The 135,779-nt window shown below is 43.9% G+C and overlaps 1 protein-coding gene across 1 annotated transcript; it reads right to left on the bottom strand.

Annotated features, from left to right (window-relative positions):
* Positions 1-16,624: 16,624 nt before the first annotated feature.
* Positions 16,625-117,366, bottom strand: LOC115619003 (protein mono-ADP-ribosyltransferase PARP8-like). The gene is made up of 24 exons (XM_030511020.1): positions 117,240-117,366; positions 109,118-109,207; positions 107,775-107,845; positions 96,884-96,961; positions 92,335-92,429; positions 89,160-89,220; positions 88,007-88,097; positions 73,430-73,496; positions 71,600-71,725; positions 69,032-69,596; positions 65,024-65,077; positions 64,826-64,921; positions 35,020-35,112; positions 31,653-31,778; positions 30,075-30,140; positions 28,709-28,776; positions 28,313-28,361; positions 27,382-27,494; positions 27,142-27,214; positions 23,018-23,087; positions 19,827-19,903; positions 18,823-18,892; positions 17,727-17,811; positions 16,625-16,730 (listed from the first exon to the last, which is right to left on the bottom strand). Exons 1-24 carry the CDS (start codon positions 117,364-117,366, stop codon positions 16,628-16,630), a joined length of 2,514 nt encoding a protein of 837 aa, XP_030366880.1. The 3' UTR covers positions 16,625-16,627.
* Between the last annotated feature and the right edge of the window lie 18,413 nt (positions 117,367-135,779).

Raw genomic sequence — 135,779 nt, 5'->3', positions numbered from 1 at the left:
CAATAAAGTGGCTTCTGCTTGATTCGCATTGGATCGTGTAGGGTCCATTGTCGTCTCTCCTCAGGGAATAATGATGATACCCTGGCAAGGAAGTTAAAAATACTCCGGGCCCCCAAAAACCTCCTGCTTCTTCCTCATTTAACATGACCATATCTCCTCCCTCAAGGGAGGCTCGCCATAGATACTCCGTCTCAGACTCTCCTGCCCGTTTTGAGTATTTTTTCTTTAATTTCAGTAATTCTGTTGGTGACTGCCGTGGTTTGAGCCCAGCCGGTAACTCAGAACCACACAGCCGCTCGCTCACTCCCCCCCCCTTCTTCCTCCCCCTCTCCCAGAGGGATGGGGAGGAGAATCAAAACAATGTAACTCCCACAGGTTGAGATAAGAGCAGTCCCGTAACTAAGGTATAATACAAAACCACTACTGCTACCACCAATGATAATAACGATAAGGGAAATAACAAGGGGAGAGGATACAATTGCTCACCACCCGCCGACCGATACCCAGCCAGACCCGAGCAGTGATCTGGGCCTTCCGGGTAACTCCCCCGGTTTATATACTGGGCATGACGTGCCATGGTATGGAATACCCCTTTGGCTAGTTTGGGTCAGGTGTCCTGTCTCTGCTTCCTCCCGGCTTCCCCTCCTCCCTGGCAAAGCATGAGACTGAGAAAGTCCTTGGTTGGAATAAACATTACTTTAGCAACAACTAAAAACATCGGTGTTAGCAGCGTTGTTCCCAGGCTGAAAGTTAAAAAACACAGTACTGCACCAGCTACTAAGAAGGAGAAAAATGACTGCTATAGCTGAACCCAGGACAGTGACCATGGAGTGGTACACACAATAGTGTGGACCTCCTCATCACTATCAACAGCAGTTTCAGTTTTAATCAGAGGTCGTAAGGGAATCGATTGAAAAGCAAGGGTCCCTTCCACCTCATCATCATCACTGTCAGACCAAAAATCTTCTGTCTGAGCTGGGCAATGCATTAACCTACGAATCTGCTGGACCGGAGCAGAAGGTTGCATTTTATCCAACAGCCCATTCACCTTTTCCAGTAGTAATTTAAGTTGATAATTTTGATTCATTAGTCGATCAACTCGGGATCCTAAGATCCTATTTTCAAGCCCGAATCAATCAGCTTGTGATATAAGTTCATCATTTCGAGCTTCTAGTTTTTCATTTTTGCTCGCAAGCTGATCATTTTGAGTTTTTAATTTTTCATTTTCACTTGCGAGTTGATTATTTTGAGTTTCTAATTTTTCGTTTTCGCTTGCAAGTTCATCATTTCGAGCCTCTAGTTTTTCTCCTGTCTCCTTATGAAAAGCTAATGATGACTTCAGCACCTCATTTTCTGATTTCAGAGTTGTATATTCTACAGCAGAAATCAGATTAGGAGCAGGGGCATTTTTAGCTTCTTCTTGTGCACAAGATAAACAGGCACCTAACACTGCACAAATAACATTTTTAGCTTTTCCCACTCTGATCTTTTGTAAAGCCTGACATTGTTCAATACGTTCTACCACTTTCTCTTCATCTTTCCAAAATTTTTGGGCCCACTCCTTCCCAGCCGGAGAAGGGGCACAATCATATTTTTGCAGCGGTTTATCCATGGCGATCCTGCCGACTACGCCAATTTTCTGTTGCGTGAAAGGGTAAAATAATTTGGCAGAAAATAAACCCCCTTGCTTTCCAGCTGGTCCTCAGATATTAGAGGGGCTGGGTGCGGCTAGGCTTAGATTCTGAGTGATACCCAATTTGCCACTATCAGTCCGGTCGCATTCAATATATTGAATAATCACGATTCCGGATGCACTAATAGTGCACTGCACCTTCAGTCTAATCGTGCTCACGAACTAGCACGGCCACACTGAGGGAGCTGGTCGCGTTCAGTGAGAGATTTACGATTAGCTACTCAAACAGTGCAGTTTATTAAAGCAACAGATACAGGTTCTTGTGGATTGCCGGTGATAAATACACTGTCTGCAAAAGCACGTGCAAATAATAACGTATACAACCGCACGACAAAGTTATGAATAACACAGCCTGGCTTTAAAGTATAAAAGTGTCCTGGGTTCAGCTATAGCAGTCATTTTTCTCCTTCTTAGTAGCTGGTGCAGTGCTGTGTTTTTTAACTTTCAGCCTGGGAACAACGCTGACAACACTGATGTTTTTAGTTGTTGCTAAGTAATGTTTACTCTGACCAAGGACTTTCTGAGTCTCATGCTTTGCCAGGGAGGAGGGGAAGCCGGGAGGAAGCAGAGACAGGACACCTGACCCAAACTAGCCAAAGGGGTATTCCATACCATGGCACGCCATGCCCAGTATATAAACTGGGGGGAGTTACCCGGAAGGCCGAGATCACTGCTCGGGTCGGGCTGGATATCGGTCGGCGGGTGGTGAGCAATTGTATCCTCTCCCCTTGTTATTTCACTAATCATTATTACCATTGGTGGTAGCAGTAGTGGTTTGTATTATACCTTAGTTGCGGGACTGCTCTTATCTCAACCCGTGGGAGTTACATTCTTCCGATTCTCCTCCCCATCCCTCCGGGAGTGGGGGGAGGAAGAAGGGGGGGAGTGAGCGAGCGGCTGTGTGGTTCTGAGTTACCGGCTGGGCTCAAACCACGACAGTTCTTTTTGGCACCCAACGTTGGGCACGAAAGGTTGAGATAACGACAGATCAGACCAGAGTGTGTTTAATCATATTTGTGAGAAGCATTCATTGTTACTACTCGTCACAATGGTGATTATTTGGCTCTCAGACTTGTTGCGCTTGATCTCGGAGTTTCAGCATGTTGTACCTTACTTACAGCCACTATTTGCTGTTTTAGTGTTTATCGGCTGGTGGGCCTGGGCTAAGGTTCTTGTTTCACTGTACTTCATGGTAATGACTTGTAATACAATAGGCTCATTGATCTCATTTCTCTGACCCAGTCAGAGAAATACAAAAAGTAATCCTAAAAACGTCTAAAAACCTCAAATACTTTTTTTTTTTGTTGTTTTTCTATAACAGGTAGCTATCCACACAAGAGGTGCTGCTGGGATAAGGAAATATTTATCAAGGATGGCCATTAGCAAAAAATCTTTTTTCATACCATCATCTATCATAACTGTTGAAATTGCCAGTCGTTACCCTCTCCTGATTTGAAAACTAAAGTCATCGCTTTCCACCCATTCCCCACAGAAAATAAAAATGAGATCACCCTTTAACTCTGCGAGGAAGAACAAATGCAAATTTCGTGAACAAGGAAACAAAGTAAAAAAAAAAAAGAGATCTATAAATCACAAAGTTGCTAGTAGGTCAGAGCCGGTTATTATGAGCCAAATCTTTGGTAATACAGAGAAACTCTGCTGAACTACAGGAAAAAACAGTATGTATAAGTTCCATCCTGCCTCTGAGAACAGACATTCTTTCTATTATACACCACAAAAGCCTTCAAGGATTAGAAATGTTGGTCTGGTTTGGTTTGGTCTGGTTTGTGCTTCCAGCGTGGCCATCACCTCTATACATTGGGAGGTATATAATGAAATATTTTAGCAATTGCATATCTTTTTTTTTCTCCTTGGGGGGTCAACTTATGAAGGAAGCATTCTCTTTCACCCCCCGTTCCCCCATCAGCCTATTTGCAACAGCAGTTGAGAGTTCTGAAGGTTTTAGATGGCCTTTGAGTACCCTTGAAACCTGCCTGCTGATTGTGCTGGGGATCAGCATGTTGGCAAACATACGGAGTGTGTTTTCCCACGGCCATCCCGTCGTAGGAACATCCTATTTCGTTTAATCTCAAAAGTTTAGCAGCATCAGGTTCAAATCTGGTCTAGGGTTAGACAACGATATAGGAGGACCACCAGGAGATTTTCCCTGAGGCTGGACAGTTATGAGTGGCAGGGTGTGTGGGATAGTATGGGCAAGTATCTAGGACAGTGGGCCCCTCCAGAGCTTTGGAACTTCTCCACTGAACAAGTGCAACATCCGGAAAAACTAGTAAAACACTTAAACAAGGTGTGCTGTCGTCCTGGTTATACCAGAGAGGGACAACTCGCTGCAACGTGCTGGGGCTTGGCCTACGCCTCCAGAGCCCTGCTCAACACTATCCAGCACTTTCAAAGGGAAAAAAATGTCTCTGGATCTGATGGCAAAGCAACAGACAACGCAGCTATGCCAACTACAAGCACAGCAGCTACTCAGGCCCTGACCACAACAGACAACACAGCTACTCCAACCTCAAATACAGCAGCTACATCAACCCCAGTGACAAGCACAACAGCTACTCAAACCCTGACCACAACAGACAACGCAACTACTCCAACTTCAAATACAGCAGCTACATCAAACCCAATGACAAGCACAACAGCTACTCAAACCCCGACAGCAACAGACAATGCGGCTACTCCAAGCACCACAGCCACACCAACCCCAGAGACAAGCACAGTAGCTACTCAAACCCCGACAGCAACAGACAATATAGCTACTTCAAGCACCGCAACTGCATCAACCCCAGGGACAAGTAAAGTAGCTACTCAAACCCCGACAGCAACAGACAATGCAGCTGTTGGTGATACTCAACTCCCAAGCACAACAGCTGCACCAACCCCAGCAATAGACATTGCAACCACTCCAATCCTAGTGGCAGACACTGCAGCCACTCCAACCACAGTGACAAACACTGCAGCTAAAGCAAATGGCCAGTTTGTGACAATGGCTGTTGCCCCTGTAAGCAAAAGAAAACGAGAGGCACAAAGAGCAATCCGCGAAGCGAAGAAAGATGAAGACCCAATGCCATTACTACACGGAACAGCATCTGAACAAGAGTTACTACTACGTGGGTCAGAGGAAGAGGAAGAAGAAGAAGAGGTCACTGCTCGACCCCGGACCTCAACCGAGCTGCGGAATATGCGAAAAGATTTCACCCGTCTTCCAGGGGAGCACATTGTCACCTGGTTGCTCCGATGCTGGGACAATGGGGCCGACGGTCACGAACTAGAATGTAGGGAAGCCAAGCAGCTGGGATCACTTGCTAAGGAAGGAGGAATTGACAAAGCGATTGCAAGAGAGAAGCGAGCCCTCAGTCTTTGGAGGTGGCTCCTGGCAGCTGTGAAGGAAAGGTTTCCCTACAAAGACGATATTACAAGTCGCTCAGCCAACTGGACCACGATAGAGAAAGGCATCCAGTCCCTGAGGGAATCAGCCATTCTAGAGATGATCTATCATAGGCCGGATGCCAGGAACACATCCGTAGATCCAGATGAAGTGGAATGTACGCGACCCATGTGGCGGAAACTTACACGGAGTGCGCCATCATCATATGCCCACACATTGGCATCAATGACCTGGAATGACGGAATATCACCAACAGTGGATTGCCTGATTCGTCAACTCCGAGAGTTCGAAGACAATCTCACCCCTTCCATCATTTCAGCTGTGGAAAAACTGTCCCAGGAGTTCAAACAATTGAGAGACAATTTATCCGATCTATCCAGCTCCCCACGCGTACCAACCCATGTCTCAGCTATTAACAGAAGGAGCCCTACTGCTCGAGAAAGAAAATATAGGAGGTACACGCCACGGGCCACCCTATGGTTTTACCTGCGGGATCACGGAGAAGACATGAGAAAGTGGGGTGGAGAACCTGCCTCAGTTCTGGAGCAATGGGTGCGAGAACTGAAGAGGAGAACAATGGTCAAGGATGATCCTCCCAGGAAAGCTGCTGCTCCAGTCTCTGGTGAGCAGTTTCCCAGATGGAGTGGAAGAGCTGATTTTACTCCAGCTCCTGTGATAAGGAATACTAATCCCTTTCTACAAGACAGAAGTGGAGAATTTTATGATCACTATTAGAGGGGCCCTGCCTCCAGCCAGGTGGAGGAGAGGGATAATAGGGTTTACTGGACTGTGTGGATCAGATGGCCGGGCACATCAGTCCCACAGGAGTATAAGGCTCTAGTAGATACCGGTGCACGGTGTACCCTGATGCCATCAAGGTATCAAGGGCTGGAACCCATTTATATTTCTGGAGTGACAGGAGGATCCCAAGAGTTGACTGTACTGGAGGCTGAAATCAGCCTGACTGGGAGGAAGTGGCAAAAGCACCCCATTGTTACTGGTCCAGGGGCTCCATGCATCCTTGGCATAGACTATCTCAGGAGAGGGTACTTCAAAGACCCAAAAGGGTATAGATGGGCTTTTGGTATCGCTGCCTTGGAGACAGAGGAAATTAAGCAGCGGTCCACCTTGCCCGGTCTCTCAGAGGATCCTTCTGTTGTGGGGTTGCTGAAGGTCAAAGAACAACAAGTGCCAAGTGCGACCACAACAGTGCACTGGCTGGAATATCGCACCAACCGAGACTCATTGATTCCCATCCATAAGCTGATCCGTAGACTGGAGAGCCAAGGAGTGATCAGCAGGACCCGCTCACCCTTTAATAGCCCCATATGGCCAGTGCAAAAGTCTAATGGAGAGTGGAGACTAACAGTAGACTATCGTGGCCTGAACGAAGTCACACCACCATTGAGTGCTGCCGTACCGGACATGCTAGAACTTCAATATGAACTGGAGTCAAAGGCAGCCAAGTGGGATGCCACAATTGACATTGCCAATGCATTTTTCTCAATCCCTTTGGCAGCAGAATGCAGGCCACAGTTTGCTTTCACTTGGAGGGGCGTCCAGTACACTTGGAACCGACTGCCCCAGGGGTGGAAACACAGCCCTACCATCTGCCATGGACTGATCCAGACTGCACTGGAACAGGGGCAAGCTCCAGAACACCTGCAATACATTGATGACATCATTGTGTGGGGTGATACAGCGGAAGAAGTTTTTGAGAAAGGGAGGAAGATAATCCAAATCCTGCTGAAGGCCAGTTTTGCCATAAAACGGAATAAGGTCAAGGGACCTGCACAGGAGATCCAATTTTTGGGAATAAAATGGCAAGATGGACGCCGCCAGATCCCCACAGACGTGATCAACAAGATAACAGCAATGTCTCCACCAACTAACAAGAAAGAAACACAAGCTTTCTTAGGTGTCGTGGGGTTCTGGAGAATGCACATCCCAAATTACAGTCTGATTGTAAGCCCTCTCTACCACGTGACCCGGAAGAAGAATGATTTCAAATGGGGCCCTGAGCAACAACAAGCCTTTGAACAAATTAAACGAGAAATAGTTCATGCAGTAGCCCTTGGACCAGTCCGGGCCGGGCCAGATGTGAAAAATGTGCTCTATACCGCAGCTGGGGAGAATGGTCCTACCTGGAGCCTCTGGCAGAAAGCTCCAGGGGAGACTCGAGGTCGACCCCTTGGCTTTTGGAGTCGGGGATATAAAGGATCCGAGGCCAGCTATACTCCCACTGAAAAAGAGATACTGGCAGTGCATGAAGGGGTTCGAGCTGCCTCAGAAGTGATCGGAACTGAAGCGCAGCTCCTCCTGGCACCCCGGTTGCCTGTGCTGGGCTGGATGTTCAAAGGCAGGGTCTACTCTACACATCACGCAACTGATGCTACATGGAGTAAGTGGGCCGCACTAATTACACAACGAGGAACCCAGCCGTCCAGGAATTCTAGAAGTCATCATGGACTGGCCAGAGGGCAAAGATTTTGGGATGTCACCAGAAGAGGAGGTGACGCGTGCTGAAGAGGCCCCACCGTATAATGAACTGTCAGAGAGTGAAAAGCAATATGCCTTGTTTACTGATGGGTCCTGCTGTATTGTGGGAAAGCATCCGAGATGGAAGGCAGCTGTGTGGAGTCCCCTGTGACAAGTTGCAGAAACTGCTGAAGGAGAGGGTGAATCGAGTCAGTTTGCAGAGGTGAAAGCCATCCAGCTGGCCTTGGACATTGCTGAACGAGAAAAATGGCCAGTACTTTATCTCTTTACTGACTCATGGATGGTGGCAAATGCCCTGTGGGGGTGGTTGCAGCAATGGAAGCAGAGCAACTGGCAACGCAGAAGTAAACCCGTCTGGGCTGCTGCATTGTGGCAAGATATCGCCGCTCGGGTGCAGAACCTGGTGGTGAAGGTACGCCACGTAGATGCTCATGTACCCAAGAGTTGGGCCACCGAGGAACATCAGAACAACCAGCAAGTGGATAACGCTGCTAAGATTGAAGTGGCTCAGATGGACTTAGATTGGCAACAGAAGGGTGAATTATTTTTAGCCCGGTGGGCCCATGAGACCTCAGGCCATCAAGGCAGAGATGCAACATATAGATGGGCTCGTGATCGAGGGGTGGACTTAACGATGGATGCTATTGCCCAGGTTATTCATGAATGTGAAACCTGTGCTGCAATTAAGCAAGCCAAACGGTTAAAGCCTCTCTGGTATGGAGGACGATGGCTGAAGTACAAGTATGGGGAGGCCTGGCAGATTGACTATATCACACTCCCACCAACCTGCCAAGGCAAGCGCTATGTGCTTACCATGGTGGAAGCAACCACCGGCTGGCTGGAAACATACGCTGTGCCCCACACCACTGCCCGGAACACTATCCTGGGCCTTGAGAAACAAGTCTTGTGGCTACACGGCACCCCAGATAGAATTGAGTCAGACAATGGGACTCATTTCCAGAACAACCTCATAGACACTTGGGCCAAAGAGCATGGCATTGAGTGGGTATATCACATCCCCTACCATGCACCAGCCTCTGGGAAAATCGAACAGTACAATGGGCTGTTAAAAACTACACTGAGAGCAATGGGTGGTGGGACTTTCAAACACTGGGATACACATTTACCAAAAGCCACCTGGTTGGTCAACGCTAGGGGATCTGCCAACAGGGCTGGCCCAGCCCAATCAGAACTTTTACGTACTGTAGAGGGGGATAAAGTTCCTGCGGTGCACATAAAGAATTTGTTGGGGAAGACAGTCTGGGTTATTCCTGCTTCAGGTAAAGGCAAACCCACTCATGGGGTTGCTTTTGCTCAGGGACCTGGATATACTTGGTGGGTAATGCAGGAAGATGGGGAAGTCCGATGTGTACCTCAAGGGGATTTGATTTTGGGGGAAAACAGCCAATGAACTCAATTGTACGCTGTTGCCTGCTCTATAACACTTTCATAGCCCACCAGCTAGATATCTTCAGGTCAACAGCAATTGACCCTGACTTCCCTCCAATCATCACCTCAACAAAGAAGGAATTTTGAGGAAACCAGACGAGCTCAGCAGTGACCAGACGAGTTTGGCGGTATCATCAGCAGGCAACAATCCAACACTACATACCGTCCCTCCTGCCCTGAAAGACTATTACAAGAGATGGAGCCTGACATCATGGACTGGATGAGTTCAGCAATTTTACAGGGATTGGTCCATGGACTAGGGAATGATATCTTTCTCTGTGTGTGTGGGTGTGGGTGTATATATATGTGCATATATGGGACAGGGGTGATGGTGTGTTGAGAGAGGTGGGATCTGAGCATGACGTGAATGGTATGGAATAAGGGGTGGATACTGTCCTGGGTTCAGCTATAGCAGTCATTTTTCTCCTTCTTAGTAGCTGGTGCAGTGCTGTGTTTTTTAACTTTCAGCCTGTGAACAACACTGATAACACTGATGTTTTTAGTTGTTGCTAAGTAATGTTTATTCCAACCAAGGACTTTCTCAGTCTCATGCTTTGCCAGGGAGGAGGGGAAGCCGGGAGGAAGCAGAGACAGGACACCTGACCCAAACTAGCCAAAGGGGTATTCCATACCACAGCACATCATGCCCAGTATATAAACCAGGGGGAGTTACCCAGAAGACCCAGATCACTGCTCGGGTGGGGCTGGGTATTGGTCAGCGGGTGGTGAGCAATTGTATCCTCTCCCCTTGTTATTTCACTAATCATTATTATCATTGGTGGTAGCAGTAGTGGTTTGTATTATACCTTAGTTGCGGGACTGCTCTTATCTCAACCCGTGGGAGTTACATTCTTCCGATTCTCCTCCCCATCCCTCCGGGAGCGGGGGGAGGAAGAAGGGGGGGAGTGAGCGAGCGGCTGTGTGGTTCTGAGTTACCGGCTGGGCTCAAACCATGACAAAAAGTAAAAAGTAACTCTATATAGAGATTCCTAATTTTCCCGGGGAAGCACTGGATACAGTGCAAGTCTTACCCAAAGGCGTCCCTATGGGGGGGAAGAAAGGTCCAGCCCGTCGACCGGTCCCAGGAGTCAAGAGCAGTCAGCTGATGGATTCTTCCTCGGCTTGTCCACGATGATGTCTTCCCTAATGCCCCCCACTTTTTGCGTCATTTTTATACTATTTTTCACTTTCAAGGTGGAGCTTGAGTGACTCTAGTCATACATACCTTTATTGTTATTGGTGTAAATTTTCCTCGCTTTGCTTTTAAAGGTATATGCCACAAGAAATTCAAAGAGCATGCTCAAAGAGGGGTGGTCTCACTTTGGAGGCGGGTAGCATTGGTGGTGGATGTGTGTTTTCGTATTAAAATGCATTACAATGAAGCAAAGTTCACACAAAGGACAGCATTTTGACAAAAGATGACAGACCGTTGGCTCAGGGCAGCAAGCATGCAGCTTATCAGTTTTAAGTACCACCTAGTTCCCATCTCTGCTGGTGTTATGGCAGAGTTTGGCCGCAAAATCTCCACTATGCTCCATCCTCCGTCAAGCAATGTTGCCACGGGAACTGCTGCGGACTGAATTCCTGGCATACCACGTGAAGCTGCATCTTACCCTGAAAGTCCATTTTTCCTTTATGTGTGAGCAATGCTACATTTTTAAATATAAATTTAATTTCTAAATCATATTCAGCAATTACCCCACACATGTACCTCCTATATTTTCTTTCTCGAGCAGTAGGGCGCCTTCTTTTAATAGCTGAGACATGGGTTGGTACGGGTGGGGAGCTGGATAGATCGGATAAATTGTCTCTCAGTTGTTTGAACTCCTGGGACAGTTTTCCCACAGCTGAAATGATGGAAGGGGTGAGATTGTCTTCGAACTCTCGGAGTTGACGAATCAGGTAATCCACTGTTGGTGATATTCCGTCATTCCAGGTCATTGATGCCAATGGGTGGGCATACGATGATGGCGCACTCCGTGTAAGTTTCCGCCACATGGGTCGTGTACATTCGACTTCATCTGGATCTACGGATGTGTTCCTGGCATCCGGCCTACGATAGATCACCTCTAGAATGGCTGATTCCCTCAGGGACTGGATGCCTCTCTCTATCGTGGTACACTTGGCTGAGTGACTCATAATATCGCCCTTGCAGGGAAACTTTTCCTTCACAGCTACCAAGAGCCACCTCCAAAGACTGAGGGCTCTCTTCTCTCTTTCAGTCACTTTGTCAATTCCTCTTTCCCTAGCAAGTGATCCCAGCTGCTTGGCTTCCCTACCTTCTAGTTCGTGACCATCCGCCCTATTGTCCCAGCATAGGAGCAACCAGGTGACAATGTGCTCCCCTGGAAGATGGGTGAAATCTTTTCGCATATTCCGCAGCTCGGTTGAGGTCTGGGGTCGAGAAGTCACCTCTTCTTCTTCTTCCTCTTCCTCTGATCCACGTAGTAGTAACTCTTGTTCAGATGCTGTTGCATGTAGTAATGGCATTGGGTCTTCATCTTTCTTCGCTTCACGGGTTGCTCTTTCTGCCTCTCATTTGCTTTTGCTTACAGGGGCAACAGACATTGTCACAAACTGGCCATTTGCTTTAGCTGCAGTGTTTGTCACTGTGGTTGGAGTGGCTGCAGTGTCTGCCACTAGGGTTGGAGTGGCTGCAAAATCTGTTGCCGGGGATTGAGTAGCTGCTGTGCTTGTCCCTGGGGTTGGTGTAGCTGCTGTGCTTGGAGTAGCTGCGTTGTCTGTTGCTGTCAGGGTTTGAGTAGCTGCTGTGCTTGTAGTTGGCATAGCTGCATTGTCTGTTGCTTTGCCATCAGATCCAGAGACATTTTTTTCCCTTTGAAGGTGCTGGATAGTGTTGAGCAGGGCTCTGGAGGCATAGGCCAAGCCCCAGCACGTTGCAGCGAGTTGTCCCTCTCTGGTATAAACAGAATGACAGCACACCTCTTTTAAGTGTTTTATTAGTTTTTCCGGATGTTGCACCTGGTCAGGGGTGAAGTTTCAAAACACTGGAGGGGCCCACTGGCCTAGATACTTGCCCATACTATCTCACACACCCTGCCACTCATAACTGTCCAGCCTCAGGGAAAATCTCTTGGTGGTCCTCCTATATCGTCGTCTAATCCTAGACCAGATTTGAACCTGATGCTGCTGAACTTTTGAGATTAAATGAAATAGGATGTTCCTACGACGGGATGGCCGTGGGAAAACACACTCTGTATGTGTGCCAACATGCTGATCCCCAGCACAATCAGCAGGCAGGTTTCAAGGGTACTCAAAGGCCATCTAAAACCTTCAGAACTCTCAACTGCTGTTGCAAATAGGCTGATGGGGGAACGGGGGGTGAAAGAGAATGCTTCCTTCGTAAGTTGACCCCCCAAGGAGAAAAAAAAAGATATGCAATTGCTAAAATATTTCATTATATACCTCCCAATGTATAGAGGTGATGGCCACGCTGGAAGCACAAACCAGACCAGTTTCATGATCAATGAGCCTATTGTATTACAAGTCATTACCATGAAGTACAGTGAAACAAGAACCTTAGCCCAGGCCCCCCAGCCGATAAACACTAAAACAGCAAATAGTGGCTGTAAGTAAGGTACAACATGCTGAAACTCTGAGATCAAGCGCAACAAGTCTGAGAGCCAAATAATCACCATTGTGACGAGTAGTAACAATGAATGCTTATCACAAATATGATTAGACACACTCTGGTCAGATCTGTCGTTATCTCAACCCTTCGTGCCCCACGTTGGGCGCCACAAAGAACTGTTGTGGTTTGAGCCCAGCCGGTAACTCAGAACCACACAGCCGCTCGCTCACCTCCCCCCCTTCTTCCTCCCCCCGCTCCCGGAGGGATGGGGAGGAGAATCGAAAGAATGTAACTAACTCCCACGGGTTGAGATAAGAGCAGTCCCGCAACTAAGGTATAATACAAAACCACTACTGCTACCACCAATGCTAATAATGATTAGTGAAATAACAAGGGGAGAGGATACAATTGCTCACCACCTGCCGACCGATACCCAGCCCGACCCGAGCAGTGATCTGGGTCTTCCGGGTAACTCCCCCTGGTTTATATACTGGGCATGATGTGTTTTGGTATGGAATACCCCTTTGGCTAGTTTGGGTCGGGTGTCCTCTCTCTGTTTCCTCCCGGCTTCCCCTCCTCCCTGGCAAAGCATGAGACTGAGAAAGTCCTTGGTTGGAATAAACATTACTTAGCAACAACTAAAAACATCAGTGTTATCAGCGTTGTTCCCAGGCTGAAAGTTAAAAAACACAGCACTGGACCAGCTACTAAGAAGGAGAAAAATGACTGCTATAGCTGAACCCAGGACACAGACCCCCAAATAACCTCCCTCTTTCCCTTCACTTTTTAAAAATTAGTACTAATACTTTGTTAAAGTAACGATCTGAAGACTCATGTTCACCTTAAAAAAAAGTTTCCCATTAATATTTTGGCTAAAGAAAAAGACTGAATTAATGTGTAGCAAATGAATTTCAGTTTAATTCCATTACTTTTTCTGTGTAACATTTGGCTTGTGTCCTTGCGCTATCCCCTACACCATAACACCTACCCAGGCGGTCCAGCTGCCCCGGGCATGCTGCTGCCCATGTGCTCTTCTCTCCCCGTGCTGCAGCTTTGTTCTCCTAGTTCCTTTTCCTGCCATGCACTGGGTGAGACCTGAATTGAGCACCTTACAACAGCAAGGCCAACCCCCAGTATCGATACAGGCTGGGGGATGAAGGGATTGAGAGTACCCCTAAAGACAAGGACTTGGGGGTACTGGTGGATGAAAATTGGATATGAGTTGGCAATGTGCACTTGCATCCCAGAAGGCCGATCATATATTGGGCTGCATCCAAAGGAGTGTGGCCAAGCAGGTCGAGGGAGGTGATTCTGCCCCTCTACTCTGCTCTGGTGAGACCCCCCTACCTGGAGTACTGTGTCCAGCTCTGGAGTCCTCAGTACATGAAAGATATGGACCTGTTGGAGAGGGTCTAGAGGAGGGACACAAAAATGATCAGAGGGATGGAGCACCTCTCCTATGAGGAAAGGCTGAGAGAGTTGGGGTTGTTCAGTCTGGAGAAGGCAAGACTCCGGGGAGACCTTACTGCAGCCTTTCAGTTCTTAAAAGGGGCTTATAAGAAAGATGGGCAGAGACTTTTTAGCAGGGCCTGTTGCAATAGGATGAGAAGTAATGGTTTTAAACTAAAAGAGGGGAGATTCCAGCTAAACATAAGAAAATTTTTACAATGAGGGTGGTAAAATAGTGGAACAGTTTACCCAGAGAGGTGGTAGATGTGCCATGCCTGGAGACATTCAAGGCCAGGCTGGATGCGTTTTTGAGCAACCTGATCTAGTTGGAGATGTCCCTGCTCATTGCATGGGGGTTGGACTAGATGACCTTTGAAGGTCCCTTCCAACACTTACTATTCTATAATTCTATGGTTTTATATAACTCAAAGCCCTGCTTTCCTCCATGCTGTCCCTTCCTTCTGCTCATCCATTTAAATCAATCCTTGGAGCAGTCTTAAAATTTGGCAGAGATGTATTTTCCCTCCACTTTCCAGTGGTTGTACCATGGTTGTACCATGCATGGCCAGTATCATGACACCACTGTGCAAACCAAGGCTGACTCATTGCCATAGCTACATTCCTGGTTTCTTCCTTCAAGGTGCTCATTTGTGACCCTGATACAGCTTGAGGGGACAGGGAAGATGACTGCTTCCTTGGCTTCTCCAGTTCACTCATGGTCATCTTTCTTTTCTCCTATTTTTTTGAGGAAGCCTCCCAGAGTGGTGGACTATCAGCCCAGCAAGTTAATATGTAGGATCTCTTTGTGGACTTGCTTCCTAGTTTCTTTCTGTTCTACAAAAAATAGTGATTCAGACACATATGGCAGGACAAATTATGGAGAGGTGGTCATTCCAGGGTTTCAGCTCCACTTCTGAATTATGCTGATTTTGTGCAGTTAGTTACACAACCTAAGACAATCCTTACGTAGATAGATAAATTTCAGGAATCCTCTGTTTCAAGAAGTTAACCTGTATCCCAACACAAAAGATAAGATAACAACTAAGAGTAGTGGTACTCAAGTTAGTGGTCCACCAAATGGGGGTGAAAGTCAACACAAATTCACTAGCAAAATGGGGATTTACAAATAGAATCGGGTTTACAAGTCTGAATGTGAATCCAGAAAAACTGAGGTCCCCAGCAATTAAGTCTGTAATGCTAAAATACATCTCCAAGTATGTGCTCCTAGGCCAAATAACACTTTTTACTTGCAGGGCACTTCAATTACAGCAAGGAATGAGGAAGTGCAGAAAGAAGGAATCACGCATTATTGCATATCTAATGCAGTTCTGTTTAAAAGAAACAAACACTGGCCTGTCCTTTGTTGTGCTTTTATTTGGTTCTTCAGTATCTTTATTATGAAAATAACATAATAGAGGATTTGGTCTATTTTTGCTTTCTGAGGTGGCTAGTAATAATTGCACATATGTGTAAGTTGAACCGCTCTCCATATTTAAGGGTGTGAGACTGGTGTTGCCATCATGCTCATTTGGACAAAACAGTTGTTAGTTCAAAGGACAGAAAGATTTTATTTGTTTTCCCTTAGGAATAAATTAATAAAAATACTGAAAAATCAGTAACATTTTACATTTGTTTGTATTTCCTTATGTACGAACAATCAACTCAGTCACGTAAAAGCCCTAGTTCAGCAGGTACTTTTAAGTATGTGGCTAAATTTACCACAGAGCAGTCTCACTGAAGTTAAGATGAAAACATTAAAAAACCTTGTTGATCTAAAGAAACTGTAAAATCTCATATATAAACATTTTGTAAAAAGGAAATAAACAGCTTCAGGATTTCCAGGTGTTTGCTAGGCTTGTATAATTAAAAAATGCAACTGAGCTACTTAATGGATGAGACAGTGTTTCCAGAGAAGACAAAGAAAACTAAACATACACCATCAGTCATTACTTTTTGCTTTGTCTCGCTCATTAAATCAAAAATGTATTGTCATTTTAATCTTTGACTAAATCCTACCTGCATCTGTGTAAAATAATAGCTGCAGATAACCAATCATCTCTTTAATTTGACATGTTCCAGACAACCTTTTATTGTGTTTAAATACAGAATATTTTACTTATTGCAAAGTATCCTGCATAATACAGGTGCTCTGCTATAAAATCTTCTCTCTTATAATTATGTCATTCTAAATTTAAAATACCAATATACAGTACTAAAGCCTCCAACTGAAGTTTAATATAAAAATATCAGCACAAAACTCCTTTTTAAAGTCTGTTTATTGTGAGCAACCCAAATCCTTGTTTAATTATTATTAGTTGTAGTATATTAATAGATGTTGCACCCCTACAGTTGCTAATTCATACCATCTCAGGTATTTTGATGAGATAAGAAATACTAAGTAAGAAAACAGTAAGTATTCAAAGGGTTAATTTGCTTTGAATAATAATAAATTAGGGGTTTTTGCATCTTCTTCAGTTCAAAATCCAGCTTTGAGACCGAGGAAGGCTTCCAAATCACATCAATTAAATGAGTGGTCCTTTTAACCAGTAGCAGTTTGATTGCCAATGACTCGAAGAATCTCTTTATGAATGCTTGGTTCCTGTGTATTTATACTTGTATCACCCACTTGACCATCTTCATAACTAAAAAAAGAGTCCAGAAAATGAAATTAAATTACTCTTTTATTAATCTACCTAAAACCAGACAACTGTTTCATTCAGTAATCAAGAATGTTTATTCCATACGCTAATGTTTCCTATTAAAATGCTCTGCTGCACTTCACTGTTATAGGCAGATCCTAAACTCTATAGAGAGTGATGGGTGGTAGGGTTGCCATTGTCATCAAAACCCTGAGGTTGAATAACCCACTAGGACCCAAAGGGGACTTCTGCCAGCACCTGGCACACCAAGGCATGTTAGCAGCTTCCCTCTTGATGGAGGTATAAAGGAAAAGGCTTTTCTGTTTCTGCAGCTGCTCCCAGACCACTCTACGTGAGGCTGGTGCCAACGCATGCACAATGTATTGCAATGCCTGCAGTACCCAAACTCCTGTCACAAGTGGGCCTCCACTTAGTGGTGACACCATGACAACCTCCAGGGATTTTTCCTTATCAGAACTCGCCTGCATTAAGGATTTGCATGGATAAAGCAATCCTGATCACTGAATCCCCCAGTACTGGTCTATCTGAAGTCAGAGTGCTTCTCCACTGGTCTGCGTGACTCTCTTTGCAGGGCTGCAATCTATGCCAATATATAAATACAAGTCATAGGTGAGAGGGGAAATGCTCACATCATAGACAGGAAGCCTTTAATAAATTCCTCAGCTTTAAAACATACACCCAAATAGAAGAGAGATTTTATGATACATGGATAGACTTACTGTAACACGAGGTAATGTTGTAGAGTAGGAAAAATCAGTAACTCTCCATTCATTTATTCTATAACTAAACATCTACTAAATGTTTGTCACTAACTTATATGTTTCCTAACAAAAGTGCAGAGATAAATAAAAATTACGTGATACTTTAAAGAATTAGGAAGAAACATCTTTTATCTACCTCATTTACAACTATTGGAGGGAACACAGGGAAAAAGGCCTAGAATGGACAGACGTTGAATGTTAAAAGTTTTGTACTCACACAAAGAAAAATCTTGTACACACATGATCCGTATTGGGAACTACCCATATCTCTCCGTGTTTGTGCAGATTGGATGAAGTTATCACTATCAGGGAAAGAATAAATTTCATAGTGATGAAAACATGCCTGGAAAATATTGCTTTAAAAGATTTGCTTTTTAAAACATTTTAAATAGCTTTCTGGGAATGTGTAGCTTTCCAGTGCATGTCTGTGGCATGGTGCATGCTCCGAGTTGGCTGCTAGTACAAACAGGGAGATGAACTTGATTCTTGTTCCCAAAATATGCTATATTTTCTAGAAAACACAGATGCGTGGGAGCCAGTTCTTACTTGGAATGAAAAATGAAAAAGTATATTTATTAAAAACTGATTTTAAATGGCCATAGGGCTGTTAAGGAGCACCTGAGTAAGCAAATCAGACTTTGGGACAGAGATATTTGTGTTTGATGATGGCTGAGCCTAAAATAAGATGTGAAAGATAAAACCTGAAACTGAGATACCCCAGACTTGAGATTTGCAATGCTACCAAATATTAAAAAAAAAAAAACAAACAAAACCCCAGAACATAGCAATTATGACTCAAAGGGATCACAAAGCTTGTCAAAACTTGTTCAACATTTACAAAACAGCAATATATCTGATGATAGGTTATTTATTTGCCAGCAGAATTAAGACAACACAGGAAAGAAAACTTTTTATTGCTAGTTAGAATCTTTACTATCAATCTGTATTTGAAAAGATTGCTATAAATGCATTTAAACACTACTATGAATAAACACGTATTCATTTTTTATACAATATATTCCATGAATTGTAATTTTTACAAACATTTTTCTCTTGTAATGAATTTAATTTCAAATCTATATTAACCACCTCCCCTAAACACTTCTTTTCACAGAAAAATGAAATGAAATGAATATGAATGAAGTAAAATATATTTTACCAAATATTTAAAATTCACTATTATAAGATCCATAATCCATTAATAAATGTAAGGAAAGAATGACATAGATGAAAAAGTCCTTGGGAAAGATGTAATTTATATTTAGAAACTTCAGGCATTAAAAGGCAAGTAAATTCTAGGGCTTTCAGCTTACCTTCACATAAGGCTATGCATTTTAAGTTACGGCTTTGCAAAAATTGTGACTGTTGTTCTTTCTTCTGTGACTGAGATGTAAAAACATGAGAAAACTTAGTGCACAAACTGAGTGAAAAAGTAACAAAGGAGCGGGCTGCTATTTTCAGTGCTTTATTAATGAACAAAGATAGAGACAGTCTTTCTAAAACGTTTCTATTGTATTTCTTAATGTAATAGAATTTCTTAAAACATTTATATTAATTTTTTTATTATCACAGGAGGGATTTGAATTCCTTTTTCCAGAAAGAAAAGTTCCTAATTATTACAAAATTAATATTATTAGAAATATCAGAATGTTACTGACAAACAAATTGATAGCAGAAAAAAAATAATTACAAGGTGAATTTGATCTTCAATTCTTTGGCTACTACCCTGATATTTTACTGGCTGCCTCATTTCTGAGGGCTTCTGCTGTTACATACCAATCTCTCTCCAAAGCCATATTATTCTGTATTTTTTACATGTTAACTACAGAAACAGATGTAAGATTTCTTTCTCCTAATTTAGCCCTACACATAAATACTATCAATCAGTTTGTTTTAGCAAAATACTAATGGTTTAATATGATAAAACTATGAAAAAGAAAAACTGACTTGCTATCAATGAAATGCTACTCATCTTTCAGTAATAGCCACTCAATTCCTTTTGCATCGTTCTTCTGCAAGTCTAGAACTCAGAAAGCAAGGGCTTGCTAAGGGTCATAATGCAATCTGTATTTAATTTTCTTTCTCTTCCCAAATACTACTACTTGGAAAAGAAGGGCACAGGGACCTGCAGTATACTCTGTAAATTGTTACTAAAAGCAGTTGGGCTGTATTTGATGGTTGCAGCATCTGAGGTTGTTGATTTAATTCAACAAAATAAAACTGTTAGCTTTCACAAAGGGAATATTGCCTCTTTTTCAGCTATCAAGTTTCCAAACATAAAACCATAAATCTTCTAGAGACAGTTGATGTACTGTACCTGTGATGTATTACTGCCCTTACTGCCTGAAGCTGGTTCATCTTTAGCTGACATCTTCTGCTGCTTCTTGTTTATCCCTAAGAATATTAAAATCATATAAGATACCTTGGCATATAAATGCCTTTGTAAGCAAAGTTAAGTATGGAGAATGAAACAGATAGCACAGTGGGAATCAGTCTTTTGCATAGCAGTCAAAAAGCTAGTTAACTTTGTCATGGAATATTTCAATTTAAACCTGCAAATTACCAACACATTTGCATGTGTTGCAAAGACCTTAGGAAAATCAAATTAGCATCAAGCAGATGAAAAAGCAGATAAACATGAGCTTAAATGCCACTGAATTCAGCTCGTGAATGCTCTTAGGTGGCTGCTTAACAGAACTGCATGTCTCGAGTCTAGCTGACCCTATTCATGCTGAAGTAACACATTCTGATTTATGGTGGGTGGGAAAGTAAAATCATGAGAGAAAGAACTTTAGCTATTAATCTTTAACACTTTATTTAGACTTATTAAAAGTCTAAATAATTTTTAGGAGTAGTTAATTTATTTAAAACTATTTTTAAAGTCTACCTTAGTTTAATTAATTTATCTACAGGTAAAAGTATTATATTGTCAGTGTCATGGTTTAACCCCAGCCAGCAACTAAGTACCATGCAACTGCTCGCTCACTCCCCACACCCCCGGTGGGATGGTGAGGAGAATCAGGAAAAAAGGTTAAAAAAAAAAAGGTGGGTTGAGATAAGAACAGTTTAATAATTGAAACAAAGTAAATAATGATAATGATAATAATAATTGAGTCCATAGGAGGGCCATGAAGATGATCAGAGGGCTGGAGCACCTCTCCTATGAAGACAGGCTGAGAGAGTTGGGGTTGTTCAGCCTGGAGAAGACAAGACTCCGGGGACATCTTCTAACAGTCTTCCAACACCTAAAGGGGGCCTACTGGAAATCTAGAGGGGGACTTCTTACAAGGGCGTGTAGCGACAGGACAAGGGAGAATGGCTTTAAAGTGACAGAGGGGAGATTTAGATTAGAAATTAGGAAAAAAATCTTCACTATGAGGGTGGTGAGACACTGGAACAGGCTGCCCAGAGAAGTTGTGGATGCCCCACCCCTGGAGGTGTTCAAGGCCAGGTTGGATGAGGCCTTGAGCAACCTGATATAGTAGAAGGTGTCCCTGCCCATGGCAGGGGGGTTAGAACTAGATGATATTTAAGATCCCTTCCAACTCTAATCATTCAATGATTCTGTAATGGTAATAATAAAATAATAACAACAACAATAATATGCCCCCTCCTGGCTTCCTGTGCCTCTCCTCATTGGCAGAGCATGAGAGACTGAAATGTCCTTGATCAGGGTAAGCGCTACTTAGCAACAAGTAAAACATCAACATTATTCTCAGACTAAAGCCAAAACACAGCACTGTACCAGCTACTAGGAAGAAAATTAACTCTATCCAGCTGAAACCAGGACAGCCAGGCACCTTTGATCCAATTTCTATCTCAGAAATCTAAACACCTACATTTATCCCTTACATCTCTGCTATATTCCTCATGTTGTTGTTTATAAAATTCCTGTATTAGATCCCACTACAGGCTTACTTGCTTTTCCAGTATCCCATATTTCTTGGCAGTTTGCAAACACAGACTGAATTACAGAGAAGTTTAAGTCTTTGAAGTAACAGGGAGTGTAGATGACACCAAGCTGAGTGGTGCAGCTGACACACCTGAGGGATGGGATGCCATCCAGAGGGACTTGGACAAGCTGGAGAGGTGGGCCCATGTGAACCTCATGAGGTTCATTGGGGCCAAGTGCAGGGGCCTGCACCTGGGTCAGGGCAACCCCAGGTATCCATACAGTCTGGGGGATGAAGGGATTGAGAGTACCCCTAAAGACAAGGACTCGGGGGTACTGGTGGATGAAAGATTGGACATGAGTTGGCAATGTGCGCTTGCAGCCCAGAAAGTCAACCGTATTCTGGGCTGCATCAAAAGGAGCTTGGCCATCAAGTCAAGGGAGGTGATTCTGCCCCTCTACTCTGCTCTGGTGAGACCCCACCTGAAGTACTGCATCCAGCTCTGGAATCCTCAGTACATGAAAGATATGGACCTGTTGGAGAGGGTCTAGAGGAGGGCCACAAAAATGCTCAGAGGGATGGAGCACCTCTCCTATGAGGAAAGGCTGAGAGAGTTGGGGTTGTTCAATAAGGGAGACCTTATTGCAGCCTTTCAGTTCCTAAAAGGGGCCTATAAGAAAGACGGGCAGAGACTTTTTAGCAGGGCCTGTTGCGATAGGATGAAGGGTAACAGTTTTAAACTGAAAGAAGGTAGATTTAGATTAGATATTAGGAAGTTCTTTACTGTGAGGGTGGTGAGGCACTGGAACAGGTTGTCCAGAGAGGTTGTGGATGCCCTGTCCCTTTAAGTGTTCAAGGCCAGGTTGGTTGGGGCTTTGAGCAATCTGGTCTAGTGGAAGGTGTCCCTGCCCATGGCAGGGGGGTTGGAACTAGGTGATCTTTAAGGTCCCTTCTGACTCAAACCATTCTGTGATTCTATGAAATGGTAAATACAACATAAATAAAGGAAAAATTCACTGGCATTTAAAATCTCTATGAAAGTTTCTATTTTGCTTCTATTTATGATTTTATTATTACATGGAAAACTCTGCATCACTCACTTTTGGTTTTATTAGTGGGACAAATTATGTTCTGCCCGCTTCTCATGCTAAAAATAAACACACAGTCCTGTACTTTCTATGTTACCCTGACATGGTGATACTTGAGAATATTCTTAAACATACACAGTTGAACATGACTGTTGATGAATATTTGTTTTGTCAGATCAGGTCCTAAAAGCCCATGAATCCATAGTAATGTTAGATGGAGTTAGGTAGATACTGACAAAAAAATCACAAACACAAGGTTGGATTTCCACTGCATAATCAAGACCTGCTCCATTACACACAGAATCCAGTATTAGCTACCATTTACTTCAAGCACAGTGTCAAGATGCTCAGTACCTTTGAAAATAAGGACAGGTATTTAATAAAGGAACTTAGATTTTCTCCTTTTTAAATAAATTAAATCTTGGCCTACAAAGATAAAATTTACTACAGTGTTGTAAAAAATGAAGCTGTAGACCAAGATGCCCCCCCTATATTTCTCCAACTTGAGAGTGATTTATAAATATCACCTGAGTAACCAAATGATATGCTTGACAATGGACTAAGGTAGATTCCACTTCCAAACATTGCACCATGGAGCTGAAAAAGAGTAAAGTGATGATTGTTTAACATTAATTTGTTTATCTGGACAAAATAATAATGATAGGCGCAGGTCCTAAGCATCTGCCCCACTGCACTAATTTATTGTCTGGTAATAAATGGTGTTCAAAGAAGTCTTAAAAAAATTCATGCTGTGAATACACAACTAAGATACTGTATATTCTGTAAACCATGTCCAAAAGCCCAAAGCTAATTTTACATCAGATTTATATATAAATTTTCTGTTTCTAAATCTAACATTACCATAGAAGATGCCTACAGAGGGTATTTCTGTAGATGGCCAAATATACCCTAGCCTTAACAAGGCTGAGCAAGCATGTGTCTCACATCAAAACTTTGACAGGAACCACAGCCTAAGGCAGCCTTTGTGAATCATCATCAGCAACAGCTGCTTTTCTTTAAGGCAAGAAATGAAGAGATGGTGATAACACTTCTCATATGCCTTAGAAAAAATCAGTCACTAGTTCAGCCTGAGTACTGGAGTAATGGGTTCAATCAAGCTTTTGCCTGAGCCAGTTCAGACATGCATGTCCCACCACTGCAGGACTGTGTTTTAGCCACAAAGCTACCAGCTGTCTGAAAAGAGAGGAAAGGGAAGACTCTTCTTCACCAATATGATTGCTCCATGTCATGGAGCTTGGGCTAAGCAACAAAACTGAGCACTTTTTATTAGCACTGTGGTCATTTTCTTGTCTGGAAAGGGGGAAGTATAGGTTTTGCTTCTCCTCCAGGGACTGACTGCTGTATGTGGAAAAACATTTAATGAAAATACACAAAGTAGTTGTTGGAGCACAAATGAGAACTCAGAGTATCTCCTACCCAGGTAGATATTATGACCACTGGTCTTCAGTCATGTTTACCCTTATTTCTTTTGTCTGATACAATGACATTTACATTGTCTCTGCAATGTGCCAGAGCTCCCATAAAAATGTGCAGTCATACTCTAACTCCTCCAGATCCTACAATGTTGTATAGGATCCTTTGTGTGTAGATATTTTTTCCTGACTGGTTGGTACTGGGGTAAGCAGAATGAACTGGGCTCAGGATATGTCCTAGCTGTGTGAGAGATTTAAAAATAATGACTTGTATAAAACAGGGCTTTACTACTTCCTATTACAAGCTCAGGAATGTTGCATCCCGACTAGAAGGAAGTGCAGCAGGAGAGGAGGGCCAGGAGACCTCCATGGATGGATAAGGAGCTGCTGAGGAAACTTAGAGGGAAAAAAGAAGCTTATAAAAGGTGGAAGTGAGGACAGGCGGCCTGGGAAGAATACAGGGACATTGTCCGGGAAGCTAGGGACCAGGTTAGGAAAGCTAAGGCCCAGTTAGAACTAAATCTGGCAAGGGATGTGAAAGATAACAGGAAAGGTTTCTATAGGTACGTAGCAAATCAAAGACAGACTAGGGACAATGTGGGCCCTCTCCGGAAGCTATCAGGAGAACTGGCTACCCTCGACTTGAAGAAGGCTGAGGTTCTTAATGACTTCTTTGCCTCAGTCTTCACTGGCAAATGCTCTGACCATACCACGCAAGTCTTGGAAGGTAGATGCAGGGACTGTGAGAATGAAGACCTTAGGCCCCCTGTAGGAGAGGATCAGGTTCGAGACCATCTTAAGAACCTGAATGTGCACAAGTCCATGGGACCTGATGAAATCCATCCAGGGGTCCTGAAGGAGCTGGCGAATGAAGTTGATAAGCCACTGTCCATCATATTTGAAAAATCATGGCAGTCAGGTGAAGTTCCTGATGACTGGAAGAAGGGTAATATAACCCCCATTTTCAAGAAGGGGAAAATGGAAGACCCCGGGAACTACAGACCAGTCAGCCTCACCTCTGTGCCTGGCAAAATCTTGGAGCAGATTCTCCTGGAAAGCATGCTTAGGCACATGAAAAACAATGAGGTGGTTGGTGACAGCCAACATGGCTTCACTAAGGGGAAATCCTGCCTGATCAATTTGGTGGCCTTCTATGATGGGGCTATGGAACTGATGGACAGGGGCAGAGCAGTTGACATCATCTACCTGGACTTGTGCAAAGTGTTCGACACTGTCCCGCACGACATCCTTGTCTCTAAATTGGAGAGACATCAATTTGATAGATGGACCACTCAGTGGGTAAAGAACTGGCTGGATGTCTGCATGCAAAGAGTTGTGGTCAGTGGCTCAATGTCCAGTTGGAAAACAGTAACGAATGGTGTCCCTCAGGGATCGGTGTTGGGACCTGTCTTGTTCAACATCTTTGTCGGTGACATGGACAGTGGGATTGAGTGCACCCTCAGCAAGTTTGCTGACGACACCAAGCTGTGTGGTGCGGTTGATACGCTGGAGGGAAGGGATGCCATCCAGAGGGACCTTGACATGCTTGTGAGGTGGGCTGATGCCAACCTTCTGAAGTTTAACCAAGCCAAGTGCAAGGTCCTACACCAGGGTCAGGGCAATCCCAGGCACAGCTACAGGTTGGGCAGAGAAGAGATTCAGAGCAGCCCTGTGGAGAAGGACTTGGGGGTGTTGGTTGATGAGAAGCTTAACATGAGCCGGCAGTGTGTGCTCGCAGCCCAGAAAGCCAACTGTATCCTGGGCTGCATCAAAAGAAGTGTGACCAGCAGGTCAAAGGAGGTGATCCTGCCCCTCTACTCTGCTCTTGTGAGACCTCACTTGGAGTACTGTGTACAGTTCTGGTGTCCTCAACATAAAAAGGACATGGAGCTTTTGGAGCAAGTCCAGAGGAGGGCCACGAGGATGATAAGAGGGCTGGAGCACCTCCAGTATGAAGACAGGCTGAGAAAGTTGGGGCTGTTCAGCCTGGAGAAGAGAAGGCTGCGTGGAGACCTCATAGCAGCCTTCCAGTATCTGAAGGGGGCCTATAAGGATGCTGGGGAGGGTCTCTTCCTTAGGGACTGTAGCGGTAGGACAAAGGGTAACAGGTTTCAGCTTAAACAGGGGAAGTTTAGATTAGATTTAAGGAAGAAGTTCTTTACAGTGAGGGTGGTGCGGCACCGGAATGGGTTGCCCAAGGAAGTTGTGAATGCTCCATCCCTGGCAGTGTTCAAGGCCAGGTTGGACAGAGCCTTGGACCACATGGTTTAGTGCGAGGTGTCCCTGCCCATGGCAGGGGGGTTGGAACTAGATGATCTTAAGGTCCTTTCCAACCCTAACTATTCTATGATTCTGATTCTATGGTTCCATGATTCTATGATTCCATGATTCCTCCTCTTCCCAGTATCACAACCCTGAACAAAAAAATAAGCACGAACAAAGGGTTTTACTTTGGTGAATTTTGGTGTGTAAATCCTGCTTTCTTGGGAAGGTATCTTAGAAAGATGCTAATAAAACCACCCAAACCACTAAGAGGAACAGCAGAGATTTCCATTCCCTTTTTTCAGTGTTTCCTGTTTCCCAATCCTTAGTCAGCACCCTGGGGTCCTCCTTCAAGGTATCATGGACTCAGTTCCGGGGAAAGAGCTGTCAAACCCCTGATGCTAAAATCCTCTGAATTACAGCTCCCCAGTCTCTCTGATACTGCCTGCTTTGCTCTGTAATAGTGATATCCTGATGATTCAGTCTGAGAAACCAAACTGAAGTTTTCAATAACTCCATCCTGGCTAGTACACTCATATTCTCTTCCCAAGGAAACCTTCTCTTCTGAGAAGAGAAGATGCTGTAAATCCAGCTTCTGTAAGCCTAGTATGCTCTTGCATCCTATAACATAGACATAGTTTATGTAGCTCTAAATTTTAATTCCCAAGACTGCTTTTAAGCAGTACTGATCTAAGCCTCCTGGAAGTGCTGTTGTACAATGTAAAACTGAAACACTGATTCCACTGGTGGGATTTTTTAGCCATTCTAGCAGACACATCATTTCATTTTAATTGCTTCGGAAAAGTACCTTTTCCAGGAAACATGAGGTTATTTGAAACCACCCCTTTTTGCCACCTACAGGACTACCACAACCACATCCCTTGTAAATTCACCTAAGCTTAATACGTAATCAAATATGCACAGGTTAGCTAAAGTTTATTTAGTCTACTGTTTACCTGCAGCCTCGTATTGGAAGCAACAACTAAGCCGTTTCTCAGGATGGAATGCCAATTTTCAATGTGTGAACCACTGAAAAAGTGAAAGGGAATGTGTTAAAATCCTTAGTGTAAAATGCAAAATTAAATCAGTAATCCTTTAAAACAGTAAGTTCCCAGCTGTAAACCTCAAATGGCAAGAACAAAATAAATAGCATGGCATTTTGGTAACCTTTGATTAATATGAATATATGTACTCACTGAAATGCAAAGGTACTTCCGTAGAGATTTTTAGCAGCTCGGAAATTGGATTCTTTGGCTGGTGGACTGCTGAGAAGTAGGAACTGGTGGGGAGTGTGCATAAACTTCAGTTGCTGTAAAATATAACAGTGTACAAGTGAAAAGAAGTTGATTAACACAAAAGCATTGCATTTCCATAATGGTAGTTCTTAAGATACCATGCTGTTTCACATGATATATGACTGCATCTAAATAGCTACATGAACTACAGTTGAAATTGGTCTCATTACCATAGTTTTTACCTGAAATAAACAGTAAAAATTTCCTTCAGTTTCTGAAACATATTTCAGCCTAATACAGCTCTAGTAAAGTAATTAAATTGAACAATTTCATCATGGTATTCTGATCAGAGCTGTCTTTGAATTAAGGTTCAGATTTGTAAGGCTGCAGTTTACTACACCCTTATTCAGAGGATCAGAGGCATGCATATTCAGAAATGAATCTCAGCACCATCCCTCTAAAATTCTAGAGCTATATTCTTTTTACAGCGTACTCATATTTGGATCTCCTGGTACATCATGTTTGTGTGCACTGCTTTTTGTACAGTTCTGTATCTAATATTCTATATGGTAACAAAAAAATAGTGATGTTCTTCTTACCTAATCTCATATGACTACGAGGGAGACACTTGCATTTGAACTATTCACCTCAAACAGGCTTATTCTGAGCATTATTCCTTTGACCTCTTCCAGATATTCACAACCTATTTTAGATATTCACAACATGATTCTATGAGTCATGACCTGAAACTGCCTGTTTCTCTCCCCTGCCTGTTGATGGAGCCCATGTGATTAATTTGGATGTAGACACATTTGGACAGGAGACTCCCACCTAAAATGATAATACAAGCCATGAGAAATGAGAAAATAATAAAGAACCCACAGACACTTACCCGATTCACTGGTAGCTTCACAATATGTGATCTATTACTAGAAATAACCCTAAAATAAGAAAGAGACGTATTAGACATTATAACCAAACAGAACTTTTCTTCTTAAGCATGTTACGAATGGCCACCACAAAGCCCCCAGCTGCAGGCCTTTGAACCTATCAGATAGAAGTAGACCAAATCTTGACTACAAGTCAGATCTGAGGCCATACAAATAAACTGGAGTCTTTCCAGTGTTTTCAGAGGGCCCAGATGAGGTCCAGAAACAGTTCAGAAACAAATGCAGATGCAATCCCAATGTTAATTCTAAGGGTGAGTTTATACCAAATTAAACTGGTGAATTGATTATTCATTCTACTTAGAACTTTAATTATCATCTCATGTGAATCAATTTTATACCACTGTAGAAGAGGATGCGCAAGAGGGTCTTGTTTATCCATCTGCTTCTTTATTTCCAAGTAAGGTGCCTAAAAAAGAATAATTACATTCTTTATTTCTAGTTGAAATCATAAGGTTAAATTTTATATGTATGATATGATATCATCTCTTAAAATGCATACATGGGATTCATTATTAGACTTAAATCACAGTTTTATTGACATTTAGCATTGTGCAGTTATAAATGTCAAGAATAATTAATATAGCAATTATTTTTCCTGGAGTAAAGTAATAAGCATATAATTGGCATCAAAATATGTATATTATAGCAAACATCGGTGATCTCAGGGAGAACAACAGAAGACGTCTATTTATGTTTGGCTCTTGGAATAAGAAATTGGACTGTGTCCTGGGTTCAGCTATAGCAGTCATCATAATGCTTCTTAATGCTACATTGGTATTAAGGAGTTTTATTCTCCCAATTTTGGTGACGCCTTTGAAAACCTTTCTTGATTTCAATCACAGTGCAAAGTATCCCTTTAAAACTCTTCAGTCCAAGAATTATTTTAACATAAAAAAAAAGCAAAATTTTGGTTATTTTTCTTTTTAAAATACATTATATTATGTAACAGAAATACCCGATTTTTAAATTTTTGCAAGATGTTACATTAAGAAAATATCTGAATTTTAATTTTCAGTGTATTTTACTGCTCTCTCCATACTTCATTCTTCATTCCAGAATCCTAAAGTACTTTATGAATACATATAGAATAAGATTTATAAACTCCTGTGAGGTTACATTTATATAGCAGTTGGAAAAGCAAGATACATGGGAGAGGTTTCAATAATCACTTATAATCAGCTGGGCTGTTTGGGAAAGGAAGTGTAACAATAAACATAAGTATGGCTATCAGATTCTGTCCCACTGTGAATATTGATAAATTATATGGTAATAGTCCCAAGAGAACCAACCTTCCAAGTCCCCAACCATACTTAGCTGATCAAGTGTTTCGTTATAATAGAAATAAAGCTATCATTCAGAACGCCGTCACAAAATCAATTTCTTTTGCTTTGGAAATAAAAGATCCAGTTTGACTTTGATATTTCCAGAAAGGCAGCAGTTGGTGATCATCTTGTTACAGTCCCATTTTGCTGTTCTCTCTTATTTAAACTTCAAAAGATCTGAGTTCTACTTTATCACTTATATTTGACTGCTGTTATGGATACTCTAGGTTTGCTATTTTTAACACACATTTTAATATTATTACAGCTCTATAGGAAAGAGATTATACTATAGACTTGCCCACTCATCATAGGCAAGCAATAAAAAAACATCTTCCTAGTTCTAGAAATGGCGATTAAGTTAGGTAAAGATTTTTAAACTCACCTGTGTCATCTCTCTAATAGAAGTGATACTATCCAATGCTTTCATGACTCGGTCATAATTCTTCTTCTGATGTAGCATAAAATAAGCAAATAAATTAAAAGACCTGAATTGTTTGAGTGTGTATAAAACAAAAGTTAGGACAAATGTTCAGCAAACCAACCCTTTCAAACATTTTTAACCAATAATTTCCTTCCACCTTACACATAGACTCTCTCATTCATAGTCCAGGAAAATTCCCTGAAAAAATATCATGATGTTTTTTCTTTGAATCTCACTGGAATCCCCAACACACAACAATGTGACGGTCTTAAAAAAATAGGTAATATTTTAAACAATATTTGTAACTAAATGCAGGCTCTGCCAGTTATTTGGACAATATACTATTAAGTTAAATAATGCAGTGAACAAATAGATTTTAAATAAAATTCTAAATAAGCAAATGCATTTACTTTGCTAACAGCTCTATAAAACTTCAGAGGTCCTTCATTTGTCCCTCTGCCTCACCCTGACCCTTGTCCACCTTCTGACTGGGAACCTCTACCAGAGGGCTACAACTTTTCTGAGCAGATGAGCTTAACAGTCCATGCTTCACCAGCTCCACATGCCAAGTTGCCTTCAGGAGTCTTCTTGTTCCCCATCTTTGGGTCTTGCCAACTTCTGCCCATGGGCTTTCTCCTTGTCCATGCTGGCAAGAAGCTGGAAGGAGGTGGTGTGGGCCCTGCCAGCCCAGGGGCTCTCTCCTCTTCTGGCGTGACCCCTTTTCACATTCCCTCATCTGCTTCAACCCCCCACCCTACCTAGCTGCCAGACTAGCTGTCTCCTCATCAGCCCCTTTCCAAGCACATCCAGGCAAGTCTTCCTTCCCGCATGCTACAGAACACACTCACCCCTTCCTCTGAGAAAGACCACTGCTAACTGGCCTTTGTTCCCAAAAAGTGAAATGCATCACAATGCAGGACATCCAAAGTTCTCAGTTACACCCTTGAGGATGACTCAAATGAACCGTAATAGTTCACAGCTTCCCTAGGACTTCCCTGAGAGGCAGCATTTGCAGCCTGAGGAGCAAGTGGTGGAAACACAATTCTTTAGTTCAAAATTTGATGCTTGTACAAAACTCAAATGTTATGTATGTCCAACATTTGATAAAATTAAGTTTAAGGACATACTTGTTTGCAAAGAGAAAATGAGATGACAGCAATAACCACTTTAAGAATAAAAAGACAGACTGGAAATCCCCCAGTCTACATGGTCTACACCTCCCGAAGGCCATCTTTCTCTTTGTGTCCAATGTGTGCACTGAAAGACACTAAGAATATAAAATTTTGCACCTAGAATTTGTACCCTGAAAGAAGGTTTTGGCTTCAACATAACTTCTCATGCAACTTACAGTTTATTCACAAATACCTTCTCAGAGACAATTAAAATAACTACAAAGTTCTGAAAATAGTCACACGCTTGTGCTATATTCTGGAGCTCTATCTCTTACAGTAAAGGAGACTCCTCTGGAAGGCAGCTTTGCTTTGAAATCTAATGCATGACTGAAACTAAGCTATGACATAATGAAAGATAACTACTTACCCTGGGGTTAAAGGCCAGCATCTGAGGATCATTAGGATCAACTACAGAAGGATATGGCTCAAAAATGACAACTTTCCTAGGTGATTCTAATGCAGACCGACACATGGATACTAACAGATCAACTACCTAGGGATAAAGAAAAATATTTATTTAATATATGTTCTTTCATATTGTATCATCCACTCTGCTTTTTTATACACATTACAGTAATACCATATTTCATTGTTATCTGTATTACCCAAACCATGTTATTCATGGGACATAGTTTAAGACTGAAATTTTTCTATTGACCTATTGGCTTTGGGTCCAGCCCCAGTACATTACTCCAGGTGCATAAGTAGGACCAGTATCTGGTCCTAAATGTATTAGCACATCAAATACATTGCTTGCAGTCCTGCTTTCTTTTGTGTACATGTGCTAATTCCTGGATGAAATTAATTCTCTAGGGAAATTAAATTGTTCTTAATCTACATATCTTTGTGCAGTAGATGCCAGTGAAAAATGTTCCTCAGGAAAGAGGGACTGTGAATCCGTATCACTGCCCGCTGTTCTGAAGATTGTAATCATGGAAACACTAGCAAACATTGCTTCTGCTAAGGCCAGAACAGTGTAGTGATTTAAGTCATTTGCATGGCTCACACTAGGAAATCTTCCTTCCTTCCTTCCTGTTGTACAAAATTATGACATGGCTTTGAATATCTATGATTCCCAAGATTTCACTGTAAGATTATGCATGTAATGTGTACATGAGCATGTATTCACATATGTGCACATAGGTACATATACAACTTAGCAACAGATTTATGCATAATCGTTTCAAAATTTGTAACTCAGAGGTTAAAAATAGACTACAGCAATCACAAAACAGAGAGAATGCAGCTTTCTGGCAACTGTGAAACCTAAATCCAGCTCATAATGAAATCCAAAGTTGCTACATAAAAACGTAGCTGCAAATCAGCTCATCTCCCCCCAGTTTCTCTGTGCCTTCTGAAAATGTTCCTGTGTGAAAATAGGCGTTTCTATGCAAAAAAGGAAAAGCTGATGCCATAATTAGTAGGCATCCTTGGTTCTTCCCACAGTTCCACATGGATCAGATCTCATCTCACAGCTCAAGCAGTTCTAGAAGTTATTATATATCTGCTATTGTATCTTGACCATTTGGAGTAAAAAAAAATTGATGGTCCTTTAGAGAAGAAGAATGAAAATGAGAATCATGATGAAAGGGAAAAGGAACTGCGCTGCAGTGAGTGATACTGTTGCCATTCTTCTCTGCTCCTTTAGCATGAATGGGTAATTTTCTCCATCAGTTTAAAAATATTCTGTTAGCTCCAGTTACTAAATATCTCACATATATTGAAAAATTAATTTTTTAAAATATTTTTTCCTTCCTCCATGGTGCTGTTTTCTTTCCTGTTTATAATATCTGCAAGTGTGATGTATGTTTCAAAATAGGGCATCTGCATTAGCATTTGCAAAGGAGACCAGGAGTCTGCATACACAGCCAGGTCAGGCAACAGGCCTGGAACTGTGTAAATGTATTACCATGAAATTGTACCTAAGTTCATACACCCTGCAATTGACCAGATCAGATGTAGTGTGCTGGGTGCAATACTATCACTAGAGTGAGCCTTAGCAAAGTTTAGTCATCCAGGTTCAATGGGACAATTGACAAAACCTCTTATGTAACTCTTAAGTACCATTAAGGTTGTAATCACTTCAGTACTCTTCAGCAGAGCTCTGTAGACGTAGAGGTACTCTAGAGATCTAGAGCAAGCTCCGCATATGCCTGCAACAGTGATACCAATGCAAAGCAGAGTGGGTGCTAATCAAGACCACCTCTCCTGTCAGCTTGCACAGGTATCCCAATGTTCAGCATGCTGGATGTTGCAAATATAGCCATCTAACTGTCTTCAGACATCAGATGACCTGATGTTAAGATCCCACAGTTATATACTCAAGTGAAGAAGCTGGTGTACACTGCTGCATGTTTCTTCCTTTGAGGATATGCCCATAGGTGGCATTCAGGCACTTAGCCAAATAGTTTATTTCCAGTAGGTAGACACACTAGTGTTAAAGTTAACTGAACTGAACATTTGCTTTTCCAAAAACTGCTGCTTACTATGTAAGCACACAGTGAGCGACACGTATAGGAAATCAGACAGGAATGCACTTTTCCATAAGATGTGTAGAATTTTAACTTAAGATCTTAAACAGAAGATCTTTTTATATTTTAATTTACTGAATTAGTAATTTAGGGCACCAAAGCTGGTGAAGGGTCTGGAGAACAATTCTTATGAGGAATGGCTGAGGGAACTGGGGTTGTTTAGTCTGGGGAAGAGAAGGCTCAGGGGGACCTTATCGCTCTCTACAACTACCTGAAAGGAGGCTGTAGTGAGGTGGGGGTAGGACAGTGATAGGACAAGAGGTAGCGGCCTCAAGCTGTGCCAGGGGAGGTTTAGATTGGATATTAGGAAAAATTTCTTCACAGAGAGGGTGATCAGGTATTGGAACAGGCTTCCCAATGAAGTGGTGGAATCACCATCCCTGGAAGTGTTCGAAAAACATGTAGATGAGGCCCTTAGTGACATTGTTTAGTGGTGGTCTTGTTAGTCCTGGGGTAAAGGTTGGACTTGATGATCTTAAAGGTCTTTTCCAACCTAGTTGATTCTATAATTCTGTGATTCTATGAAGTCCTCTAACTATTGTAATCTAAGGTTAAATGTGATTTGGAAACATAGTTTGAAATACTTTGTTTAAAGGCACATACAAAATTATGAAAGTAAATGATGATTATAACTACATTAATAAATGAACTTAGAGTTCAGTTCATTAATAACTAACTGAACTTAGAGTCGGGAAGCAAGCTTATATTAAATTCATTATCATTGAGAAAAGAGGAAAAAACCCTATGTAGCAACATCATTAAGGACTTTCCCACTGTTAATTAATGATCAAAAAAACAGATGCTCAGTGGATAGCTGCATCCTAACACCATGAACAGGAAGTAGCTTATTAACTGCATGAGAGTAGTAATGGCTCATTAGGTGAAAATAAATAGGAATTATCTCCAAATTACAATGGCTGCCTTTATTAACAACACAGGTGACCTAACTGAATGCAATAGAACAAAAAAACAAGGCTACTCTTATTCCATGGAAGTGAAAAAATTGAAGCACCTCATTAGTACTGTTTGAAAATGCCATGCATAAAACAGTGTATTTACAGCTATAAGAGTGGATAAACAAATAATACTTACCAAAGAGTACTCATATGGGGAATACAAGTCAAAATAAATACTAGAAGAGATTGAGAAGACTGAGTATACTATAAAAAAATCAGACATGTAATAAGCGTTACATAATTCTACCTGAGCCCCAGTTGCAATTTCATCAGCAGCTTCGTTCATCACTCCTAATGTTTGGAAAGCAAATACACAGAGCTCCCGTTCACAAACAGTGGGCTACACAGAGAAAGTAAGTTAATTATATTTTTGTTCTAGTTTTGGGTTATCAGTTTTATTATGCAATACCAAAAACAAACACCAAACACATTTAATGTGATTTTTTTTCTTCAGATATAAACTGCAACATTAACTTCAAATTATGAATACATGTCAATTATTGTGGAAGACAGATACAGTAGAGAAGCATTTTAATAATCTGAAGAACAAGTGTTAAGAACTCTAAAACTCATAAGTATTCACAGAGGCTAAACTTAAAAGAAATGCAAACAGATTACAAAGCCAAAATTACAGACACAGTACCCAAATATCCATTACACTGTCCTATCAGACTCTGAAAACTTCTTACATAATTAAAAGTAATGGAGAACAAATTCAGAAGTGAATGGGGGCACCACCCTTTCATAAATGCAGGTTTATTCTTCAAAGAAAGATTGTTATTCTGCTGTTAAGAACACACAAAAATCCAGAAGAAAAACTTCTTGAAGAAGCTACTTTCAACTGAGTTTTTGACTAACTGTATTGGGTTTGTGTGGCGAGGGTTTGGTAGCAGGGGGACTACAGGGGTGGCTTCTGTGAGAAGATGCCATTCATCTAACCCACATTTCTTAAGCTTACCTACAAGGATTTATGGGAGAATCCTGGGTTCAGCTATAGGGGACTACAGGGGACAGCATCTGAACAAGAGTTAGTACTATGTGGATCAGAGGAAGAGGAAGAAGAGGTGACTTCTCGACCCCAGACCTCAACCGAGCTGCGGAATATGCGAAAAGATTTCACCCGTCTTCCAGGGGAGCACATCGTCACCTAGTTGCACCGATGCTGGGACAATGGGGCCGACGGTCACGAACTAGAAGGTAGGGAAACCAAGCAGCTGGGATCACTTGCTAGGGAAGGAGGAATTGACAAAGTGATTGCAAAAGAGAAACAAGCCCTCAGCATTTGGAGGCGGCTCTTGGCAGCTGTGAAGGAAAGGTTTCCCTACAAAGACTGTGTTACGTGTCGCTCAGCCAACAGGACCACAATAGAGAGAGGCCTCCAGTCCCTAAGGGAATCAGCAATTCTAGAGATGATCTATCATAGGCCAGATGCCAGGAACACATCTGTAGATCCAGATGAAGTCGAATGTACACGACCCATGTGGCAGAAACTTACACGGAGTGCACCATCACCGTATGCTCACTCATTGGCATCAATGACCTGGAACGACGGAACACCACCAACAGTGGATGAAGTGATTAGTCAACTCCGAGAGTTCAAAGACAATCTCACCCCTTCCATCATTTCAGCTGTGGAAAAACTGTCCCAGGAGTTCAAACAATTGAGAGACAATTTATCCGATCTATCCAGCTCCCCATGTGTACGAAACCATGTCTCAGCTATTAACAGAAAGCACCCTACTGCTCGAGAAGAAAATATAGGAGGTACACACCACGGGCCGCCCTATGGTTTCACCTGCGGGATCAGGGAGAAGACATGAGAAAGTGGGATGGAAAACCTACCTCAGTTCTGGAGCAACGGGTGCGTGAACTGAAGAGGAGAACAATGGTCAAGGATGATCCTCCCATGAAAGCTGCTGCTCCAGTCTCTGGTGAGCAGTTTCCCAGATGGAGTGGAAGAGCTGATTTTACTCCAGCTCCCGTGATAAGGAATACTAATCCCTTTCTACAAGACATAAGTGGAGAATTTTATGATCACTATTAGAGGGGCCCTGCCTCCAGCCAGGTGGAGGAGAGGGATAATAGGGTTTACTGGACTGTGTGGATCAGATGGCCTGGCACATCAGTCCCACAGGAGTATAAGGCTCTAGTAGATACCGGTGCACGGTGTACCCTGATGCCATCAAGGTATCAAGGGCTGGAACCCATTTATATTTCTGGAGTGACAGGAGGATCCCAAGAGTTGACTGTACTGGAGGCTGAAATCAGCCTGACTGGGAGGAAGTGGCAAAAGCACCCCATTGTGACTGGTCCAGGGGCTCCATGCATCCTTGGCATAGACTATCTCAGGAGAGGGTACTTCAAAGACCCAAAAGGGTATAGATGGGCTTTTGGTATTGCTGCCTTGGAAACAGAGGAAATTAAGCAGCTGTCCACCTTGCCCGGTCTCTCAGAGGATCCTTCTGTTGTGGGGTTGCTGAAGGTCAAAGAACAACAAGTAACAATTGCAACCACAACAGTGCACCCGCAGCAAAATCACACCAATCAAGACTCCCTGATTCCCATCCATAAGCTGATCCATAGACTGGAGAGCCAAGGAGTGATTAGCAGGACCCGCTCACCCTTTAATATGCCCATATGGCCAGTGCAAAAGTCTAATGGAGAGTGGAGACTAACAGTAGACTATCGTGGCCTGAAAGAAGTCACACCATCATCGAGTCCTGCCGTACCAGACATGCTAGAACTTCAATATGAATTGGAGTCAAAGGCAGCCAAGTGGTATGCCACAACTGCTTTCACTTGGAGGGGCGTCCAGTACACTTGGAACCGACTGCCCCAGGGGTGGAAACACAGCCCTACCATCTGCCATGGGCTGATCCAGACTGCACTGGAAAGGGCGCAAGCTCCAGAACACCTGCAATACATTGATGACATCATTGTGTGGGGTGATATAGCGGAAGAAGTTTTTGAGAAAGGGAGGAAGATAATCCAAATCCTGCTGAAGGCTGCTTTTGCCATAAAACAGAGTAAGGTCAAGGGACCTGCACAGGAGATTCAATTTTTGGGAATAAAATGGCAAGATGGACGTCGCCAGATCCCCACAGACGTGATCAACAAGATAACAGCAATGTCTCCACCAACTAACAAGAAAGAAACACAAGCTTTCTTAGGTGTTGTGGGGTTCTGGAGAATGCACATCCTAAATTACGGTCTGATTGTAAGCCCTCTCTACCACGTGACCCGGAAGAAGAATGATTTCAAATGGGGCCCTGAGCAACAACAAGCCTTTGAACAAATTAAACGAAAGACAGACCATGCAGAACACTTGGACCAGACTGGGCCGGGCCACATGTGAAAAATGTGCTTCACAACGCAGCTGGGGAGAATGGTCCTACCTGGAGCCTCTGGCAGAAAGCTCCAGGGGAGACTCGAGGTCGACCCCTTGGCTTTTGGAATTGGGAATATAAAGGATACGAGGCCATTTATACTCCCACTGAAAAAGAGATACTGGCAGCCTATGAAGGGGTTCGAGCTGCTTCAGAAGTGATTGGCACTAGAAGCACAGCTCCTCCTGGCACCCCGGTTGCCTGTGCTGGGCTGGATGTTCAAAGGCAGGGTCTCCTCCACACATCATGCAACTGATACTACATGGAGTAAGTGGGCCGCACTAATTACACAACGAGCTCCCAGTCGTCAAGGAATTCTAGAAGTCATCATGGACTGGCCAGAGGGCAAAGATTTTGGGATGTCACCAGAAGAGGAGGTGATGCTGCTGAAGAGGCCTCACCATAGAATGAACTGTCAGAGAGTGAAAAGCAATATGCCTTGTTTACTGATGGGTCCTGCTGTATTGTGGGAAAACATCAGAGATGGAAGGCAGCTGTGTGGAGTCCCCTGTGACAAGTTGCAGAAACTGCTGAAGGAGAAGGTGAATCAAGTCAGTTTGCAGAGGCGAAAGCCATCCAGCTGGCCTTGGACATTGCTGAATGAGAAAAATGGCCAGTACTTTATCTCTCTACTGACTCATGGATGGTGGCAAATGCCCTGTGGGGGTGGTTGCAGCAATGGAAGCAGAGCAACTGGCAATGCAGAAGTAAACCCAACTTGGCTGGTCCACTGTGGCGAGATATCACTGCCCAGTTTCAGAACCTGGTGGCGAAGGTACGCCACGTAGATGCTCATGTACCCAAGAGTCGGGCCGCCGAGGAACATCAGAACAACCAGCAAGTGGATAAAGCTGCTAAGATTGAAGTGGCTCAGATGGACTTGGATTGGCAACATAAGAGTGAATTATTTTTAGCCCGGTGGGCCCATGACACCTCAGGCCATCAAGGCAGAGACGTAACATATAGATGGGCTCGTGAACAAGGGGTGGACTTAACAATGGACGCTATTGCCCAGGTTATTCCTGAATGTGAAACATGTGCTGCAATTAAGCAAGCCAAGCGGTTAAAGCCTCTTTGGTATGGAGGACGATGGCTGAAGTACAAGTATGGAGAGGCCTGGCAGATTGACTATATCACACTCCCACCAACCTGCCAAGGCAAGTGCCATGTGCTTACCATGGTGAAAGCAACCACCGGATGGATGGAAACATACGCTGTGCCCCATGCCACTGCCCGGAACACTATCCTGGGCCTTGAGAATCAAGACACGGCACCCCAGAGAGAATTGAGTCAGACAATGGGACTCATTTCCGGAACAGGCTCATAGACACTTAGGCCAAAGAGCATGGCATTGAGTGGGTATATCACATCCCCTACCATGCACCAGCCTCTGGGAAAATCGAACGGTACAATGGGCTGTTAAAAACTACACTGAGAGCAATGGGTGGTGGGACTTTCAAACACTGGGATACACATTTACCAAAAGCCACCTGGTTGGTCAACACTAGGGGATCTGCCAACAGGGCTGGCCCAGCCCAATCAGAACTTTTACGTACTGTAGAGGGGGATAAAGTTCCTGTGGTGCACATAAAGAATTTGTTGGGGAAGATAGTTTGGGTTATTCCTGCTTCAGGTAAAGGCAAACCCACTCGTGGGGTTGCTTTTGCTCAGGGACCTGGATATACTTGGTGGGTAATGCGGGAAGATGAGCAAGTCTGGTGTGTACCTCAAGGGGATCTAATTTTGGGGGAAAACAGCCAATGAACTCAATTGTATGCTGTTGCCTGCTCTATAACGCTTTGATAGCCCACCAGCTAGATATCTTCAGGTCTCCAGCAACTGACCCTGACTTCCCTCCGATCATCACCCCAATAAAGAATGAATTTTGATGAAACCAGAGGAGCTCAGCAGTGACCAGACGAGTTTGGCGGTGTCATCAGCAGGCAACAAGCCAACACTATACACCGTCCCTCCTGCCCTGAAAGACTATTACAAGAGATGGACCCTGACATCATGGACTGGATGAATTCAGCAACTTTATAGGGATGAGTCCATGGACTAACGAATGATATCTTTCTCTCTGTGTGTGGGTGTGGGGGTGTGTATATATATATATGACAAAAGCCATGGTATATTGAAAAATGTGGGATCTGAAAATGACGTTTATGGTATGGAATAAGGGGTGGATACTGTCCTGGGTTCAGCTATAGCAGTCATTTTTTTCCTTCTTAGTAGCTGGTGCAGTGCTCTGGTTTTGACTTTCAGCCTGGGAACAACGCTGACAACACCGATGTTTTCAGTTGTTGCTAAGTAATGTTTACTCTGACCAAGGACTTTCTCAGTCTCATGGTCTGCCAGGGAGGAGGGGAAGCCGGGAGGAAGCAGAGACAGGACACCTGACCCAAACTAGCCAAAGGGGTATTCCATACCATGGCACGTCATGCCCAGTATATCAACTGGGAGGAGTTACCCAGGAGGCCGATTGCTGCTCGGGTTGGGCTGGGTATCGTTTGGCGAGTGGTGAGCAATTGTATCCTCTCCCCTTGTTATTTCCCTTATCATTATTATTATTGGTGGTAGCAGTAGTGGTTTCGTATTGTACCTTAGTTACTGGACTGCTCTTATCTCAACCCGTGGGAGTTACATTCTTCCAGTTCTCCTCCCCATCCCTCTGGGAGTGGTGAGAGGAAGAAGGGGGGGAGTGAGCAAGCAGCTGTGTGGTTCCGAGTTATCCGCTGGGCTCAAACCACGAGAGGAGACAGTGTCAAAAGCCTTTCTCAAGTCAAGGTAGATAACATCCACTGCTCTCCCCTCGTCGACCCATCTTTGCATGTTATTATAGAAGGTGATTAGGTTGGTCACTCAAGATTTACCCTTGATGAATCCATGCTGACTACTCCTGATGACTTTCTTCTCTTCTACATGCTTACTGATGACCTTTAGAATGACCTGTTCCATCACCTTTCCAGAGATGGAGGTGAGCCCTTTTTGTGGATGGGAGTACCACTGGCCTTCCTCCAATCATCAGGCACCTCATCTTTCTCCATGATTTTTCATATGTGATGGAGAGCCACAGAGCAACCCCTGCCAGCATCCTCAGTACCCTTGGGTGCATCCCATCAGGGTCCATGGATTTATGGGTGTTAAGTCTCTCTAGACTATCCCTAACCGAAGTCTCTATGACAAGGGGGAAGTCTTTCTTTTTCCAGCCTTCATCTCTTACCTCCAAGGTCTGGGACTCCTGAGAGCCATCCTTAGCTGTGAAGACTGAGGCAAAGAAGGCATTCAGTAATTCTGCCTTCTCTGTGTCTTCTGTTACCAGGACACCCATCTGATTCAGCAGCAGCCCCACATTTTTCCTTATCTTCCTTTTGCTGCTGATATACATACAGAAGCCCTTCTTGTTGTCTTTGATGTTCTTCACAGATTCAATTCTAAGTGGGCCTTGGCCTTCCTTGTCACATCCCTGCATACACTGACGATGTTCCTATAGTACTCCTACTTGGCCTGTCCTTTTTTCCACCTCCCAGCTTTCTTGAGTTTAAGATTTACTAGGATCTCCCTGTTCATCCATACAGGTCTCCTGCCCCCTTTGCCTGATTTCTTCATCATGGGAATACACTGGTCTTGGACTTGGAGGAAGTGGTACTTAAAAAATGAACAGCTGTCTTGGACTCCCTTCTTTTCTAGAGCCCTATCTCATGGGATTCCTCTGAGTAGGCCTTTGAGGAAGCTGAAGTTAGCTCTCCACAAGTTCAGGGTTCTAGTCCTTCTTACTCTTTTGCTGCCCCCATATAAGATCCTGAGTTCCACCATCTCATGACTGCTACAGCCAAGGCTGTCCCCAACCTTAACATCATCAACCAGTCCCTCCTGGTTTGTAAGCACAAGGTCTAGCAACGCACCTTTCCTTGTTGGCTCCTCCACCACTTGTAACAACAAGTTATCTTCAGTGATCTGCAGGAATTTCCTGGACTGTGTGTGTCGGGCAGCGTTATCCCTCCAACAAATATTGGGGTGGTTGAAGTCCCCCAGGGGAACCAGGGCCTGTGACCATGAGGCTATTTCTAGCTGCCCATAGAAAGCCTCATCAACTTCCTCCTCCTGATCAGGTGGCCTATAGTAAACAACAGTGTCTCCCATATTAGCCTGTCCCTTAATTCTCATCCATAAACTCTCAACTCATTCATCTGTGTTCTTTCACTTACTTAAAGAGCAACTCCACCACCTCACCTCTCTGACCTGTCCTTTCTAAAAAGTACATGGCCATCCATGACAACATCCCAGTCATGAGCTATCCCACCCTGTCTTAGTAATCGCAATGAGATCATGGCCCTGCGACCACACATAGATTTCCAGTTCATCCTGTTTATTTCCCATGCTACATGTGTTTGCATACAGGCACTTCAGGGAGGTAATTTCACAACCATTTTCCCTAGAAGGGGTGTGAGAGGATTTATCATAACCATAAACACCCTCGATGTTGTTAGCCCTTCGATCCTCATCTTGATAGGCAGTCAAGCAACATCTGTCCCTGCACTGGTCAGCAAGATCTACCCCCCAGGATGAAGCAACGGTGTGAGCATTGAAAGTCTGGACCCCACCCCCCCCGAGTCCTTCAGTTTAAAGCCCATCTCACCAAATTGGCCAGCCTGCTGCCAAAGACTTCTCTTGCCACTACTAGACAGATGGATCCCATCCCTCTCTGTCCACAGTCATTGAAGCACAACCCATTGTCATAAAAGCCAAAACCTTCTCGATGACACCAGCCACGAAGCCAGTCATTAATCTGCACTATGCGTCATCTTCTGGCTGTCCCCATTTCCCTAACTGGTAGGATAGACCAGAAAATGACCTGGGCACCAATGTTTTTCACCTGCCTTGCCAGGGCTCTATAGTCTTCCTTGATCCCACCTATTTTACAGCTTGCTATGTCATTTGTACCCACATGAAGAAGTAACAGCGGGTAGTCATCTGTGCTCTTGACAAGCCGGGGAACCCTCTCAGCAACATCATGGATCGTGGCCCCTAGTAGGCAGCATACCTCTTGTAATTCCCTATCAGGCTGGCATATGGGTGCCTGAGCACCCTTCAACAGAGAGTCGCCCACTACAATTACTTGATGTTTCTTTTTATGGTAACCACCATACTGCACTGCTGGTGCAGGTTCTCCTTCACTGCTCAGGGACAGGGTGGGTATGGGTCAGCAGGTGGTGAGAAATCGTATTGTGCATCACTTGTGTTTTCTGAATTTTCATTTCTCTTTTTTTTCTGTTGTTCCCTATTATAATTATCAGTATCATTATTGTTGGTACTATTCCTGTTATCACTATATTTTACATTATTTCAATTATTAAACTGTTCTTATCTCAACCAACAAGTTTTACATTCTTTCAATTCTCCTGCCCATCGTGCCTGGGAAGGGAAGGTGTGGAGTGAGTGAGTGGCTGCATGGTACTTAGTTGCCGGCTAGGCTTAAACCATAACAGTCCTTTTCTGGTGACCAACGTGGGGCACGAAGGGTTGAGATAACGACAGATCTGACCAGAGTGTGTTAAAACAAATTTGTTATAAGCATTCATTGTATTGGTTTAATAGTCACTGGTCACAATGTTGATTTATTTGCTTTCAGAGTTGTTGCTCTTTGTCTCAGAGTTGCATTACTTAACACCTTACTTGCAGTACATATTCCCTGGTTTGGTGTTTATCACCTGGGCTAAGGTTCTCATTTCGTTGTACTTTATAATAGTGGCTTGATAGAATTGCTGGTCATGAAACTGATCTGGTATGTGTACTCAGCATTGCCATCACCTCTATAGTTTGGTAGCCATCTAATGGGAACTATTAATAATCATAACTTTTGCCTTTTCTCCTCGGAGGGCTAACCTATGGAGGTGACATCCTCCCAAATCTCCCCCACTAGGCTATTTATAGCAGCATTTGAGAATTTTCAAAATTTTGAATATTCTTGGGATGTTGAAACCAGCCTGGCCCTATTGCTAGGATATGTTGTTGAATATGGTTCAGATCTTGCTTAGTGTTAAACACCTAACTGTGGCTACTCCAGTCATGATGAGAAGCACTGCGGCTCAAAGGAGAAGAGGGAGACAGATGCCAGTGACAGGCACTGAGGCTACTCAAACTCCATCAAGAAGGATTGCGGCTACTTCAACACCTGCAACTTGCACTATAACTATTCAATTCTCAGTGGCAATTACTATGGGTACTCAAACCCCAGCAAGTAGCATTGCAGCCACTTCAATCTCGACGACAAGCACTGTGGCTACTCAAACTCTGATGACCAGTACTATGGCTGCTCAAACTCCGGCAACAGGCGCCACAGTTACTTTTATCCCCATAACAAGCACTGCAGCCACTCAAACTCCAGCGACAAGTACAGTGGCTATTCAAACTTTGTCAACAAGCACTGCGGCTGTTTTAATTCCTGTGACCAGTAGTGCAAATACTCAAAACCTGACAACAAGCATGACAACCACTCAGACCCTGGCAATGGGTAATATAACTGAACCAGAGAACAAACTCGTGCCGGTATCAATTGCCCCTATACACAAAATGAAATGGGAATGAAAAACAAGTTCTTTAGTGAAGGAGGATGAAGAAGGGCCATCATCAGAACCACAGGAATCATAACAAGAAACAGAGGAAGAGGCAGAACAGGAGGTAACTTCTCAGTGCAAAAAGATTTCAGGCAATGTCCAGGTGAGCACATCATCACCTGGCTGCTCCAGTTCTGGGACAATGGGGCCAACAGTTTCAATTAGAGGGAATGGAAGCCAAGCAGCTGGGAATACATGCTAGGGAAGGGGAAATTGACCAGTCAATTGCAAAACAGAAACAAATCTTCAGCCTCTGGAGGCGGCTCTTGCTAGATGTGAAAGAAAAGTATCCCTTCAAGGAAGATGTTATATGTCACCGAGGCAAGTGGACCACAACAAAGGCCTTCAGTAGCTGGAGGGCCACAAGGATTAAGGGGGCTCGAGCACCTCCCATATGAAGACAGGATGAGAAAGTTGGGGCGGTTCAGCCTGGAGAAAAGAAGGCTTCATGGAGACATCATAGCAGCCTTGCAATATCTGAAGAGGGCCTACAATGATGCTGGAGAGGGACTCTTCATTAGGGGAAGTAGTGATAGGTGTCCTGGGTTCTGCTGTAGCAGTCATTTTTCTCCTTCTTAGAAGCTGGCACAGTGCTGTGTTTTCAACTTTAGCCTGAGAACAATGCTGATAACACACAAATGTTTTTAGCTGTTGCTAAGTAATGCTTACTCTGACCAAGGACTTGTTCAGTCTCATGCTCTGCCAGGGAGGAGGGGCACAGGAAGCCAGGAGGAAGAAGAGACAGGACACCTGACCCAAACTGGCCAAAGGGGTATTCCATACCACAGCACGTCATGCCCAGTATATAAACCGGGGGAGTTACCCAGAAGGCCCAGATCGCTGCTCAGGTCAGGGTGGGTATCGGTCGGTGGGTGGTGAGCAATTGTATCCTCTCCCCTTGTTATTTCCCTTATCGTTATTATTATTGGTGGTAGCAGTAGTAGTTTTGTATTATGCCTTAGTTACTGGACTGTTCTTATCTCAACCAGTGGGATTTACATTCTTTCGATTCTCCTCCCCATCCCTCTGGGAGTGGGGGGAGGAAGAAGGAGGGGGAGTGAGCGAGAGGCTGCATGGTTCTGAGTTACCGTGTGGGCTTAAACCACAACAGATCTTGTGGTGCCCAATGTGGGGCACGAAGGGTTGAGATAACGACAGATCTGACCAGAGTGTGTCTAATCATATTTGTGATAAACATTCATTGTTTTGGATTAATAGTCACTCATCACAATGGTGATTTATTTGCTCTCAGAGTTGTTGCACTTGATCTCGGAATTTCAGTATATCATGCCTTCCTTACAGCCACTATTTGCTGTTTTAGTGTTTATCAGCTGAGGGGCCTGGGCTAAGGTTCTTGTTTCACTGTACTTCATGGTAATGACTTGTAATACAATAGACTCATTGACCATGAAACTGGTCTGGCTGGTCATCACCTCTATACTTTGTGAGGCATGTAATGGAATTTTTTATCAATTACACACCTTTTTTTCTTCCTAGGGGGATCAACCTATGAAGGAGACATTCCCTCACACCCCCCACTCCCCCACCGGGCTATTTACAGCAGCATTTGAGAATTCTGAAGGTTTTGGATGGCCTTTGAATACCCTTGAGACCTGCCTGCTGATTGTGCTGGGGATCGGCATGTTCCTACACATACGGAGTGTGTTTTATCCACGGCCATCCCACCCTGTGAATGCCTTATTTCGTCTGATCTCAAAAGTTAAGCAAGGTCGGGTTCAGGTCTTGTCTAGGGTTAGATGACGATATAGGAGGACCACCAAGAGATTTTCCCTGAGGCTGGACGGTCATGAGTGGCAGGGTGTGTGGGATAGTATGGGCAAGTACCTAGGCCAGTGGGCCCCTCCAGTGCTTTGGAACTTCATCACTCAGGAAGAGCAAAATCCAGAAAAAATAGTAAATCACTTAAAAGAGGTGTGCTGTCATCCTGGCAATACCACAGAGGGACAAATAATGGTAACGTGCTGAGGCTTGGCCTTCACCTGTAGAAACCAGCTCAACACTATCCAGCACATTCAAAGGGAAAAAGATGCCATTGGATCTGATGGCAAAGCAACAGACAACGCAGCTACTCAATCCCCAAGCACAATAGTTACACCAACCACAAAAACAGACAGTGCAGCCACTCTAACCACAGTAATAAACACTGCAGCTCCTCCAACCGTAGTGGCAGACACTGCAGCCACTCCAACCACAGTGATAAACACTGCAGCTAAACCAAAGGACCAATCAATGCCAATATCAGATGGCCCTGTAAGCAAGAGGAAAAGCAAACGAGAGGCACAAAGAGCAACCCCTGCAGTGAAGAAAGACGAAGTACCAATGCAATTACTACAGGGGACAGCATCTGAACAAGAGTTATTAATACATGAATCAGAGGAAGACGAACAAGAAGAGGAGGTGACTTCGCCACCCCGGACCTCAACTGAGCTGCGGAATATGCGAAAAGATTTCACCCGTCTTCCAGGGGAGCACATCATCACCCGGTTGCTCCGATGCTGGGACAATGGGGCCGACGGTCACGAACTAGAAGGTAGGGAAGCCAAGCAGCTGGGATCACTTGCTAGGGAAGGAGGAATTGACAAAGTGATTGCAAAAGAGAAACGAGCCCTCAGCCTTTGGAGGCAGCTCCTGGCAGCTGTGAAGGAAAGCTTTCCCTACAAAGATGATACTATGAGTCGCTCAGCCAACAGGACCACAATAGAGAGAGGCATCCAGTCCCTGAGGGAATCAGCCATTCTAGAGATGATCTATCATAGGCTGGATGCTGGGAATGCACCTGTAGATCCAGATGAAGTCAAATGTACATGACCCATGTGGCAGAAACTTACACGGAGTGCACCATCATCATATGTCCACTCATTGGCATCAATGACCTGGAGTGAGGCAGCACCACCAATAGTGGATGAAGAGACTCGTCATCTCCGAGAGTTCAAAGACAATCTCACCTCTTCCATCATTTCAGCTGTGGAAAAACTGTCCCAGGAGTTTAAAAAATTGAGAGACAATCTATTCAACCTATTCAGCTCCTCACCTGTACCAACCCATGTCTCAACTATTAACAGAAAGCACCCTACTGCTCAAGAGAGAAAATACAGGAGGAATGGTTTTACCTGTGGGAACACAGAGAAGACATGAGAAAGTGGGATGGAAAACCTACCTCAGTTCTGGAGCAATGGGTGCGTGAACTGAAGAGGAGAACAATGGTCAAGGATGATCCTTCCAGGAAAGCTGCTGCTCCAGTCTCTGGTGAGCAGCTTCCCAGATGGAGTGGAAGAGTTGATTTTAGTCCAATTCCTGTCATAAAGAATACTAATCCCTTTTTACAAGGCATAAGCGGAAAATCTTATGATCACTATTAGAGGGGCCCTGCTTCCAGCCAGGTGGAGGAGAGGGACAATCGGGATTACTGGACTGTGTGGATCAGATGGCCTGGCACATCAGTCCCACAGGAGTATAAGGCTCTAGTAGATACCGGTGCACAGTGTACCCTGATGCCATCAAGGTATCAAGGGGTGAAACCCATTTATATTTCTGGAGTGACAGGAGGATCTCAAGAGTTGACTGTACTGGAGGCTGAAATCAGCCTAACTGGGAGGAAGTGGCAAAAACACAGCACTAACATCTGCCATGGATTGATCCAGACTGCACTGGAACAGGGGCAAGATACAGAACACCTGCAATACATCGATAACATCATCATGTGGGGAAATACAGCAGAAGAGGCTTTTGAGAAAGGGAAGGAAGTAATACAAATCCTGCTGAAGTCCGGTTTTGCCATAAAATGGAGTAAGGTCAAGGGACCCGCACAGGAGATTCTATTTGTTGGAATACAAAGGCAAGATGGACATTGCCAGATCCCCACAGATGTCATCAACAAGATAACAGCAATGTCTCCACCAACTAACAAGAAAGAAACACAAGCTTTCTTAGGTGTTGTGAGAATGCACATCTCAAATTACAGTCTGATTGTAAGCCCTCTCTTTCACGTGACCTGGAAGAAGAATGATTTCAAATGGGGCCCTGAGCAACAACAAGCCTTTGAACAAATTAAACGAGAAATAGTTCATGCAGTAGCCCTTGGACCAGTCCGGGCCGGGCCAGATGTGAAAAATGTGCTTTACACCGCAGCTGGGGAGAATGGTCCTACCTGGAGCCTCTGGCAGAAAGCTCCAGGGGAGACTTGAGGTCGACCCCTCGGTGTTTGGAGTCGGGGATACAGAGGATCAGAGGCCAGCTGTACTCCCACTGAAAAAGAGGTACTGGCAGCCTATGAAGGGGTTCGAGCTGCTTCAGAAGTGATTGGCACTAGAAGCGCAGCTCCTCCTGGCACCTCATGTTCTCATGCTGGGCCACACTAATCACACAGCATGCTCCAATAGGAAATGCCAGTCATCCAGCAATCCCAGAAGTCATTATGGCCAGAGGACAAAGATTTCAGAATGTCATCAGTAGAGGAGTGCTGAAGAGGGCCCACTATATAATAAATTACCAGAAACTGAGAAGCAATATGACATTTTTACTGATGGGTCTTGGCGTGTTGTATGAAATTGGAGATCAAAGGTGACTGTATAGAATCCCCTACAACAACTTCTGGAAACTGCTGAGGGAGAAGTTGAGTCGAGTCAGTTTGCAGATATGAAAGCTATCCAGATGGCTTTAGACACTGCTGAATGAGAAAAATGGCCAGTACTTTATCTGTACACTGACTCATAGATGGTAGCAAATGCCCTATGGGCATCTGGGCTGCCTCATTGTGGCAAGTTATCGCTACCCGGGTGGAGAACCTGATTGTGAAGGTACGCCATGTAGATGCTCATGTACCCAAGAGTTGGGCCACTGAGGAACACCAGAACAACCAGCAGGTGGATAAACCCGCTAAGACTGAAGTGGCTCAGATGGATTTAGATTTATAACATAAGGGGGAATTATTTTTAGCCCAGTGGGCCCATGACACCTCAGGCCATCAAGGCAGAGATGCAACATATGGTCTTGGTCTCAAGACTGAGGGGTGGAGTTGACCATGGACATTATCACCCAAGTTACTCACAAATGTGAAACATGCTGCAGTTAAGCAAGCCAAGCAGTTACAGGCTCTCTGGTATGCAGGATGATGGCTGAAGTACAAATATGGCGAGGCCTGGCAGATTGACTATATCACACTCCCACAAACCCACCAAGGCAAGGGCCATGTGCTTACAATGGTGGAAGCAACAACTGCATGGCTGGAAACATATGTTGTGCCCCATGCCACTGCCCAGGACGCTATCCTGGGCCTTGAATAACAAGTCTTATGGCGACACGGCACCCCAGAGAGAATTGAGTCCGACAATGGGACTCATTTCCGGAACAACCTCATAGACATGCTGGAGGGAAGGGATGACATCCAGAGGGACCTTGACAGGCTTGAGAGGGGGGCCAGTGTGAACCTCATGAAGTTCAATAAGGCCAATCGCAAGGTCCAACACCTGGGTCAGGGCAATTTCAAGCACAACTACAGGCTGGGCAGAGAAAGGATTGAGAGCAACTCTGAGGAGAAAGACTCTGAGCGTTGGTTGATGAGAAGCTCAACATGAGCCATCAGTGTGCACTTGCAGCCCAGACAGCCAACCGCTTTCTGGGCTTGTCCTGGGTTCAGCCATAGCAGTTATTTTTCTCCTTAGTAGCTGGTGCAGTGCTTTTGTTTTTGACTTTAGCCTGAGAACAGTGCTGATAACACACCAATGTTTTTAGTTGTTGCTAAGTAATGCTTATTCCGATCAAGGATTTTTCAGTCTTTCATGCTCTGCCAGTGAGGAGGGGCACAAGAAGTCGGGAGGAAGCAGAGACAGGACACCTGACCCAAACTAGACAAAGGGGTATTCCATACCACAGCACGTCATGCCCAGTATATAAAGTGGGGAGAGTTACCTGGAAGGCCCAAATCACTGCTTGGGTTGGGCTGGGTATCGATCGTTGGCTGGTGAGCATTTGTATTGTGCATCACTGCTGTTTATTGTTTTCTTTTCCTTTTCCCCTTTTAGTTTTGTGTTCTCTCCCCCTGTTATTTCCCTTATCATTATTATTATTGGTGGTAGCAGTGGTAGCTTTGTATTATACCTTAGTTACTGGACTGTTCTTATCTCGACCCATGGGATTTACATTCTTTTGATTCTCCTCCCCATCCCTCCAGGAGTGGGGTGGGGGGAAGAAGGGAGGGAGTGAGCGAGCGGCTGAGTGGTTCCGAGTTGCCGTCTGGGCTTAAACCATGACAGGGCTGCATAAAAGGAGTGTGGCCAGCAGGATGAGGGAGGTGATTCTACCCCTCTGCTCTCTTGAGGCCTCACATGGAGTACTGTGTTCACCTCTGGGGGCCGCAACACAAGAGGGACATGTACCTGCTTGAGTGCAGAGGAGGGCCACAAAGATGATCAGGGGGCTGGAGCACCTCTCCTATGAAGACAGGCTGAGAAAGTTAGGGTTGTTCAGCCTGGAGAAGGGAAGGCTCAGGGGAGACCTTTTAGCAGTCTTCCAGTACCTAAAGGGGGCATACAAGAAATCTGGAGAGGGACTTTATAAAAGGGCATGTAGGGACAGGACAAGGGGGGAATGGCTGACAGAGGAGAGATCCAGATTAGATATTAGGAAAAAATTCTTCACTGTGAGGGTGGTGAGACACTGGAGCAGGTTGCCCAGAGAAGTTATGGATGCCCCATCCCCGGAAGTATTTAAGGCCAGGTGTGACAGGGCTTTGAGCAACCTCATCTAATGGAAGGTGTCCCTGCCCATGGCCAGGGGGTTAGAACTAGATGATCTTAAAGGTCTTTCCAACTTTAACCATTCTATGATTCTATGATGATACCTGGGCCAAAGAGCATGGCATTGAGTGGGTATATCACATCCCCTACCATGCACCAGCCTCTGGGAAAATCAAACGGTACAATGGGCTGTTAAAAACTACACTGAGAGCAATGGGTGGTGGGACTTCCAAACACTGGGATACACATTTACCAAAAGCCACCTGGGTGGTCAACACTGGGGGATCTGTCAATTGCACTGGCTCAACCCAATCATGACTTTTATGTACTGTAGAGGGGGATAAAGTTCCTGTGGTGCACATAAAGAATTTGCTTGGGAAAACAGTCTGGGTTTTTCCTGCTTCAGGTGAAGACAAACCCATTTGTGGGATTGCTTTTACTGAAGGACCTGGGTGTACCTGGCAGGTTATGCCAGAAGATTGGGAAGTCCAGTGTGTATCTCAAGGGGATTTAATTTTGGGGGAAAACAGCCAATGAATTCAATTATATGCTGTTGATATATGTGATATATAACACTTCTATGGCATCTAGATGCGCACCTCTACCGCTCTGGGCTTTGAAAACAATATATGCTACCATGACCATCAGAAGACAACAATGTCGTGGAAAGCCAGCAGCAGCAGCAGGAGTCTCCCAGTACTGTCCTCAGATCACGAACGACTGAACCTGTCTTCCTTTCTATCATCACACTAACAAAGAATAAATTTTGATGAAACCAGACAAGCACAGTGGTGATGAAATCTGAACTGGCATCATCAGGCAACAATCCAACACCACACACCATCTCACCTGCTCTGAAAGACTGTTTTGATAGATGAAGCCCAGCGTCATGGAATGAATGAACTCAACAAACTTTTATACAGATGGTCCATGGACTGAGGAATGATATCTGTGTGCGTGTGTGTATGTATATATATGTATATATAATAGAATCATAGAATGGTTAGGGTTGGAAAGGACCTTAAGATCATCTAGTTCCAACCCCCCTGCCATGGGCAGGGATGCCTCACCCTAGACCATGTCGCCCAAGGCTCTGTCCAACCTGGCCTTGAACACTGCCAGGGATGGAGCATTTACCACTTCTTTGGGCAACCCGTTCCGGTGCCTCACCACCCTCACAGTAAAATACTTCTTCCTTATATCCAACCTGAACTTCCCCTGTTTAAGTTTAAACCTATTACCCCTTGTCCTATCACTACAGTCCCTGATGAAGAGTCCCTCTTCTGCATCCTTGTAGGCCCCGTTCAGATATTGGAAGGCTGCTATGAGGTCACTATGCAGCCTTCCCTTCTCCAGGCTGAACAGCCCTAATTTTCTTAGCCTGTCTTCGTACAGGAGGTGATCAAGCCCCCTTATCATCCTTGTGGCCCTCCTCTGGACTTGCTCCAACAGATCCATGTCTTTATGTTGAGGACACCAGAACTGCACACAGTACTCCACATGAGGTCTCATGAGAGCAGAGTAGAGGGGCAGGATCACCTCCTTTGACCTGCTGGTCACGCTTCTTTTGATGCAGTCCAGGATATGGTTGACTTTCTGGGCTGTGAGTGCACACCAACAGCTCATGTTCAGTTTCTTGTCAACCAACACCCCCAAGTCCTTCCGGGCAGGGCTGCTCTGAATCTCTTCTCTGCCCAACCTGTAGCTGTGCCTGGGATTACCCTGACCCAGGTGCAGGACCTTGTGCTTGGCTTTGTTGAACTTCATGAGGTTGGCATTGGCCCACCTCTCAAGCATGTCAAGTACCCTCTGGATGGCATCCCTTCCCTCCAGCATATCAACCGATCCACATAGCTTAGTGTCATCAGCAAAGCCAAGAGACAGAAAAAGTGATCGTATATTGGAAAGTCTGGGACCTGAGCATGACTTATATGGTATGGGATAAGACCTGAGCATGACTTATATGGTATGGGATAAGGGGTGGATACTGTCCTGGTTTCAGCAAAACCAGTTATTTTTTCCTCCTTGTAGCTGGTATAGTGCTGTGTTTTGGCTTTGTCACCAGAGGAGGAGGTGATGCAGTGCTGAAGAGGGCCCACTGTATAATAAATTACCATAAACTGAGAAACAATATACCTTGCTTACAATCTGAGAATAACGTTGATCACACACTAATGTTTTAGTTGCTGCTAAGTAGTACTTACCCTTATCAAGGACTTTTCAGTCTCTCATGCTCTGCCAGTGAGGAGGGGCACAAGAAGCTGGGAGGGAGCAGAGACAGGACACCTGACCTAAATTAGCCAAAGGGGTATTTCATACCACAGAGCGTCATGCTTGGTATATAAACTTAGGGGACTTACCTGAAAGGGATTGGTAACTGCTTGGGGACAGGCTGGGTATCATTTGGCGGGTGGTGAGCAGTCGTATTGTGCATCACTTGTATTTTCTGAATTTTCATTTATCTTTTTTTTTTGTTGTTCCCTATTATTTTCAGTATTGTTATTGTTGGTATTCTTTCTATTATCACTATATTTTACCTTATTTTAGTTATGAAACTGTTCTTATGTTCTTTAGTTGTGAAACTGAAAAACCGCCGGGTTTTACATTCTTTAGATTCTCCTCCCCATCCTGCCCGAGTCAAGAAGGGGGGTGTGTGGATTGACTGAGCGGCTGCATGGTACTTAGTTGCTGGCTGGGTTTAAACTACAACGTTCATCTAGATGATTAATGAAGATAAACAGGACTGCAGGACTGCACCCAGTATTGACCCCTGGGGTACACCACCAGTTACTGGTCTCCAACTAGACTTTGTGCCGCTGATCACCACCCTCTGAGACCAGCCATCCAGCCAGTTTTCAATCCGCCTCACTATCTGCTTATCCAGTCCATGCATCAACAGCTTGTCTATGAGGATCTAACTGGAACAGGTTGCCCAGAAAGGTTGTGAAGTCTCCACCCTTGGAGATATTCAAAAGATGGTGAAAGACAGTGGATGAAACAAGCTCCACTTTCAGGGGCTTTTCACTAGAGATACCTGCTCCGTGGTAGAATATCTCACTACTTCAGAATGGGCTTTTTGGAGGTCATTAAAATTTCCTAAATTTACTTCTAATATTTAGTCTAATATGTCAAGTCTGACAGAAATCAGGATAATCTATTTACCTATTTGAACAACACATGCGAATGAGGTATCAACTGTTTGAAAATATCAGAAAAAAAGCATTTCAAAATATGGTTTTGAAGCAATTCAAATCTAGCCATTAATTACAAACAAATAATAGTCCATGTCTCAGTAATCTATACAGCTTCTCTGTTGAGAACAAATTCAAAGACAGTAACACAGGGCACTGCCTAACGATTTAATTGAGCAGACTTAGTGTTTTCAGTAGGCTTACTAGGTCTGCCTTCTCCATCTCTTCTCAGCACAAAACCTGTGTCCAAACTTGTACCTTCCACTGTTTTTCAAAGCTGAGCAAAGAGCTACTTCAGAAGAGACTGATGACAGCTCCTGAGAACTGTGCAGCACAGGTCGCCTTGCAGTCTCTTTGTGATTCTTTAAATGGGAAAAAGGAGTGGTTTGGATATAAAGGCTGCAGTCCCAATGCTTGCTAATGATTTCAAAGCTGTTTCTTAATCCTTTTATGAAAAGTGGGATTGAAATGTAGGATTCTGATCACTGTTAGGAATAACTGCATGAAATAGTATGGCCTATGTTATTCAAGAGGTTAAATAATACTTTTTCTTCTTAGGATCCACATATTTATTGAATTTTCCCTGTGCTTTGCAGAAAGACTGCAAATCATGCCACGCAGTGATTTCAGGGAATTCGCAGTTTTCAGTGGCATTCTATATAAGTGTGTATCTCTAAACATCCAATTTAGCTTTTATAACTTTGGGTGCATGGTAAGAAATCATTATATCTCACTGTGCTCTTGAAATAAATACTAAAGAAACATGCTATGATGAGAAATTACATTCATCCTCATCTCATATGGAAAAGGTGTGAATACCTACAGGAATACATCACCTACTTTACTGTCTATTTTAAAAAGGGGATGGAATGAAGTAATGGACCATGGACCTTTATAAAGAAGAGTGTTACAGTACTTTTCTAAGACTCCTTCCATCCCAGAGGACCTTTGTCCTTCCCCTTTACAGTAATACAGCTGAAGTTCTTGGTGAAAGGATAAAGTTTGTGAGTGTTTTGAAGTTACCCCATCTATGTAATGTGTTTTTATCTGCACACGCACTTGTGGAGTACACCCAGAGACTGTATCTGTAATTCTGGTCTTCTGTATTTCAGGGAACTTATGAAGCTCAAAAGAAAAATGGTTGTCCTGAAAGATCCATACTTTGTTCTGTAAAGAAATTCCCAAGAGAAATCTAAGAATTTTGTCTTTATTCATCTTCAGTAAGTCATTAAGACTTTTTATTTAACCTCAATAATTGATTTAGAGCCTAAAAACATCCAAAGATTCCTGTGTACAACAGGATCCCTGAAACAGCAGGGGGATTGGACTAGATGACATTTAAAGATCCCTTCCAACCCAAACTCTTCTATTATTCTATGATTTGCATGATCAGATTAGTACCATGGGCTCTGGAGAAAGACAGGTGTCCAAGAGCATAACGCCAAACATATGCAATTGTGTTATGCAACAGACATCTTCCATGTAGTGCTACGTCTGACATATGGATCTAGTGTCTAAATTAAGCTATACAAAAAGACACATCTTGTCATCAAGTTGATCTTATGTTATGGGAAAGATGTCAAGATTTTAAGAAAGCAAAGTAAATTGAAATAGATATTAAGAACAGACCACACAATACTGAGAAGAAAGCATGTGCTGAGAAAGACTGATTTAAAGATGCTGTATAATTAGGATAAAAGCATAGCCTGTAGAGCAAATCTGCAGAAAGGAAAAACTTTAGCTCACAGTTTCACTTGCTATCTTCATCTGTCCTAAGGATGAGACATCAGAATTACGCAAGTCACTAATAACCAGCACAAAAATTACACCCAGGTATGGGAGTTTAAAGTATTAAAAGAATGTAATTATTGTGTGATAGCAATTGCTGACTTTTTTAAACTGCATTTCAAGACAATTAATTAAACTACACTATAGTTCAGGAAAGGTGTCAGGCTGACATACTCGAGGATTACAGAATAAAATTCCTTACCGGCATCAATGAGTATGGCTTCTTTGCAATTGCATAAAACTCAATGTCATGGGTTCAGCTATAGCAGTCATTTTTCTCCTTCTTAGTAGCTGGTGCAGTGCTGTGTTTTTTAACTTTCAGCCTGGGAACAATGCTGATAACACCGATGTTTTTAGTTGTTGCTAAGTAATGTTTATTCCTACCAAGGACTTTCTCAGTCTCATGCTTTGCCAGGGAGGAGGGGAAGCCGGGAGGAAGCAGAGACAGGACACCTGACCCAAACAAGCCAAAGGGGTATTCCATACCACAGCACGTCATGCCCAGTATATAAACCGGGGGGAGTTACCCGGAAGGCCCATATCACTGCTCGGGTCGGGCTGGGTATCGGTCGGCAGGTGGTGAGCAATTGTATCCTCTCCCCTTGTTATTTCACTAATCGTTATTATCATTGGTGGTAGCAGTAGTGGTTTTGTATTATACCTTAGTTGCGGGACTGGTCTTATCTCAACCCGTGGGAGTTACATTCTTTCAATTCTCCTCCCCATCCCTCTGGGAGCAGGGGGAGGAAGAAGGGGGGGAGTGAGTGAGCGGCTGTGTGGTTCTGAGTTACCGGCTGGGCTCAAACCACGACAGTTCTTTTTGGCAACCAACGTGGGGCACAAAGGGTTGAGATAACAACAGATCTGACCAGAGTGTGTCTAATCATATTTGTGATAAGCATTCACTGTTACTACTCATCACAATGGTGATTATTTGGCTCTCAGACTTGTTGCGCTTGATCTCAGAGTTTCAGCATGTTGTACCTTACTTACAGCCACTATTTGCTGTTTTAGTGTTTATCGGCTGGGGGGCCTGGGCTAAGGTTCTTGTTTCACTGTACTTCATGGTAATGACTTGTCATACAATAGGCTCATTGATCACGAAACTGGTCTGGTTTGTGCTTCCAGCGTGGCCATCACCTCTGTACTTTGGGAGGTATATAATGAAAAATTTTAGCAATTGCATATCTTTTTTTTTCTCCTCGGGGGGTCAACTTACGAAGGAGGCATTCTCTTTCACCCCCCATTCCCCCACCAGCCTATTTGCAACAGCAGTTGAGAGTTCTGAAGATTTTAGATGGCCTTTGAATACCCTTGAAACCTGCCTGCTGATTGTGCTGGGGATCAGCATGTTGACACACATATGGAGTGTGTTTTACCCACGGCCATCCCACCCTGGGAACACCCTAATTCGTTTAATCTTGAAAGTTAAGCAGTATAGGGTTCAAATCTGGTCTAGGGTTAGACGACGATATAGGAGGACCACCAAGAGATTTTCCCTGAGGCTGGACAGTTATGAGTGGCAGGGTGTGTGGGATAGTATGGGCAAGTATCTAGGACAGTGGGCCCCTCCAGTGCTTTGGAACTTCTCCACTGAACAAGTGCAACATCCAGAAAAACTAGTAAAACACTTAAACGAGGTGTGCTGTCGTTCTGTTTATACCAGAGAGGGACAACTGGCTGCAACGTGCTGGGGCTTGGCCTACGCCTACAGAGCCCTGCTCAACACTATCCAGCACCTTCAAAGGGAAAAAAAAGTCTCTGGATCTGATGGCAAAGCAACAGACAACGCAGCTACTCCAACTACAAGCACAGCAGCTACTCAGACCCTGACCACAACAGACAACACAGCTACTCCAAGTACAGCAGCTACATCAACCCCAGTGACAAGCACAACAGCTACTCAAACCCTGACCACAACAGACAACGCAACTACTCCAACTTCAAATACAGCAGCTACAGCAACCCCAGTGACAAGCACAACAGCTACTCAAACCCCGACAGCAACAGACAGTGCGGGTGCTCCAAGCACTGCAGCTACACCAACCCCAGTGACAAGCACAGTAGCTACTCAAACCCTGACAGCAACAGACAATGTGGCTACTCCAGTACCGCAGCTACACCAACCCCAGTGACAAGCACAGTAGCTACTCAAACCCCGACAGCAACAATGTGGCTACTCCAAGAACCAGAGCTACACCAACACCAGTGACAATCACCGTGGCTACTCAATCCCCAACAGCAACAGACAATGCAGCTGTTGGTGTTACTCAACTCCCAAGCACAACAGCTGCACCAACACCGGCAACAGACATTGCAACCACTCCAATCCTAGTGGCAGACACTGCAGCCACTCCAACCACAGTGACAAACACTGCACCTAAACCAAATGGCCAGTTTGTGACAATGTCTGTTGCCCCTGTAAGCAAAAGTAAACGAGAGGCACAAAGAGCAACCCGCGAAGCGAAGAAAGATGAAGACACAATGCCATTACTACACGGAACGGCATCTGAACAAGAGTTACTACTACATGGATCAGAGGAAGAGGAAGAAGAAGAAGAGGTGACTTCTCGACCCCGGACCTCAACTGAGCTGCGGAATATGTGAAAAGATTTCACCCGTCTTCCAGGGGAGCACGTCGTCACCTGGTTGCTCCGATGCTGGGACAATGGGGCCGACGGTCATGAACTAGAAGGTAGGGAAGCCAAGCAGATGGCATCACTTGCTAAGGAAGGAGGAATTGACAAAGTGATTGCAAGAAAGAAAAGAGCCCTCAGTCTTTGGAGGCGGTTCCTGGCAGCTGTGAAGGAAATCTTTCCCTACAAAGATGATACTATGAGTCGCTCAGCCAACTGGACCACAATAGAGAGAGGCATCCAGTCCCTGAGGGAATCAGCCATTCTAGAGATGATCTATCGTAGGCCGGATGCCAGGAACACATCCGTAGATCCAGATGAAGTCGAATGTACACGACCCATGTGGCGGAAACTTACACGGAGTGCGCCATCATCATATGCCCACACATTGGCATCAATGACCTGGAATGATGCAGTATCACCAACAGTGGATTGCCTGATTAGTCAACTCCGAGAGTTCGAAGACAATCTCACCCCTTCCATCATTTCAGCTGTGGAAAAACTGTCCCAGGAGTTCAAACAATTGAGAGACGATTTTTCTGATCTATCCAGCTCCCCACGTGTACCAACCCATGTCTCAGCTATTAACAGAAGGCGCCCTACTGCTCGAGAAAGAAAATATAGGAGGTACACGCCACGGGCCACCCTATGGTTTTACCTGCGGGATCACGGAGAAGACATGAGAAAGTGGGATGGAAAACCTACCTCAGTTCTGGAGCAACGAGTGCGTGAACTGAAGAGGAGAACAGTGGTCAAGGATGATCCTCCCAGGAAAGCTGCTGCTCCAGTCTCTGGTGAGCAGTTTCCCAGATGGAGTGGAACAGCTGATTTTACTCCTGCTCCCGTGATAAGGAATACTAATCCCTTTCTACAAGACGTAAGAGGACAATCTTGTGATTACTATTAGAGGGGCCCTGCCTCCAGCCAGGTGGAGGAGAGGGATAATCGGGTTTCCTGGACTGTGTGGATCAGATGGCCTGGCATATCAGTCCCACAGAAGTATAAGGCTCTAGTAGATACCGGTGCACGGTGTACCCTGATGCCATCAAGGTATCAAGGGCTGGAACCCATTTATATTTCTGGAGTGACAGGAGGATCCCAAGAGTTGACCGTACTGGAGGCTGAAATCAGCCTGACTGGGAGGAAGTGGCAAAAGCACCCCATTGTGACTGGTCCAGGGGCTCCATGCATCCTTGGCATAGACTATCTCAGGAGAGGGTACTTCAAAGACCCAAAAGGGTATAGATGGGCTTTCAGTATCGCTGCCTTGGAGACAGAGGAAATGAAGCAGTTGTCCACCTTGCCCGGTCTCTCAGAGGATCCTTCTGTTGTGGGGTTGCTGAAGGTCGAAGAACAACAAGTGCCAATTGCGACCACAACAGTGCACCGGCGGCAATATCGCACCAACCGAGACTCCTTGATTCCCATCCATAAGCTGATCCGTGGACTGGAGAGCCAAGGAGCGATTAGGAGCACCCGCTCACCCTTTAATAGCCCCATATGGCCAGTGCAAAAGTCTAATGGAGAGTGGAGACTAACAGTAGACTATCGTGGCCTGAACGAAGTCACACCACCATTGAGTGCTGCCGTACCGGACATGCTAGAACTTCAATATGAACTGGAGTCAAAGGCAGCCAAGTGGGATGCCACAATTGATATTGCCAATGCATTTTTCTCAATCCCTTTGGCAGCAGAATGCAGGCCACAGTTTGGTTTCACTTGGAGGGGCGTCCAGTACACTTGGAACCGACTGCCCCAGGGGTGGAAACACAGCCCTACCATCTGCCATGGATTGATCCAGAGTGCACTGGAACAGGGCCAAGCTCCAGAACACCTGCAATACATTGATGACATCATCGTGTGGGGTGATACAGCAGAAGAATTTTTTGAGAAAGGGAGGAAGATAATCCAAATCCTCCTGAAGGCCAGTTTTGCCATAAAACAGACTAAGGTCAAGGGACCTGGATATACTTGGTGGGTAATGCAGGAAGATGGGAAGTCCGATGTGTACCTCAAGGGGATTTGATTGTGGGGGAAAACAGCCAATGAACTCAATTGTATGCTGTTGCCTGCTCTGTAACACTTTTATAGCCCACCAGCTACGTATCTTCAGGTCACCAGCAACTGACCCTGACTTCCCTCCGATCGTCACCTCAACAAAGAATGAATTTTGAGGAAACCAGATGAGCTCAGCAGTGACCAGACGAGTTTGGGGGTGTCATCAGCAGGCAACAACCCAACACTACACACTGTCCCTCCTGCCCTGAAAGACTATTACAAGAGATGGACCCTGACATCATGGGCTGGATGAATTCAGCAATTTTATAGGGATTGGTCCATAGGCTAAGGAATGATATCTCTCTCTTTGTGTGTGGTTGTGGGTGTGTATTTATATATCATACAATACTGATGGTATGTTGAAAAATGTGGCATCTGAGTATGACATTAATGATATGGAATGAGGGGTGGATTCTGTCCTGGGTTCAGCTACAGCAGTCATTTTTTCTCCTTCTTAGTAGCTGGTGCAGTGCTGTGTTTTTGACTTCCAGCCTGGGAACAACGCTGATAACACACCAATACTTTTAGTTGCTGCTAAGTAATGTTTACCCTAATCATGGACTTTCTCATTCTCATGCTTTGCCAGGGAGGAGGGGAAGCTGGGAGGAAACAGAGAAAGGACACCTGACCCAAACTGGCCAAAGGGGTATTCCATACCACAGCACATCATGCCCAGTATATCAACTGTGGGGAGTTACCCAGAAGGCCCATATCGCTGCTCAGGTCGTGCTGTGTATCAGTCGACGGGTGGTGAGCAATTGTGTCCTCTCCCCTTGTTATTTCCCTTATCATTATTATTATTGGTGGTAGCAGTAGTGGTTTTGTATTATACCTTAGTTACTGGACTGTTCTTATCTCAACCCGCTGGATTTACATTCTTTTGATTCTCCTCCCCATCCCTCCGGGAGCAGGGGGAGGAAGAAGGGGGGGAGTGAGCGAGCAGCTGCGTGGTTCCGAGTTACCTGCTGGGCTTAAACCATGACATTAAGGTTAAATGACTGTTTATGAATACTACCAAGAGATTTTCTCCAAGGCTGGACAGTCATGAGGGACAGGGTGTGTGGGATCTTATGGGCAAGCTCCTAGGCCATTTGGACTCTCCAGTGCTTTGGAATTTCACTCATGAACAAATGCAGAATCTGGAAAAATTAGCAGAACACTTAGACGGGGTGTGCTTTTGTCCTGGCAATACCAGAGAGGGACAAGTCACTGCAACATTCTGGGGCTTGGCCTATGCGTATAGGGCCCTGTTCTGTTATGAGTAGGAAAAAGACATCTCTGGATCTGATGGCAAAGCAACAGACAATGCAGCTTCTCAAACCCCAAGCACAGCAGCTACACCAAGTCACCCTTTAATAGCCTCATATGGCCAGTGTGAAATTCTAATGCAGAGTGGAGACTAACACTAGATTATCGTGACCTGAATGAGGTCATGCCGCCACTGAGTGCTGCCATACTGAACATGCTAGAACTTCAGTATGAACTGGAGTCAAAGGCAGCCAAGTGGTATGCCACAGTTCATATTGAATTGATATAGATATTGCTATTGAAATTCTTTGAATCGACAGCCCCAGGGTGGAAACACAGCCCTCCCATCTGTCTTATCCAGACTGCACTTGAACAGGGGGAAGCTCAAAAATACCTGCAATACATTGGTGATATCGTGCTGGGCAATATGGTATGAGAAGTTTTTGAGAAAGGGAAGAAAATAGTCCAAATGCTCCTGAAAGCTGTTTTTGCCATAAAGCAAAGCAAGGTAAAGTGACCTGCATAGGACATACAGATTTTGGGAATAAAACGGCAAGATGGATGTTGCCAGATCCCCACAGATGTGATGAACAAGATAACAGCAATGTCTCCTCCAACTAATAAGAAAGAAACACAAGCTTTCTTAGGTGTGATGGGGTTCTGGAGAATGCACATCCCAAATTACAGTCTGATTGTAAGCCCTCTCTATCACGTGACCCGGAAGAAGAATGATTTCAAATGGGGCCCTGAGCAATGACAATTCTTTGAACAAATTAAACAGGACATAGTCCATGCAGTAGCCCTTAGACCATGCTGGACAGGGCAAGATGTGAAAAATGTGCTGGGTGTTCAAAGGCAGGGTCTCCTCTACACATCATGCATCTGATGCTACATGGAGTAAGTGGATCGCACTAATTACTCAGTGAGCTTGAATAGGAAATCCCAGTCATCCAGGAATTCTAGAAGTCATCATGGACTGGCCAGAGGGCAAAGACTTTGGAATGTCATCAGAAGAGGAGGTGATGTGTGCTGAAGAGGCCTCACCATATAATGAACTGTCAGAGAGTGAAAAGCAATATGCCTTGTTTACTGATGGGTCCTGCTGTATTGTGGGAAAGCATCAGAGATGGAATGCAGCCGTGTGGAGTCCCCTCTGACAAGTTGCAGAAACTGCTGGAGGAGAGGGTGAATCAAGTCAGTTTGCAGAGGTGAAAGCCATCCAGCTGGCCTTGGACATTGCTGAACGAGAAAAATGGCCAGTACTTTATCTCTCTACTGACTCATGGATGGTGGCAAATGCCCTGTGGGGGTCGTTGCAGCAATGGAAGCAGAGCAACTGGCAATGCAGAAGTAAACCCATCTGGGCTGCTGCACTGTGGCAAGATATCGCTGCCCGGGTGCAGAACCCAGTGGTGAAGGTACGCCACGTAGATGCTCATGTACCCAAGAATCGGGCCACTGAGGAACACCAGAACAACCAACAGGTGGATCAAGCTGCTAAGATTGAAGTGGCTCAGATGGATTTAGATTGGCAACATAAGGGTGAATTATTTTTAGCCTGGTGGGCCCGTGACACCTCAGGCCACCAAGGCAGAGGTTCAACATATAGATGGGCTCATGATTGAGAGGTGGACTTGTGCTTATTGTTTTGTTTTTCTTTTCCTCTTTTAGTTTTATATTATCTTCCCTTGTTATTTCCCTTATCATTACTATTATTGGTGGTGGTAGTAATAGTTTTGTATTATACCTTAGTTACTGGACTGTTCTTATCTCAACCCATGGGATTTACATTTATTCCATTCTCCTCCCCATCCGTCTGGGGTTGGGGGGGGGGTTGGGGGGAGAAGAGGTGGGGGGAGTGAGCAACCGGCTTTGTGGTTCTGAGTTACCGGCTGGGCTTAAACCACGACAGTGGCCCATGAGCAAAAGAATGTCACAAGAACTTCATGACCTTGTAGCATTAACACCAGTGTATCTGAATACCCTCGTCATGGCTGGATAGGAACTGAAGGACTGAGGTGACCCTAAGCTTTTCAAAGAGTACCAGAGGACCAGGAGAGCGCTCTAATGCACTTCGTCTATCTTATCTGGTTATGACTAATCTAGCACAATAGTGTTCAGTGAAATACAACCCTCCTTTATGTTTCTATGTTTATTATACAAGCCTGCTTTCCATTTCCCTTGCTTGCAATGCATTTTTTTCAAATTTACAATAAAATCTAGTTAACATGCATTACATTTTTGAATCTTAAAAGGCTATTAGGATGAAATATGTCTGAAATAATTCAGTAGTTTTACAACAGTTTTTTTATCATCCATTGCTATTTAAGGCATTAGAAAATGCATTCTTTATCCCAGCAAGCACATCACTTACCCTCAGCATAGGGCCATTCTGGAACACATGGGGTTCATCACAAACTACGCAGTATTCATTCAGTACTGGGATCCGCTGCTCAGCAAATTCAATAGTCTGATAATAATGAAAATGAGATACAAAAAAATCTGCTTAAAAATACTTAAGTCAGGTCGTGGTCCATGGCATTTCATAAATGGGTGAGATATGACATCCTACCTGCACAAGAAAGCCATGGTCTTGTACCAGAATGCATTTTGCACCATAATTTTGCTGCAAGGAAAAAGTTCAGGCAACTTAAGTGTTAGTAGACCAATTATAAGGAAATGGTAAAATATTTGTATTCTTTGTGTGCAACTCTAAAAAGATCTCTCATTTGCACAAACCAACATTACAAATAATCAATCCTTTTACTGTTTGCTGAGTGTGGAGTAGATTTTTAGCATTTCTTTCTAGTTCTTAAATCTGATGAGGTTTTATGTCTCAGCATCCCAAAACCTTAAATCTCAAATGGAAACACCAGTGCTTTCACTCCATTCTAATAAACCAGCATTCGGTAACTTCCTTCAATTTTTAACTGCATATTGTCTGTCAAAATACAGGCTATATGCTTAAGCTTGAAAGACTAATAAATATAACTCTCAGAACAGATGAAAATCTTTTTATATATTTACTAAAATCTCACTTCTGTGAGCACCACGCTGACAGACCTCTATGTTCAGATCTGACTCAGATATATTCTGCCTTTTTATTTCCAAGTACACAAAATAAATTAGAAGGATTAGAAGGAAATTTTGTTATAGGAGTCATTAAGGTAAAAATAGCTTCTAGGCTGATATCTATCTCAATAAAATGCCATTTTGAATAAGTCAGATCAGATCCACTTACAACTATTTTTTTTTGTTTGTTTGTTGTGGGGTTTTTGTGTTTATATTTGTCCTGCTTTTGGCTGGGATAGAGTTAATTTTCCATTGTCTGGTTTGTCAACTGGACAGCCAAGGTGTGATCAGCAGGACTGTCCTGGGTTCAGCTGTAGCAGTCATTTTTCTCCTTCTTAGTAGCTGGTGCAGTGCTGTGTTTTCGACTTTCATCCTGAGAACAACGCTGATAGCACACCAATGTTTTTAGTTGTTGCTAAGTAATGTTTACTCCAATTAAAGAGTTTTCAATCTCTCATGCTGTGCCGTTGAGGAGGGGCACAAGAAGCCGGGAGGAAGCAGAGACAGGACACCTGACCCAAACTAGCCAAAGGGGTATTGCATACCACAGCATGTCATGCCCAGTATCTAAACTGGGGGGGAGTTACCCGGAGGCCAGATAGCTGCTCTGGTCGGGCTGGGTATCTGTCGGCAGGTGGTGAGCAATTGTACTGTGCACCACTTGTGTTTATTTTTTTTTCCCCTTACCTTTTTAGTTTTATATTCTCTCCCCTTGTTATTTCCCTTATCATTATTATTATTAGTGGTAGTAGTAGTAGTTTTGTATTATACTTTAGTTATTGGACTGTTCTTCTCTCAACCTTTAGGATTTACATTCCTTCGATTCTCCTCCCCATCCCTCCAGGAGCAGAGGGGGAAGAACGGGAGGGAGTGAGCAAGCGGCTGCATGGTTCTGAGTTACTGGCTGGGCTTAAACTACAACAGTGGGAAATGGCATGATGTAAAAGGTATGGAATAAGGGGTGTTTGCTGTCCTGGTTTTGGCTGAGATAAAGTTAATTTTCTTCCCGGTAGTTGGTATAGTGCTGTGGTTTGGCTTTAGTCTAAGAATAATGTTGATAACACACCGATGTTTTAGTTGTTGCTATGTAGCACTTACTTACCTTGATCAAGGACTTTTCAGTCTCTCATGCTCTGCCAGTGAGGAGGCACACAAAGAAGCCAGGTGGGAGCAGAGACAAGACAGCTGACCTGAACTAGCCAAAGGGATATTGTAGAATGTCATGCTTAGTATCTAATCTATATTTGGGCCTACAAGGATGCTGGGGAGGGAATCTTCATTAGGGACTGTAGTGATAGGACAAGGGGTAACAGGTTCAAACTTAAGCAGGGGAAGTTTAGGTTAGATATAAGGAAGAGGTTCTTTACTGTGGCGGTAGTGAGGCACCGCAATGGGTTGCCAAAGGAAGTTGTGAATGCTCCATCCCTGGCAGTGTTCAAGGCCAGGTTGGATGGAGTCTTGGGTGACATGGTTTAGTGCGAGCTGTCCCTGTCCATGGCAGGGGATTGGAACTAGATGATCTTAAGGTCCTTTCCAACCCTAACTATTCTATGATTCTAAACTGGGGGGAGTTAGCTGTAAGGCACCAATCGCTGCTTGGTGATGGGCTAAGCATCAATTAGTGGGTATTGTGCATCACTGTTCTTTCTTGGGTTTTTGTTTTGGTTTTTTTTTTTTAGTTTTACCTGTCCTTTTTTTGTTATTATTTTGCTTTTCATTCTTATTCTTATTCTTATTCTATTGTACTTTAATTATTAAATTGTTCTTATCTCAGTCCATGGGTTTTACATTTTCTCCAATTCTCCTCCCCATCCCACTGGCAGGGGGGAGGTGAGCAAGCGGCTGCATGGTACTTAGTTGCCAGCTGGGGTTAAACCACTGCAGTAGTCTTATTTCCTTTAATTTCATTTCTATAACTCCATGTTTGGGAACCATTTCCCTTTTTTTGCAATTGGGAAATAATCCTCCTAATTGTATTCATATTTGAAATCCAAATATTTAAACTGATAACCGAAGAGAAGTTATCGTCCTGATTCATCGCTTCCACATTCCACTGACTTCAAATCACAGTTAGGCACCCGGGTTATTCATACATTTGGTGCCTGCATGTAAAATGTGAAATAGACTCTTGATGCCCTTCTGCTAACATCAGTCAAACTGCACCTGACCATGTAGGTGATGATCTTCCCTCTAAGTAAATGCATTATAGCAATAAATTACTGGTAGCTTTAATAGACTGTCAAGCAGGGCTTGCATTTTTTCCATATCAGCTGATAACATCAGTAATGAAACCACTTAGTCAACTCTTCATTATCTTATCAAAACCAATGAGAATTTTAATATTAACTTCAGGAGAGAAATGTCTGCTAAGTTAAGACATCTTTTGCTGATTCTGAAAAAAGTCTATTTACTCACCTTAAATTAATTTTGCTGTGCACGTTGTAAGAACCAAACACACAGCATTTATATAAATGATTTTATGACAGTATATCCCTGCTTTTAGATTTGATTAGTATAGCTCACAACATATTAATTTACCATGAGACATAACATACTCAATATAACTTCATTATTCAGAATACACTATTTTGAATATATGTATGGTATTTCAGGCAAGAATCAGCTTTTGCATGCTGAGAACATCAAGGTACTGCCAGGATAAGGGAGTGGAGAGGACTGTCTCCTAAGTGTCTCTCCCCAGGTCCAACACAGTAAACAGACTGGTGTCTTGAAAGAGCACAAACAGGCCCACTCTTTCCTCTAAAGCATAAAAGCCATCTTTTAAGAGGCAGAGGCAGAAGAATTAAGTTTGAGATTGCTCTCTTAAATTTAAGAATATGCAATATGCTTTTTTTTCCCCAGTTGATTATGTCTCTGGGGAAAGCAAGGGGGGCAGCGTGGGCCCAATTTCTTCCTCGACCTCCAGCTGCCACCAGTGTGTTTGAAGGTTAAACCTTTCACAAAGCACAAATGCACAAGAGGTGAGCTGAATCATGACTGCATTCCTTCCAGTATGATGATGACCACAGCTGAAAAGACCAGAAGGAGAGGTGACTTGGCATCTGAACGAGCCAACGAGTGGTTGCTTCCCCTACAAAGCAAACAGGTAAATGAGAAAAGACCTGTGTGACCTAGACAATTTTGCAGCACAGAAGCTCACACTCTCCCTTCTTCCTGCAGCAAGAAAGGAGGCAGTGAAGGAAGTGGATGATTGAACTTTTCCCATGGCCAGCAGCTGTACATTGAGCTATATTCAACTCGACATGCAAAATCTCTGTCTTGACCTAAGCAAATTCTGAGTTAAAACTTAAATATATGTGCATGCAGAGTTTTTAAAATAGTCCTTAAAAAGCTGACTCCATTGCTCTTTTCATCCAATATATTCAATATATCAAAAATAATCACTAATATATATGTCCTAAGTATTAATGCCTTTGCATATAAGCATAATTATACATTTGGAAAATAATAGGAGGAAAATGAGCAGAGTAAAAAAATCATTACGCACAGCAGCTTGTGAAGGTGATGATGAAGATGATGTTAAGATACCAATAAGTCCTGAGGTAAGAGAGAGACTCCTGCCTTCTGCTATGGTGGGCTCCTTGAAAGGCTCCATTTTGGATGATTTAGGGGCACTGAAGTAAGTCTTGCTGAGTAACTTGTGATTCTTCAATCCATCTAATTCTTCCATTTTAAGATTACTGGAGTAGGACCTGCTTAAAAGTTTCTGGGGCTTTGAGGTGCTGTTGTGCTCACATCGAGGGTCCCCAGAATATGACCTACTTAATAGCTTATGGGGCTGTAAAGTGATGCACTCCTCCTGCTTGATGGTTGCAGAGCAAGAATGGTTCAATAGTTTGTGCGATTTAATAGCTATTGTCTGTTCAGCCCTAGGGTCACTCAATAATGAGTGGCCAAAGGCTCTGTGAGATTTTGGGGCACACACATCCTCTGCTTTCACTGTGCTAGAGTAAGTCCTTCTCAGTAGCTTGTGAGTTTTGGAGATCCCATCCTGTTCTAACTTCAGCTTTGATTTATTTTTACCACAGCCAGGTGGAGGATAACTTGGCGACCTTAAAAATAAAGAAGAAGATGTAGTCTTGGTGCAAATCAAACAAGTAAGTCCAGACATATTTACAAAATTTTAAGTGCCACCTGTCTTTATGTATTTAACTAGTGATAAACAGCCCAACATTAAAAAAATGAGCAATTGTATGTAGTACTAATTTCCCAATACCAAATAGACATCTTACTCCTATTTATACACAAATTCATCCATATCCTTACAGTTCTTTTTAAAGGTCTCTATGTCTCTAAACAAACCATTTATTCAGGAGATTATATTTGAAATTAAAACCACATATTTCACACAAGATTATATCACATTTTTCTTATCAAAATCTATCTTTCCTATGTAATCATCATAGCATGATCCCATTAAAATTGTCTTCTGGACATGGCATAAAAAATTCTATGTCTACATCCAATGGAAGTTATAATGAGCAGTGAAACTTGCAGGCAGTAAATAAAATTTAATTCAGATGCTTTGTGGAAGACGATTTGATGCCCTTCTCTCCTGTTTCAGACAAATTCTAGCTCTGTAACACTAGAAATGAGAATGTGAAGACCTAAATTACGAATGCAGAAATATAAAGAACAAAAGGTTTTTATGAAACAACATTCCCATGAACTGTCACATTTCTATAAGGTTCACATTCACCTGTCCTTGCAAAGCAAGAACCAGTATCATGTATGCCAAAAAAATTTTATACACTTTACAAGCAACCCTAATCTTTGGAGTATATTTTGGGCTTTGATCAAATAGAAAAGAAGTAAAACCTCAAGGGGAGAGGCTGACAACAGGTTTCGCCACCCTGCTGGCAAGTGGTGACAGTGGAAAATGCACGTGGAGGCTGCTGACTCACTGTTGCAGTTGACTCATTACCACCCTTGGCCAGATGGGAGGTAGGAATGGTGCTCTAGGGAGAGAGAGAGGGTCCCTTGTGTTTGGGCTGAGCTGTCTTTGGATAGGGACTGCAGCAACAGCCAAATGAAGAGAAAGATCAGGCTGGCTTTTGTATGCCCTTTCTGAATAAAACGAAACCCCAAGTTACAGCCTGTGCTAGGCAATAGTGTGTGGCATGGTAGGGAATTGGTAAGCTTTCTACTTAAAAGACCATCTTTCTCTTCTACCTTTGAAAAGACAAATAATCTTTTGTTATCTTTGACATTCCTCCCTTCTTCAATCTGAGTGATCATTGTACTCCTTCTCTTTTTTATACATGGAATTTAGAATGGCAAAATTCATCAAAAAGAAGGAATGTTCAAAGAAGCATTCAATTCAAATGTACAGAAAGGGTGATCTGTCAACCCTTCATAAGCAGGAAACCATACTAAATATTCACATTCTTGAAAGAGGTAAATTCAGAGCCTGATTTTACAGACACTTAAGAGTATGAGTAACTGGCAGAAGTCATAATGAATTCAGATGAACTATTCACAAACTACTTCGTATGTTTTTAATACCTTTGTTCTTCAAAATTCTGTGCCTGCATTTCAGAAGTGGTGAACATTCATGTACTCAAACAGTGGAGAGGGGTGGGTGCTCAGCAGCTCTAAAGATCAGTCTTTCATTAATTACTATTCTAGTTTTTAAAAAATAAAAATATATACAGCTGTGGAAAGAGCAGCTAGACAACCACAAAATTATATATACATATTAAAAAAAATATAATATATATTTTCTTGCTATTCAAGTAACAGTCAAATGATACCAAGATAGTAAAGATACAAATACAATCAAGTTAGTAATATAAAATGAATTATTTCCAATTCTAGATGAATCATAGCTGTTTCAGAGATCAGGGCACTGAAATGCTCTGCCTTCAAATAGTCTTAGAAGTTGCAATAGTACTTAGTTCTCTTTTGATGTCATGCAAACAAGGACTGGAAACCCATGAGGTAAGATATAAAGAGAGCACTTCTCTGTGGAGAAAAGTCAACATTTCACCTTGTTAAATCTGCTGTGGATTTTTAACAGGATATGGTGGTAACATCTCATTTTCCTTGCTATTACCTGCGCAGCGTAGAAAAGATGTGCAGAGGGGATTTCACCTTTTTGGCAGACACCTTCTTATTGTGCGTACAACTAGATTTCTCTTTGCTTTTCTTCCACTGTTGTGTAACAAATGTCTGCATGATTCTGAAAATTAAGAAAGAAAAAAAAAAAGATTTTCTTATCCTGGCCAAGATATACTCATTTTAATACTAGGGTCTCAGTTCACTACAGAGGCGACATGATGCAATATCCTCAGTTTTTCTGTCACAAATGTGGACTGATGCTTGGGTGCTTCAGATCCTCAAATTTAATTTTTTTTTCCACATAAAACTAATTCACATGGGACTCTTGCTGAGAATACAGTCTGTGTAAACAACCACTGCAAGACTTTATATAATTATGCCTCTCATGGAGCTCTAGAGACAAACCGATTTAGAAGTATTCTATCCAACTATAGGTGTCTGTCTCTCCAGTGACTACAGAGCTAATCAGCAGATGACTCATCAAAATGTTATTAAATTGAATTGTACCATGAACACATGAAACTGCTATTTTTTCAACTATTCTCCCTCCTTGTAAGAGACTGATCTGAAATTGGACTCCCCTGTCCATTGTCTCAAAGATTGGTATGTGAAGCTGAGATGGGATTCCACCGACCATTGTCTCAGAGATGAGTAGGAGGAGTTGAGATAAGACTCCAATCTCCATTGCCTGGGAGAAGGGTGTGAGGAGCTGAACTGTGACATTGCCTGAGGGATGAGTGGGAAAGAGCTAAGACTCTTCTGTCCATTATTGATGTGAAGAATTGCTGTCCATTATCCCAAGAATTGCTGCAGTTGAAGAGCTGGCTGCAAGACCAGCGAAACTGGTCCACCAGGAATGTGTAATAAGTGACATTAAGAATATAGGTACTCCCCCCAACTCATTATAAAAGGGGGAAAAAAGACATCACCAAAATGGGCACCTTCAAGGGGACAACTCCAGAAGGACACCTCCACAAGGGCACCCACCTCCGATGACTACTACAGACTCTTGGGGACACTCTGCTCCTATACCGACTATGAACCCTAAGGACTCCCACCACCTCCGATACTGACTACAGACCCTGGAGGACTCCCACCAGTGATGATGATGACAGATCCCTGGGACTCCGCTGCATCCACGGTGGTGACTATCTCTCTCTCTCTCTGCGCCCCGAATCCTTGCTTCTTTTCCATCTTTTTTCTAATCTGTCCTATCACTATCCCCTTTATTACAATAATTTCCCTTTTTTATAATAATTGTCTTTTTGTAATAAACCAACTGATTACAGTACTTGACCTTGTTTGCATCTTAATTTTACTCTTGGGATCGCGAAGGAAACGGGTCCAACACTGGGGTTTCCTCCAATCGGACCCTGACACCTCTTGTCCTCAAAACATGGATGGCCTAATTACCATGGTACATCCTAGAGGCCACCATGAAAGCATAGCCCCCTTAGGGCATGCATGATGCTAAAAAAGATTCCTGCTCCAGAGGCTTCACAATCTAAGCAAAAACATGAAATTGAACACTCTTAGCTACAGTCTTTCTAAATTTATGTAGCTTACTCCCTGAAAAGCAATAAAGTGACAGAAAACCCTGGCAGGCAGCACAAATCAAGTTCTCTCCAACAACTGTCAAAATTGAACTTAAAAAAGCAAAACCTGTTATTTTTTATTTAAAGAAAAACAAATTCAAAACACTTTGATCCAACTTATCCAATCCTGATAACCTGTGAATTTTAACATACTTGATATGGTCTGGGAACTAAAAAAAGCATCATATTTACTTAAAAACAGGGGTTTACACTTTTCCAGACTTACTTACTTTTTCAGCTGATGTCCCAGCCCAAATCTTTCCTTAGTAGAGCTCTGAAATACATCCACAGTTGGCACTATGGAAAAAAGAGATATTGTTGATATATGATCTTAAAGCAGTAATCAAGAACTCATGACCATACAAGCCATATTTAAAGACCCTGTTCTGTCTGGACCTTTACTACTGGCAATGCCATTGAAGCAAAGGTGATCCTGCCCCTCTACTCTGCTCTTGTGAGACCCCACTTGAAGTACTGCGTACAGTTCTGGTGTCCTCAACATAAAAAGGACATGGAGCTATTGGAGCAAGTCCAGAGGAAGGCCACGAGGATGATAAGGGGGCTGGAGCACCTCCCGTATGAAGACAGGCTAAGAAAGTTGGGGCTGTTCAGCCTGGAGAAGGCTGCATAGTGACCTCATAGCAGCCTTCCAGTATCTGAAGGGGGCCTACAAGGATGCTGGAGAGGGACTCTTCATCAGGGATTGTAGTGATAGGACAAGGGGTAATGGGTTCAAACTTAAACAGGGGAAGTTCAGGTTGGATATAAGGAAGAAGTTTTTTACTGTGAGGGTGGTGAGGCACCGGAACGGGTTGCCCAAAGAAGTGGTAAATGCTCCATCCCTGGCAGTGTTCAAGGCCAGGTTGGACAGAGCCTTGGGCGACATGGTCTAGGGTGAGGCATCCCTGCCCACGGCAGGGGGCTTGGAACTAGATGATCTTAAGGTCCTTTCCAACCCTAACTATTCTATGATTCTATAGTAAAGTAAAAAGGAATGAAAACAAAAAATCTGGAGTCAGTTCAAATGTATTATGCATCACTTGGGTTGTTTTTCTTAGGGGTAGAGTTTATTCCTTCCTCCCTCTCTATTTCCTGTTATTATAATATTTTAGTTTTATTTAAATTATTAAACTGTTGTTATATTAACCCACAAGTTTGTACATTTTTTCCGATTCTCTGCCCCATCCCACTTGGGAGTGTGGGGGAGTGATCGAGTGGCTGAGTGGTACTTAGTTGCCAGCTGGGCTTAAACCATGACAGTCCTTTTTGCTGCCCAACGTGGGGCTCGAAGGGTTGAGATAACAACAGATCTGAGCAGAGCGTGTCAAAACAAATTTGTTATAACCATGCATTTTATTGGTTTAATAGTTCATTTATTGGTTTAAATGCTCATGTATTTGCTCTCAGAGTTGTGCTTTTTCTCAGGGTTACATTGTGTGACACATTACTCGAAGTATGCATTCCCTGTGGTGACGTTTAGTGTCCCTGGGGCCTGGGGTAATATTATAATTTTGTTGTACTTTGTAACACTGGCTTATGATATGATAGAATCGCTGGTCATAAAACTAATCTGGTATGTGTACTCAGCATTGCCATCACCTCTGTATTTCGGGAGTCATCTTTACGTCTTTTGCCTTTTCTCCTCAGAGAGCCAACCTATAGGGGAGACATCTTCCTAAAGCTTTCTTCCTTCTCTCCTTCCTTCCGACATCTTCCTTCTCCTCCAGGCTGATTACAGTAGCGGTTGAGAATTTTAAAGATTTTGGATATCCTTTGAATACCCTTGAAAACAACCTGGTCCATTTGCTAGGAACCAGCATGTTGCTGCATATGGTTCAGGTCTTGATTAACATTAAACAGCTATTTAAGAATACCACCCAGAGATCTGCCCTGAGGCTGGATAGTTATGAGCGGCAGGGTGTGTGTGATAGTACATGCAAGTACCTAGGCCAGTGGGCACCTCCAGTGTTTTGGAAGTTCACCCCAGAACAAGTGGAGAATCCAGAAAACCTAGTAAAATATTTGGGAAAAAGTATGCTGTTGTCCTGGCAATTCCAGAGAGACACAAATCACTGCAACACGCTGTGGCCTGACCCATGCCTACTGAGCCTTGTTCAACACTATTCAGTACCCTCAAGGGGAAAAGAAGGCCTCTGTACCTGATGACAAAACAACAGGCACTGCAGCTACTCTGACCCCAGCGACAGACAGTGCAACTAGTCCAACTCTGTCAATAGGCACTGCAGCTGAACCAAAGAAGCAACCTATGCTGTTATAAGTTGCACCTATACACTAGAAAAAATGTACATGAAAATCAGCACGTTTAATGAAGGAGGACAAAGAAGGGCCATCACAAGAACAGGAGGAAGAGGCAGAAAGAGATGTAACCTCTCGATCCCTAGCCCTAACTGAGCTGCGGGATATGTGAAAAGATTTGAGCTGTCATTCGTGTGAGCACATTATCACCTGGCTGCTCCAGTGCTGGAATAATGGGGTTAGCAGTTTTGAAGTAGAGGGTAGGGAGGCCAAGAAGCTGGGATCACGTTCTAGGGAAGGGGGCATTGACAAGGCAATTGTGAAAGGGACACAAGTCCTTAGAGTCTGAAGGTGACACCTGTCAAGTGCGAAGGAAAGGTATCCCTTCAAGGAAGATGTTATATGTCACCCAGGCAATTGGATGGCAATAGAGAGAGGTATCCAGTACCTGAGGGAATTAGCTGTGCTAGAGATGATTTATTATGACCTGAACAATGCAGTTACCAAAAGATCCATATGAAGCCAGTCCCATGCACATGAGCAATGTGGCGTAAATTTGCATGATGTGTGCCATGATTGTATGCCAACTCATTGGCCATCATGAGCTGGAGAGATGAAGCGCCATGTGGATAGGCCAGTAACGGAGGTGAGCAGAGGCCACAGATCAATGAGCAGAACTATTGCCTGAAGCAGAGCTTAGGCCTTTTGGCAACTATAGGGTTACTTAGCAAGAGCAGCTAAGGCTATGCATAAGGAAGTGTGAGCAGAAACTGCAAAGACTTAGCAAGAGCAGCTAGAGCTATGTATAAGGAACTAATGCTATGTATAAGGAACTAAAACTATGTGTAAAGAAGTAACAATTGTGTTGAAACTTTCCACTGAAAGAAAGAACAGGACGTGAAATTACAAAAAGCAGAAGGTTTTAAGGATGGCGACAGATATGCAATATTTAGCAAGTAAACCGCGATATTTAGCAAAGTAAGCATGTTAGACTTTTTGGGAGGACCAATGAAATCATTGTATCCGGGTGTATGACGCTTAGCTAACAGAACAATGGAACTATATAGTCAGATGTATCGGCAATAAATTTTGGCAATCGCTTGATCACATTGGTCGTCTCAGCGTTGTCCGTGACTCCCGCGTCAACAAGTGGCGCCCGAACAGGGACCCTCAGATCGGCGATTCGTACAGACGAGTCTGAAGCTGGCAGGAAAGAGGGGGCGGAGAGCCAGTCAAAATCAGCACTGCCCCGGTGCTGGAGGAAGTCAGGATCCTGCAAAACTTCGGGAATCTCACCCTGATCAGGTGAGCGGCCGGGGAGGAGATGGGGCACTCGCTATCCAAAGAGGAACAGGCGGTAATGAAGCTCCTCCAACATATTCTCTCTAAGAGAGGGTTGCAATACGATAGTGCCGCCTTACAGAGGCTGTTAAAATGGTGCCGTGATCGTGGCTTTATCCCCACGGTGCAAGCGGCATTTGCAATTTCTGAATGGGAGCGTATAGGACAAGCACTATGGGATGAGATCAGCAAAGGGACAAAAGATGCACAGAAACACTCCACTTTGTGGCAAATGATGTTAGAGACTTTGAAAGAGATGAAATCAGAGCGAACGGCCATGGCTTCTGTACTTATGGCCACTGCGCCCTCTTCGGAACAATCAGATTCAGGAGCAGGTGCCACAGCTATGGCGTTTGCTCCTCCTATTGTGCCTGGGGCGATTCTGAAACATTCAACACAAACAACAGGCAAGGGAAGACTCCGTCACCATATACAGAATGCATCGCAGATGGCAGAAGTGGCTGTTCCTGCCCCGGACCCAGAGGAAGGGGACCCACAGCCCGAGCTGAATCCGGGACTGGACTCTCTGGAGGCTGAGCCGGACTTGTTTCCTCCACTCCCTGATTCTGACTCTGACTCTGACTCTGATCGATCGGTTTGCTCGATTTGCCAGCAGCTGGTCGCAGGCTTGGGGGACAGACATCAGTCCATCCTACCAAGGCTGACAGCCCTGGAAGCCGGTGACAAAGCAGCGGAGACATCGATTCTACCCTATTCTAGATCCTTTTTGAGAGGGGGGCTTGCTGGGGAAGGGTCCGCGGGATCTGCCGGGAGTAATAATCCGGCACATCGCTGGCGCGGGTTCATTCGGGATGCAATAATTGATGGGGAATTTACTGATATGGGGCCCTCTGCTTTTCCAGTGTTTACTACGGCACAGGGGGCAAAAGAATGGGAGGCACTAGACTTAAAAATAGTTAAGGAAGCTCGACAAGCTGTAAGCACCTATGGCCTGAAGTCATCTTATACTCAGGCCATAATTGCTCACATATTTTCAGCTTATATCTTAACGCCGTATGATATTCGGTTGCTTACCCAGACGCTGCTTGTTCCGCATTTACAGCTGTGGTTTTTTAATAAATGGGATCTAGCCTGTCAAAGGGCTGCTAGTCAGCCTCGCCAGCCGGGAGATCTGTTGTTTGGATTAACAGCCGATGCTTTGTTAGGAAAAGCTCAATATGATGATCCACAGGCACAAGCCAATTTGCCAACAGCGGTTTTAGCCTTGTCCCAGGAGCAAGCGTTGAAAGCTTGGTATGCCCTGCCTGATGATAAAACGGCTCCAGGTTTCTTATCAGTTAAGCAGGGTCCAACAGAATCTTACCAACAATTTATTGATAGACTGTTTGACGCATTAAAAAAACATCCCAATTTGAGTGATGACATGAAGGGGAAGTTATTAGATATTGTGGCTTTTGATGGGGCCAATGATCAAACAAAACAAATTCTAAATACACTGCCAAGGGGAACAACTGCCGCTCAGCTGCTTGAGGCAGTGGAACGTATGGGACATAAGCAAAAAGCAGCGTACATGGCTGAGGCATTCGCTGCTGCCGTTAAACCTTTTACACAGAAGAAAGGGGGAAATGCTGGAGATAAGAAATGCTATAATTGTGGAAGATCGGGTCATCTTCGAGCACAATGCCAGATAAGACCGGCCTCTAACTATCGGACGATTGGCCAAAATGAACCAGCCTCTAACTATCGGGTGGTTAACCAAAATGGGCAAAAATGGTGCGAACGGTGTAAAAAACCCACACACAATACCGTAGATGGTAAGGGGTCGGGAAACAGAAAATTGAGTGCTTACTCTCGCGCTCAAACAAAAATGCAGGGTGCTTGGACGGCATTTCCTCAGCCACAGCCGGCAGTGCCAGAGTGGACGTGGCAACCGCAGTAGATATTACGTTGCTAGACACCCAGGTGCGGCTGGTTGACTCTGCACTATGGGGTCCGTTGGGACACGGACTCAGTGCATTGTTAATAGGTCGCTCGTCGGTGTCGCATCGTGGGGTCTTTGTGGTACCAGGCCTGATTGACGCTGATTTTTGTGGAAATATAAAAATCATGGTTTACACATTGCACCCACCAGTGTCTATCCCAAAAGGGGAAAAAATTGCACAATTAATACCATTTGAGGCACAAGTGCCGTGCCAGGGCAGGCAGGAGCGGGGGTCGGGAAGTTTCGGTTCCACAGGACAGCCTGCAGTCCTTTTGGCAAAAGAAATTTCAAAAGGAAAGCCTACAGAGTCGATCCATCTAAGCCGTTGTAACAGACAAGCAATCAAATTAACTGCTATTTTAGACACCGGGGCGGATGTTACGGTTATTCCGACACATGCTTGGCCCCCAGATTGGCCATTAATTCAGGCACCAACCTCTATTATGGGGGTCGGTGTTTGTCAACAAACCTTAATCAGCCAGGATCTAATTCGTTGCACCCTCTCCGATGGGGGCACAGCAACTATAAAGCCTTATGTTTTAAATCTCCCTGTGGCATTAATAGGACGAGATATCTTGAGCCAGTTAAATACCAAATTGATTACATCACCTTTTTAGGTGCGGTCACTGAAGAGCAGCCCCCTATCCTAAAGTTAACCTGGCTGACAGAAAAGCCAGTCTGGATAGATCAGTGGCCGCTTAGAGACGAGCGGCTGCAGAAAGTACAGGAACTGGTGGACGAACAACTGCGGGCAGGACATATCGTTCCGTCCACCAGTCCCTGGAACACCCCCATGTTTACTATCCCCAAGAAGTCAGGAAAATGGAGATTATTACATGATTTAAGAGCAATCAATGCAGTTATGCAGGATATGGGTGCTCTGCAGCCAGGTTTACCTGCACCGACTATGATCCCGGAGAATTAGGAACTATTGATCATAGATTTAAAAGATTGTTTTTTCACTATCAAACTTCATCCAGAGGATTGTGAGAAATTTGCTTTTACGGTACCTTGCGTTAACAAACAAGCCCTGGCTAAGCGATATCATTGAGTAGTTTTGCCACAAGACATGAAAAGCTCTCCTACTATTTGTCAGACGTATGTGGCGTGGGCACTAACCCCTCTGCACAGACAATACCATGATTTATTGATTTATCATTATATGGACGACATCTTGTTTGCAGCAGAAACTTTACCAGATAATATTTTGACAAATATCACCACGGTGTTACAAAAAAGAGGATTAGTCATTGCTCCTGAAAAGGTTCAGAGACAAGCCCCCTGGAATTACCTAGGGTGGCAAATAACCAGCAGTTCAATTAGACCTCAAAAAATCAGTCTAACCAGCAAGGTAGAAACACTGACGGATGTTCAAAAATTAATGGGGGATATTCAGTGGATCCGACCTATTTGTGGAATTACTAATGATGACTTGGCACCCTTAATGCCACTGTTAGGACAGACAACAGATGCCGACACTGTTCGGCGGTTGTCCAACTTTCAAAAAGAAGCCTTACAGAAAATTGTAAACAAAATCGGTTCAGCGGTGGCCTCTCGAAGAGTCCACAATCTTCCGATTTTGTTTTTTATTCTCAATTCGGGCCCACAAAATATTCATCCATTTGGGATTATCGGCCAATTACCAGAAGGTCGGTTACGAATTCTAGAATGGATTTTTCTTTCATATCAGCCAAAAAAGACTATCTTAACACGACCGGAGCTATTTGCTCAACTGATTATGAAAGGTCGAAGTCGGGTTATTGATATTGCTGGTAGGGAGCCGGCCTCTATCACAATACCAATAGCCCAGGACTATTTAGCTTATTTACTAGGGAATTCGCTACCTCTGCAGGTAGCCCTTGCAGATTATCCAGGAAACCTCAACAGTTCTTTCCCCCGATCTCGGTTGTTACCTTTGTTAACATCCCAAACTTTTGAACAATCTCCAGTCAGATCTGAAACACCCGTAAAGGGATTAACTGTCTTTACAGATGCTGGGCGAAAATCTCGTCGTGCAGTTGCTACGTGGTATGTTGATGGTCAATGGCAACGCCATTTAATCGATGGAGAAACAGCTGATTCGCTGCAAACTTTAGAATTGAAAGCGGTGGTTTGGGCCCTTCTACACTGGTCCACTCAACCAATCAATATAGTTTCTGATTCCCTCTATGTTGTGGGAATAGTCCAACACATAGAACGATCTCTTATTCATACTGTTAAAAATTCTCTTTTGTTATCTATGTTATTACAATTACTCCACGCTGTCAATCAACGAACTATACCATACTTTATTACTCATATCAGAAGCCATCAGTTTTCCGAGGGCTTAGCCCGAGGAAATGATCAAGCAGATCAATTAGTCGCAGCACCCGCGTGGACCAGACCTGCCCCAAATTTGTTTGAGCAAGCGTGCAAATCCCATGACTTTTTTCATCAATCTGCCAAAGTATTAGCTCGCCAATTTCACTTATCTCTATCTGATGCACAGGGTATTGTGCAATCCTGCCCTGCCTGCCAGAAGTCAGGCCTAGGTTTGGGACTGGGAGTCAACTCTCGTGGCCTTTTGGCTTTACAATTGTGGCAAATGGATGTCACCCACGTCCCGGAGTTTGGTCGTTTAAAATATGTTCACGTTTCTATCGATACTTTTTCCCTAGCAGTCTGGGCAACTGTACAGACCGGCGAATCTGCAAGACATGTAATTCGCCATTTACACGTTGCTTTTGCAGCCCTGGGAGTGCCTTTAGCCATAAAAACAGACAACGGCCCTGCGTATACTTCCCGTACATTTGCTCATTTTTGTGCTTTATGGGGAATCCGCCACTCTACAGGGCTCCCTCATTCCCCCACAGGCCAAGCTATCATTGAACGCACTCATGCAGTTCTCAAATCACTCTTGCAAAAACAAAAAGGGGGAGCCCCTGTCCCTCCTGGTGACCGTGTAGCAAAAGCAAATTATGTAATGAATTTTTTGTGGCTTACAGGGGATCGTACAGAACCCATTGTTATCCATGGTAATGCCTTGTCGTCAGGCTGTATTAAGACGACAGGTGCCCGGGTCATGTACAAAGAACTAAGTTCGGGACTGTGGAAGGGACCAGTTGAAGTCATAATGACTGGGAGAGGATATGTTTGTGTTTCTACAGACGCTGGACCGATATGGGTTCCGAGCCGTTGGGTGAAACCGTATCGATCCGCGTTGGGATCTCACTAATGATCATCTCAGTCGCGCTGACAATGGATGAAGCACTCATCAATACAACAAAGCAGCAACAAAATATGTGGGTAACATGGGCTAATATAGAACCAATACCAGTGCCTTTTGTTTGTCAATGACATCCGTGACTGATCCTTTTCGTACCTGCTTGATTGGTATCTCTTCTCTAGAGCCGAAAAGATTTTTGGGATATCTAAACAATAACTCATTAGCTAATCCAACCATATTACGAAAGGAGGGAGAGAAGTTTAGTACTTCTGATGACTGGTGTCACGGAAATCACACGACCTGCCAGCAGCCCGAGGCTAACAAGCAGGTGTGGTGTGGAGGCTGTGTCAAAGGCAATATTGCCAACCGGACACAAGCCTGGATGTCTGTGTTATTAATTCAGCATTTAAATAAAACGTTACCATGGGATCCACAGGAATTGCAGCTAGCAGGATCCATAAATGGAACTAAAGATGGCTTATGCTTTGGCTTTAGCGCTAATATAATTGATACCCCGGTTAGAATGAGGTGTGTAAGCTCTAAAAGCGGGGTGCAATGCCAGACACTTGAGGCATAGACCGATGTATCTGGGTCGGGTATATATGGGATACGAGACGCCTCCAAGACCCGAGTATGGTGCGGGGGAGCTGTGGGGCTCGAAGAGTCTGGACAATATGAACTATTTACAAACATGTCATTAACATTGCCTAAGGGAATCTTTGTGATTTGTGGTGATTGTGCCTGGCAGGGCATCCCAAAAGCTCCACTTGGGGAACCATGCTATTTAGGAAGACTTAGTCTATTAGCACCCTCTGTGGAACTTTTCAAAAAGCAAAATAGAACTCAAACTAAACGAGAATTACATGCCTTGTCATCAACATGTGATGATTCAGTATCTCTTATAGGGAAGGCTGAAAATCTGCTTGCTAGCATATTTTGTCCTGGCTGTGCATCTGTAATTGCTAATGCAAATCTGCAAAAATTGACATGTTGGGCTACGAAACAAGTAAACCTCACCTCAGAAATCTTAACCAACCTAATGAAAGATGTTGATAGTAATCGTAAAGCTATTTTACAAAATCGCGTGGCTATAGATTTTCTTTTGTTAGCAAATGGACATAGTTGTAATGATTTTGATGAAATGTGTTGTTTTAATTTATCTGATCATTCGAAATTGATACATGCAAAAATCCAAGAGCTACGAGAGAATGTTGACAAGATTCGGATTGAGACCAGACTGGACGATTGGCTGAAGAACTTGGGAATTAGTGGGTGGTTAAAACCGCTGATATATAGCTTACTGCAATTATTATTAACCCTTGTAGTTCTTTTTTGTATTATTTGTGGAATCTTTGCTTGTGGGAAGAAGTTGATGGCAAAAACAATATCCAAAATCCGGTTAGTACAACAGTCGCCTACATCGGATGGCATCATCAATACATTCATGATGGAAAATGGACATGTATATGAGGACGAGGCATAAGTGCCTCTGCTCAAAAACAAAAAGGGGGATTTGTGGATAGGCCGGTAATGGAGGTGAGCAGAGGCCACAGATCAATGAGCAGAACTATTGCCTGAAGCAGAGCTTAGGCCTTTTGGCAACTATAGGGTTACTTAGCAAGAGCAGCTAAGGCTATGCATAAGGAAGTGTGAGCAGAAACTGCAAAGACTTAGCAAGAGCAGCTAGAGCTATGTATAAGGAACTAATGCTATGTATAAGGAACTAAAACTATGTGTAAAGAAGTAACAATTGTGTTGAAACTTTCCACTGAAAGAAAGAACAGGACGTGAAATTACAAAAAGCAGAAGGTTTTAAGGATGGCGACAGATATGCAATATTTAGCAAGTAAACCGCGATATTTAGCAAAGTAAGCATGTTAGACTTTTTGGGAGGACCAATGAAATCGTTGTATCCGGGTGTATGACGCTTAGCTAACAGAACAATGGAACTATATAGTCAGATGTATCGGCAATAAATTTTGGCAATCGCTTGATCACATTGGTCGTCTCAGCGTTGTCCGTGACTCCCGCGTCAACAGCGCCACCAATGGTGGATGAAGTGATTCACCAACTCTGGTTGAGAAAATATCTCTTCCTCCCTCCTCTCAGCTGTGGAGAAACTGGTCAGGTGATTTGACCAGAATAGATCCTACTCCCCACCTGTACAGACCCACATCTCAGCTATTAACAGTAAGCATCCTTCCACTCGAGAGGGAGGATATAGAAGGTACACTCCACAGGGTACCCTGTGGTTTTTCCTGCAGAACCATGGAGAGGACATGAGGAAGTCAAATGGAAATCCCACCTCGACCCTAGAGGAACAGGTACAAAGGGAAAACAACCAGAAATGGGGGTTCTTCCAGAAGAGTTGCTGCTCCAGTCTCCAGTGGGCGGTTTCCCAGACAGAGTGGAAGGGCTGATCTTACTCCTGATCCTATGGAAAGAGATTCTAATCCTTTTCTACAAGAAGTAAATGTAGAATCCTATGACCAGGACTAGAGGGCCCCTGCCTCCAGCCAGGTGGAGGAGAGGGACAACCAGGTTTACTGGACTGTGTGGATCAGATGGCCTGGCACTTCATAGCCACAGGAGCATAAGGCTCTAGTAGACACCAGTGCACAGTATACCCTAATGCCATCAAGATATCAAGAGGCAGAACCCATTTGTACTTCTGGAGTGAAAGGGAGATCCCAACAGCTGACTGTACTGGAGGCTGAAATCAGCCTGACTGGGAATGAGTGGGGAAAAGCACCTGGAAGCTCCATGCATCCTTGGCATAGACTACCTAGGAAGGGGGTATTTCAAGGACCCAAAAGGGTACTGGTGGGCTTTTGATATAGCTTCCTTGAAAATGGAGGAAATAAATCAGCTGTCTTCCTTGCTTGGTCTCTTGGAGGACCCTTCCATTCTGGGGTTGCTGAAGGTCAAAGAACAACTGGTGCCGATTGCTACCACAATGGTGCACCAGCAGCAATATTATAATAATAATAATAATTTTCATCCCTTTTTTACAAGAAGTAAATGGAGAATCCTATGACCATGGAATATCATGACCAGTATATAAACTGGGGGGAGTTACATGGAAGGGATTGATCGCTGTTTGGGTCAGGTTGGGTATCGGTCAGCAGGTGATGAGCAATTGTATCGTGCATCACTTGTTGGTTTTGGGGTTTTTTTTCTTTCTCAGGGGGTGGGATTTATTCCTTCCTCTTTCTCTCTATTTCCTATTATTATTATATTATTATTATTCTATTTTAATTTTATTTCAATTATTAAACTGTTCTTAATGTGTGTTTAGATTTTTTCTGGTTCTCCTTCCTATACCACTGGGGAGTGGGGTTAGCAAGCAAGGGGCTGTACTGTACTTATTTGCTGGCCGGGCTTGAACCACAACACTGGATCAGCAATCTTAAAGTCTGACATCTAGACTACAATTGTTGCCTAAGCTCTACAGACAGAAAAGACAGCCCAGTACCTCCAAAGGCTGATCCATCCTAATGTAACACAGTTTTCTAAGGCACATGGGAGAAACTGCCCACAGGTGCAATAATGAGATAAGGTATTAAATAGAAGAATGACAATCTAAAATCAGGTTATTAAACAGCTGCAGTGTGGTATGTATACCTCTCATTGTGCTTTGGAGTATACTGCATTTCTATTTCTTTATGAACGAACAGAAAATACTACAGGAGAAAAATATGCAGGATAAAGTTATGGCCTAATAGTCTAAAAACAACACAATTAAGTGGGAAGAGGAATACACAGAGAAAGGGTTAACAGAAAAGATGGTGGATCTCCACTGTCTTTATCTGGTAAATAAACATGGCTGCAACAGCAGCTGAGCTCATAAAATCGGTAGCAGTGAAGCACTTGCCTCTGGCCCTGATCTTGACTTTCTCTGTATTCAGGCACTCCCACAATCAATCAGCTGCAGGACTGGGAAGTAAGCTTCCCATTTTAACCTCATCAGTGATGCAGAAGATATCTTGTTGTTATTTCTCATTTCACTAGATCATGTTGTAGTGAGGTGGGGGTCGGTCTCTTCTCTCAAGTAACAACTAATAGGACAAGAGGTGATGGCCTCAAGCTGTGCCAGGGGAGGTTGAGATTGGATATTAGGAAAAAATTCTTCACAGAGAGGGTAATAAGGTATTGGAACAGACTTCCCAGCAGAGTGGTGGAATCACCATCCCTGGAAATGTTCAAAAACCATGTAGATGAGGCAGTCAATGATAAGGTTTAGTGATGCTCTTGGCAGTCCTTGGGTAATGGTTGGACTTGATGATCTTAAAGGTCTTTTCCAACCTAGTTGATTCTATGATTCTATGATCCTATGATCCTATGATCATTTCTTATTACATGCTGGTTGGTCTTCATGCTTTACCCTCTCATTTGCTTCACTTTTTTTATTTTTAAATTACATTTTGATAGCAATATTCTGAATACTAACACTGGTACCTGCTATGGCAAATACATGTTTTAAGATCTGCATATTTACAAAAAAGATTGAAGTAATAAAATACTGACAAAAAGACCCAAGTCAAGAAAAAAAAACAAAACAAAAAAACCAAACCCAAACTGATGCAATGAAATTATTATTTCAATGAACAGAATATAGCCTTGTCCTGGGTTCAGCTGTAGCAGTCATTTTTCTCCTTCTTAGTAGCTGGTGCAGTGCTGTGTTTTCGACTTTAGCCTGAGAACAACGCTGATAACACACCAATGTTTTTAGTTGTTGCTAAGTAATGTTTACTCCGACCAAGGACTTCCTCAGTCTCATGCTCTGCCAGGGAGGAGGGGCACAGGAAGCCGGAAGGAAGCAGAGACAGGACACCTGACCCAAACTACCCAAAGGGGTATTCCATACCACAACACGTCATGCCCAGTATATCAACTGGGGGGAGTTACCCGGAAGGCCCAGATCGCTGCTCAGGTTGGGCTGGGTATCGGTCGGCGGGTGGCGAGCAATTGTATCCTCTCCCCTTGTTATTTCCCTTATCATTATTATTATTGGTGGTAGCAGTAGTAGTTTTGTATGATACCTTAGTTACTGGACTGTTCTTATCTCAACCCGTGGGATTTACATTCTTTTGATTCTCCTCCCCATCCCTCTGGGAGCAGTGGGGGAAAAAGGGGGGGAGTGAGCGAGCAGCTGCATGGTTCTGAGTTACTGGCTGGGCTTAAACCACAACAAGCTTGTAGTTAGAATCAACAGACAACATATCCTATTAAAAATAGCTCATTGGGACAGGTTTTGCTAAACATATTATGACTGGAAATATCTATTATTTTTCCAGAGGCAGAATTCTTTCATAGATAAAAGCCTGAACTGACAGCTTGCACTGGAAGCCTCCAAAGCTGGGCAAGTTACAATCGAAATTACACACTTAATTCTGAATTACAATTGTAAAAAGATACCTGAATTTGACTCTTGCATATGAATGTTTCCAAATCTTCAATCTCAGTTTGACTATTTTTACTATCATGAGAAAGCTTTACTCACATAAGAACCAGAGAGCAGGATGTCAAGATAACACTTAAAATTCTCATTCAAATTTAAAGATCCCTGGCATTTACAGAGTCATACAGAAATCAGAAGCTTGCAGGATTATTATCATGGCCTGATTCTTCGAAGGTGCATGAAAAAGGGCATATTATTGTGCTGCACATATCTGTGTATGTATACCTTATCAGTGATATCTGTATCTCTGAAGATGATCCCTGATTTCCAAAATCAGGAAATCACATATTAGAAACTGTCAAACTTTATTCCGTAACCCCTGGCTCCTAGAGGAAGCAGTTGCATTTCAAAGGATATCAAGAAAACAAGTTCCAAAACCCACCCTATGAAAATTTAAACTAGATGCCCATGTCATTATTGAGGGCCCAGCCATGCAAATATATGTAAGCATAATTTCAAACCAGTAGGACTGCTCTCAGCAGTAGATTTAAGCACATGCATGGTCAAAGATTTGGCAGTGAATGAATATCTATCACCTAGTACATGGCTCAGACCGAGACACCATACAAGGCACATGAAGAATACATTCATTGATGACTAACCTGGACCATTTAGGTACTGTGTAAGTGAACAGTGCAATCGCACTATTATAGGCTCTGTGCGAATTACATCCCAAGCCACAGCAATCTCTTCCTAGTTCAAGATAAAAAGAAAACAACAGACACCATTAGCCATCATGAGGAACTGATGCATTTTGTCAGTCTACCTTAGGGTTTTATCAATACCATCCGTCCATTTCCTCAGTCGTGGAATATCTACTCTAACTTTAAATCGAGACTTAGGACAAACCATTGCCTGCTGATGCCCCAAAGAGCAGTGTTAGACTTCTTCCAGTTCTTGAGTATGTTCATTTAAACTGAGCACAAGTTTCTACACAACACTACATCTGCATTGCAGGCAGAGAGGTTCCCATCTATGAAGAGATACTGGTTCGAAGCTGAGAAGCAAAGGAGCAAATAAAGATGGAAAGGAAACTCATCCCATTACATAGAGCAAAGGAAACATTTGCTCCTTCTTAAGACTGATTAAAATAATTCATGGTATGATCAGATTTTCTTAAATTTTAGAAGAGCCTGAGTACTTATGTGCTGTGCTGACCTGAGAATATATCTGTGCAAAAGCTAATGATGACCCTAAAAGCACTAATTTTCATTCTGTATCTAGAGGACAGGAAGTTACTGCACAGATGAGAGGTGAGGAAGTGTGGAGTTAATGACAGCATAACTGTTATAGAAGCTATTATGACAGTTGACAGCACCACTGTTCTGTCTCCTTTGTCACTCAAGCCTCTCCCTAATCAACTGCAGATATTGAGAAGCACACAGGAAAGCTCCAACCAAGGTCGTCTTCCCTCCAGGACTCTATGAAGTGCTTTCACCTAACTAAAGTCTAGGATAGCAAAAAAAAAAAAGGTATTTCATTTATAACAGTTAAAACATTTACCATTCACAAAGCATGTTTGAAAGGAAATACATATGCAGTAAATAAAAGCCTACATAACATTTTAACAATGATGTGATCATAAAAGGAAAAGGAAACCTTTCCACTGAGTAGCAATCAATAATGTGACAGCCGCTTGTGAAGATCAAGCCTGTGAAAAAAGAACATCTCAGTGGTTGTCTAGAGAGTCTGATGTGTAGCAGAATTAAATGGGTATTAATGTTCATTATGTAATCCTGTGATTAGGTTACTTACATCAAGAAAGCTAACATCAATATGCAGATCAATATCTACATCATCAATGGCTCCATATTCCCTGAAAGGAAAGAATTACACTACATTAGAGCTCTTTAAGATACTCCTCAGCCCAGAAGTACTTATAACAGAGAAGATTTTATGAAGGATAATCTTGTCTGTAAAATCAGAATGGTGATAAAATATGCATTTACATAGATTTGATCAATATTCCCAGTGGGTGACTGTCTGCTGCACTGAAACCTTCTTTCAGTAGATCTTGCTTAAATAGGCTAAATCTTTTTTCTATTAATTCCCCCAAATTGTCTTTCCACTGCTGCTATGTATTTTTGTCTCATGTATTGCACAAATAAATTAAGAAAGCAATAATGGTCACATGCTGTGCCTATTTATGACAAAAGAAAACCCTAGTTAATTTTCAAAAATATTTTAGGTTAACAGCCAGCAACTTAAGGAGAGGCTTGAGATATATCATTGAAGACAAATACAACATAGCCTAGAGGGTGGCATATTATACCTGTGGTATTGCTTCATACATCCAGGAATTTGTTTGTCAAAACATAAAGACTGACCTGTAATGTGCTAAAGGCAATAATTACCTTATTTTATCTGTTATGTGTAGCATTGCTGAAATCTCCAAGGTGCAGATTTAACTTATGCTTATAGGTGTTTCATTGCCATCTGAAATCTTACATTTAAAATGTGACTTGTCTGCCTCTCATTTTCTGACTCCTTCTGATTGTCTTCCCCCAAAGTACTTAAAGACTTCTGAAAAATAGGGCTAGAAAATACTCATTCATATACCAAAATAAAAAGGTTTGCAGAGGACACCAAGCTGAATGGTACAGTTGCCATGCCTGAGGAACAGAATACCATCTAGAGGGACTTGGACAATATGGAGAAATGGGCCCATGTGAACCTCATGAGGTTCAACAAGGCCAAGTGCAAGGTCCTGCACCTGGGTCAGGGCAATCCTTGGTATCAATAAAGGGTAGGGGATGAAGGGATTGAGAGTACCCCAGAGGAGGACTTGGGGGTACTGGTGGATGAAAAGCTGGACATGGACCGACAATGTGCGCTCACAGCCTAGAAAGCCAACCATATTCTGGACTGCATCAAAAGAAAGATGGCCAGCAGGTCAAGGGAGGTGATTCTGCCCCTCTACTCTGCTCTGGTGAGACCCCCCTACCTGGAGTACCGTGTCCAGCTCTGGAGTCCTCAGTACATGAAAGATATGGACCTGTTGGAGAGGGTCCAGAGGAGGGCCACAAAAATGACAGAGGGATGGAGCACCTCTCCTATGAGGAAAGGCTGAAAGAGTTGGGGTTGTTTAGACTGGAGAAGAGGACTCCGGGGAGACCTTATTGAGGCCTTTCAATACTTAAAGGGGTCTTCTAAGAAAGATGGGGACATACTTTTTAACAGGGCCTGTTGCAACAGGACAAGGGGTAATGGTTTTAAACTAAAAGAGGGTAGATTCACACTAGATATAAGGAAGATATTTTTACATTAAGGGTGGTGAAACACTGGAACAGGTTGCCCAGAGAGGACCTTTAAAGGTCCCTTCCAACCCAAACTATTCTATGATTCTATGATTTCCTAAACGCATATACAACTATTGGGATTTTAATTCCCAAGGTCTTCAAAATGCAATGAATTTACACTTAATTTGAAAAAGTAGAGTACACCATAGTTGTAGATATGCTCTCTCAGACTAAAATAACAGAGCTTATTATTTAGAGGTTAATGGGAATTGTTACTTGGTATAAATGTAAGCCTAAGGTTATTCTCTGTATTTTATTACTTGGTTTGTATGACAACTTGGATATTTTCTTTGTAATACATCTTGCAGGTCTGTTCCATCTTGCCTACCTGTTATTTTTATGAAATTATTAAGATTACATAAATGGAAAATTAAGTTTAAAAATACCTGAAGCATATTAAAAATATAATACAGCTATGCCCTACAGCAGAATCATGCACACTCATATATGCCCAACAGAATTTTTGTGTCATTATTCTTTGCAATCCACCCCTGACTAAGGTTCCACCACTTCCCTTTGCAGGATACTTTAGTTTCCCACAGTTAGAAAGTTTTCCTAAAATCTAATCAAATTCTTGTTTGTTGCTAAGAAAGCTAATTTCTTATTTCTCTCTCATGATGAGAATAGTGAACATTCGATCACTCCTCCTATCTACAAACAGCTTTATTTTTTTAAGAGGCTCCGGCAGGGGAAACACCACGTTTGCAAGGCAGAGAGGAGCGGCCCTGGGACCTCCTGGGCCAATGGGGCTGCCCCGCCTGGGCTGGCATCTGGGCCGAGCGGTGTCCAGCACTGCCCGAAGGCAAGGCCCGGCTGTAGGCAGTTGTTGGGTCTCTCTCTGGTTTCTCTAGATCCCCCCAGTTGGGTTCGGGTTTGGCTTCTGCGCTTGGAACATGCGGGTGCAGCCCTGTTTGTGTCCAGTGGGTGCTTTCCCAGGAGGTTTGATTTAGATTAGACATTAGGAAGAAGTTCTTCCCTGTGAGGATGGTGAGACACTGGCACAGGTTGCCCAGAGAAGCTGGCGCTGCCCCATCCCTGGCAGTGTTCAAGGCCAGGTTGGATGGGGCTTTGAGCAACCTGGTCTACTGGAAGGTGTCCCTGCCTGTGGCAGGGGGTTGGAACTGGATGATCTTTAAGGTCCCTTACAGCCCAAACCAGTCTGTGATTCTATGTCCTCTCCTTCTGTCTTTTTTCCAGACTAGACAAATCCAAAATCTTTAATCTTTCCCTAAGGAAAACATTTACTAAATCTCTTATCATTCCTCTTGTTCACCTCTAGAGTAAAAGATGGGATATGACAGAAAAGAAGTTTAACAAGGGTTTAGAGTAATGCTGAATAATAATTTTCAACAAAATACAACAGCCTGATCAAATACTGACTGAAATGCAGAAGACAATGATGTATGAGAACAGGCTTCCAGGGCTCGTTCTCAGCATAGTCAGTTGCATCAGTACTCAACCACAAAAAGAAAAAGCCAAAAACCAGCATTATTGCTAGCCAGCATTGTTCCTTCCTTTTGCCAGAATAAACAAAAATCATCAGAAGAGACTTGTGTTTTGGCAGTGAGGGAAGGTCCACATGGAAGTCAATCTCCAAAATACTAAAGGTTTCACAATGGTCACTGACATACCTGAGAGATACTGCATTAGGTCCATAGATCTCTCTCACTGCTGTCAAATCAGCTTCCAGCTGTGGGTGCTTGTGAAGTTCTCCATCATAGCTAACCTACCAGAAAGAAAATATTCTAGTTCTTATTTATTTCATTATTGTCACCTAATCTAGGCTCTTGAAAGTTCTGCCTGCAAAATATGCTGCATAGATTCCTTAATGCCATACTCAGAAAGGACACTGTTGATAAACTGAAGCACTGAGGTGGTCTAGCTCTCCTAAGCAATGTGATTTGCAAAGCAGGCACTTCTGCATCGAAATTACAGAGGGTCCTACTCCTGTTTGTGGGAAGAGAAGCTGCAAAGGACTCATCCCTCTGTCCTGTCTTCTCCTGGAGTCTGTTCTGGGCCACTTGTGCATTTTAAAACTGGTAAGTAGGAGAAGAATCAGATCTCTCCAGTCATAGCATCCCAGCCCAACCGCTACAGGACAAAGGTTTGCTCCCACTTGCTGGTTGTCATGCTCTCATATATTTTTGACACAGAATGGCTTGGGCTTAACAAGAGAAGCATGAGACTGTACTATACCAAATGTCGCAGTGTCTAAGTTACATTTTCAATCTACTCGTTGGCTGTATTTGACTATTCTATCTACCAATGCAATTATATCAGATAAAAAAGAAAAATAATTAAAGAACACTTTCCCATTTTAAGTATTTTACCAGAGAAGGTGTAAAGAAATGTGTTTAGACATCATCCCCATTTTTTAAAACTCTGCATGGAAAGTGGAAACAGTTATGTTAGTGCTTACACTATAAATAAAAAAATTGTGAGCTGGTTTGGTTGGGCTGTATGAAGTCAAAATAATTAATATCCTCCTATCTTCTACAAGGACCAAAATACCTTTTTAGGTTTGTAACAATATATTGTAAGTCTATTACTACCTTCTCTTTAAGCAATATGTTCCTGATTGTGTGAGCCTAATTCTACTTCTTTCCACCAGTTATAATAATAATAATAATAATAATTCCACAAAAGTCGATGAACTCCCTAGATTTGGACAGATTCATAAATAAGAGTAGGATTTGGCTGGTACCTTTGACAAATTCAGAGAGCAAAGCACAAGAGTGCAATTTATCCCTTTAGACATATGTACATCCTTATGCTGAGAATTCTTGCTATTGCAGAATTGTATCTAACTGCAGTACTGTTTCTTCCATTTGTACATCCAAATCTGTAGGAGACCAGTGCTGTGACACTTTCAGCTCTGATACCTAGAGATGTACTTTTCAATTTCAATAGAATTAGAATATTAATCAGCTGATCACTTTATAGATGTAAAAATTAGCAAAGAATAATTTGATTAGACTTAGAATTCTTCCAATATAAGGCACAGAATTCATCAGCATAGCATGGGCATGTATTTATCAGAGATATCAATGATATTCATGACCAGAAGGGTATAAGCCAAGTATCCCTGCCTTGTTTGGGCAGGCATGTCAGAATAATTTCCCAAGTTGAAGAGCACAGGAAGAAAATTTTTATTATAATTCTTTTTTTCCACTTAAGGTAGGAGCAAACCAATCCTTTTTACATACTCATTACTCAAAGATGAATTCTTTAAAAATGCATTGATAGTTGCTGTCCCGCTTACCAAAGAGAGAGCAGCAATCATTTCACAAATCATAGCTGTGGCTCACCCATCACCTTTGTTGGTCCTAAACCACATCTTTTAAGCAGTATTCTGTATCAATAATAGTAAAATCCAAAATGAAAAGTTCTATGCAGAACATGGAACTGCTCAACATAATGCTTTCTCCAATCTATTTTCTGATGATAAGAGATTATGAACTCAAAAAGGAAACAAAGCAGTGTTCTAGCAAATTGTAAGATCACACTGGTGTTTTCCATCCCTGAATTAGCACCACAGACATGTTGATGTATGCAGAGGAGACTGCCAGAGTTTTGCATATCTGCAAGTACGTTCTGTAACTGAAGCACAAGAGAGGGAGAGAGAGTGCCAAAGGCAAGTAGTATTACTGTTTCAATCTCCTTATCTCTTTTGCAAAAGTAGAAGATAGAGACTCAGTGTAAGAATTAACAAAGTGTCTCAGAGAAAGTGAATATAAAAGCTAAAAAATCTGTAACTTTGCTGTGTCTGAAGGGTCTGTGTTTAGAAAGTCTCAGATTTAATCCGAAACATGATTCAGATTATTTTGTCCCACATAATGACCCACTGAAAACCAATAGAATTTAGGCTATTGAATCACTTAGCTACTTTAAAGTATTTATCCATTAAATCCTTAGGGAGGATTGCAAGCAGATGCCTAGGAAGCAGATATGAACATTTAATTTATGACCAAAAGGTCGTATCTTGTTTTCACTGCCCATCAAATACTATTTGCCATTTTCCATGGTCCTTGTTTCATCATCAGTTGCTCTCTTGTCTTTCCAGCTGTAACCACTTAAGAAATGTTAGAATTATCCCTGACCTCCACCTTTTCCAAGTGTATCGCACACAATTACACTAGCATCTATTCCCTCTAGTCACTAGAGTCAACATTTTTGTCCCCTTTCTCTGTGGGCATGGCATACACTTGTCTCAAATGAAGCAGCTTACCTTACTGGTTCCCCACATATACAGTCAACTATTTTGTTTTACCAATACACCCGGTGCTCACTTAATAACTTTTACAATCAATTTCTTTGAAAAAGGACTGTTCTTTTTATCTCTCAAGGGACTTCACTCATCTGATTTCCTATTTATTTCCTAAGTCCTCAATTTAAAAAAAAAAAAAAAAATCTTTAGAATTTTGTCTTTTTGACTGTGACATTTTGAATTAAAATTACATTTTTTCTCTATTGTTAAATATACTTTTTCTTTGGGTTTTTTTTCTTAGTTTGTTCTCCTTATTTTGCTTTTTGAGTATTCTACACTCAAGACATTCACAGTCATCTGATATTTTTATTGCTGATTTAATTGTAATTTTACTGGGTTTTTTTGCCAGTTATCATTCCTTCAATTAAATGTACTACCTTAAAAAAATAACAATGAAATATAATGTAGTTTCCACTTCAAATAAGGCAACTGAATTCTAACCAGTATTTCCTACTACACAGCTCTTTTACGCCTTGCAAAATGAATTACTGCTCTCTGTGTTCATATTGCATAGGCAGTGTTACTATTTATTCATTCATTTGGGCACTGGCAGGCATCCTTTACTAAATGTATTTACGCTGGTTCAAGAAGTAAGCACTCCCAGCCATTTGCTGCCTTTTCCTTCACCTTAAGGTTACTGCCCTTTCTGCAACATTGAAAAACGAAGCCAGTACACACAATTCATCACTACAGGGCAAAATCATATTTTTCCTTTCAAGCACATTAAAATAAGACAACAGTCTTTGCACTGAAGTATGTGTATACAGTCCTTCCCAGCACTCTGCAGGGCCATAGGAGTTGGCTAAAGGGAGGCATTTCCTGCAGTCACTTCTAAAGTGAACGTAAGTCATTGTCAGTTATTTTCTGACACTGAAAATACATCCTTTCAGTTCCAGTTTCAATATCACTTTTAATAGCTTTTTAGGGACATACATTTTTTAGAATAAAACACCTCAACATGTATTTTGTGTTCAAACCCCACCGTGCTGTTGGCTCTGCATGAGAGGAGGCTCAGTGATGTCCCGCTCAACAGCATCCCACGATCTCTGCACTGACCCAACCAGCTGGCACTGTTGGCACACTCCTTCAGCCTCGGCTCTGCACGCCCAGGACACGGATCGCTTCAGCGAAAGTGACAACTTTCATAAACAGCAACCATAATTCATTAAAATGTTCATTGAAATAAATAGTTCCTAATTACATAAGCGAGGAAGGATTCCTTTGGGGCAATAGACTAAAAAGATAAGAAAAATCTGAATAAAGAGACTAGCAGCGTGAAATGCTCTATTGACATTACAAAAGGAAGACATGAAGAGATTTTATTTCCCAATACATAAAAGAATGTAATAACTAATTCCACTGATTGAACAAGTAGTAAAGACAAAGAACAGTACATTAAAAATATGCAGCATTTTTCAAGGTAAATTTAACTGTAGAGCTCAGAAAAAGAATGGACTATTGCCTAGATCAAAATTGTTTTGTAATAACCTTTTTACCATTAAATTTCAGTGTGACTTTACAAAATGCAATCCTCCAGAAGGAACCAGATTTGGATCCAGTCTGACTTCCCATTTGTATCAATAATGGGATATGCTTTAAAGAGTGAATTTCTATTTCCTGGAAGTAAGCAACTGGCTTCTCTTTTCAAATGTCCTGAAGAGCACTTGGTTTTTCTATTCTACAGCTTTACAAATGTAAGCAAAGTAATCTTATTTTAAATTTGATATAATTATACAGTATAACATATTCAATACTTGTACTATAAAATACTATTTATATATTACACATGGCATTCTATTCTATGTTGAATAAACATAAGAAATTAATTATTATCATCAATTCATAATGGAATGAATCACAGAAGCTTTCAAATATTAATTTCTTGAAACTTGTGTAAAAATATCCTCTATTACCTGTCCTCCATAATAAAATTCCTCAGAATCATTATCTCCTTCAGAGTCTTCTTCAACTGTGCTGTTGTGCTGTGACTCCTTAATGCAAAAGGAAAGTTAATGATACAAGGGATATGTTTATCTTGCATTTATAGTTCTAATTATAACTACAGTAATTATGTTTTTACAAATAAGCTCTAAGCACCCTTTATTAAGTGATGTCAGACAAAATAAGCACCCACTTACTAGCTACATAAAAACACCCTGAATATATATTGGAGAAATAATACTTTGGGTACAGACACAGTGTGGTATTTTATGGAACTGGAGAATTCAGTAGACTATGCAGGGATACTTCATTCTGTGCTTCTGCTAAACAAAGCATAATTTACACACCAAGAGATGTTCTGGACTTAATTAATTTGGCATTTTAGTAATCAAAAAAAAAATTGCTTTACTTTATTCTGGTAAATCAATTCCAATAGTTTAAGAAAATAATTCAAGCCTGAGCATGGGATCTCTTAAGTTCCTTTCTATGAAAAACTCTGACACATTGCTGCTTAATTATTATTTTTAACAGAAGTACCAGCCTGTTGCCAGAAAACTTCAAACTTAATTTTCTGACTAGGTCTGTTCTAAGACTTTGAAAATTAAGGATTAGAAAGTAATATGCTTACCTGAGTAAAACCTGCTCTAAATAGGCTGCTCTATGAATAATTGCACTCAAGTAAATAGAACTGATCATGGTACTGACTGAAACTCAGCATGAACTGAAGTGTTATATTCTGCATCCTACCAATGAAACCTTTACTTCCAATTATGTAATTGCTTGAAAATATTAAATCTTGTTTCCCACAATCCATTTATTATTTCTAGGCCCTATGCTGACAAGGATCCCATAAAGAATACCTGATAGAATCATAATTCTTCAACTTGAACATGATGTATTTATTGCATATTTGTTATTTATGTCCTGCACAGAACACCCATAATGGAACAGAAATCAGATGTATGAATCAAAGATTAGAAGTTTTCCCTAAATCCCACATATTTATAAATGTCAAATATAATCATCAGCAATTTCTATGGTCAGACATTCTAATCCCATTTCCTTACCTTTGTCTCTAAATTCCTGCTCTATTCAGTGTATGTATTGTCCCGGGTTCAGCTATAGTGGTCATTTTTCTCCTTCTTAGTAGATGGTGCAGTGCTGTGGTTTTTTTTAACTTTCAGCCTGGGAACAACGCTGGTAACACTCATGGTTTTAGTTGTTGCTAAGTAATGTTTACTCCGACCAAGGACTTTCTCAGTCTCATGCTTCGCCAGGGAGGAGGGGAAGCCAGGAGGAAGCAGAGACAGGACACCTGACCCAAACAAGCCAAAGGGGTATTCCATACCACAGCACATCATGCCCAGTATATAAACTGGGGGGAGTTACCCGGAAGGCCCAGATCACTGCTCGGGCCGGGCTGGGTGGTGAGCAATTGTATCCTCTCCCCTTGTTATTTCACTAATCATTATTAGCATTGGTGGTAGCAGTAGTGGTTTTGTATTATACCTTAGTTGCGGGACTGCTCTTATCTCAACCCATGGGAGTTATATTCTTTTGATTCTCCTCCCCATCCCTCTGGGAGAGAGGGGAGGAAGAAGGGGGGGAGTGAGCGAGCGGCTGCGTGGTTCTGAGTTACCGGCTGGACTTAAACCACGACAGTTCTTTGTGGCGCCCAATGTGGGGCACGAAGGGTTGAGATAACGACAGATCTGACCAGAGTGTGTCTAATCATATTTGTGATAAGCACTCATTGTTACTACTCATCACAATGGTGATTATTTGGCTCTCAGACTTGTTGCGCTTGTTATCAGATTTTCAGCATGTTGTACCTTACTTACAGTCACTATTTGCTGTTTTAGTGTTTATCGGCTGGGGGGCCTGGGCTAAGGTTCTTGTTTCACTGTACTTCATGGTAATGACTTGTAATACAATAGACTCATTGATCATGAAACTGGTCTGGTTTGTGCTTCCAGCGTGGCCGTCACCTCTATACTTTGGGAGGTATATAATGAAATATTTTAGCAATTGCATATCTTTTTATTTCTCCTCGGGGGGTCAACCTACGAAGGAGCCATTCCCTTACACCCCCCGTTCCCCCAACAGCTTATTTTCAAGAGCATTTGAGAGTTCTGAAGGTTTTAGATGGCCTTTGAATACCCTTGAAACCTGCCTGCTGATTGTGCTGGGGATCAGCATGTTGGCACACATACAGAGTGTGTTTTACCCATGGTCATCCCACCCTGGGAACATCCTATTTCGTTTAATCTGGAAAGTTAAGCAGTATCGGGTTCAAATCTGGTCTAGGGTTAGACGATGATATAGGAGGACCACCAAGAGATTTTCCCTGAGGCTGGACAGTCATGAGTGGCAGGGTGTGTGGGATAGTATGGGCAAGTATCTAGGACAGTGGGCCCCTCCAGTGCTTTGGAACTTCACCACTGAACAAGTGCAACATCCGGAAAAACTAGTAAAACACTTAAACGAGGTGTGCTGTCGTTCTGTTTATACCAGAGAGGGACAAATCATAGCAACGTGCTGGGGCTTGGCCTACGCCTCCAGAGCCCTGCTCAACACTATCCAGCACCTTCAAAGGGAAAAAAAAGTCTCTGGATCTGATGGCAAAGCAACAGACAATGCAGCTATGCCAACTACAAGCACAGCAGCTACTCAAACCCAGACCACAACAGACAACACAGCTACTCCAAGTACAGCAGCTACATCAACCCGAGTGACAAGCACAACAGCTACTCAAACCGTGACAACAACAGACAACGCAACTACTCCAAATACAGCAGCCACACCAACCCCAGTGACAAGCACAGTAGCTTCTCAAACCCCGACAGCAAAAGACAATGTGGCTACCCCAAGCACTGCAGCCACACCAACCCCAGGGACAGCAACAGTAGCTACTCAAACCCCGACAGCAACAATGTGGCTACCCCAAGCACTGCAGCTACACCAACCCCAGTGACAAGCACAGTAGCTGCTCAAACCCCGACATCAACAGTCAATGTGGCTACTCCAAGCACTGCAGCTACACCAAACCCAGTGACAAGCACAGTAGGTGCTCAAACCTTAACAGCAACAGACAATGCAGCTGTTGGTGTTACTCAGCTCCCAAGCACAACAGCTGCACCAGCCCCGGCAATAGACATTGCAACCACTCCAATTCTAGTGGCAGACACTGCAGCCACTCCAACCACAGTGACAAACACTGCAGCTAAACCAAATGGCCAGTTTGTGACAATGTCTGTTGCCCTGCAAGCAAAAGCAAACGAGAGGCACAAAGAGCAATCCCTGCAGTGAAGAAAGATGAAGACCCAATGCCATTACTACACGGAACATCATCTGAACAAGAGTTACAACTACGTGGATCAGAGGAAGAGGAAGAAGAAGAAGAGGTCACTTCTCGACCCCGGACCTCAACCGAGCTGCAGAATATGCGAAAAGATTTCACCCATCTTCCAGGGGAGCACATTGTCACCTGGTTGCTCCGATGCTGGGACAATGGGGCCGACGGTCACGAACTAGAAGGTAAGGAAGCCAAGCAGCTCGGATCACTTGCTAGGGAAGGAGGAATTGACAAAGCGATTGCAAGAGAGAAGCGAGCCCTCAGCCTTTGGAAGCGGGTCCTGGCAGCTGTGAAGGAAAGGTTTCCCTGCAAAGACGATATTATAAGTCGCTCGGCCAACTGGACCACGATAGAGAAAGGCATCCAGTCCCTGAGGGAATCAGCCATTCTAGAGATGATCTATTGTAGGCCAGATGCCAGGAACACATCCGTAGATTCAGATGAAGTCGAATGTACACGACCCATGTGGCGGAAACTTACACGGAGTGCGCCATCATCATATGCCCACACATTGGCATCAATAACCTGGAATGACGCAGTATCACCAACAGTGGATGACCTGATTCGTCAACTCCGAGAGTTCGAAGACAATCTCACCTCTTCCATCATTTCAGCTGTGGAAAAACTGTCCCAGGAGTTCAAACACTTGAGAGACGATTTATCTGATCTATCCAGCTCCCCACGCGTACTAACCCATGTCTCAGCTATTAACAGAAGGCGCCCTACTGCTCGAGAAAGAAAATATAGGAGGTACACGCCATGGGCCACCCTAAGGTTTTACCTGAGGGATCACGGAGAAGACATGAGAAAGTGGGATGGAAAACCTACCTCAGTTCTGGAGCAACGGGTATGTGAACTGAAGAGGAGAACAGTGGTCAAGGATGATCCTCCCAGGAAAGCTGCTGCTCCAGTCTCTGGTGAGCAGTTTCCCAGATGGAGTGGAAGAGCTGATTTTACTCCCGCTCCCGTGATAAGGAATACTAATACCTTTCTACAAGACGTAAGAGGACAATCTTGTGATTACTATTAGAGGGGCCCTGCCTCCAGCCAGGAGGAGAGGGATAATCGGGTTTACTGGACTGTGTGGATCAGATGGCCTGGCACATCAGTCCCACAGGAGTATAAGGCTCTAGTAGATACCGGTGCACAGTGTACCCTAATGCCATCAAGGTATCAAGGGCTGGAACCCATTTATATTTCTGGAGTGACAGGAGGATCCCAACAGTTAACTGTACTTGAAGCTGAAATCAGCCTGACTGGGAGGAAGTGGCAAAAGCACCCCATTGTGACTGGTCCAGGGGCTCCATGCATCCTTGGCATAGACTATCTCAGGAGAGGGTACTTCAAAGACCCAAAAGGGTATAGACGGGCTTTTGGTATTGCTGCCTTGGAAACAGAGGAAATTAAGCAGCTGTCCACCTTGCCTGGTCTCTCAGAGGATCCTTCTGTTGTGGGGTTGCTGAAGGTCAAAGAACAACAAGTGCCAATTGCGACCACAACAGTGCACCGGCGGCAATATCGCACCAACCGAGACTCCTTGATTCCCATCCATAAGCTGATCCGCAGACTGGAGAGCCAAGGAGTGATCAGCAGGACCCGCTCACCCTTTAATAGCCCCATATGGCCAGTGCAAAAGTCTAATGGGGAGTGGAGACTAACAGTAGACTATCGTGGCCTGAATGAAGTCACAACACCATTGAGTGCTGCCGTACCGGACATGCTAGAACTTCAATATGAACTGGAGTCAAAGGCAGCCAAGTGGTATGCCACAATTGGTATTGCCAATGCATTTTTCTCAATCCCTTTGGCAGCAGAATGCAGGCCACAGTTTGCTTTCACTTGGAGGGGCGTCCAGTACACTTGGAACCGACTGCCCCAGGGGTGGAAACACAGCCCTACCATCTGCCATGGATTGATCCAGACTGCACTGGAACAGGGGCAAGCTCCAGAACACCTGCAATACATTGATGACATCATCGTGTGGGGTGATACAGCAGAAGAAGCTTTTGAGAAAGGGAGGAAGATAATCCAAATCCTGCTGAAGGCCGGTTTTGCCATAAAACGGAGTAGAGGTCAAGGGACCTGCACAGGAGATTCAATTTTTGGGAATAAAATGGCAAGATGGACGCCGCCAGATCCCCATAGACGTGATCAACAAGATAACAGCAATGTCTCCACCAACTAACAAGAAAGAAACACAAGCTTTCTTAGGTGTTGTGGGGTTCTGGAGAACGCACATCCCAAATTACAGTCTGATTGTAAGCCCTCTCTATCACGTGACCCAGAAGAAGAATGATTTCAAATGGGGCCCTGAGCAACAACAAGCCTTTGAACAAATTAAACGAGAAATAGTTCATGCAGTAGCCCTTGGACCAGTCCGGGCCGGGCCAGATGTGAAAAATGTGCTCTATACCGCAGCTGGGGAGAATGGTCCTACCTGGACCCTCTGGCAGAAAGCTCCAGGGGAGACTCGAGGTCGACCCCTTGGCTTTTGGAGTCGGGGATATAAAGGATCCGAGGCCAGCTACACTCCCACTGAAAAAGAGATACTGGCAGCCTATGAAGGGGTTTGAGCTGCGTCAGAAGTGATTGGAACTGAAGCGCAGCTCCTCCTGGCACCCCGGTTGCCTGTGCTGGGCTGGATGTTCAAAGGCAGGGTCTCCTCTACACATCATGCAACTGACGCTACATGGAGTAAGTGGGCCGCACTACTTACATAATGAGCTCGAATAGGAAATCCCAGTCGTCCAGGAATTCAAGAAATCATCATGGACTGGCCAGAGGGCAAAGATTTTGGGATGTCACCAGAAGAGAAGGTGACGTGTGCTGAAGAGGCCCCACCATAGAATGAACTGTCAGAGAGTGAAAAGCAATATGCCTTGTTTACTGATGGGTCCTGCTGTATTGTGGGAAAGCATCGGAGATGGATGGCAGCTGTGTGGAGTCCCCTGAAAGAAGTCGCAGAAAGTGCTGGAGGAGAGGGTGAATCAAGTCAGTTTGCAGAGGTGAAAGCCATCCAGCTGACCTTGGACATTGCTGAATGAGAAAAATGGCCAGTACTTTATCTCTCTACTGACTCATGGATGGTGGCAAATGCCCTGTGGGGGTGGTTGCAGCAATGGAAGCAGAGCAACTGGCAATGCAGAAGTAAACCCATCTGGGCTGCTGCATTGTGGCAAGATATCGCTGCTCGGGTGCAGAACCTGGTGGTGAAGGTACGCCACGTAGATGCTCATGTACCCAAGAGTCAGGCCACTGAGGAACACCAGAACAACCAGCAAGTGGATAAAGCTGCTAAGATTGAAGTGGCTCAGATGGTCTTAGATTGGCAACAGAAGGGTGAATTATTTTTAGCCTGGTGTGCCCATGACACCTCAGGCCATCAAGGCAGAGATGCAACATATGGATGGGCTGGTGATCGAGGGGTGGACTTAACAATGGACTCTATTGCCCAGGTTATTCACGAATGTGAAACATGCTGCAATTAAGCAAGCCAAACGGTTAAACCCTCTCTGGTATGGAGGACAATGGCTGAAGTATAAGTATGGGGAGGCCTTGCATATTGCCTATATCACACTCCCACCAACCCGCCAAGGCAAGCGCCATGTGCTTACCATGGTGGAAGCAACCACCGGCTGGCTGGAAACATACGCTGTGCCCCTCGCTGCTTCCCAGAACACTATCCTGGGCCTTGAGAAACAAGTCTTGAGGCAACACGGCACCCCAGAGAGAACTGAGTCAGACAATGGGACTCATTTCCGGAACAACCTTATAGACACTTGGGCCAAAGAGCATGGCATTGAGTGGGTATATCCCATCCCCTACCATGCACCAGCCTCTGGGAAAATCGAATGGTACAATGGGCTGTTAAAAACTACACTGAGAGCAATGGGTGGTGGGACTTTCAAACACTGGGATACACATTTACCAAAAGCCACCTGGTTGGTCAACACTAGGGGATCTGCCAACAGGGCTGGCCCAGCCCAATCAGAACTTTTACGTACTGTAGAGGGGGATAAAGTTCCTGTGGTGCACATAAAGAATTTGTTGGGGAAGACAGTCTGGGTTATTCCTGCTTCAGGTAAAGGCAAACCCACTCGTGGGGTTGCTTTTGCTCAGGGACCTGGATATACTTGGTGGGTAATGCAGGAAGATGGGGAAGTCCGATGTGTACCTCAAGGGGATTTGATTTTGGGGGAAAACAGCCAATGAACTCAATTGTACGCTGTTGCCTGCTCTATAACACTTTTATAGCCCACCAGCTAGATATCTTCAGGTCGCCAGCAATTGACCCTGACTTCCCTCCGATCATCACCTCAACAAAGAATGAATTTTGAGGAAACCAGATGAGCTCAGCAGTGACCAGACGAGTTTGGGGGTGTCATCAGCAGGCAACAACCCAGCACTGCACACCGTCCCTCCTGCCCTGAAAGACTATTACAAGAGATGGAGCCTGACATCATGGGCTGGATTAAATCAGCAACTGTAGAGGGATTGGTCCATAAGCTAAGGAATGATATCTCTCTTTTTATGTGGGTGTGGGTGCATATATATATATATGAGACAAAACCGATGGTATGCTGAAAAATGTGGTATCTGAGCATGACGTTAATGGTCTGGAATAAGGGGTGGATACTGACCTGGGTTCAGCTATAGCAGTCATTTTTTCTCCTTCTTAGTAGCTGGTGTAGTGCTGTGTTTTTTATTTTCAGCCTGGGAACAACCCTCAAAACACTGATCATCAACCCAACAAAGAATGAATTTTGAGGAAACCAGACCAGCTCAGCAGTGACCAGACGAGTTTGGCGGTACCATCAGCAGGCAACAACCCAACACTACACACTGTCCCTCCTGCCCTGAAAGACTATTACAAGAGATGGAGCCTGACATCATGGACTGGATGAATTCAGCAATTTTATAGGGATTGGTCTATGGACTAGAGAATGATATCTTTCTCTTTGTGTGTGGGTGTGGGTGTATATATATGTGTATATATGGGACAGGGGCGATGGATGTGCTGAGAGATGTGGGATCTGAGCATGACGTGAATGGTATGGAATAAGGGGTGGATACTGTCCTGGGTTCAGCTAAAGCAGTAATTTTTCTCCTTCTTAGTAGCTGGTGCAGTGCTGTGTTGTTTTTGACTTTCAGCCTGGGAACAGCGCTGGTAACACCCATGGTTTTAGTTGTTGCTAAGTAATGTTTACTCGACCAAGGACTTTCTCAGTCTCATGCTCTTCCAGGGAGGAGGGGAAGCCAGGAGGAAGCAGAGACAGGACACCTGACCCAAACTAGCCAAAGGGGTATTCCATACCACAGCACATCATGCCCAGTATATAAACCGGGGGGAGTTACCCGGAAGGCCCAGATCACTGCTCGGGTCAGGCTGGGTATCAGTCGGCGGGTGGTGAGCAATTGTATCCTCTCCCGTTGTTATTTCCCTTATCATTATTATCATTGGTGGTAGCAGTAGTGGTTTTGTATTATACCTTAGTTGCAGGACTGCTCTTATCTCAACCCGTGGGAGTTACATTCTTTCGATTCTCCTCCCCATCCCTCCAGGAGCGGGGGGAGGAAGAAGGGGGGGAGTGAGCGAGCGGCTGCGTGGTTCCGAGTTACCGGTTGGGCTTAAACCACTACAGTATACATAGAACAAAATTGTATTTCAGCCAATTTCATGGCAATTTTGTAAGACAAGGCATAAAAATAATTACTGCTTCTACTGCACTAAAAAGAAACACTGACTTCAGTCTTCTTTGTTTTATAATAACCTTAGCTCAAGGGGAAGTCTGTGTTAAAAGGGGACTGAACTGAACAAAAAACCAACACAAAGCAGAGAAACCCACACTAAAATAGTGACAATCCAGAGTTTTCCTAACCAAAACCTCTGTCTAGATAACAGAAATTGTTCAGTCTTTTCTTTAAAGGCTTTTTGCAGTACTTTCACTTTAAGAACCTCATTCAAATGGAAAAATAAAGAAAGCTCAAACTCTGTCCCATAGAAGCTAACTGTATCTCAGGCTTTTAATCAAAAGGGTAAATTCTCACTGCGCTTGAATTTCTAATGTTTACAGAGCATGGAATAGCAAATATTTTGCCAAAGCAAAATATTTCCATGCAGCTTTATACATCAAAACAGGTTTCATCTACAAAAAACCCAACCATACCCATTATTGTATCTGAACATGTTTATCTGTCTTTTCCAGGATTAAATACAGATCAGAGCCTAAAAAGTAGTAGTCAAGAAACAAGTATTCCAAACAAAGCTACCACCCTTACCTTTAAGTCAAGCACTTAAATTCTTGATAGAGTGCACAGTTTCTTGCTTGTGGTGGGAGCCTATGTGGTACTTTCATAACCCATGTCAACCCCTGTATACCTTACATTAGTGCCACTTCTTTTTTGAGATAATGTCTCAATGAGACTGGTCAGAGACCCATGCCAGAGGTACAGCACAAATAATACAACTATGACTGTAAGGCCTTAATACTCCAGATGCTACTTATGGTGAATAGAGTCATGCAGAGGTCCAGAGACTCCAGCAGGACTGCTGTAGGCAACATGAAGAAGCAATGAGCTAATGAATGGGATGTGGTCCTGTGTGCAAGACTGGGTTAAAAGGTAATGGCATCATGATCTATTTCTCCAGAAGAGCTGTATTTTTAGGGCTGTCCTGGTTTCAGCTGGGATAGAGTTAATTTTCTTCCTAGTAGCTGGTGAAGTGCTGTGTTCTGGCTTTAGTCAGAATAATGCTGATAACACACCAATGTTTTAATTGTTGATAAGTAGCACTTACCCTGATCAAGGACTTTTCAGTCTCTCATGCTCTGCCAGTGAGGAGGGGCACAAGAAGCCAGGAGGAAGCAGAGACAGGACACCTGACCCAAACTAGCCAAAGGGGTATTCCATACCACAGCATATCATGCTTGGTATATAACGTGTGGGGAGTTACCTGGAAGGGACAATCGCTGCTCGGTATTGGTCGGCAGGTGGTGAGCAATTGTATTGTGCATCAGTGCTGTTTATTGGGTTTTTTTTCCTTTCCCCTTTTGCTTTTTATATTCTCCCCTTGTTATTTCCCTTATTATTAGTAGTAGTAGTAATAATATTATATTGTACTTTAGTTATGAAACTGTTCCTATCTCAACCTGCAGGTTTTACATTCTTTTGATTCTCCTCCCCATCCCACCTGGGGGTGGGGGGGGGAAAAGGGGGACGGTGAGTAAGTGGCTGCATGGTACTTAGTTGTCAGCTGGGTTTAAACCACAACAAGGACAGACAAATATCAAAACCATATCTCCTAGGATGGGAGCATTCCTGTCCCAAGTGATTCACTGGTTAATCCACGTATGAAACCCAGAGAAATACACTCACCTTATAAAACGTGTAAACCTACAGTTTAGGCAAGCATAGATTTGACAAGAAATCTATGGTAAATATTAATTTTTTAGTATTTTCTGTTGTTTCTTAAAACAACTTGCTAAAATATACATACAAGAAATACATACCTCTACAGTTTCCCTCTGGAATTTTGATTTTATGGATAAGCAATAGTTGACATCACTGGTTTTTCTTAATTCTAAAAAGAAATGGGAAAATAAGGAACACATGAAAAATGTGAAATAATTTTGCACATGCAGACTTGAAATACTTGGAGTAGTAGAACAAATAAGGAACAAAAAGTTACAGATATGAAAAGCACCAAAGAGTTTACAATACAACAGTCTAAAATTAAGAAGCCCCAACATTTCAGAAGACTCATATTTTTAACCTTGAAATGAAACTCAGCTGGTCCATCTAGATTTGTTTTTCCCAATCTGTAATTTACACTTCAGTGTCATTCATTAATTTAGCATACTTTATAAAAGAACAAAACATCAAAATCCCTCAGCAAAATTAAATCAAATCATCTTCTATATAAAATATAGGGGTTTATTCTATTTTAACTGACAGGCTTTATTTCTTTTTAAATTACAGAAATATTTGCAAGTAAAATTTATCTTAAACTTCTGACTATAATGGCCAGTTTTTATTTGGGTGCCACTCCACTGACTTCAATAAAATTATTTTTAATTTACAACAGTATAAATGAGATCAGGGACTGAAGATCATATTGGTTTTTCAGTGGAATTCAAAGTAATTCTGTGTTACACAAAAAAAAGCCCTAAAGTATTGTAATAATAATAAAAAGGCTGCAAAGTCAAGTGTTCCTATCTGAAGAATTGCCAGAATTAAGACTGCTCTATGCAGTTTCTCAAGCAGCCTGAAATCATTAGGGAATTTGGCTGCTAAAATCTAAAAAATCTTTATGGAATATGCACAAATCTTGATTATATATTGTATAAATGTGCCTAGATGTCTGAAAAGCATCAAATACTTTTTGAGAGTAAGAAAATAATTTCAAATGAAGAGGTTCCCAAAATCAGGGGAAAAAAAATAAATAGTCTCATTTAGTGAAAGAGCAGAACCATTTTGTTTGAAATTTCCTGAAATAATTCACCCGAGGCAATGGTAGTTATAGACTGTTTCATCCCCAATAGTGAACATTTAGTGAAGTTTTAAGGAAGCGAGCATGAAAACTTATAATTGGGAAGTATTAAGCACCTCTAACTGTATTCAAGGAGAATTGCTTTAGCACAGACTGCAAGACATTAAAAGAATAAAATACATTCTGCTTACACAATTGTGTTGAACACCAAAGAAATATTTTGAAATGTAGGACAATTTACTACAGCAAGACTGTGAGGAAAATAGCAAACTGTACACACATTAACATATCTCCAAGTACAGGCAATGTCTCGTCTTTCCTCACAAATATGAACTTCATAAAACACTCAGGACATAAGATTACCTGTAGTGATTTGGTGGAAAATTACAGGAATTGGCTCTGTTGTAACTGACACATCTTCATCATTATCAGAACTGGAAACGTAAGTGTTATCTACAAAAGAAAAATACCATGCATGGTGAAGTCCAATTGTGCTCTGCCGGCCCATATTACCCATCCCACCCTTGTACCATAAGGAACCACTTCCCATGTGATTAGGGAAGCTCAGCATTATCATTTTCCTGGTGTGGGGTTTTTGTTTGTTTGGTTGGTTTTGGTTTTGTTTTTGTTTTGTTTTGTTTTCTGCTGAGATTGCTAATGAAAAGAAAAATAACAAAAGGATGGAATATTTGGATCCAAATTTTACAAAAGCAAACCCTTGGAGTCTGATGTCACGGCTTTCATGAATCACACCAAACACTGCTCGGAAATGTCCCACAAGGCTTATAGGGGTTTGAGCCAACCTTTCCAAAGTGAAGACTTGTTCTATCCTTTTTGTCATGCCTGACACTAAAACTCAAGCTAGCTCTGGTGTGCAGAGAAGGCGCATTAACAGCCCATTATGCAAAATACCTGTGCCTCATTTTGCCTAGTCACATAAAGGATGTTTAAAGTATCTTCTAATCAGTGGATAATGCTTCTTGTACCTAATTCAGGAAGAAAAATCATGGCAGTCAGGTGAAGTTCCCAATGACTGGAAAAAGGGAAATACAACCCCCATTTTCAAGAAGGGGAAAATGGAAGACCCCGGGAACTACAGACCAGTCAGTCTCACCTCTGTGCCTGTCAAGATCATGGAGCAGATTCTCCTGGAAAGCATGCAAAGGCACATGAAAAACAACAAGGTGGTTGGTGACAGCCAACATGGCTTCACTAAGGGGAAATCCTGCCTGATCAATTTGGTGGCCTTCTATGATGGGGCTATGGAACTGATGGACAGGGGCAGAGCAGTTGATGTCATCTACCTGGACTCGTGCAAAGCGTTCGACACTGTCCCACATGACATCCTTGTCTCGAAATTGGAGAGACATCGATTTGATAGATGGACCACTCAGTGGATAAAGAATTGACTGGATGGCCGCATGCAAAGAGCTGTGGTCAACGGCTCAACGTCCAGTTGGAGACCAGTAACGAGCGGTGTCCCTCAGGGATCGGTGTTGGGACCGATCTTGTTCAACATCTTTGTTGATGACATGGACAGTGGGATTGAGTGCACCCTCAGCAAGTTTGCTGACGACACCAAGCTGTGTGGTGTGGTTGATACACTAGAGGGAAGGGATGCCATCCAGAGGGACCTTGACACGCTTGTGAGGTGGGCCGATGCCAACCTTATGAAGTTCAACCAAGCCACGTGCAAGGTCCTCCACCTGGGTCAGGGCAATCCCAGGCACAGCTACAGGTTGGGCAGAGAAGAGATTCAGAGCAGCTCTGCAGAGAAGGACTTGGGGGTGTTGGTCGACAAGAAGCTTAACATGAGCCGGCAGTGTGCGCTCGCAGCCTACAAAGCCAACTGTATCCTGGGCTGCATCAAAAGAAGCGTGACCAGCAGGTCGAAGGAGGTGATCCTGCCCCTCTACTCTGCTCTCATGAGACCCCACTTGGAGTACTGTGTACAGTTCTGGTGTCCTCAACATAAAAAGGACATGGAGCTGTTGGAGCAAGTCCAGAGGAGGGCCACGAGGATGATAAGGGGGCTGGAGCACCTCCTGTATGAAGACAGGCTAAGAAAGTTGGGGCTGCTCAGCCTGGAGAAGAGAAGGCTGCGTGGAGACCTCATAGCAGCCTTCCAGTATCTGAAGGGGGTCTGTAAGGATGCTGGGGAGGGACTCTTCCTTAGGGACTGTACTGGTAGGACAAGGGGTAACAGGTTTAAGCTTAAACAGGGGAAGTTTAGGTTAGATATAAGGAAGAAGTTCTTTGCTGTGAGGGTGGTGAAGCACCGGAATGGGTTGCCCAAGGAAGTTGTGAATGCTCCATCCCTGGCAGTGTTCAAGGCCAGGTTGGATGGAGTCCTGAGTGACATGGTTTAGTGTGGGAGGTGAAGGCAACGGGATCTGCATGATGAGCTTGAGTAACACTCTGAATACAAGCTATGAGGCCCTGATACCAAATAAGCCTTGGGAAACAGATAAGCCAGGATGTTGAAAATAGGGAGTGTAACAAGAAATTTTAATTGAAGGCCAGATGTGAAGAAAGAAGACTGAACTGTTGCCGCATGAACAGCGCGTGATCAGCATTGTGATTGGACTATTGTACACATGTTTAACCTATGGGATTTTCACAGAATCCAATGAGATTAAGTGTGGCATGCTCAGGCATGTTAGGAAAGTACCGAATGAGGGTTTCAAAGGGGTTTGATTGTAATAAAGTTTGTCTCAGCATCCTCACTGACCTGAGTCCGTGCCTTCAATACGCCACAAATGGCACCCAAACGTCAGGCTTAACGACTAGCTGTCTATCCGGTGGCGTAGGTCAGCCAAACTACGGGACTAAACGCTGAAAGGAAGCATATCCAGAGCACTCTATTACCTATCGGAGGACAAGGGTAAGCGGCTGAGAACTATGGGGACTGCTTTAAGAAAAGAACAAAGAAGTGTTTTACAAGTCTTTACTAATATTCTTAAGAAGTATGTGAAGAAAATAGATGAGGAAGAATTGAAACGTGTTCTTCTATGGGCATCAAAAGCTGACCCATCTATTAATTCCACTAATATTTATGCCCTGGAGATTTGGGATAAAATTGGCGTTAATCTGTGGGACTGCACCACAAAAAATGATAAGGTTGCCGCCACTTTACTGACCCCTTGGTGAACTATTTTTGAAGCTTTAAAAGCTCATGTCGGCTCACAATCAAAGGAAGTAGAAGCGGCACTTTCGGCTCCTCCTCCGCCCCCCTCTTTGGTGGACTCTGCCGTAAGACCAAAAACTCAGCCTGTTGCTGCTGCTCCTGTGGTTCTGCCTCCTGATAATTCCTATGATGACCTGGATGACCCTTTTGACCCAGGGATTATTGATCCAGAAAAGGAGCCTGATTTATATCCCCCAGACCCTCATGATAAATGGGCAGCTGTAAAGGGAGAAGCAAGACGAGCGGGGGATGCGGATGTACTGTGTGCTTTCCCTGTGATGTATATGCCTGATCAAGATCCGCGATGGGAAGGTCTCTCGTATGCTCTTATCAAAGATATCAGATGAACAGTGACGGACCATGGACTTGGGGCTCCGTATACAACTCATTTGATACAGTCTCTCTGTGATACTTGTGTATTTACCCCAAATGATTTTAAAACGTTGTTTCGTTTGATAATGACGGACATGCAATACACTATGTGGGAGAGGATAGAAACTATTTGATTATTGCCAAAGAGAAATAACTACTTGGCCGGAGAAGAAAGAGTTAAAGAAGAAGCAAAGTACACTGTGTGATTAAGCAGAGCAACCTAGCTGGACAGGAGCTGGAGAACAGAAAAATAAAGAACTGGTTATTTTGGGACTGTTTGTGAAATGACGAAGAATGTTGAAAAAACAAAACTGTAAACCAGGAACTAAACATGATGTGATAAAATAGCTTGGTATATAAGAGTTAGAGCAATAGGCTAAAGATAGCTTTTGCTAGAATGGTATAAAAGCTAGAGCAATAGGCAATAAAGTGATTCGGTGCATGAAAAAAAAAAAGAGGAAAAAAAAAGAGTAAAAACTGATAATGGACCTGGATATACAGCCAAAACTACCTTAGCACTTTTCTAACAACAGATATCCCACACTCTCCCATGGGCCAAGCAATTGTTGAGCGTGCGCATGGCACCCTCAAGACTATGCTAACAAAACAAAAAAGGGGGAGTGAGGGATACACACCCTATGAATGTTCTTAATTTTTTGAACCTCAAAAAATTGATTTGTTAGGTTCTGTTAGAATGGATGAATGTTTGTATTTTAATTATACAGGTCAGAATCAATCATTAATTCAAATTGTTAACTCTTCTTTGTCTGTCTATTGAAATGCTTCTATATGGTGTAATCATACGTCTGTTAACAGTTCTCTCTCCTCTAATAGTCCTATATCGCTTCCCTGAGGCGTCTTTCTAATCTGTGGAGATTGAGCATGGCCTGGTATCCCTTCTCACCTACGAGGAGGCCCTTGTAGTCTAGGCAGATTAACAATGTTAACCCCAAATATTTCTATAATACTGAATTATATTAAATTCCACCATCTCCGCAGGTTAAAAAGATCTGCTCATGCTTTTACTCCCAACTGCAAAGACACGGCTACGTTCTGGAGTTCTGCAGAGATAATCTCAGCGTCCTTTTTTACACCAGGAGTAGCCACTGCACAAGCTCTTGCAACTCTAAACAAATTAGGATGTTGGCTTGCAAAGCAAACAAATGCCACATCTAATGCTCTTTCCAGTCTCCTCCTTGATATAGATTCTGTAAGACATGCAACCTTGCAAAATCAGGCTGCCATAGATTTTCTTCTCCTTGCCCATGGTCATAGGTGTGAGGACTTTGAAGGTCTATGTTGCATGAACCTTTCAGACCACTCTGAATCGGTTCACAAAAGTATACAAACTCTTGAAGAACTCACAGGAAAACTTCAAGTTAAGGATGACTGGAACCCTTTTTCAGGTTTATTTGCTGGAATAAGAGAATGGGTAAAAAAATTGATTGTATTAGGAGCTCTTGTTTTGTTAGTGTTTATTAGCCTATTAATTTGTATTCCTTGCTTAATGAAACGCATGCAATCTCTTATTGATCAAGCCCTCAAACAGGCATTGATAGTAGATGTACAAAACAAAAAAGGGGGAGATGTGGGAGGTGAAGGCAACGGGATCTGCATGATGAGCTTGAGTAACACTCTGAATACAAGCTATGAGGCCCTGATACCAAATAAGCCTTGGGAAACAGATAAGCCAGGATGTTGAAAATAGGGAGTGTAACAAGAAATTTTAATTGAAGGCCAGATGTGAAGAAAGAAGACTGAACTGTTGCCGCACGAACAGCGCGTGTTCAGCATTGTGATTGGACTATTGTACGCGTGTTTAACCTATGGGATTTTCACAGAATCCAATGAGATTAAGCGTGGCATGCCCAGGCATGTTAGGAAAGTACCGAATGAGGGTATAAAAGGGGTTTGATTGTAATAGTTTGCCTCAGCATCCTCACTGACCTGAGTCCATGCCTTCAATACACCACAGTTTAGTGCGAGTTGTCCCTGCCCATGGCAAGGGGGTTGGAACTAGATGATCTTAAGGTCCTTTCCAACCCTAACTATTCTATGATTCTATGATTCTATGAAAAATTTTTCCTCCCACCTATTAAAAACGTTAGGTATGGATATAAATATGGAAAGTCTATTCCAAACTTTCTTAAAAAATGTGGAGATTAGGCTGTGATTTTTTTTTTTCAACAGCCAACTGTTGAGTAACAACAAACAAGGAGCAGCAAGTTTTTATGTAGTATCTGCAGAAGCTTATTCTACATAAATTGCTGAACTGCCTATGAAAGTAACAAGATTTTTTTTTCTACTGATCTGTGAGCATATTTTTAGCTTTCACTCATAATTATGAAATATTCAAACACCTTTCATTATTGAAAGTTGTCATGTCATATTACAGTTCCCATAGGTATGATTTAACATTCAGCTGTTTGTAATCTTTTGATGCTTTATAAAGCAATTCAGTGATAGCTACACACTGTTATCAGTGCCAAAGCAGTGATGCTGCATACATAACAATGCCTGGAGCTCAAGTATACGCAGTACCCAAACTCTTATAATGTCTAAAATTTACTTGTGGTGGTATCACTTTTGGCAAAATGAACATCATTTGTATGATAACTTAATATCTTTTATTTTCATATATTTATTGCATACATTAGCAATTTATCTGATGATCAACTCTGACAGCCTTCTTGTTGCAAATTAAGTTAGCTGATTTTTTTTACCTGTATGTTTGTGTGAATAGTTTCCCTTAGCATAAGTAACTAAAGCTGTTGGAGCCTTAGGCCACAAGCCTTGAACACTTGAATTGTTGCTCGGTTACTGAAGGGAGGCCCTGAGGCCAGTGCAAACTGGAAGATAAGGAAGCCTGGACTACCAGCAGAAGATGTAACCGATACAGATAAGAAACAGATAATGACCAGTCTGGAGCCAGAGAAAGAATCTAATAAGGAACAAGAAGACCCCAGACCAAAAATCACCATTGGACCAAGAGGTGCATGCAAGGCACATGAAAAGCCTATGAAGAACGGGTGCATAGATTGTAAGGGTATAAAGGCCCAAGGATTTCTTTGTTCTGTGTCCCTCTCTGGAGGCACCCAGCTTGAGCTGTTTCTACCACTGCACCACTCAAATAAATTACCTTATTGGGGGAGAAGGGGGAAAGTGAGCAAGTGGCTGCGTGGTACTTAGTTGCCAACTGGGTTTAAACCACGACAAGGCAAACATACATACTTCAAAAGCTTGAGATATGAATGAAATCAGCTCTTCCAAAGGCTTGGAGGGTTAGATTTTTAATCACAAAACATGCACAGCTGGTTTACCTCCTCTCACCAAGTTAGCTATAGTTCTATCTGGCTTTAAAATATATGGGGTGATGACAGAGAATATTCAAGAGGTTTTAGAGCCACCGAAGTCATTCAGGCTTGTAGACCATCAGGGCATGCTGCAAACAGCATCTGTAAGGGAAGTTTGAGGTCTGTCAGTCAGAAGTTTGCCAGGAGATGAGATCTTACGTGCTGTGGGAGTAACTGCTGGTTCAATGTTCCAGCTTGCCATTTAGTTTAGGGGTTCATAGAGATCAAGTTCAGTGCCTTCATAATAGCTTAATCCCTCAAATTAATAAATCCATTACTCACATTTAATAAAACAAACTGTTAATAAAATATGATGCAGATTTTTTTTTTTTTTAACTATTTGTCCCTCTTTTCATTGTCAGGTCAACGGAGTAATCAGTGAATCAATTTATCACTGGCATGACTGTGATGAATCTCAGTTTCTCTGCTTACTACATGTTTAATAGATTATTGTTAGTAGCAGTTTTTCCTCCAGTTTTGCTGGTGAAAAAATTATCTCTCACAAAGGTTGTGAGCATTCTTTCACATAATCCATTGTATTTAGCATCACTGCTGATGCTGATTTCTCTCTACATTTACTTTAATCACTGGTGTTTTGAACAGACATAGTCTACTCCTGCTTATCAGTGAAGAAGATTAAAGCCTCACTTCTTTAGAGATTCTAAAAGAAACAAGAAATATTTCTTTTAGAAATATTACAGAGGTGTTACAGATAATGATAAAAAAAGGCCAGAGGGTTTCATATCATTCATGGTACTTACACTGTTAAATACTCCCACGTGCAAAATACACAATATGGTGCAATTCAACAGTACTACCATATACCTCTACTTGCACAGTGCCTGTCTGCCCTCATCCTCACTTCCTTCTGCTTCTGCTAACCTCTGTGCCACCTGAAGTATCTGTGCTGTCTCTTTGTGAAGGAAATGAGGGAAACAAGCTAGCTGAAAACTAGCTTTTGCTCTTTCCTGGTTGTCTTTCATATGGATAATTCCCCTTGTCTGGGTTGGCCACAAGGTAACACAAATGCTTTTGCCAACCCAGCTCAGAGTATGACTGGGAAGCAGGACTGAGCAGCTGGGAACAGCTTTGCAAGCTCATTATATTAAAGACATATACCCATACACAAACCCTTGGCTGCAACAGACCTTGAGAAGCATCAATGCACAGTCCACAGGCTTAACTTTAAGAATGTGAGTAGTCTTAGTAAGATCTATCACAGAAGTGCTTTGCTGGCCCTGTGCCAGACTGTGCAGCCTCTTGAAAGATCAAGCTTTACCTACCATGCCAAATTGAGCAATTTCTCACTATTATCACTGTTGGCTCCAGACATGAAAAGCAACACAAGCTCTGGTCTCTGTAAGCTTGTGAACCAGGTTTTCTCAACCTGACCCAGTTGATAAATGATGCCTGAAAAGGAGAAATTAATATGAAAATAATCTAACTAATGGAAAATGATTAGCACAAGGATGCACCTGGAAGATATTAACACCCTTTCAAATATTCTCATTTGAATATTGCAAATTGCAGTAACATGCATACAAGTGCCATGGACAAGAATGTTGCACTGTACCTGGGTAATCCTCAGAGACATGCACTGAATAGGATACACTGTAAAAATTAAAAAAAAAAGAAACAACAGAATTAATAATGACAACATTAACTGCTGGCATAAGATTCGTTTCTTGCTCCCGTATCATTTTATGTTTATTTATAGGTTCTTGACAGTTTCCAGGACAGAAAGTAACATCTGTTTTGATGGCTTTTGACGTGTGCAGCTAAAAAAATAGGTGCCATGCCCATTCTGAAAGCTTACTTTGCTAAATTGGCACATCCCTATTTCAACCTTCTTAAAAAAGTATCGAGACTGCATTATATTCACTTTAGAGTAATATTTGACAATGTCTGTACTTATGCTTAAAAGAAAAATGTTGCTCTTTGAACGCCAGAACTAGAAAAGCCCAGAAGCCCACTTTTATCTGCATCTGTTTCTGGGGTTTACTGAAGGTTCAGTAGTACTTCTGTATGTTCCTATTAAGTCTCAGCAAAGGTTCTATATAGTGTTTTGGACTCCTTCTTTTCATCAAACTCCCATATTTATAACAGATGTGGCAATCTTATTTGACACCTCTACCTCTCTGTCAAGCTGAGTTCAAATCAAATTTGAAAGAACCATAGTCACACTAAAGAGTAGCTTCACTACATGGATTACCTGAATCTGTTTCATGAGAAAATGGACATACAAACATACTGTCCCAGTCCTCCAGCTCAGCCCACATGTGCTTTCTCTACCACCCAGTGAGATGTTCACTACACTCACTGCTGAGAGCAGGACAAATGGCCATGATGGTCTGCTCAGTTACCTAAGTACTCACCGAGTCCCTTTGATTTTTTAAAGGCAGGAAAATTCCATGTAAATATTAAAAAAAGACCTTACAATGGTCCATTTGTCCATTTTATCATGGATTTCTATAGAAATGTAGTTATCTTAAAAGGGATTTGGCTACCTAAGCACCTTTTATGAGGCCAGCATGCAAATACCTTTGACAAAGGGGTAAAATACAATTCACGCTAAGGCACTCAAAATTGGTACATACTTTTCAAAAAACACAGAGAAATACTGGCCCCATGAAATTCAATTGGCAAAACTCTCAATGACTTAAAAAAAAGTGAAGGTTTAGCCTTATCTCAGCTTCTTTACCAGCAAATCTACAACAACAAAAAAAAATTCAGAGATTATGTATTCCATCCCTTCCTTATGCCTTGCTCTGTACAGTTTAGCACACTCAGCCACCAAAATGATCACCAAAATTTGGAAAGCATCCTGAAGATGGGAAATGACCTCTGATAAGTTTTATAATCAGGCATTCTATTATGAAGTATTTCCAGTAAATCTAGAGAATGAGAGTAAACATGAAGAGAAAATTTCAGTCTTTTGCTAATGTGAGATTAAAACCATTAAGTCTTTGTCCTGGGTTCAGCTACAGCAGTCATTTTTCTCCTTCTTAGCAGCTGGTGCAGTGCTGCGTTTTTGACTTTCAGCCTGGGAACAACGCTGATAACACTGATGTTTTTAGTTGTTGCTAAGTAATGATGTTTACTCTGACCAAGGACTTTCTCAGTCTCATGGTCTGCCAGGGAGGAGGGGAAGCCGGAAGGAAGCAGAGACAGGACACTTGACCCAAACTGGCCAAAGGGGTATTCCATACCATGGCAGGTCATGCCCAGTATATAAACTGGGGGGGAGTTACCCGGAAGGCCCAGATCACTGCTCAGGTTGGGCTGGGTATCGGTCGGCGGGTGGTGAGCAATTGTATCCTCTCCCCTTGTTATTTCCCTTATCGTTATTATCATTGGTGGTAGCAGTGGTGGTTTTGTATTATACCTTAGTTACTGGACTGTTCTTATCTCACCCCGTGGGAGTTACATTCTTCCGATTCTCCTCCCCATCCCTCCGGGAGAGAGGGGAGGAAGAAGGGGGGGAGTGAGCGAGCGGCTGTGTGGTTCTGAGTTACCGGCTGGGCTCAAACCATGACAGGAACATATACAAATATTTGTTTAACATGCTTCAATTACATTTTAAAACATTATGGATTAATCCTGCACCTGAAATTCTTAAGGTGCAGGAGCGGGCAGTCCCTATGTGCCAAAAATCAAACCAGCGGGGAAGAAGACGAGCCTGGATGAACAGGGAGATACTTCTAGAACTCAGGAACAAACAAGTTATCACTTGTGGAAGAAGGGAATGTTACCCCATGAAAAGTATAAGGATGTTGTTAGGTTATGTAGAGAGAAAGTTAGAAACTCAAAGGCACAGATGGAATTAAATCTGGCCACTGCCATAAAATATAATAAAAAGTACTTTTTCAAATATATTAGCAATAAAAGGAGGGCCAAGGAGAACCTCCATCCTCTACTGGATACTAGGGGAAACCTAGTGACTGAGGATGAGGAAAAGGCTGAGGTACTTAATGCTGCTTTTGCCTCAGTCTTTAATAGTCAGACCAGCCATCCTCAGGGTATTCAGTTCCCTGAGTTGGATGACAGAGATGGGGAGCTGATTGAAGTCCCCATCATCCAGGAAGAAATGGTTAGTGGCCTCCAGCTCCACTTAGACATACACAAGTCTATGGGGCAAGATGGGTTACATGAGGATGGTAAAATGCTGGAACAAGTTGCCCAGAAAGATGGTAGATGCACCATCCCTGGAGACATTCAAGGCTAGGCTGGATGTGGTTCTAAGCAACCTGATGTAGTTGATGTCCCTTCTCATTGCAGGGGGGTTGGACTAGATGACCTTCGAAGGTCCCTTCCAACCCAAACTATTCTATGATTCTATGATACTACATTTGCCGAGGTGAGTAGCTCCAGAGAGGACGCCTTCAACACCGGAGCGAGAGGAAACACAGCGTCCAGGAGCCTCAATGCTGAGCAACAAGAGCCACCGAGGGAACCTCAAATCCTCGACAAGATTTGCTCAGGAGCCGACAGACCAGCTGACGCGAGCAGCTGACTCACAGGGGGCGGTGCCAGAAGGGACGGCACCAGCCCTCAGGGGGTAAAACACGCCCCAGGGAGTGCAGTGAACCGGGTGGGTAGGCAGGGAGGGGTGCAGCAGTTCGCGCAAGTAATGAGCGGGTTAGTGAGCACTCGTCTCAGGACCAGGGCCCGGTCTGGGAGCTCTGCTCTGGCTGCCGGGGCGGTGGCCAGAGTCGGCACCGAGACAAAATTGATGAGGGGGGAGGCTGCAGCGCAGACCTCGGAGTGTAGTAGGTGCTTCCACTTGTTTCTTGAGGCAAGGGCACAAAATGGGCAGGGCTGCACTCCGTGCACCCTGGTGGAGGTACTCCTACAGCAGGTGGCTGAGCTGCGGGAGGCTGTCAGGAAGCTAAAAGGGAGCTGGACTGCTTGGTCCAGGCCTAAACTGTGCAGGGGCCATGAGCGTCCATTACAGCACATACAGAAAAGGAGGGCATTAATCCAGGAAGCTGGGAACCAGTAACAAAAAAAAAAAGCCACACAACAAAAAAAGGAGGAAAAGGACAATTAAAAGCAAGTGGCTTCCCCTAAAATCTGATGTCCCCAACCAGAACTATTTTGTAGCTCTGCAGGGGGCTAAGGAGCAAACTCACACCTCACCAAATGAAGATCCTGCTGATCCACCTGTAAAGAGGATAACTACCAGTGCCTCCAGGAAAAAGTGGCGGGTCACAGTAGTAGGGGACTCTACTTTGAAAGGCACAGAGGCATCCATCTGTTGGCCTGACCCAGTCTCAAGGGAGGTGTGTTGCCTGCCAGGGGCTCGGATCAGGGATGTTGCTGAGAGGCTGCCTGGTCTAGTAAGTCCCGCTGACTATTACCTGCTTGTAGTGGTCCATGTGGGTGCTAGTGATATAGATAGCAGGAGCCTGGAGAACATTAAGAAGGACTAGAGAGCCCTGGGAGAGGTGGTTAGGGGCTCTGGAGCTCAGATAGTTTTTCCATCAATTCTCCAGGATAAAGGGGAGGACCTTAAAAGGGCTAGGCAGATTTGGCAGGTTAATAAATGGTTAGAAGGATGGTGCCATAGTCAGGGGTTTGGTTTTTTTAGAACATGGGACTCAATCTGGGAGGCCAGGTCTACTGGAGGCTGGTGGAGCTGGTCTAACAAAGAAGGGGAAGAACAGCTTTGGTAGGAGGCTTGCCAGGCTGGTCAAGGCAGCTTTAAACTAGATGTGTTGGGGGAGGGGGGCATGGATGCATCCTAGCACTTCCAGTCAGTTGCCAGCACCTGTAAAAAATGCTTGGAGCAATGCAGATATATGTCAGCTGCTCCAGCCAATGAGTCTGCTTCATTTGGACCTCGGCTCAGATGCCTCTATACAAACGCCTGTAGTATGGGGAACAAACAAGAGGAATTAGAGATGTGTACAAGGCTACAGGGACTTGATGTCATTGGTATCACAGAAAAATGGGGGGATGGCTCCTATGACTGCAGTGTTGGAATGTAAGGTTATAGGCTCTTTAGAAAAGTGTCCTGGGTTCAGCTATAGCAGTCATTTTTCTCCTTCTTAGTAGCTGGTGCAGTGCTGTGTTTTTTAACTTTCAGCCTGGGAACAACGCTGAAAACACCCATGTTTTTAGTTGTTGCTAAGTAATGTTTATTCCAACCAAGGACTTTCTCAGTCTCATGCTTTGCCAGGGAGGAGGGGAAGCCGGGAGGAAGCAGAGACAGGACACCTGACCCAAACTAGCCAAAGGGGTATTCCATACCACAGCACGTCATGCCCAGTATATAAACCGGGGGGAGTTACCCGGAAGGCCCAGATCACTGCTCGGGTCGGGCTCGGTATCGGTTGGCGGGTGGCGAGCAATTGTATCCTCTCCCCTTGTTATTTCACTAATCATTCTATCATTGGTGGTAGCAGTAGTGGTTTGTATTATACCTTAGTTGCAGGACTGCTCTTATCTCAGCCTGTGGGAGTTACATTCTTCCGATTCTCCTCCCCATCCCTCCGGGAGCGGGGGGAGGAAGAAGGGGGGGAGTGAGCGAGCGGCTGTGTGGTTCTGAGTTACCGGCTGGGCTCAAACCACGACAGTTCTTTTTGGCGCCCAACGTGGGGCACGAAAGGTTGAGATAACGACAGATCTGACCAGAGTGTGTTTAATCATATTTGTGATAAGCATTCATTGTTACTACTCGTCACAATGGTGATTATTTGGCTCTCAGACGTGTTGCGCTTGATCTCAGAGTTTCAGCATGTTGTACCTTACTTACAGCCACTATTTGCTGTTTTAGTGTTTATCGGCTGGGGGGCCTGGGCTAAGGTTCTTGTTTCACTGTACTTCATGGTAGTGACTTGTAATACAATAGACTCATTGATCATGAAACTGATCTGGTTTGTGCTTCCAGCGTGGCCATCACCTCTATACATTGGGAGGTATATAATGAAATATTTTAGCAATTGCATATCTTTTTTTTTCTCCTCGGGGGGTAAACTTACGAAGGAAGCATTCTCTTTCACCCCCCGTTCCCCCACCAGCATATTTGCAACAGCAGTTGAGAGTTCTGAAGGTTTTAGATGGCCTTTGAGTACCCTTGAAACCTGCCTGCAGCTTGTGCTGGGGATCAGCATGTTGGCAAACATACGGAGTGTGTTTTACCCACGGCCATCCCATCGTAGGAACATCCTATTTCGTTTAATCTCAAAAATTGAGCAGTATCAGGTTCGAATCTGGTCTAGGATTAGACGACGATATAGGAGGACCACCAAGAGATTTTCCCTGAGGCTGGACAGTTATGAGTGGCAGGGTGTGTGGGATAGTATGGGCAAGTATCTAGGCCAGTGGGCCCCTCCAGTGCTTTGGAACTTCACCACTGAACAAGTGCAACATCCGGAAAAACTAGTAAAACACTTAAACGAGGTGTGCTGTCGTCCTGGTTATACCAGAGAGGGACAAATCATGGCAACGTGCTGGGGCTTGGCCTACGCCTCCAGAGCCCTGCTCAACACTATCCAGCACCTTCAAAGGGAAAAAAATGTCTCTGGATCTGATGGCAAAGCAACAGACAATGCAGCTATGCCAACTACAAGCACAGCAGCTACTCGGGCCCTGACCACAACAGACAACACAGCTACTCCAAGTACAGCAGCTACATCAACCCCAGTGACAAGCACAACAGCTACTCAAACCCTGACCACAACAGACAATGTGGCTACTCCAAGCACCGCAGCCACACCAACCCCAGTGACAAGCACAGTAGCTACTCAAACCCTGACAGCAACAATGTGGCTATTCCAAGCACCGCAGCTACACCAAACCCAGTGACAAGCACAGTAGCTACTCAAACCCTGACAGCAACAGACAATGCAGCTGTTGGTGTTACTCACCTCCCAAGCACAACAGCTGCACCAACCCCAGCAATAGACATTGCAACCACTCCAATCCTAGTGGCAGATACTGCAGCCACTCCAACCACAGTGACAAACACTGCAGCTAAATCAAATGGCCAGTTTGTGACAATGTCTGTTGCCCCTGTAAGCAAAAGCAGACGAGAGGCACAAAGAGCAACCCGCGAAGCGAAGAAAGATGAAGACCCAATGCCATTACTACATGCAACAGCATCTGAACAAGAGTTACTACTACGTGGGTTAGAGGAAGAGGAAGAAGAAGAAGAGGTCACTTCTCGACCCCGGACCTCAACCGAGCTGCGGAATATGTGAAAAGATTTCACCCGTCTTCCAGGGGAGCACATTGTCACCTGGTTGCTCCGATGCTGGGACAATGGGGCCGACGGTCATGAACTAGAAGGTAGGGAAGCCAAGCAGCTTGGATCACTTGCTAGGGAAGGAGGAATTGACAAAGAGATTGCAAGAGAGAAGCGAGCCCTCAGTCTTTGGAGGCGGCTCCTGGCAGCTGTGAAGGAAAGGTTTCCCTACAAAGACGATATTACGAATCGCTCAGCCAACTGGACCACGATAGAGAAAGGCATCCAGTCCCTGAGGGAATCAGCCATTATAGAGATGATCTATTGTAGGCCGGATGCCAGGAACACATCCGTAGATCCAGATGAAGTCGAATGTACACGACCCATGTGGCGGAAACTTACACGGAGTGCGCCATCATCATATGCCCACACATTGGCATCAATGACCTGGAATGATGGAATATCACCAACAGTGGATTGCCTGATTCGTCAACTCCGAGAGTTCGCAGACAATCTCACCCCTTCCATCATTTCAGCTGTGGAAAAACTGTCCCAGGAATTCAAACAATTGAGAGACGATTTATCCGATCTATCCAGCTCCCCACGCGTACCAACCCATGTCTCAGCTATTAACAGAAGGCGCCCTACTGCTCGAGAAAGAAAATATGGGAGGTACAGTCCACGTGCCACCCTATGGTTTTACCTGCGGGATCACGGAGAAGACATGAGAAAGTGGGATGGAAAACCTACCTCAGTTCTGGAGCAACGGGTATGTGAACTGAAGACGAGAACAGTGGACAAGGATGATCCTCCCAGGAAAGCTGCTGCTCCAGTCTCTGGTGAGCAGTTTCCCAGATGGAGTGGAAGAGCTGATTTTACTCCTGCTCCTGTGATAAGGAATACTAATCCCTTTCTACAAGATAGAAGTGGAGAATTTTATGATCACTATTAGAGGGGCCCTGCCTCCAGCCAGGTGGAGGAGAGGGATAATCGGGTTTACTGGACTGTGTGGATCAGATGGCCTGGCACATCAGTCCCACAGAAGTATAAGGCTCTAGTAGATACCAGTGCACAGTGTACTCTGATGCCATCAAGGTATCAAGGGGTGAAACCCATTTATATTTCTGGAGTGACAGGAGGATCCCAAGCGTTAACTATGCTGGAAGCTGAAATCAGCCTGACTGGGAGGAAGTGGCAAAAGGACCCCATTGTAACTGGTCCAGGGGCTCCATGCATCCTTGGCATAGACTATCTCAGGAGAGGGTACTTCAAAGACCCAAAAGGGTATAGATGGGCTTTTGGTATCACTGCCTTGGAGACAGAGGAAATTAAGCAGCTGTCCACCTTACCCGGTCTCTCAGAGGATCCTTCTGTTGTGGGGTTGCTGAAGGTCGAAGAACAACAAGTGCCAATTGCGACCACAACAGTGCACCGGCGGCAATATCGCACCAACCGAGACTCCTTGATTCCCATCCATAAGCTGATCCGTAGACTGGAGAGCCAAGGAGTGATCAGCAGGACCCGCTCACCCTTTCATAGCCCCATATGGCCAGTGCAAAAGTCTAATGGAGAGTGGAGATTAACAGTAGACTATCGTGGCCTGAACGAAGTCACAACACCATTGAGTGCTGCCGTACCGGACATGCTAGAACTTCAATATGAACTGGAGTCAAAGGCAGCCAAGTGTTATGCCGCAATTGACGTTGCCAATGCATTTTTCTCAATCCCTTTGGCAGCAGAATGCAGGCCACAGTTTGCTTTCACTTGGAGGGGCGTCCAGTACACTTGGAACCGACTGCCCCAGGGGTGGAAACACAGCCCTACCATCTGCCATGGATTGATCCAGACTGCACTGGAACAGGGGCAAGCTCCAGAACACCTGCAATACATTGATGACATCATCGTGTGGGGTGATACAGCAGAAGAAGTTTTTGAGAAAGGGAGGAAGATAATCCAAATCCTGCTGAAGGCCGGTTTTGCCATAAAACGGAGTAAGGTCAAGGGACCTGCACAGGAGATTCAATTTTTGGGAATAAAATGGCAAGATGGACGCCGCCAGATCCCCATAGACGTGATCAACAAGATAACAGCAATGTCTCCACCAACTAACAAGAAAGAAACACAAGCTTTCTTAGGTGTTGTGGGGTTCTGGAGAATGCACATCCCAAATTACAGTCTGATTGTAAGCCCTCTCTATCACGTGACCCAGAAGAAGAATGATTTCAAATGGGGCCCTGAGCAACAACAAGCCTTTGAACAAATTAAAGGAGAAATAGTTCATGCAGTAGCCCTTGGACCAGTCCAGACAGGGCCAGAAGTGAAAAATGTGCTTCACACCACAGCCGGGGAGAATGGTCCTACCTGGAGCCTCTGGCAGAAAGCTCCAGGGGAGACTCGAGGTCGACCCCTTGGCTTTTGGAGTCGGGGATATAAAGGATCCGAGGCCAGCTATACTCCCACTGAAAAAGAGATACTGGCAGCCTATGAAGGGGTTTGAGCTGCCTCAGAAGTGATTGGAACTGAAGCACAGCTCCTCCTGGCACCCCGGTTGCCTGTGCTGGGCTGGATGTTCAAAGGCAGGGTCTCCTCTACACATCATGCAACTGATGCTACATGGAGTAAGTGGGCCGCACTAATTACACAACGAGCTCGAATGGGAAATCCCAGTCGTCCAGGAATTCTAGAAGTCGTCATGGACTGGCCAGAGGGCAAAGATTTTGGGATGTCACCAGAAGAGGAGGTGACGTGTGCTGAAGAGGCCCCACCATAGAATGAACTGTCAGAGAGTGAAAAGCAATATGCCTTGTTTACTGATGGGTCCTGCTGTATTGTGGGAAAGCATCCGAGATGGAAGGCAGCTGTGTGGAGTCCCCTGAGACAAGTTGCAGAAACTGCTGAAGGAGAGGGTGAATTGAGTCAGTTTGCAGAGGTGAAAGCCATCCAGCTGGCCTTGGACATTGCTGAACGAGAAAAATGGCCAGTACTTTATATCTATGCGGACTCATGGATGGTGGCAAATGCCCTGTGGGGGTGGTTGCAGCAATGGAAGCAGAGCAACTGGCAACGCAGAAGTAAACCCATCTGGGCTGCTGCATTGTGGCAAGATATCGCTGCTCGGGTGCAGAACCTGGTGGTGAAGGTACGCCACGTAGATGCTCATGTACCCAATTGTCGGGCCACTGAGGAACATCAGAACAACCAGCAAGTGGATAACGCTGCTAAGATTAAAGTGGCTCAGATGGACTTAGATTGGCAACATAAGGGTGAATTATTTTTAGCCCGGTGGGCCCATGACACCTCAGGCCATCAAGGCAGAGATGCAACATATAGATGGGCTCGTGATCGAGGGGTGGACTTAACGATGGACACTATTGCCCAGGTTATTCACGAATGTGAAACATGTGCTGCAATTAAGCAAGCCAAGCAGTTAAAGCCTCTCTGGTATGGAGGACGATGGCTGAAGAACAAGTATGGGGAGGCCTGGCAGATTGACTATATCACACTCCCACCGACCCGCCAAGGCAAGCGCCATGTGCTTACCATGGTGGAAGCAACCACCGGCTGGCTGGAAACATACGCTGTGTCCCACGCCACTGCCTGGAACACTATCCTGGGCCTTGAGAAACAAGTCTTGTGGCGACACGGCACCCCAGAGAGAATTGAGTCAGACAATGGGACTCATTTCCGGAACAACCTCATAGACACTTGGGCCAAAGAGCATGGCATTGAGTGGGTATATCACATCCCCTACCATGCACCAGCCTCTGGGAAAATTGAACTGTACAATGGGCTGTTAAAAACTACACTGAGAGCAATGGGTGGTGGGACTTTCAAACACTGGGATACACATTTACCAAAAGCCACCTGGTTGGTCAACACTAGGGGATCTGCCAACAGGGCTGGCCCAGCCCAATCAGAACTTTTACGTACTGTAGAAGGGGATAAAGTTCCTGTGGTGCACATAAAGAATTTGTTGGGGAAGACAGTCTGGGTTATTCCTGCTTCAGGTAAAGGCAAACCCACTCGTGGGGTTGCTTTTGCTCAGGGACCTGGATATACTTGGTGGGTAATGCGGGAAGATGGGCAAGTCCGATGTGTACCTCAAGGGGATTTGATTTTGGGGGAAAACAGCCAATGAACTCAATTGTACGCTGTTGCCTGCTCTATAACACTTTTATAGCCCACCAGCTAGATATCTTCAGGTCGCCAGCAATTGACCCTGACTTCCCTCCGATCATCACCTCAACAAAGAATGAATTTTGAGGAAACCAGATGAGCTCAGCAGTGACCAGACGAGTTTGGCGGTATCATCAGCAGGCAACAACCCAACACTACATACCGTCCCTCCTGCCCTGAAAGACTATTACAAGAGATGGAGCCTGACATCATGGACTGGATGAGTTCAGCAATTTTACAGGGATTGGTCCATGGACTAGGGAATGATATCTTTCTCTTTGTGTGTGGGTGTGGGTGTATATATATGTGTATATATGGGACAGGGGCGATGGTGTGTTGAGAGATGTGGGATCTGAGCATGACGTGAATGGTATGGAATAAGGGGTGGATACTGTCCTGGGTTCAGCTATAGCAGTCATTTTTCTCCTTCTTAGTAGCTGGTGCAGTGCTGTGTTTTTTAACTTTCAGCCTGGGAACCACGCTGAAAACACCCATGTTTTTAGTTGTTGCTAAGTAATGTTTATTCCAACCAAGGACTTTCTCAGTCTCATGCTTTGCCAGGGAGGAGGGGAAGCCGGGAGGAAGCAGAGACAGGACACCTGACCCAAACAAGCCAAAGGGGTATTCCATACCACAGCACATCATGCCCAGTATATAAACCAGGGGGAGTTACCCGGAAGGCCCAGATCACTGCTCGGGTCAGGCTGGGTATCGGTCGGCAGGTGGTGAGCAATTGTATCCTCTCCCCTTGTTATTTCACTAATCGTTATTATCATTGGTGGTAGCAGTAGTGGTTTGTATTATACCTTAGTTCCGGGACTGCTCTTATCTCAGCCTGTGGGAGTTACATTCTTCCGATTCTCCTCCCCATCCCTCCGGGAGCAGGGGGAGGAAGAAGGGGGGGAGTGAGCAAGCGGCTGTGTGGTTCTGAGTTATCGGCTGGGCTCAAACCACGACAAAAAGACAGGCCAGGCAGACAGGGAGGGGGAGTAGCTATTTATGTCAGTGGCAGGCTGGAAAATATGGAACTCTGTCTGGGGACAGGTGATCAGTCAACAGAGAGCTTGTGGGTCAGGGTCAAAGGAAGAACAGCGATGGGGGACATAACTGTGGGGATCTGTTACAGACTGTCTAATCAAGAGGGCTCTGTGGACGAAGCCCTCTACAAACAGATAGGAGCAGCCTCATGCTCACAGGCCCTTGTCCTCATGGGGGACTTCAACCACTCTGATATCTGTTGGAGGAACGGTACAGCCCAGCACAAGCAATCCAGGAGGTTCCTTGATTGTGTGGAAGACAACTTCCTCTTGCAACTTATAGGGGAGCCAACAAGGAGAGGTGCCATTCTTGACCTCGTGCTCACCAACAGGGAGGGACTGGTTGGGAATGTCCTGCTCCAGGGCAGCCTTGGCTATAGCGATCATGAGATGGTCGAGTTAAATATCCTCAGGACAGTGATAAGAGCATGCAGCAAGCTCACTGCCCTGGACTTCAAGAGAGCAGACTTTGGCCTCTTCAGGAACCTGCTTAGTAAGGTTCCATCGGATAATGCCCTGGAGGGCAGGGGGGCCCAAGACTGCTGGCTGATAGTCAAGGATCAGCAACTACAGTCTCAGGAGTGTTGCGTCCCAACTAGAAGGAAATGCAGCAGGAGGGCCAGGAGAACTCCATGGATGGATAAGGAGCTGCTGAGGAAACTTAGAAGGGAAAAAAGAAGCTTATAAAAGGTGGAAGCGAGGACAGGCGGCCTGGGAAGAATACAGGGATGTTGTCCGGGAAGCTAGGAACCAGGTCAGGAAAGCTAAGGCCCAGTTAGAACTAAATCTGGCAAGGGATGTGAAAGATAACAGGAAGTGCTTCTATAGGCATGTAGCAAACAAAAGACAGACTAGGGATATTGGGGGCCCTCTCTGGAAGGAAACGGGAGAATTAGCTACCCTGGATTTGGAGAAGTCTGAGGTTCTCAATGACTTCTTTGCCTCAGTCTTCACTGGCAAATGCTCTTACCACAGCGCCCAAGTCTTGGAAGGCAGATGCGGGGACTGTGAGAATGAAGACCTTAGGCCCACTGTAGGAGAGGATCAGGTTCGAGACCGTCTTAAGAACCTGAATGTGCACAAGTCCATGGGACCTGATGAAATCCATCCATGGGTCCTGAAGGAGCTGGCAAATGAAGTTGCTAAGTCATTGTCCATCATATTTGAAAAATCATGGCAGTCAGGTGAAGTTCCTGATGACTGGAAAAAGGGAAATATAACCCCCATTTTCAAGAAGGGGAAAATGGAAGACCCCGGGAACTACAGACCAGTCAGTCTCACATCTATGCCTGGCAAAATCTTCGAGCAGATTCTCCTGGAAAGCATGCAAAGGCACATGAAAAACAACAAGGTGGTTGGTGACAGCCAACATGGCTTCACTAAGGGGAAATCCTGCCTGATCAATTTGGTGGCCTTCTATGATGGAGCTGTGGAACTGATGGATAGGGGCAAAGCAGCTGACATCATCTACCTGCACTTGTGCCATGCGTTCGACACTGTCCTGCATGACATCCTTGTCTCGAAATTGGAGAGACATCAATTTGATGGATGGACCACTCGGTGGCTAAAGAATTGGCTGGATAGCCACACGCAAAGAGTTGAGGTCAACGGCTCAATGTCCAATTGGAAAACAGTAACGAGTGGTGTCCCTCAGGGATCGGTGTTGGGACCTGTCCTGTTCAACATCTTTGTCAGCGACATGGACAGTGGGATTGAGTGCGCCCTCAGCAAGTTTGCTGACGACACCAAGCTGTGTAGTGCGGTTGATACGCTGGAGGCAAGGGATGCCATCCAGAGGGACCTTGACACGCTTGAGAGGTGGGCCAATGCCAACCTCATGAAGTTCAACCAAGCCAAGTGTAAGGTCCTCCACCTGGGTCAGGGCAATCCCAGGCACAGCTACAGGGTGGGTGGAGAAGAGATTCAGAGCAGCCCTGTGGAGAAGAACTTGGGGGTGTTGGTTGATGAGAAGCTTAACATGAGCCGGCAGTGTCCGCGAGCAGCCCTGTGGAGAAAGACTTGGGGGTGTTGGTTGATGAGAAGCTTAACATGAGCCGGCAGTATCCACTCACAGCCCAGAAAGCCAACCGTATCCTGGGCTGCATCAAAAGAAGCGTGACCAGCAGGTCGAAGGAGGTGATCCTGCCCCTCTACTCTGCTCTCATGAGACCCCACTTGGAGTATTGTGTGCAGTTCTGACATCCTCAACATAAAAAGGACATGGAGCTGTTGGAGCAAGTCTAGATGGGGTCACTGAGGATGATAAGGGGGCTGGAACACCTCCCGTATGAAGACAGGCTGAGAAAGTCGGGGCTGTTTAGCCTGGAGAAAAGCAAGCTGCGTGGAGGCCTTATAGCAGCCTTCCAGTATCTGAAGGGGGCCTACAAGGATGCTGGGGAGGGACTCTTTATCAGGGACTGTAGTGATCGAACAAGGGGTAATGGGTTCAAGGCCAGGTTGGAGGGAGCCTTTTGGCGGCATGGTCTAGGGTGAGGTGTCCCTGCCCCTGGCAGGGGCGTTGGAACTAGATGATCTTAAGGTCCTTTCCAACTCCAACTATTCTATGATTCTCTAACCTGTCTCCTACCATTGTACCTGTTGTGGGTTAACCTCGATGTTAACCCCCGTGGACAGCTCAGCCCCACATAGCCACTTGGTCACTGCCCCCCAGTGGGAGTCCAGATGTCCCGGTTCTGCCCCCTCTCAGCTTCTTGTGTACCCTCAGGCTACTCGCTGTCAGGGCAGTGAGAGAAGAAGAAAAGGCCTTAATGTAGTGTAAGCCTGTTCAGCAATAATGAAAAAATCCCTCATTTATCAAAACTGTTCTGGTCACAAGTACAAAACACAGCACCATACAAACTGCTATGAAGGAACTTAACTCTATCTCTGCCAAAACCAGTAAAGCACCATACTTTCAAACTGATAATTCAAGAAATATCTAAAATATAAACTAAGAGGATGTGTGTCAGTCTGCATTGAGACTGGCATTTATGGGAAATTTTCCCCTACAGAAAGAAGGAATGAAGTTGCTAATTATTTCACAGCTCTGCAAGTCCCTTTCTGCTCTTACTTATGACATTTAAATTGCAAACAATTTCTGTTGAAATGAATAAAGTTTGATGGAAGTATAACCAAGAAAAGAAAAAAAAAAAAGAAGAAACTGTACTGGGTTCAGCTGTAGCAGTCATTTTTCTCCTTAGTAGCTGGTACAGTGCTGTGTTTTTTAACTTTCAGCCTGGGAACAACGCTGAAAACACCCATGTTTTTAGTTGTTGCTAAGTAATGTTTATTCCAACCAAGGACTTTCTCAGTCTCATGCTCTGCCAGGGAGGAGGGGAAGCCAGGAGGAAGCAGAGACAGGACACCTGACCCAAACTGGCCAAAGGGGTATTCCATAACACAGCACGTCATGCCCAGTATAGAAAATGGGGGGAGTTACCCGATAGGCCAAATCACTGCTCGGGTCAGGTTGGGTATTGGTTGGCGGGTGGTGAGCAATTGTATTCTCTCCCCTTGTTATTTCCTTATCATTATTATTATTGGTGGTAGCAGTAGTGGTTTTGTATTATACCTTAGTTACTGGACTGCTCTTATCTCACCCCGTGGGAGTTACATTCTTTCGATTCTCCTCCCCATCCCTCTGGAAGTGGGGGGAGCGAGAAAGGGAGGGAGTGAGCGAGCGGGCGGCTGCGTGGTTCCAAGTTACCGGCTGGGCTTAAACCACGACAGAAACTCATTCTCGTTATCTTTTTGTATGCTTCCTTTCCCACATCTTAGATTGTAGATCACTTTGATCCTAAATTATGAGAGTACTTACCTACCCAGATTTGCATATAGAATTAGAGAATCATAGAATCACCTAGGTTGGAAAAGACCTTTAAGATCATCAAGTCCAACCACTACCCCAGGACTACCAAGACCACCACTTAAACCATGTCACTGAGGGCCTCATCTCCATGGATTTTGAACGCTTCCAGGCACAGTGATTCCACCACTTCCCTGGGAAGCCTCTTCCAATACCTGATCACCCTCTTGGTGAAGAAAGTTTTCCTTATATCCAATCTAAACCTCCCCTGGAGAAGCTTGAGGCCATTTCCTTTTGTCTTATCACTTGTTACTTGGGAGAAGAGACCGACCCCCACCTCACTACAATCTCCTTTCAGGTAGTTGTAGAGAGCGATAAGGTCCCCGCGAGCCTTCTCTTCTCCAGACTAAACAACCCCAGTTCCCTCAGCCATTCCTCATAAGAATTGTTCTCCAGACCATTCACCAGCTTCGTTGCCCTTCTCTGGACCCACTCCAGCATCTCAATAATCTCTCTTGTAGCGAGGGGCCCAAAACTGAACACAGGATTCGTGGTGCAGCCTCACCAGTGCCGAGTACAGGGGGATTATTACTTTCATGGTCCTGCTGGCCACACTATTTCTGATGCAGGCAAGGATCCCCCTGGCCTTCTTGGCTGCCTGGGCACACTGCTGGCTCATGTTCAGCTGGCCATCAGCCAGCACCCCCAGGTCCTTTTCAGCGGGGCAGCTTTCCAGCCACTCTTCCCCAAGCCTGTAGTGTTGCATGGGGTTGTTGTGACCCAAATGCAGGACCCGGGATTTTGCCTTGTTGAACCTCATACCAGTGGCCACAGCCCATCAATCCAGACTGTCCAGATCCCTCTGCAGAGCCTTTCTACCCTCCAGCAGATCAACACTCACACCCAACTTGGTATCGTCCACAAATTTACTGAGTGCACTCAATCCCCTCATCTAGATCATCAGTAAAGATATTAAACAACACTGCCCCTAATCCCGAGCCCTGAGGGACACCACTAGTGAATGGTCACCAACTAGATGTGACAACATTTACCATCACTCTTTGGGCTCTGCCATCCAGCCAGTGTTTAACCCAGCAAAGAATACACCTATCCAGGCCATGAGCAGCCAATTTCTCCAGGAGAACGCTGTGGGAGACAGTGTCAAATGCTTTACTAAAGTCCAAATAGACAATGTCCACAGACTTTCCCTCATCAACCAGGCGGGTCACCTTGTCATAGAAGGAGATCAGATTGGTCAAGCAGGATCTGCCCTTCATGAACCCATGCTGACTGGGCCTGATTCCCCCATTTTCCCACACTTGCTGTGTGATCTCACTTAGGATCATCTGCTCCATGACCTTCCCCAGCAGTGAGGTCAGGCTGACAGGCTTGTAGTTTCCAGGGTCCTCCTTCCTGCCCTTTTTCTAGAGAGGCGTCACATTGGCCAACCTCCAATCCTCTGGGACCTGCCCACTAGACCGGGACTGCTGATAAATGATGGACAGTGGCTTAGCAATCTCCCCTGCCAGCTCCTTCAGCACTCTTGGGTGTAACCCATCTGGCCCCAAAGACTTGTGTATGTCTAAGTGGAGCTGGAGGCCACTAATCATTTCTTCCTGGATGATGGGGACTTCAATCAGCTCCCCATCTCTGTCATCCAACTCAGGGAACTGAATACCCTGATGATGGCTGGTCTGACTATTAAAGACTGAGGCATAGGCGGCATTAAGTACTTCAGCCTTTTCCTCATCCTCAGTCACTAGGTTTCCCCTAGTATCCAGTAGAGGATGGAGGTTCTCCTTGGCCCTCCTTTTATTGCTAATATATTTGAAAAAGTACTTTTTATTATATTTTATGGCAGTGGCCAGATTAAGTTCCAGCTGTGCCTTTGCCTTTCTAACTTTCTCTCTACATAACCTAACAACATCCTTGTACTCCTCATGGGGCAACAGTCCCTTCTTCCCCTTCTTCCACAGGTGATAAATTATTTTTTATTTTTTTTTTTTCCCCTGAGTTCAAGCAAGATCTCCCTATTCAGCCAGGCTGGTCTCTTCCCTACCAGTTTGATTTTTGGCACATAGGGACTGTGTGCTCCTGCGCCTTGAGGATTACATTCTTGAAGAGAAGTTTTTGAGAAAGGGAAGAAAATAATCCAAATCCTTCTGAAAGCTGGTTTTGCCATAAAACGGAGTAAGGTCAAAGGACCTGCACAGGAGATTCAATTTATGGGAATAAAATGGCAAGATGGATGTCACCAGATCCCCACAGATGTGATCAACAAGATAACAGCAATGTCTCCACCAACTAACAAGAAAGAAACACAAGCTTTCTTAGGTGTTGTGGGGTTCTGGAGAATGCACATCCCAAATTACAGTCTGACTGTAAGCCATCTCTATCACGTGACCCGGAAGAAGAATGATTTCAAATGGGGCCATGAGCAACAACAAGCCTTTAAAGAAATGAAACGAGAGATAGTTCTTGCAGTAGCCCTTGGAACAGCCCAGAACGGGCAAGATGTGAAAAATGTGCTTTACACCGCAGCCGGGGAGAATGGTCCTACCTGGAGCCTCTGGCAGAAAGCTCCAGGGGAGACTCGAGGTCAACTCCTCGGCTTTTGGAGTTGGGGATACAGAGGATCAGAGGCCAGCTATACTCCCACTGAAAAAGAGATTCTGGCAGCCTATGAAGGGGATCGAGCTGCTTCAGAAGTGGTTGGCACTGAAGCACAGCTCCTCCTGGCACCCCGGTTGCCCGTGCTGGGCTGGATGTTCAAAGGGAGGGCCTCCTCTACACATGATGCAACTGATGCTACATGGAGTAAGTGGGTCGCGCTGATCACACAGTGAGCTTGAATAGGAAAATCCAGTCATCTTGGAAGTCATCATGGACTCATCAGAAAGTGAGAAG

The sequence above is a fragment of the Strigops habroptila genome, chromosome W, assembly GCF_004027225.2.
Source record: "Strigops habroptila isolate Jane chromosome W, bStrHab1.2.pri, whole genome shotgun sequence".
Taxonomy (NCBI): domain Eukaryota; kingdom Metazoa; phylum Chordata; class Aves; order Psittaciformes; family Psittacidae; genus Strigops; species Strigops habroptila.
The sequence above is the reverse complement of the archived record's forward strand: the minus strand, read 5'-3'. Positions and strand labels throughout refer to the sequence as shown.

Excerpts from the sequence above, each read along its gene's own strand:
- LOC115619003 (XM_030511020.1), bottom strand. The coding sequence starts at position 117,366 with ATGATACGGGAGCAAGAAACGAATCTTATGCCAGCAGTTAATGTTGTC. Across the intron at positions 109,208-117,239 it reads TGTCTCTGAGGATTACCCAG|ATAACACTTACGTTTCCAGT; the intron begins GTACAGTGCAAC and ends TTTCTTTTGTAG. Across the intron at positions 107,846-109,117 it reads TTTCCACCAAATCACTACAG|AATTAAGAAAAACCAGTGAT; the intron begins GTAATCTTATGT and ends ATTTCTTTTTAG.